Raw genomic sequence first — 125,205 nt, 5'->3', positions numbered from 1 at the left:
GTAGGTTATAATGACCAATTCTAAGCAACTTTTCAATTGGTTTTCATAATTTATTTATTTTTCTTCTGATTCTTTCCAGCTTTTAAATGGTGATCACTGACCCCATTTAAAAAACAAATGCTCTGTAAGGCTACAAATGTATTGTTATTGCTACTTTTCATTACTCATCTAATGCATTTGAAATGCATAGGACACACTTCTCCTAAAGCTGCCTATGCACTAAAGATCAATCCTTTTGGCAAGGTCACCAAACAAGTATATTGTTGCATAATTTGGCCACCTACATGCTGGGATAAATCATGTTGATCTAACCATTTGGCCCCCGAACCAACAATCAGATCATAATAGGTTTCCCTACAGGTGAGCAGACCACATACATGTGCCAATGTAGTCCTTGTGAAATGGGACAAGCCTGATTTTCAGCAGATATCTGTCTGGGAGGCAGTTGGGTAAGGCCCATACACAGGCAGATAGGCTGCCGACTTAAAGGAGAATTCAACCCTTTAGCAAAAAACCCTGTACCCCCACCACACGTAAACCCCCCTCCATCCTCCCCCAGCCTGACTGCCACCCCAGGGAAATGCCCCTAACTTTTTACTTACCCCTCGGCACAGATTCAGGCATCGGAGTTCCACGTAGCCATCTTCCGGGTCTTTGGTAAGCTGAGACGGAGCCCAGCGAAGTGGCGCATGTGCAGTTGGAGCAATTTACCGGTTTGCGACAACTGCGCATGCGCAGAAATGGACAGAAATTGCCGAAGTGACAGAAGAAGACACGAAGAAGAACAACTAGCAGTTAAGCAAATACTGCTTTCAATAGCTAATGTTTTTAAAAACAACTTCCAAAGCGCTGAAAAGTTATGATACATGGATATTGGAAAGTTGCTTAGAATTACAGTATGTGTTAGGCAAATTTTTGTTTTGGGGATCACTTGCCCTTTAAGAATGTTAGATATGAAATAAGGCTGTAGTTAGGCTTGAACCAAGGATTTGTTACCCATTTATATAAGCACTTGATTCCGCACGTAACAGAAAGAAACATACATTTGCTTTCTTCTCATGTCCTTATTTTTCAAATGTGACATTTGAAAAGGCAGGTAAGGAGATTAGCATTTGGCAATAAGCTGCTAAACTACATTTCAAACTCTGTGTAAAAGCTCAGATCTCAGGGACATGGGCCAACAATCAGACTGGGACAGAGCTGGAAGCTGCTGAAAACATTTTAATGAAATCTTGCCATGTCTGCTTCTCTGGGTGAGGTGGCCTGAATCAAAACCTCGAAACCATAAGAGAACATACTACTCAAGTTTTTTCTTAATGGAACTTCTTGCCAAATTATTCATTCTTCAAGGAGTCGATCCTGGAAAAAAAAACGACAACGGCTAAATTTGGGAAAAACCAGGAAAGCAATGAATTATATATTTGATTAATAAAATATTTTGTATTAGTTTTACTACAATATTTTTAAGATGTTTTTTCTTGATAGCATGCATAACATGTACCTATTGTACATATGATATATATATATATATATATATATATATATATATATATATATATATATATATTATATATATATTATATATATATATATATATATATATATATATATATATATATATATATATATATATATATATATATATATATAGATATAGATATAGATATAGATATATATATAATTATCAATGAGGAACGTTTACCTAATTATAAAACTGTATGCATGCTACAAAGAGAGTTGCTGTCTGGTTCTGCTTTAAAGTAGGGGTACTTATATAATAACAATGACCAACTACAGGTATAATGTGCCTGAAGCTGGTCAGGATTGTTCTGCAAGGCTATCTGCAACACAATGCTTCAAGCAGAAATATAAAAATATAAGCCATGTAAATTAAAGAATGTACTGTTGCTGGGGAAATTTATTTTCTGTACACACAGTGCTCTGCTCCAGTTTCCTTAATAGGGATGTTTTACTTTATATTAACCTTTAGTACAGACATGGGATCCATTATCCGGACTCCATAGACTCCATTTTAATGAAATAATTAAAACCGTACCTTGTTCTGGATCCCAACTAACATATAATTAATCATTATTGGAGGCAAAAACAATCCTATTGGGTTTAGTCAATGTTTAAAGCATTTTTTAGTAGATTTAAGGTACAGAGGTCCAAATTACAGAAAGATCCCTTATCCCGAAAACCCCAGTTCCTGGGCATTCTGGATAATAGGCCCCATGCCAGCATAGAAGAAGCTTTTCAAAGGGATCCCATATGCATTGGACAGGGTGGGGGGAGAACCCTCCAAAATCCCTACCCCCAGTTTGAATTTTTAATGCAGACAGGCAGGTGAGAACCAGTTCAAGTTTTTGGAGCAGTGCATGCAGTCCCCAGAGCAGAATCATATTCCATGGCCTGAGGGGCCCTGCAAGGGACTTAAACTTTTTTTTAGATTTACATTTTGTTTTCCTGAGGCTTTATCATGTATGGTTGGTAACCTATTAACTTGTTTCTCTTATGCAGCTTTATGTCCCTTGGGGGATAATGCCAAACCTCATGTATAGAAAGTGTGTTATATATTTTTTCTACCTGTCATTTTCCAATACTGTGTCCCTTTAAATAACAATCATACAAGATCATCCATGTTTGCTAGATTTTATAATAACGCAGGTATTCTGTAATAAAGCTGATGAGGATGAGTCAGAGGAGCCAGACTAATCATTATCTTTCTGCCTTATTAAAAACTTTTGGGACCTTGTGTTTTTTTGCAACTTCCTTGTTTGATCAGAGTTTGTTTGTTTTTTCCCTTAAGGGCAGTGGCCCAAAAATGCGTCTCCATTGGAAATAACTGAAGTCCTTGGCAGTAAAACCATATTGCGAAGGGAATTGTAGTTGAACAAGAACAGGCGAAACTGCAGTTTAACTGCTCAAACTTCTGTGTTATATTCTCAGCACTATTTTAGATTCGCGGGAAGGTTTTATTGGCAGCGCCAGGGGACGTCAATGGGTGCGGCGGTGGCACCGGCATTCGCTAACCTTTTTGTGTACCATCTAGAGAAGATTTTGTTCTTAGAGAGTGACTATAAACAACATATTGTCCAGTATTACCGCTATGTTGACGATATTTTGATATTGTGGAAAGGCCCTATTGATACTTTTACAAAAATGGTCGAAGCTAATAGAGCCCATAAGACCATTAAGTTTAAGTCCGAAATAGGGGGCCACAAAATTAACTTCCTAGATGTACAACTCAGAGGGGCAGATACACACCAGTTTGTTTCGCAAAGATATGGACAGAAACAACGTATTACATGCTACTAGTTTTCATGCCGCTAATGTAATCAAAGCCATCCTCCGAGGTCAATACCTAAGGGCCCGCAGAATTTCGTCAGATAATCATAACTACGATAAGGCTACAAAAATTCTAAAAGATAGATTTATAGACAGGGGGTATAGTCAAAAGTCTGTAAATAAATGTATGGAAGATACCCGTAAGATTGATAGGAAAGAACTGCTAAAATACAGAACTAAAACTGAAAACAAGCAACTACCTTTTGTATCCACTTACAGCATAGAGAAAACCATCCGTAGATATTGGCCTATTATTCAGCAGGATAATATATTAGGAAAGTGTTTCTCTAGCACCCCTATCTTCCGCTCAGTGGCGGAACTACCGAGGGAGCAGGGGGTGCGAACGGGCCAGCCCGCGCGCCATTGAAAATGTGGGCCGTATGGAGGGGGCGGGGCCCGGCTGCACGTCACGCACCAGGGCCCGCCCCCCTCTAGGATCGCTACTGCTTCTGCTATAAAAGAGGGACTTGCCTACATGACTCCCTGTGTCCATCAGAAATAGACCCTCCAAGAAGTGACACACAGAGATTTATAAGTAAACCCAAGAAGGGTACATTCACCTGTTTAAACTGCGTTTGCTGTGCATCAGTTATCAAAGGCGATGTGATTAATTACCCACTGTACCATAACCCAATAAGATTAAATGATTATCGCACTTGTAATACCACAAACGTAATTTATTTGCTGAAATGCCCATGCGGAATGGCATATGTGGGACAAACCACTAGAGAAGTAAAAACACGGGTCAAAGAACACAGAGGGTACATCCGGAATTTTCAAGCGGGTACATACACAGATACCACAGTGGCTAGACATTTTGCAAGCAAAAACCATCATTTAAACCAATTAAAGTGGCTAGTTTTAGAAGTCGTGAAGAACCCCCCAAGAGGAGGGGATATTAAATGAAAATTATCACAATGAGAAATATATTGGATTCGAAAATGAAATACTGTTAACCCAAAAGGTTTAAACGAATCATGGAGCGTGAAAAGCTTTTTATGAATATTTGGTAAATCCAGATACTAATTTTATGTTGTACTGATTTTTTCAGATTCTGACTTCTTGCCTTAGTCAAGCTCTATGAGATTTTTGTGAATACTGCTAATGGTAAAGTATGGGCAAGTTAATAATGCGTTTCATATAGATTGTGTTGGTACCTGTATTCTCATTGTCAGGGTATAGTTTTCCACATACTTAGACATTATAGAGCAGGTAGGCTTGGATAAACGGCAGAAAGAGTGCTGAGAATAAAACACAGAAGTTTGAGCAATTAAACTGCAGTTTCGCCTGTTCTTGTTCAACTAAAACTCCCTCGGATAATATTGCAGCACCCTCAGCGGTGGTGCTAACAAGAACCTTGGCTATATAATTACTCTGCTTGGACAGGTAACAGTCACACACAGTTTACAACATATTGCAAAGTCGTCCTAAGTTGTTTTAGGAGGAAACTTTGGGCAACTTTGCAATATGTTGGTTTTACCGCCAGTGAGTTCAGTTATTACCAATGGAGAGAGATTTGTCGCAGTTGCATATAAATAATCGCAGGGCGACTGATCTCCCAGTTGGCCACTGCCCTAAGAAATAAATAAAATGCACCACTGAGAGTAATTCATGTTAGAGAAAGTCCTGTAGAACATAATGAGGCTGACAGAGACAGTTTGCCCACCTCAAAATGTATAAGCAAAAAAACAGCTGTAGTTTTGGTTCCATTTTCTGAAAGGATATATATGGCATCTGTGGACTTTGTTGAAGCTCCAGTCCCGACCCATAGTTAGCTTCACCCCACTGGGAATGCTAGCTAAAGCAAAGGGAGAACCGCATAGAGGAAGTGAAGCAAAATGTAACAGAAGCCAATGGCTGCTAGCATTCAACAGTTGAAAATATTCTTTACTGGGATGAAACACAATATTCCTCCCATTGTATTGGGCCCTCAGAATCCATCTCCACTAGAGGGTGTAAACCATTGTTTAACTTTAACCAATATCATCATCAACACATCTCTATAAATTGTAGCATAGAAGAGCATCTTAAAATTACTAATTTATATGACCCCTGTTTATCTTTCTGCATAAGAAATAAACCTATTGTTTATTACACAGCTAAGCTGTTATCTGCTATGTAGACATTTGCCTTTTTTCATATTCTGCTTGAAGGGCTGTCCCTATGGCTATGGCTCCAAGTGCCATCCCACCGGTGATTTAGATTCTAGCTGATGGGAAGGCAGTTCGGGAAGATTAGTTGCCAAAGAAGAGGCGATTTGTCGCAGGGCGACTAATCTTTCCGGATCTCCATATGTGTCTCTGCGCTTACTGGTCCTTTAAAAGTAAAAAACAACATTGAAAATGTGTAACAACCAGCAACCAATGTAAATTCCTATTCTGGGAGCTAAAGAATAATAATATACAACATTCAAAAACTACAAAGAATAAAAATGACCACCAACTGCAAATGATCTTACAATCCTCTGCCTACTCTACACCTTCTTAAAAGTATTAAAGGAAAACTATACCCCCCAAACAATGTAGGTCTCTATTAAAATATACTGAGTAAAACAGCTCATGTGTAAAACCCTGCTTCATGTAAATGAACCATTATCATAATAATATACTTTTTTAGTAGTATGTGCCATTGGGTTATCATAAATAGAAAATTGCCATTTTAAAAAATAAGGGCCGCCCCCTGAGATCGTAAGATTCACTGTGCACACATACAAACCACATGTAAGGTCACATGAGCCAATTAACAGACAGAGTTCTGCCTTTTGCTTCCTCACTTCTTCCTGTTACAGTTAGAGTTGTAGTATTTCTGGTCAGGTGATCTCTGAGGCAGCACAGATAGACTTACGAAATGGTGGTTCAAGGCAAGAGATGTAAAAGGGCAATATTTATGTAAATATATATTCCAGTTTGGTAAGATTCTTTAATATGTCATTCAGTTTGATATAAACTATCTGTTGCTTAAGTATTCATTTTGGGGGTATAGTTTTCCTTTAAGGTGAGCAAACCCTTTAATAGCTTATATGGTAGAGCTCTAAAACAGCTTAAGGGATGGGCCCCTTTTAATGCTGAACATGGACAGTATTAGTAGTTACATGGCCAATGACAAACAGGCCATACTACACATTCATCCACACAACAAAGAGCAATTCACTGAGCATCAGTTGGAGTGTTAAAAATGTATAAATTTTAATGGTCCATATTAAAAATTTTCAGCATGTCGTATGCATATTCTCCGATGGGGATGGATGGTACGTGCAGCACGGAGAGTAGTGTTTGGAGAGGTCCCCCTTATTCGGCCCCCTTATTCGGATTTCCATAAACTACACGATCATCGATGTATGTTTGCTGGTGCCAGGTGCTCTGCCTCCCTTAAGTGCCTTGAGCATGGTTGTGAGTGTTGAGTGCTGTGTTACAGATAGTTCACGCTAGTAAGTGGGCAATGAATGTGACAGGCAGGCAATAACCCCAGACCTGCACATAAACTAATAAACTAATTGCTAGCACATAGTTGCAGTCTTTATAAAATCTCCCATGTTCTGCTGCCCAACGTTTTGGTTGAGAAGGAATTTGAATTTTGAAAAAATGCTTAGTGCTTTGTGTAGAATCAGCAGCACAAAGAAACAAAAGCGAAGCAACAGCATATGGACAGAGATAGCAGGGTAAGTGACTGATAAGCAGGGTCTGGCAGCAAATACACATTTGTGTTTTGTCTTTAAGCTATTCTCCTTTGTATATGTTTGTACTCCTGACTTAGGAAATGCATTGTCACATACCTGTGAAAATAGGAAAATAGACTTATACTTTGTCAAGAAATGGTAAAGATACAATGATGTATATAAAGTGCATTCAAGGGTATTGATTGATTGAGTAACCACAAGTGCAAACCCAGGTTTACAATTGTCATTACTAGCATGTAAATATTGTAATTATTTTATATTTAAGGATATTACTATTACTATTCTTCCTATATTGTTATATTCCTATATTGTTAATCTTTCTTCCCTATTAATAATATTTGGCATCAAGCATAATTGTTATTGGCCAGGTCAGTAAAATACTAACTAGGTGGCAACCATATCCACATTTGAAACAAATATGATATGAGCTTCAGACCTTCAGTCCATATTTTGTTGGTGAAATAAAGTCATCTGTTTTTTTAGCCTAGCCATTGAATTCATTACATAGATAGACAACACAATCTTTTTGCATTTTAATTAGACCCATTTTACAATGTAAAACTGGTTTATTATCAAAAATATATATGTTTAAATAAAAACTTATGTTAAAAAAGATATATATGTATACAGGTATGGGACCTGTTATCCAGAATCCTTGGGATAATGGATCTTTCCGTAATTTAGATCTTCATACCCTAAATCTACTAGAAAATCATGTAAACATTAAATAAACCCAACAGGCTGGTTCTGCTTTCAATAAGGATAAAATGATATCTTTGTTTGGATCAAGTACAAGGTATTGTTCTATTCTTGCAAAATAAAAGGAAATCATTTTTTAATACTTGCATTAATTGGATAAAATGGAGTCTATGCTGTAATTCGGATCTTTCTGGATAATGGGTTTCCGGATAACGGATCCAATACCTTTATATAGTTCTTCTGGGGTTTCCAATTACCATAGATTTTAACACTATGGTAAAATAATTGTATTTATAAATATCCAAATCAAAAAAAATTCTATCCAACAATTATAGTTACGAACTAGAAGGAGCAGTGACATCTAGTGGACCATAGTGGGTGCGCCTAATCCGCCTTGAACAAAGGATCACTATAATATTGTCTTTGAAAGTATAGTGCAAAAACTAGCACTTTATACTGAACAAGGAGAGCTACTGAAAAATAAACCATGCAAACTCTATTACCTTTAACCTGGAGGGTAACGTAAAAAAGGAGCTGATTTACTAACACTGACTTCTGGAGACTTCATACGGTACCACATTCATACAAACCTCTCATACCTACTTGCTTTGCTCTACTGGAGGCCTAGATCCACCCAGGCTTTATTCAAAGAGAAATATTACAAATGACTGCATTGCAAATATTTTTTTTTACTGTAAAGCAAATTAACAAACAATGGCTTTTAGCAAATTAGAGGCAAAAATGGCTTTTAGCAAATTAAAAAAAATATTCAAATTATTCACAGTTGCGCCTCTACATAGTTACTATGTAAAGTGCTAGCACTTAATGCCAGCAGCCTGAGGGCAATGCCCTGAAACTTTGTGTCAGAAAGGTTAGATGCACCTGGGTTCTTCAGCATGGACATTGATTTGCCACAGGGCTACAAAACCGAGGAACCTCACCCATATTATTATATTTATTATATTTTGTTTATGGATACCAAGGTGTGGTTTCACAAGCAAATTTAATGAGGGACTGATTGCTGATATGATTATTGTCCAATAACTGTTTTATGAAGGCAGTATAAGTGCTCAATGTTTTTGGTTTTATACCAGTTGTAATTTTCTACTTAGAATGGCACTTGGAGTTAACAAATGTTCCTCTATGTATCATGGATGGAGTTATGTGCCTTAAAAAGCACTGTGCCATTAACAGTGTCTCCAGGATATTTTGCTAATTGTTAGTAAAATTACTGTTCTACTTTTGCAGTATTTCTGTGTATTTTTAGTAAGTATGAATGTTGGAAATTGTCGGTTATATTACAAGTGTTGTAGTTAACTATGTATGAGATGGAGTTGACTGGAGTAGGTTCAGTGACAATGAGTGGTATAATTGAAAGGTACCAAGGTTTAATGCATTGCAGAGAAATGAGAAATGTTTTGTTTATAGCCAATGCATGATGTTCTTTCGCAGCAAGCCATTGTTCTGGAGTGGGCCGGCTGGTCACTCAGCAGCTGATGTTCATGTAATTATCAGACGCGAGCACATGTCTGAATTTCAAAAGTGAGGAGTGTAAAGGGGGTAAAATTGTGAATTAAGTTAATGGTTAATGTGTAATTAGTTTGGTCACTGGATGGAGCCAGAGTTAATAGGTGTATTTACAGTATAGGAACAGCTAGAGCAGTGATCCCAAACCAGTAGCTCACGAGCAACATGTTACTCACCAACCCCTTGGATGTTGCTCCCAGTGGCCTCAAAGCAGGTGCTTATTTTTGAATTCTTGGCTTGGAGGCAAGTTTTAGATGCATAAAAACAGCCAATCAGAACCCTTATTTGACATCCAAGTACTTTTTTCACGTTTGTGTTGCTGTTAGGGTTGCCACCTCATCTAGAAAAAAATACCGGCCTTCCTATATATTTATCTTTTTTCCCTATTAATAACAGTGGGCTCAACCATCATTTTTACCGGCCAGACCATACATTCGAATGTGGCTTACGGGTAAAAAAAAAGTTTGGGGACCACTGGTCTAGAGGGAGTAAAAGTATTTCATAAGGGTTGAAGGTAAATCCCATGAGGGTGGAGACTAGAAGGTTATAAAAAGGGGAGGTTCTGGAGGAAAAGGGGGTGCGTCATGGTAAGAGTGGCATGCAGGACATCACTGAAGCAGTGGAGCCAGCCCACAGGAAGAGGTAGCGAATTTAGCCAGGGAGAGGCCCAGTTTGTGAAATAGGATAGTTAGCATGGGCAGCAGTAGCTCTAACAAGGAGTAAGTGGGTATAGTGGACCAGAGTGTACCCCATCAGTTGAGGCACTGAGAGAAGAACGGTGAAAAGTGTTGGAGTCCCACTGGAACACACCTGGCAAGACTAGTGTCTGGGCAAGGCCCTGGAAAGGGGAAAGTGTTGACTGGACCCCTAGTAAGACATCAGAAGCTAAGTGTGAGAGTGGGAGAGGACACTGGAAGGAACAGAAAGTGTACTTGAGATGTGCCTGTGTGTGTCTCCTCCTGACTGTACAATTATCATGGTTGCTATGTACTGTGAATTTATGTCCTGTGCTCATGCCTGTGACCGTATGAAGTGTGACCAACATTAATAAAGTTTCTGTTTTATTGCAACTCCATGCACCTTGTGTCTTTACTGGTTGACAATATTTTGTCAACAAAATGTTGGTCTCCTCCTGGGAGAGGACTGTCTCTGAAAATGTTTGTTTTCCAAATCTATGATGTGGAGCTGAGATAAACATGACCATAAGCACAATTTTCAACAAAGGGTAGTTATTGACTTTCTCCTGATGGCTGCTTCCAGATTTTTGGAAATCTGGTTTTGCGCCATTTGGCCTGGGACCAGATGTATAAAGTAGCAACAAACAAAGCCACAAGCAGACATACTTTTATCTTTATGAATAAGAAGATATTAGAGAATTCTACTGAAAATGTGGAGAAGAATGTTACCTGGTTAAATGCCGCAGACATAAATTGTGGTGGTATATTACAGAGCAGTATACAAGACAGGCTTTGTCATGCTGTTTCTATATAATCACTACATACAAAAAGAGTTTTCTCATTCAATAATTAAAATTAATTGCTGCCGTTGTCTACCAGAATTATGTGGTGTCTAACAGCAGATGGTCTGAGGATCAGTGGAAATGCTTTGTGAACAAAATCTAGTTGTGTCTTTTACTAGTAAATAGCAGGCTTCACCCAAACCATTTATAACCAGGCATCATTGGCATTCAGTTGTATTAAATAAATTAAAGTTGTATTAAATTGAGTGGAATCTCCCCCACCCCTTTTTTTAATGTGTTTTCTATATATATATATATATATTTACAAGCAATAGATTTTTTTGCAACATTCTGTTTATTTAGATTTTAACATTTTAAGAAAACATAAACCTCATGTAGATACAGACATCACCAGCATATAAACAGAGTCACAATCTGTCACTTACACTGATATAAAGGTATAGGATCCGTTATCCAGAAAGCTCTGAAATTACCAAAAAGACCATCTCCCATAAACAGGTATGGGACCTATAATCCAAAATGCTCGGGACCTGGGGCTTCCCGGATAACGGGTCTTTCCGTAATTTGGATCTTCCCACCTTAAGTCTTCTAGAAAATCATGTAAACATTAAATACACCCAATAGGCTGGTTTTGCTTCCAATAAGGATTAATTATATCTTAGTTGGGATCAAGTAAAGGGTACTGTTTTATGATTACAGAGAAAAAGTAAATCATTTGTTTAAAATTTGGATTATTTGATTATAATGGAGTCTATGGCAGACGGCCTTTCCGTAATTCAGAACTTTCTGGATAACGGGTTTCCGGATAACAGATCCCATACCTGTACTATATTTTATCCAAATAATCCAAATCTTTAAAAATGATTTTCTTTGTCTCTGTAAGAATAAAACAGCATCTTGTACTTGATCCAAACTAAGATATAATTAATCCTTATTGGAAGCAAAACCAGCCTATTGGGTTTATTTAATGTTTCAATGATTTACTAATAGATTTAAGGTGCGAAGATCCAAATTACAGAAAGATCCATTATATGGAAAAACCCAACAGGATTTCTGGCCTTCAATAAGGATTAACAGGTTTGTTCACCTTTAAGTTCACTTTAAGTATGATGCAGAGAATGATACTCAGAGACATTTTGCAATTGGTTTTTATCTTTTATTATTTGTATTTTTTGAGTTTTCATCTGAAGATATCTTATGGGATTTACTTCACCATGAGCTTTATTCCCCAACTTAACTTCTTACTCAACATAATATTGACTACCATTTGGAAAAAGCTTCTTCCCTAACAGATCGTTGTAAAACAATGGTGTAGACACAGGGTAACAAACAAGGGAAAGTTGAGCTCACCACTAATTTTTAAAATCATTAGGCAGGGGTGCAATGAGGGTGTGACCACAAAATACATATGGAAAAATACAAGATTCCTCTGCACTCAACCCATTATCAATATATTTAAGACAGTTAAGACAGAGACATTTTTTGTGCATACTGCTACTGAAAAATGCCTTACCCTTTAAACAAAACAGGGATTGTTTGTCCATATATTGCAATATATTTAAGCTGGCCAACTACGTCAAAGTCATCCCATATCTGGCCAGTCCTATGCTCAATTTTCATCTGATTCATTAAGAATTCTATTGCTTCAGTAGCAGTATGCACAAAATGTCTCTGTCTTAAATATATTGATAATGGGTTGAGTGCAGAGGAATCTTGTATTTGTCTATATGTATTTTGTGGTCACACCCTCATTGCACCCCCGCCTAATGATTTTAAAAATTAGTGGTGAGCACAACTTTCCCTTGTTTGTTATAGTTTATACAGGAGCAGTGACCAGCTCCATGTTGTAGCTCCCACCCTTCCCAGCTATAGTCAGGTGATCCCACTGGTGTCTAATAAAAGGGCAGCCAAGTATGGAGGTTTACTTTGAAAGCAGCAAGTAAGTTGCGAGTAAAACTTAGTCCCTTTGTATAATGTATAATGAAGCAATAGAATTCTTAATGAATCAGATGAAAATTAAGCGTAGGACTGGCCAGATATGGGATGACTTTGACGTAGTTGGCCAGCTTAAATATATTGCAATATATGGACAAACAATCCCTGTTTTGTATAAAGGGTAAGGCATTTTTCAGTAGCAGTATGCACAAAATGTCTCTGTCTTAAATATATTGATAATGGGTTGAGTGCAGAGGAATCTTGTATTTTTCCGTAGACACAGGATAACCCACTAAATAATAATGTTCCTTATCAGTATAAATAGCCTTAAGACCATATGTAACAAGATAGTCTCTAAGCCATATTTTCTCATGTTTACACTATAAATATTGTATCTATAAATGCCAAAGCAGAGGTATGGTAGCCACAGAATCCATTTCACAACATAAAAGCCAGAGAAAATGAGGTCTAGCCCTGGTGGATAATATAATTAAGTTTAGAATGTAATAAGTGCTTTGTAAAACAGAGTGATGTTTGTTTTTGTAGCAAAATGATTATTGTTGGAAAAGAACATCATGTTGCAAAAGATTCATTACATCACTAAACAGAAGAGGGTTGCTTCAAAACAAAGAAAGGGCTGATTGTGACAGCATACAATGATGCCATCCATAAGGCCAGAGTAACTAAGTTACCATTATGTATTTGTACTGTATAGACACCTGATTCAGCCTCAGTCATATAGCCAATCACTAGTGATGAGTGAATTAGTCCCGTTTCGCTTCGCTGAAAAATTCACAAAACTGCAAAAAAATTTGTAGAACCGGTGAAAAATTCACGAAATGCACTGAAGTCAATGGGCGTCAAAATAATTTTGATGCGCGACAATTTTTACACGCGCAACTTTTTTGTCTAAATGCATTATAGTCAATGGGCTTCAAAATAATTTTGACGCTCAACAATTTTTACACCCGCGACATATGTTATCCAGAAAATTCCGGCATTCTGGATAACAGGTCCAATATCTGCACTATGAAAGTATAAACAGATACTAACTTAAAGGAGAAGGAATGTGGTGCCAATTTGTTAGTCACTCCCTAGTGATTATAATCACTTATTTTAGACTTGGAGTAGAGGCCTGGGGTCCAAGGTAAGTGATTATACAGGTATAGGATCCATTATCCTGAAATCCATTATCTACAAAGCTCCGAATTACGGACAGCCCGTCTCCCATAGACTCCATTTTATATAAATAATCCAAATTTTTTTAATGATTTCCTTTTTCTCTGTACTAATAATATAATATATTGTACCTTTCATCTAAATTAAGATATAATTATTCCTTATTGAAAACAAAACCAACCTATTGGGTTTATTTAATGTTTATTATCCATTATTATCCATTATCCGAAAAGCCCCATGTCCCGAATATTCTGAATAACAAGTCCCATACTTGAATTGAGGGTGACTGATTGGCACCCTGCATTGACTAACCCTTTCCCTCTCCATTAATAGTGCTCAGACCAGATACTTAAAAAATAAAATATCATAGCATGTACCAGTATGTTAATAATAACAAACACATGATAATTATGTAAAATTAAACCACACCCTGTGAAATAATTGCTAATCAGCCTTATATTCTGACATTTATATTCTATGGGGCAGATTTATCAAGGGTCGGATTTCGAAGTGGAAAATACTTAGAAATTCGACCATCGAATAGAATCCTCCGACATTCGAATTCGAAGTCGGAGGATTTTGTTCATCGTATGATCGTTTTCCGATCGTAGTATGATTGTACGATCGTACTCCGATTTGAACGACTTCATCGTACAATCGTACGATTTTTCTTTGAAACCCAAAAACTTAGAAATATGCCCTGGCAGGTCCCCATAGGCTAACATAGCACTTCAGCAGGTTTAAGTTGGCGAAGTATTGAAGTTGAAGTTTTTTTAAAGAGACAGTTCTTCGATTATCGAATGGTTGAATATTCAAACGATTTTTACTTCGAATCGAAGTTGAAGTAATTCGAAGTCGTAGTATCCTATTCAATGGTCGAAGTATCCAAAAAATTACTTTGAAATTCAAACCTTTTGTACTTCGAAAATTCACTCGAATCTGCCCCTATGTGTACTGTATATTTTGAGTTGATCCCTCAGCTCAGTTAATGACAACAGCACAGAGAATGTGCAGTAAATCAGTAGAAAAGAAGATGAGGAGCTACTGGGACATCTTTTGAAACACAGATCTTTACTGCCAAAGGTTGTGGTTGCCTTGGGCTGGTAGAGAAACCCAAAACATAATGTCATTTTTGTGCTATGAACATTGGGTTAGCAATAGTGCATGGAAAGTGAAAGTAATTGTCTGCCCCACCTCTTTGCCTAAGGCATAGAGGAGGGGCAGACAATATTTGATTGACAGCTGAAACTTTTAAATTAGCTTACAACAGCTATGAAAGTTTTAATAAAATATAGAAATTGGATTTTATGTTTAATTTGAAAAGTACTTCCATTATACAGATTTCTGTGTCTGGGTGACAGGTCCACTTTAACTTCAAATCCAAACTGAAACTGAATCAAAATTGCCAGGCAAAGTAATACAACAAATCTGCAAGAGATTTACCAACTCTTCAGAAAAACGATAATGTTTGGGTTCAACCACTGGATAAATATAGCAAGCACTGGCAAAAGTCCTGAAGAACCTAGGATATCCGTCTTACCTAGTCAGAACAGATGAAGGAAAGGTGTTGAGAAGAAATCGGAGTCATATGAAGAAGAATGAAGAACCTGATAACTGGAAGCCACACAGACCATTTGATGAAGATCTAACTTGGCCTTCAGCAAAAACTCCAACAGCAGATTCTCAAGGTCAGATACTGCAGAAAGCAGATGAAATATGTGGGGAGCAAGAAAATGGAGAGCCCACAACAGACAATGATTTTCATGTCTCAGAAGTGCCACATTTTTCCAAAGAAATACTGTATGTGTCAAAAGCTGGGAGAATTTGCAGAAAGCCAGCTCACCTCCAGAACTACATATGACTGGCCACAATATAAGATTTTAAGTTATGCACTGTTGCTATGAACAATGTTTGCTGTTCTAATTTTTTTATGTTCTTTATCACCTATGTCACTCAAATAGTGATGATCAGGTCAATGATTTTTCACCCAGTCCACAGCATTGCTCTTATTTATATACTGTTTTCATGCTGGACCAGCCATCTCTGATTTCAGTGAGTATGTAAGTAAGAACTGCAGCTCAACTCATTTGCAATGTCAGTAGTGGGGCTTGCTCAGGGCTGGGCTGGTGGCAGATATTCATCACCTGATGAAGGGGCCAGCCCCCGAAACCTTGTGCATCATTTTGACGTTAATAAACACGTAAGGGGTTAACGTCCTTTTGCTTGTTTCCGGCAGATATTGCCGGCAATTCTCTTCTGGAGGCAATTAGACATCTCAACCTGCTTGAACCTACCTAAGCCACAGGTCCTGCAAGTTTCAGGTTGACCCATGCATCATTGTCCTCAAGCAGCCAGTTGCCTTATTTAGTCTAAGGAAGTTGCCTCAGCTGTGAGTTTTAATTGTAGCAGGTTCTATGGTTTGTACTGCATTTCACTACCCACAGGGGGCAGAGGCATATCTATAGAGGAACCTGCAACTGGTGGTGGGCCCTAGAGGTATAGTGGTCCAGTGCGACACTGATTAATAACCACTTACAGTATGTTTATTAGAAATGCCTTATCCATAATGGTTAGGGGCCCCAAAAAAGATTTTGCTGTGGGATCCATTCATTTCTAATTATGCCCAGGCCCCAACTTGCAATCTGTAGGTTCTAGAAAATGGGGCTGTTTTAAAGGGGACCTGTCACCCTAAGAAATAATTTCAAATTCTTTTCTATCATGTTAGTTGAGAAAAATAAACTTTACTTACACTGTATTTATTATTTCAATTGTGTTTCCTTCTGTTATGGAATTATACAATCCCAGCAAGCAGGCAGCTGCCATTTTGTGGACACGGTTATTAAGGGAAATTGTGGATCACCCCAAAATCTTGTGTATGAACCAGAATGAGGGACCTAATGTCCATGTGCAGTGTGGTACACAATTATAGAGCCTGAGAAAGGAAGGGGGAATGTGAGGAGAGCTATGACATCTAGGAAGTGCTGAATGGAAAGTGAAAGTAATTGACTGCCCCTCCTCTATGCCACGGGCATAGAGGCGGGGCAGGTAATATTTGATTGACAGTTTAAATATTTAAACACCTTTATAACAGGTATGGATGTTTTAATGAAAAAAATTTTTGGGGTTCCATATTAAATTTGGAAAGGACTTTCATTATGCAGTATTTTATGTGTAGGTGACAGGTCCACTTTAAGATGCCACATAAGTTCACTGTTTAGTGGGCTGGTGGGGGCTGTTGGGCCTCTGTGTACTTGAAATTCCAGGGCCTATTTGGAATCCCAGTCTAGGCCAAGTTATGCCACTGCCACAGGGTAAGAGTTGCTCACAGTTTGTGAAGAATAGCGCGTGTGTAAAAGAGACAATAAACCCCACCCCATCTCAGTGATCAAGAACATAACAATGAATTCATAAATACATACAGAGAGGCAGAGTGACCTAAGCAATGTTAAGTCGATATGAAAGCATGGAAGGTTTGGCATCATAAGTCTCCTTTTTTCTACAGGAACTGTGTTTATGCACAGCCCATCAGCCACGGGGAGAGGACAAACTGTGTCAGGTATACAATATACGCAATGCAACACATGAAACACCAACTCTCAGAAACACAATGTTCAATACTTGCATTGCACCCCCCCCCCCAGACCTAAGGGTAAGACGTAGTCTAGGCAGGATCCATTGTCATTGGGGGCGCTTTTTGTTAAAATGTATGAACACAAAATTATACAAGGTCCTGCTCCCTACCTGTATATTTAGCTTCTGTGCAAATTACAATCTCCTTTTACCATGACCACCACAGTATTTCTGCACCCTTCTATCACTAACCATTAGTGAATCATGTTGGTTGCTTGCTTGCTTGCTGGATTTGGGGATTGTAATTACCAGTGGAAACAGTTTGATCCCATGCAACATGGGCAAAGAGACAGAATAGAATGGCACATAGAATATTAGATAGTAGGAGTGGAATAAGAGAAAAGGCATATGAGGAAAAATGGAAAATGAGTGAAAGACAAATTGGGAGGAAGATGGAAATAACATAATGGCACACAAGGAAACAAGAAAAATATTATTTAGAAAAAACTATAATTCAGTTCATTTGCCTAGGGCACCAAAACTAGGCACAGCCCTGCTCACTCCCACATGATGCCAGGAGATTTGTATCTCTGCTGTCAATGGTTCACATTAAACATAAAGCAGAAGCAGTGGCTTAACCATAGAGGGGACCCTGACCGTGGGCCAGATTTCTCTATAGCATAAAATTCCCCAATCCTCAGATGCTCTTTTTAAATATTCGCTGTTGACTTCAAGAGCAGGTGGTGGGGCAGCTGGGAGTTTCTATGTGCACTGGGCCCCTCCCCCCCCCCTAAGCCTGCAGGGGAGGCTTATTGTTTTTGCCCAAAATAAAAATTTACAATGTGTCCCCCATAAATAAATAAAAGTACATTTAACAACTAGCATTCTATTAAGTTTTACTCAACGTTTTGATGTATTCCTGCTCCTTTCTGGACTTAGTTGTATGGCCAAAGGAATCAAAACCCCCCTTTAAAAGCATTACATTTTGTTATTTTTAATTCCTTCTTATGAGGACATCTCATACTTATGTTCTGTCCTCCAAATCACTGTCTGGTTTGCTAGGTATTAAGCCCTGACAACCAGATAACTCTAAGATATGCAGATTTCAAATTTTCTAATTGCAAATTCCATTAGAAAACTACTGTCTACATTAAACTAAAAGTTAATATGAATTACCCCTATCAGTTCCTGGATGATCTCTCAGTCGTCCATATAATTGTGCTAGGTTGCCATCTGGTGGACTGTCAGACTAAGATAAAACCTGATGTGATATTTGAACTTCAGAATTAAAACACTAGTTGGCTAATAAAACTCACAGCAGCACGGACTGTCCGCACATTTCCAGGTGTTGCTGACCTATAAATCTCCAAATCCCACTGACATGTATAGAGCTGACATGTATAGGGCTCACAATTCAGTGCAAGGTGCAGAGCAAAGCGCAGGCACAAGGCAGTGCTGTACACCTGCCATAGAATATATGGACAGATATAATCAGTAAGAACATAAAAACAGATATCTATCAATCAGTGGAAAGAGGAATCTTTAAAAGGCTAACAGATAAGGAGATTACCCACCCATGATAAATCTCCTCACCAGTAGAAAACATATGTGTCTCTTTTTGAAGTTGCCCGAAATCGCCTGGCGAAACAATAACGTTTGTATTCACGTGCTCTCAGAAGGTGCACGTTGCACTGATAACTGCTTGAAAGTTCTTCCACTACCTTCTCTTTCCACTCAGCAGTGTATGGCCGTCTTTGCACTGATTATCAGATTGGATCTAATTTTTCAGGGCAACTTCGGGCAACTTCAAAAAGAGACACATGTTTTCTACTGGTGAGGAAATTTATTCAGAATGGATCTCATTTTTCAGGTCACTATTCACCTGCAAGTTGATTGGTCTGGCTGAAAAAAATGCACTAACATAGTTTTATTCCTAAAACTCCTGGCCGGTGGGTAAAGTGATACTGACACATTTAGGTGCTGCAACTGTTTAGTAATACTGACTCGTTCCTATGGATTTTCATAGGACTGTTTCAGTATCACTTTAAGGGGTATATTTATCAAAAAGTTAGAGATCACCACAGTCCACTAGCGGGAAATATCGCCTCTCTCCATTCATTTCTAAAGGCGTATTTATCAAAGGGTGAACTTTCACTTTCACCCTTTGATAAATACACCTTTAAAAATCCCATAGAAATGAATGGAGAGAGGCAGTATTTCACTCTTGCAGACTGTGGTAATGTCTAACTTAACCTTTTGATAAATTTACCAGTACGTCTTTATAGTGTGTAGTGCTGTGTATTCCAGGAAAATCTTCTATCCTTCAAGGCTAGGGGGCAGATTTACTAAGTGGCGAATTCTCGCCAGCGTCCATTTTGCACCCATAGCAACACTTCACCGTAAAAGGCGTAAATGCGCTCAGACTACTCAGTTTCATCCTGGAGTTTCATCCTGGGTGCCAAATGCTGGTGACTTTTTGCGACCAGTACTGCAGCAGTGGGAGCATTTCATGGCGAAGATGCACTAGCGTTCATTTGTGCCTAGCAAAAATTCACTAGTGATCTTGCACTTAGGCCAATTTGCATACAATTTAAAGTTGTATGGACGTCTTTATGTTAAATGTTGGTGGAAACACTTACAAATTCTATTTTTAAAAACACATGTCCAGGGAATCTTAATAAAGACAATACAGTTATTATAATGCCCTACACATGAGCCCACTGTAAAATTTATGTTCCATATGTTTGAAAATGTATAGGGAAAATCGGTTACACAAAAGAAAGTTAGGACTTTTGCAGCCTATCACTATGAAAAAAGGAAAGTCACCAGCGTTTTTTGTACTTTAATGCATTTTGGGCTCACGGAATAAGATGTAAGTGACAGAAGATTGAGGAAGATATAGCTGCTTTACAGCACTTCGCCTGGTCTGAGGTGGTGAAGGCAACTCTGGCAAAAAAACGTTCAGTAAAATCCGCACTTTAGTGAATTTGCTGAGTAACGTCAGAGCGAAAAGTCGCTTGGCGGTAGAGTGCAAATGACCACTAGCGCTGGTCTGTTTCGCTAGCTAATTGGTGGCTTCGCCTGTTAGTAAATTGCCGATGTCCCTGCGGGCGGCTATGCTAGCGAAATGTCGCTAGCATTAGCCACTTCTCACCTTAGTAAATCTGCCCCTAGATTTCTAACGCTACTGGATTGAGTGGTCCCATAACTGCTACGGATTGGATTTTTTTGCCATGCTAAGCTTTCTCATCTAACCTTTTATAAAATAAATATCAGCTATAAAGCATCACTGCTGCTTTATGAGAGAAATAAAGTTAATGTAATTATTTAATTGCGTGTGCAATTAACAAGAGTAATAAAAAGTACATTATTTTTTTAAACGCTGCCCGTTACATTTAGGCATAAATATGATCTTTATTTTTTAAAGACAGCTAAGGGCTCATAGAAATTGCTTGAGGTTGGCTGTTTTAAGTCTTAAATTGATCATAGTTCCACATTTTTATTAGCAGTTACTGTAACGGTCCTTGGGTGCATATCCACTTTATTATTCTTTTAGGTATGCAATTGCAGGCTCTGTTTTTGTAAATACGGTATTCATTGACAGGCTGAGGAAATAATGCAGCACCATCTACTTATGACACTAGGTGGTGCTCTATGTTTTTGCGTGAAGAATAGCTACTGCCTAGGCAAGCATAGTAGATATGCATGATACAGAGAAGGATCTGTCTGTGAACTAACACGTTATATTACATTTTATTAATGTACAGGGAAGATTAAATATAATAAATAGCCAATATTTCCTGACTGACAGCTTCCTGGAAAGATTAACAGTGAAAATTTCAAAACCTTGTCTTAAACCTTAGAAATAATTCCTTTGTGTAAAGCAGAGAATATTAAAGGCAAATTAAAGGCATGATAAACGCATTCCTACATTCTTCTAGAAATGTAGCAGTTTATTAAAATTGGTGTATCATTAACAGATCATGCTGAATACCTAAGAACCACAAAATCTGAAGCAGGGTTAAGTGAGTTTTTATCAAAAATACCGCACAGCTTCCTGTTTTCAGCCATAACTACTTTCAACGAAGGAGGAAGTTCCAGTCCGTGATATTTTGGAGACCAAATTTAGGTTCTACGATTTATGTTTTGAAATAGAACAATGCAAGTAAATAAATGATACTAGTCATTACTAAAAATAAAGCAGAACAAATACAAATAAATTATCAGCATGCATTACAAAAGGAAAGTTATACCAAATGTCACCTCAGCAGCAAATGCTATACTCTGGTAGTGGTAAGCTGCAACACATTCCAGTAAACTGATATTAATTTACACCTAATTAAAGCCAGCTTTGCTACTACACATTGATCACTATTTCATTTGATACAGACAGACATGTTAATACATGTTAATTCGTCCAATTCCAGCTAAAAACAAACTTTTAGGCTTTGTATACATTAGGGTCTTTATAGGTAACTGCAGTCAATCCAGTTGCTTGAGTATAAAATACAATGCAAGTGCTTGCAGTGTTTCACCCCTGCTCTGCCCAATGCTGCCCCTGCCCACTCAAACTATACATTTTTGTGAAAGGTCCTGTCTTTTATGCAGCATCTGGGCCCCCTCCTTTACTTTGGACCATGATAGGAATCCTGCCTAGTATCCAGAATCATCGTACGATCGGACTTTCCCATCTCCAGACCTGCCACTAACCATTCCGATCAAATAAAGTACAACAGATGAGCTGATGTTCTGCCCCTGACAGCAATCGTACGAAAGTTATGTCCGACGAAAGCTAGTGACAGTCTCCCTCTGAAAATCATACGATCGGCAATACACGCAGAGATATTATCGGCAGCCGACAATTTTTTAACCTGTCCGATCGACCAAACGACTGATCTCCACCGTACGAAAAATGTCGGGACTCTCCACACACGGTCCGAAAATCGTGTGAATCCTCGATTCGTACGATCAGATGTTTGTGTCTATGGCCAGCTTTAGAGCTTGCCCAGGCACCAAACTCTAGAATCCACAGTCTCAGCTTGAAATTGTATAAAGTATTTGCTCACTGGAATTTTGGGGCTAGTGTGTGAGACTCACAAGGTGATTCCAAGCCTATGAATAGGAATGCTCATTCGTTCATTCATATAAATCACAAAGCAACCACCAACAAGGGAATTACATGGGAGGTTCAAACAGCTGTCAAACTCTGTTTGTTCCACCAGAACAACCAGGGGTAAATGGAGATGGGCTTATAAACAGAAAAAAAAGATTATGGTGAAAAGAGAGCACAATGTAAGTGTTAGGGAGAAATACAGAAGCACAGAAGAGAGGTGAATCATGAAAGGGGAACATATTTAAAAACAGTGTAGGGAAGTACAAAATCAGAAGTGGTATATTAGAGACGTTTTAGTTCGTATTAAAAGTATAGGAGGAGAGAATAATGTGGCAAGGGAAAGAACAAAGGACAAGAGAAAAAGCGAGAAATATGGGTAATAAATCCAAAAACTTTAAAGCTGCAAATGAAGGATGGGAGAAGGAGAAATAAGAAAGAATGATAAAGAGTGACAGCTAAGTGAAATATACTAGGGATAAGGAGATGAGATAAAAGGCAGAAAGAGAGAGGAGGAGAGCCTGCTGTATCTACCAGTACACCATTGTTGTCAACGTCATTATTTATTTAGCTTATATAGGGCCAACATTATAACAAACAGGGTTTACAGAATATGATAGGATTAGAGGGCCCTACTCGCAAAAAGGTTAGGGTACAATTGAGGCATAAGGATTATAGCAACACATTTGTGATTTATGATACATTTATTTATAATCTTTATATCTTTAGGGAGCGTTTAGTGGGAAGGAGAGAGTCTGACAGCTTGAGTTAGAGAGTAATGAGAGGAGAAGAGAGGCGAAGGTCAGAAGCAGGGTGTAGGCTGCGTAAAGGAGAGTATTTGGAGTATTTGGAAGCAAGTGTTGGGATATGCATAGGGGAGCAGCTGATGTCGAGCTGTGAGATGAATGAGTCTAGCAGCAGCATTTATAACAGATTGGAGTAGTAAAAGGCATCTTGTTGGAATGCCTGCACAGAATCTGCACGGAATAAGTTGCAATAGTCAAGGCAGAAGATAATAAGAGACTGGATAAGTGTTTGGTTATTAACTGACATATATTAGTACAGTAGTATTCGGGCAATGATGTGCAGCTGAAGACAAGATTTGGCAAGTGTTTGGATGCACAGAGAAAAAGACAGATGAGAATGTAAGATAATTATACATAAAATAAAGTAGATACAGTCAAACTTCATTTTGTGCCATAGATGGTTTGTATAAGCAGGAACCAGAATGAGCTAAATGTTTATGACAATGACACTCGTTAAAAGGTGAAGAATCATGATGAAAATTAGAATTTCCTTTTAGAAGTGAAATGCATTTGCCACAATGACTAATTCTGTGATAAAAGCTCCCACACACACGCAGAGTCAAATCTTGATAAGAGCATAGACTAAACTACAGTGGTTTCTTATGTTTTAACTTCCTCTGCATTAAAAAAAGACCCTGCTAATCAACATACTGATCACATACCAATGAAGTGCATCTAGAAAAATATTTGGGCACCAAAAAAATAAGAAAGCAGTTATATTAAAATATTATGATGGTTTTGTTGAATCCTGATATTCGACACTGAACAAACATATTGACAACATTTTATGTTCAATATTGTTTTAAGAATACAAGCCAGATGTGCTAAAATGTTGGTGCATGCTGTGATTTATAGTTTGCCAAAATGTGGGTAATGTTCAGAAGAGCAAACAGTGAACATGACAGACCCCCTTGAAAGAAAAGGGGTTTCCTGGAAATGCAGAAAGACTGCAATATAATGGATCTTTTGTGCTTTTATCTACTTGGGGGCTATGCTGTGAAGCTAGGAGCTCAGAAAAATGTTCTTGTTGCCTACCATAAAGCAGGCCCTCTGTGGAAGCTACTAATATGCTTCAATGGCTAAAATAAGATGTATAAATGAAAACATATATATATGTTTCACCCGCATTGTAATTTTCCCCCAAAATTTGCACTGTAATAAAGAACACAACAAAATACTGGTGTGGCTTCTTGCTTAATAATGCTGGTGGTGCATGAACAGTGTTAGGGCTAAACTACATGAGAGATTTTGTAGGATGGTGTTAGATCAACAGAACACATCATACAAGTCAGATGTAGTCCCATGGGTCAAAATATAATGGGTCTGATACAAAAATCTGATGTGTAAACTATATTAAACACATGTCGGTTGTAAATGCTGCATGCTGCGTCTTCATCCGACAAGATAAAATCTGATGGTGTCTGACAGACTTTCTTTTCTATTGAAATACGGAGATGCACAAGTAAACGACACCATCGGACTTTATCTGATCAGAATTGACATTATAGCAATCTGGATCAGATTTTGTAGGGTCCAACAAAATCTCATGGTGTTGCGTCACAAGATCAGATAAAATCTGACCTACAAAATCTCCCAAGCAGTTTAGCCCTTACGATGGGATTCGTGAGGTGCAAGTCAGTTGTGAGTGCGTGTATCAAAGCAGGCTGAACTGGCCCATTTATGCAAATGTCTTTGTGAATGCATGCATTCATTTTAGGATCGAATTTTGCAGTATGGACCTGCACTTGCACTGGAGCCCTGTAACCTCGCATAAAATAATCCCTTAACAGATAAATTACAATGCAAAATAGGTATGGAAATAACAGTATATTCATTAATTTTGAACTAAAGGGCACCTCTTGGGCAAAAATATTTCTTCCACCAAAGTAGCGTGCTTCTAGAGCCTGGACTCCAGTTGGGGGCAACTCCAATTTTTTTAAAACAAATTGCCCCTTTCCACACTGGGACACCCACAATGGGAGGAAGCTTCTATTTAGAGTGGCCATGTTGGGGCGCACACATGCAGGGCCGCCATCAGAAATCGCAGGGCCCCATACAACAAAATTTCCTGGGCCCCCTGGGCAGCACCCACTGCAAGTCCCACCTACAAGTCCGCCCACCAGACAGGTCCACCCACCACCACACAGCACCACACAGTAAAAAAAAAACATTGGTGGTTAGGGTTCCCACATGTTAATAAAAAAAAAACATTTGTTGTCAGGGCCCCCCATAAAAATACATTTGTCGTCAGGGCCCCCCATTAAAAAAAAATTGGTGGCTAGGACCCCACATGGTAAATTGTGGGGCCCCCCACAATATAAGAACATTGGTGGGCATGGCCCCCCTTAAATGGATTATGAAAAAAACTTGCCCCCCCAGAAGTTTAAAAAAAAAATTGGTGCCCAGGTCCCCACCACACAACAGGGACCACAAAGGGTTACCTTTAGGGGGGCCCTGAAATGTTGTACTTACTTCATTAGTGTGGCCCACCTGCTGTAAGTGAGCTGCCAACTACAGAAGGGAAGAGGGGAGCACAGTTGGCTGCTTCTTCTTGACAGCATTTTCTTCCCTTATTGGTCACAGAATTTCAAGTCCTGGTAAAGCTGCATGGTGATTGGATGAGCTGGAGGGGAACATCAAACCTCAGCTATCCAATCCCTGAGCAGCTCAACTGGGACTTAAACTCTGTGACCGAAAAGGGAAAGGAATGGACAGAAGATACCTCCCCTAATGCTCCCATCCTTCCTTCCCAAAGTCAGCAGCTCTCAGAAAGAAGAGGGGCCCGGCTAATCCAGCAAGTGCGGCGTGGCCGGGCCCCTATTACCCTCGGGGCCCCCTACAACTCTCCCCCCTGTCCCCCCCTGATGGCGGCCCTGCACACATGCACATAATGAACGAATGCCTCAACTTGCTCATTATGCGACGTCAGAAGCTCATTATGTGCATGTGCTCTGAGCGGCATGGCTGCTCACGCCAGGAGCTCCCTCCCAGTTTGTGTCCTAGTGCTGGCAGGGCCATTTTTTTTTAAAAAAAACTACCATTACTCCCAACCAGAGTGTGGGCTATTTTAGCCCACACCTTTGGTGGGGGAAAATATTTTGGTCCAACAGGTGCCCTTAAGCATCTTCTATAGACAGAATATTTTTAACATGAGGAGTCTAATCTTGATGAAAACCTTGGTCCTTCTTCCAATCCTATTTTGTTTTATAAGACTGCTGATAATATACAAAGTGTTATTGCAAGCAAAATGACAACAGGTCATTGTTTTACTTTAGAAACTATATTACAGGGGAAAGTATCAGGGTTGATATATTGAAATCTCCATATAATTAAGAGTATGTTAGTCTATACAAGCTTCTCAGTAACCACAACCATTTTCATTACACTGAACAATAAAGTGTTATTGATATTTGTTCTTATGCGGTAACTATCTAAATTGGTATAAAATATTCAGACATCTGTGGTTTATCCTCCTACGGGGTTTAAAAGTTTATGATGACCTGACCAGTAATGTATTGCTTGCATCAGCACTCCATCCTACACCTACTGTAGTGGGCAGGCATGGCACCAGGTTATATGCAGATTTTAGCAGCAGTTAGAGCCAGTTTGGCATTTATTGTGGTCATCAACCAAGCATTTGGCTTTGTAGCTGATTATAGAAATGGATAAGCCTACTTTGTGCCGTTTGATGTAACAAAGCGAAATATCCTCACAATTCCCTCTGATGTAGAAACCATAACTAGATGTTGCTATTGCTGACAAGCAACTACTTATTTCACTGACTGAAGTGCAATGAATGTATAATAACAACAGTCCTGTCATGTTTTAACTTTTTGCCTGCCAACTAGATAGCACCTACAGAAAAAACATTGCATAGAAGGGATGTTAGAGTCCTTCACTGCTGCTGAGCTCTAACACCTCCCAGACGAGAATAGTGTTTGGCTGCCCAAATCAACTTATTCTAAAGAACTAAGATATAATATCGCTTCCCAGCAGGGGCCTGAGTGGGACGGAATCACCTAAATGCCTTAGGATAGTGCATGGTAAATAATCACCACTGCCTTTTTAGTGTAATTTATGTTTTAGAGGTGCATAAAGGAACAAGAGCCATGGTTGGCTGCAAAGTACTTTTTCATACATGTAAGAAAAGTGAACAACAATGCATAGGGCTGGATTTACATAGTGGGCGCCCCTAGGCCCACTGCCGTTCGTCGCCCCTGTGCCCCTCCCCTTTATTCATGCAAATTTTCATCATATGGACTGGAGCAATGGGGATTGTGCATGGGAAATGTATAAAATGATTGCATCGCCAGCGCATACCCAGTGTTTTTGAATCAATGTCAGGAAGGCTGCAAATAACTCAGCAGGTTTTAGGTGGGAATAGTCGAATTAGAGTTCTTAAAGGGCCAGAGTATGATAAATTTCGAAAATAGAATTCAATTTTTTTTTTTTTTTATAAACTGAAATTTCTATTGAGCAGATATCATATGTAACTAGTAGATCAAGATGTTGGCTTTTTCAAAGCCAACATAACAACATACACCTTGGTGTATAAAATATAAGCAAGAGAATAAAAAGGGGATGAAGGAAAAGAAAAAAGTCAAGGGAGGGAAGAAGGGGTGATATAAAGATTCATCAAAGTAAACATAATAGTAGAAGAAGGAAAAAGAAAGGAAAAAAGAAAAAAAACAGCAAAAGAACACAAGTTCTGTAGCTATGGGTTCAATTGACCATCAATTGGGTCTGTTGACTGGGATATGTCCTTTGTTTCCTTATGGGAAGGGTAATTTTGGGGTTGTATCCCTCCTCACCTGGGGATATGTACCAATGTTATAGTACGCCTTCCATCTAGGTTCAGGTGTGTAGTGCTAAGAATAGTTGTGGATCATTTTCATGGGCTAACCAGGGTAGCCAGACTTTGTCAAAGGCTTCCGTGTCTTCTTTAAGGAGATGTGTGAGTTTTTCATTAGCTGCTATGAATAGTATTTTGGATTTCAAGGTTGTCAATGGCAGTGAAGATTTTTTCCAATGACTAGCTATGATAAGTCTGGCTGCCATTAGTAGGTGTTGGCTCAAATTATGTGCTGCATTGGTAAATTTGTCTGGTTACCCAGGTTAGCCCATGAAAATAGGAATTTAAACGGATCCTTAGGGAAGTTAGTATGAAGTACCCTAGATATGAGATTAACTACTGAGTCCCAAAATGTGGAAACAATATTGCAAGACCACCTGGTGTGTTTCATTGTTCCTATTTCTTGACATCCCCTGAAGCAGTTTTGATCACAGGAGGGATATATTTTATGCAGGCGGGCTGGTACTAAGTAAGTTCTGTGCAGTAATTTTATTGACGTTTTTCGAATTGAGACGCAAGTTCTGCCCTTATTCACCGTCAGACTGCATATCACCCATTGTTTTGTTGTAAGTGAAGATCCTAAGTCTGCTTCCCATTTTTGCATACAAGGGAGCTTCATGTTATGTTTACTAGGATGAATCATGGATTTATAGAGAAGACTAATCAATCCAGGGGCTAATGGTGATTTCATGCAAAAGTTTTAAAGCTGGATGCTGTGATCATTTTGTGTTCGCAGTTTTTTACATTTTGGTTGGCATAGTGTAGGACTTGGATTGCTCTGTAAGTTTCTTCTTGAGGCAGTCTGTATTTTTCCTGAAGTTGAGGTAATGTCTTTAATCGACCATAGCTGGTAAGGGCTTTTAACATGGTTATCCCATTGTAGATCCACCACGTGAAGGATCGTTGGTAAAGTACTGGCTGGAAATTGGGGTTATTCAATATAGGGCACAAGGGTGATGGAGATGAAATTAACTTATGTTTTGTTCGTAGCTTTGTCCAAAATTTCATCGACTCCAGTGTAAGAGGTGAAGCATTGGATAGGTCTTTTGACCTGTTTTTGGTAGCCAAATGATTTGGTGGCGTTGATTTGGGTAAATGAGATTGTTTTCAATTTGCACCCATAATGGTGCTAACTGAGAAGTATGGGTTGGGGCCAGTTGAGCTATCCGTGCTGCCCAGAAGTATTTGGTAAGGTTTGGGACTGCTAGTCCTCCGTTTGCCTTGGACATATGCATTATCTGCTTCGATATTCGGGGTTGCTTGGAATTCCACATGATATTGTTAATTTTAGTTTGTAGTTTATGTAGATATCCTGGAGGGATTGGTATAGGTAGGGTTCGGAACAGATAAAGTATTTTCGGTAGGAGCACCATCTTAATGCAATGGATGGATGGATTCTGCCTATCCATGAAATTTTGTGATTATCCCATTTAAGAAGATCTTGTTAAAGAGTCCTTATCAGCGGGGGGGGGGAAGTTAGTTCTATAAAACGAAGATAGGTGTGTTGCCAAATTAATTTAAGTATTTGAGGTATTCTTTTTGTATTGTAAAGCCGAAGTTTAGTTCAATCAGTTTTATCATGTGGGTAGGCATGTTGCAGGGAAGCATTTCGAGATTTTTCCGTATTGATATTTAAGCCCGATATTTTTTGCAAAGTCTAGTAGGGTGTTGGTGAGGTTCGGAAGTGATATAAGGGGTCTAGTGAGGTTGACTAGTAGATCATCTGCAAAAAAACAAAAGTTTGTATTCCTTTCCTTTCACTGTTATGCCCTTGATGTCAATGTTTTGTCTGATGGCCCTGGCGAACAGTGCAGGAGATAGTGGGCATCCTTGTCTCGTACCACGTTGAATGTCTATAGTATCAGGCACAGAATTTGTAGGTAAGTTGATTTGAGCTCTTGGGTTTTGGTAGTAGGTCTTGACCGTATTGCTTATATTGGTTCCCAGTTCCATCTTGTCAATTATAGAGAAGAGATAAGACCAACTCAGCGTGTTGAATGCTTTTTCTATATCTAAGGCAAGCAAACACATGGGGATTTTGGATTTATTGCTTTGGTCTATTAAGTTGAGTATTTTTCTTATATTATCCGGAGCTTGACATGACGGGATAAACCCAATTTGGTCCCTAAGAATTGTTGTGGCTAACACTCTATTCAGTCTTGTAGCCATTATAGTTGCTAAGATTTTTATGTCTACATTTAGTAGCGAGATTGGCCGAAAGTTTTTAGTGGATAATGGGTCTTGGTTGGGTTTGGGGATCACAGAAATGTTTGCTTCGTTCATTTCTGGGGGTAAAGGTAGGCCCAAAGTGATATGTTTGAAAACCCAGAGAAGTTGAGGAGTAAGTTGAGTTTGAAATTTTTTGTAGTAGAGGCTGGTATATCCGTCCGGTCCTGATGCTTTTCCCCTTTTTAGGTGTTTGATGGTGTCTTCTATAACCTGGAAGGTTATTTCGTTATCTAGTATTTGTTTCATTTCTGGGCTAATTGGGTTGGGTGAATATTTGTTAAGGTATGATTCTAGTGTCTCTTTTTCCCATTTGTATATAGTTTTTGGTAGTAAGTAGCAAATTTTTTAGCTATTGTATCTGGATTAGAGGAGATCTTGCCATCCGTGGTTCTGATCTTATATACTGCTTGTTGACGGTTTTGGTTGCGCAATAGGTTAGCCAACATTTTATCAGGCTTATTTGCATAGAGGTAGAATTTGTGGTTCGTTTTGTATATGGCTTCCTCAGCTTTTTCTATCTGGCATGCTCTCAATTTCTGCCTCTTTTCCTCAATTAGTCGACATGTCTTGGTGGTAGGTTTTGCCCTGTTTGCTCATTCTAACTGGTAATGCCAATCTTTCCCATTTTTTGTGAGAGGCATATTGGATTAAGCATCCTCTGATTTATGCCATATGTGCTACCCATGTCCAAGTTGAAGTTGTTCTTGGTTTTGTGTTTTCTGTAAAATAGTTTGGAGTTGCGCCTTTTTCTTTGTCGATGGTGGCCCCATCTTACGTGTCGCTAGGTTGCCGATGTTGGTGTAGATCATTTCTGCTGCAATCCCTTATGTTCACCCGCTTATTTTAGCTATTTGCTGCAGGTCAGGAGCGGAGCTTACTCTAGCACGTCACGCCAGGTCAGTCTCACACATGTGCCTCCCGAATTCAATTTTTTTTAAAAAAAACTCTAGTTGAATTTGAATAACTCCCTAGTCTAATTTCACACTTTTGATTATAAAATTTTTTAATTGATAAATCTGCCCCTTAATGTAAGGTCCACATGTTCCCTGTTATATCCAAAAGTAAAACTGTATGGACTTAGCAGGGAACTTATGAGACTTCACCCTGATATTTTATGGATCCACCTGAGCCAACTAAACACTCATTTGGGCTTGTGTGTGTACTTTGCTTCCATTAGCTGAACTAATTCAATTTGAATTCTGATTCTACTACAGGTCTGCTCCCAGATATTGTTACATGAAAAAGGTTCTTTACTGTCTTCATATCTTAGAATAAAAGTAATAAGGCAAAAAAAGCTAAACATGGGTGGACAGTTAAAAACATGAACAGTAGAAAGGTTGCCTTAACTAGGAAAAAGCTTCCTTTATGGAATCTTTATTTGATATGAGGACACGCTGCACACTGTCAAACCTGTATTATTGCTTTTGGAAAAAGATTCCTATTTAGTAAAAATAGTATGCTCCTACAAGTTGTTACTTGCCATGATATAGCTGGAGTGCTTTGACCCTCCCACACAACTGAAACCTTGCAGAGGTTTGCAGCACATGCCATCGCAGCTCCCCTGTCCAATGATGAGCTAATCAAATCTAGTGAAGTACGGCCTACACATGTCATTTCTAAACCATAATGTAATGTTTTCTCCCAGTGGGCTGCCAGTTGCTGCTATTTATATTTAAAATAAATGAAACATAAAACCCATGAAACACTACCTGCTTTATATTGCACATATTGTAGCTGGCAAGAGTTGTATAATTGTATAATTATATATATATATATATATATATATATATATATATATATATATATATATATATATATATATATATATATATACATATACATATATACATACATACATACATATATATATATATATATATATATATAATATCAAAACAGGGGGGTTGTGGGAGCACTCTAAAGGCTTTAAAGTATATATATAAGTATAATAAATGCTATTGCATATGTACCCAAAACAGGGGTTATTTTGTTACAAAGTTATGATCATAAAATTGATAAGCCACCATACCACGTCAAGGTAAACCCCGAATGGCGGTCCCTAACTTGTTTTATATTTTATGTGCATTTTAGCATTACCTGTAATCAATGTCCATTGAACGCTGTTCAGGGGTTTACCTTGACGTGGTATGGTGGCTTATCAATTTTATGATCATAATTTTGTAACAAAATAACCCCTGTTTTGGGTACATATGCAATAGCATTTATTATACTTATATATATATACTTTAAAGCCTTTAGAGTGCTCCCACAACCCCCCTGTTTTGATATTGTATATTTAGCCAGGAGCTGTGGCATAGCTTCAGTGGTTGTAGCACCCCATACCCCCCTTTAAACTAGTGGTGATCCTATGCTTTTAAAATTGGGCGTTTGTTTTGGGAATATCTCTCCTTTAAAAGCCTGATTGCTGGCTGGGGAGGATTTAGCCCTCAGTGAAAAAACAGCGTTCAACGGACATTGTTTACAGGTAATGCTAAAATGCACATAAAATATAAAACAAGTTAGGGACCGCCATTCGGGGTTTACCTTGACGTGGTATGGTGGCTTATCAATTTTATGATCATAATTTTGTAACAAAATAACCCCTGTTTTGGGTACATATGCAATAGCATTTATTATACTTATATATATATATACTTTAAAGCCTTTAGAGTGCTCCCACAACCCCCCTGTTTTGATATTGTATATTTAGCCAGGAGCTGTGGCATAGCTTCAGTGGTTGTAGCACCCCATACCCCCCTTTAAACTAGTGGTGATCCTATGCTTTTAAAATTGGGCGTTTGTTTTGGGAATATCTCTCCTTTAAAAGCCTGATTGCTGGCTGGGGAGGATTTAGCCCTCAGTGAAAAAACAGCGTTCAACGGACATTGTTTACAGGTAATGCTAAAATGCACATAAAATATAAAACAAGTTAGGGACCGCCATTCGGGGTTTACCTTGACGTGGTATGGTGGCTTATCAATTTTATGATCATAATTTTGTAACAAAATAACCCCTGTTTTGGGTACATATGCAATAGCATTTATTATACTTATATATATATATACTTTAAAGCCTTTAGAGTGCTCCCACAACCCCCCTGTTTTGATATTGTATATTTAGCCAGGAGCTGTGGCATAGCTTCAGTGGTTGTAGCACCCCATACCCCCCTTTAAACTAGTGGTGATCCTATGCTTTTAAAATTGGGCGTTTGTTTTGGGAATATCTCTCCTTTAAAAGCCTGATTGCTGGCTGGGGAGGATTTAGCCCTCAGTGAAAAAACAGCGTTCAACGGACATTGTTTACAGGTAATGCTAAAATGCACATAAAATATAAAACAAGTTAGGGACCGCCATTCGGGGTTTACCTTGACGTGGTATGGTGGCTTATCAATTTTATGATCATAATTTTGTAACAAAATAACCCCTGTTTTGGGTACATATGCAATAGCATTTATTATACTTATATATATATACTTTAAAGCCTTTAGAGTGCTCCCACAACCCCCCTGTTTTGATATTGTATATATATATATATATATATATATATATATATATATATACATATATATATACATATATATATACATATATATATACATATATATATATATATATATATATATATAAATACATATATATATACATACATATATATATATATATATATATATATATAAATACATACATATATATATATATATATATATATATATATATATATATATATATATATATAAAACCAAAGCCACGTGGAGCCTGCACTCTCGATAAGATGCACTAAGTTGCCTGGGTGCATGATCAACAAACATCTCCATACAATCGCAAAAAGGGGATCAGCCCTACTCAGGTCTTAAAAGTTAAACAGAATTTATTTAGTAAAATAGCAGCAAACTGACGCGTCGGCTGACTCCTCAGGCTTTCTCAGCCTTTGAGAAAGGTAGAGGAGTCAGCTGACACATCAGTCTCCTGCTATTTTGCTAAATTAATTCTGTTTAATTTTTATATATATATATATATATATATATGTCACAGATTCGATCACATGGGGGAGGTGTGTTTTCTATTTAATGCACTTTTTTATATGTATTTGTACCTTGAGAAAGGTCCCAATGGGGACCGAAACGTCGGTGATACATATGCTTTAATACAGTTTTGCTCACTTCAAGTCCCTTGGTGCTGGTTTTCTTTGTCCGAATTGTATACTAATTTATTCCGTGCACAGGGGCAGCCATCAAGAGGCTTACCTGACATGTGGTGCTGTCTACCAGGAAAATTTATATATATATATATATATATATATATATATATATATATATATATATATATATATATATATATATATATATATATATATATATATATATATATATAGTCCCAATGGAGAAGCACTCACACAATATATTGTCTGATAAATCTGAAATATTAGGGTCTCCAAATATAGAGTGATAACTCGCCAAAAAAAGGAAGAGGCCTAGGTGCACCGCCCTGAGCCCTCAGCACGGGGAGTGGACAAACCGGAAAACTTTTGGAGCAGGCCCTCAATAAAGGCAAACTTCCACCAGGCAATTAGTTAAAAGTGAAGAAAGTTTATTGTGTCCACAGGCTGTAAAAATATATTGTCTACCTGGGTGCTGGTAACAAATAATGTTACCAATAAATAAATGTCCAGTGAAGGATTTACATAGCAGGAACCCATAGGCCCACTGCAGTTTGTCGCCCCGTTCCCTCCCCTTTATTTGTGCAAATTTTTATCATCGGGACTGGAGCAAAGGAGACTGGCGCATTGGGAAATTTAAAAAACTATGATATCTCTTGCACATTTATTTATCCTATAAGGCATGGGTCCCCAACCTTTTTTACTTGTGAGCCACATTCAAATTCAGATTCCTTTGGGAGGCTGCAAGGGCCCACCAATTATATGTTTGCTTTGGGCCCAATGGATAAAGGGATAGTTCACCTTCAAGTTATAGGATGTCCCATTCTTAAAAACTTTTCAGTTGATCTTCATTTTTTTTTATTTTCCTTCTTCTTCTGCCTCTTTCCAGCTTTAAAATGAGGGGGGGGGGGTGTCACTGACCGTAGCAGCCAAAAAACTATTGCTACAATTTTTTTGCTTTTATTCAGGCTCTCTCCTATTTAACTTAAAATATTTCATTCAATCCACTGCCTGGTTACTAGGGTGGAGTACTGAAATGACAAACTGGAGAGCTGCTGAGCAAAAACCAAAGAAAATCACTGCCTATATCATACTAAAAGTGAATGTGAAGGTGAATTTTCTCTATAAAGTGACTGATTCTGCTACATTGCTTCAAAAGTTAAATAGCAAATACATTATAACTTTAATAACATTGAAAATCTAAACTAATGTATATACCGGAAATTTGTTTGTGAATTACATTTTCTTTTATATTTGCAAAAAACAGTTTTTTGGGTAAACATCCAAAACATTTTCTTGACATTTACAGAGACATTCCCTGTATTTCACTGCTTTTATTTTGATTAGCCTCCAAGAACTGGAAAAAAAGGTATACTACTGTTTGCTGATCTTGTTTTTTTAGAGTATTGCTTGATGAACTTATTGTTATATTTTACTTTCCCTAGTATCTGTGAAAGTGGTATTGACTCGGCCTGCAGTTTCAGGATTGTGTAAGCCTCCAGTCTTCTGAAGGAAAATGGTTGCACCCTTCTTTATAGCTTTTATAGCCTTTTATAATTTTTTATTGCTTTACTAGTAACCAGCAGAAGACAAAGTATCAGGAGAATAGTTATATGCAGTGGTTTAGAAACTGTGGGGCTGAAACCCATAGGGAGGGCTTGAAGCAGCGTCAGTGGGACACCTGGATGTTAGATGGGGGTAAACTGATATTCTTGGAACTGTTGCTGAATGTACTATTTTTTATATCTGTAACATTGTTATTTTCTTAAAGAGGCCCTGACCAAAGGTTGTACCGCCAAAGGAAGCTTAAATAGAAAAAAATCTAACAACCACTGGCCTAATGTCACTGGGTTGAAACTAAAATTGGTTTGTTCCAAGCATGGTAGAGTTCAGGCATAGATTAGTCAAAACAACACCTAGGCTTGCACATAGCCTGTACAATATATGAAACTAAGTCAGCATAGGTATTACCCAGTACTATCTTGATTCTTGTTTTCCAATAATCAGAGAAGGATGAGTGAAAAAAATCAGATATGTGTAGACCTGCTGTTTCAACACACACCATCCATCATGTGATAAGCATTTGATTTATAGAAATTAGAAACAGACCAGGAACAGGCAGTACTTTAGTCTGCAAACACCCTTTATTGGTGTATTCTCACTCACGACATGTTTCGGGAGCTAGTCCCTTTTTCAAGGGAAAAATGGACTAGCTCCCGAAACATGTCGTGAGTGAGAATACACCAATAAAGGGTGTTTGCAGACTAAAGTACTGCCTGTTCCTGGTCTTGTTTTCCAATAGCAGAGCTTTGTAGCACTCCCATCAAGACAAAATCAACTATATTTAATAATGGCTGTAATTGTAAATTGTAATTGTAAATTGCCATTGTAAAATAAAGATGGGTTTATCTTGAAAATTAAGGGGAGTGGGTGCAAAACTCACCTGGAAAATGTTTTCACACTCAATGGGAAAGGTATGGCACTCATTCATTATGTGCCTGCATGTGCCTAAACCTGGACAGAGCTCCTAGAGTCCAAAGCCCTATAATGTATTTGCCAAATTAATTCTCCTTTAAACATTTTTAGAGAGCACTTTATCATAAAATAAATGGCAGGACAGAATGTATATATAACTACAGAAAGAGCAGCACTGATTACTCTCATACCTAATCATAATGAAGTAGATTATACTGTACTGTTCCTGCACCCGTTATTAATGCAGAAGATGGTATAGTGCTGTAAATGATATCCTAATAAATGGTGCTTGGTGATGTCATCTGCAATCTGCGCTCAGTGATGCAATTCTCTCACATGACCAATAAGGCTTCCCCTGTGATTTCATTGAGAAACTGACATCTTTTTCTGTTTCTAAGCACTCTATGTACTGCCCTGGGTGGGTCTGGTATAGTATAGTACTTTCTCTTTAGAACTTTCATCATTGGCTTTCGTGGCTGTAGAGTACAAAAGGTGCTTTCCATCTTTTTTCCAATGATCTCATTAGTAAGGCATAGGACTTAGGTGCATATTTCAACACAAACAAAATATTTTATGCCTTGATTGTTTTTATAGCTCATATGCATTTCCTCATTCTGTTGCCTTCACTTTATTAAGAACAATAAATATTTTTTTTCATCTGTATCTCTAAGTTATGCTGTCTGTATATCAAGATCATTTAATCCTGAACAACAACTTGCTTTGTTTATGGTATGAGTTAGTACTAGACCATAGCACAAAAACAAACTTCCCAGGAAGTTGATTGGTAACATAACACAATGAGTAATTTAATCATTGGATTTGATTACAGCCGATGCAGTCCTCGATCAACAAAAAAAAAAATCAAACAGGCCCAATCGATATCTGTCCTATTTTTAGCCTGATATCGTTCATGGGAGACCTGTCGGAACACCCTCACTATCGGCAGCTTTAATCTGCCTGTGTATGGCCACCCTTACGGAGGAGTATCATATATATATATATATATATCTATATATCTATATATATATCTATATATATAGTCAATTACAAGAGTCCTCTGCACTCAACCCATTATCAATATATTTAAGACAGAGACATTTTGTGCATACTGCTACTGAAAAATGCCTTACCCTTTAAACAAAACAGGGATTGTTTGTCCATATATTGCAATATATTTAAGCTGGCCAACAATGTCAAAGTGTAAGGCCAAAGGCCTCAGAGGTAGTGAGGACCAAGGGAGGAGGTAGCAAAAGTCCAAGTTCGCAGTACAGATAGGGATGAGACAAAAGAATGGTCAAACAGGCAACGATATCAGTCCAGGCAGAAGAGGTTCAAAGTCGAGGAATCCAGGCAAGAGGTCGGTACACAATAAGCAAGAATATCAGAAGAACACACCCAGGAATAGCAAGCTAAGACCTATAATTGGGCACTGATGACTTCCCAGAGTTCCTTCTTATAGGCCCAGGTTTGGCGCCAATTTTGGACGCGTCGGCGTCATAACGTGTGCGCGGACGCGCTGACGTCAGCGACCGACGCGCTGACGTGTGCGACCGACACCGGCGCCGATTATTGACGCCGACGCCCATTCCGTCGCCGGCGACCAATCAGAGTGCGGGAAGAGGTGGGCGTCATCCGGCTGCGTCCGCGAGGAACCAGGGAGCCACCATCTTGGACGCCATCTTGGTCACCATTTTGGAATCCTGACTCAGACTCCATTACACAAAGTCATCCCATATCTGGCCAGTCCTACACTCAATTTTCATCTGATTCATTAAGAATTCTATTGCTTCATTATACATTTTACAAAGGGACTAGGTTTTACCTGCAACTTACTAGCTGCTTTCAAAGTAAAACTCCCATACTTTTCATATGAAAAAGTTTGGGAACCCCTCTCAGCCCGCATTATAATTTACTTCACTTTCAACAAAAAATATAACAGTGGTATGTCTTTCATTTCCCAGGAACATCTGAGTACTGGGGTGTTTTCTGAACAAAGATTTTTAGTGAAGCAGTATTCATTTGTATGAAATGTAATCAAATGTGAAAAACTGGCTTTGCAAAAATGTGGGTACCCTTGTAATTTTGCTCATTTGAATGCATGTAACATTGCAAATTGTGCTTTTTGACTCTCCTCTGAAGAGTGACAGAATGGGATGCTCAAAGCAACTGTCAAAATATCTGAAAACAAAGATTGTTCAGTATCATGGTTTAGGTTTAAACTGTCAGTTTCAACTGTAAGGAATGTAATCAGGAAATGGAAGGCCACAGGCACAGTTGCTGTAGAACCCAGGTCTGGCAGGCCAAGAAAAATACAGGAACGGCATTTGCGGAGGATTGTGAGAATGGTTACAGACAACCCAAAGATCACCTCCAAAGACCTGCAAGAACATCTTGCTGCAGATGGTGTGTCTATACATCGTTCTACATTTCAACGTAATTTGCACAAAGAACATCTGTATGGCAGGGTGATGAGAAAGAAGCCCTTTCTGCACTCACGCCACAAACAGAGTCGCTTGTTGTATGCAAAAGCTTATTTAGACAGGCCATAGTCATTTTGGAACAAAGTGCTTTGGACTGATGAGACAAAAATTTAGTTATTTGGTCATAACAAAAAGTGATTTGCATAGTGGAAGAGGAAGTATATGTTATCTACTGTGTGTCCTGTGCTTGAAGGGTTGCCCCTATGGCTACAGAGCAGCTTGATTATATAAACTATAGTAGAGTTACTGAAGCAAATGCACCAGTTGTACCAGAGTAGGGCAACAGTACATTATATTTTCATTACTTTAAAACATTTTCATTTTAGATGTTTTTTTAGATGAGGCAATTTGGGGAGATTAGTCACCCGAAGAAGAGGCGATTTGTTGTCAGGCAACTAATCTCCTTAAATCTTCTCGTCTGTCTCTGCCCTAAACAATTTTGCAACCTTTAGTTGATACATTTCTCAAATTTTTCATCATAGACTGCACCATTCACAGATTTCTTTTCTTTAAAATGCCTTTATTGAGACATGGGCTCTGACCCAAACAATCGACAACATTTCATGGTCTTTTATCAAGCCACCCTTCCGATTCAATTCAATCTGGTGCAAGTCTTACAGTTTCCACCGCCAACTTGTTTACCAAATTTTGCGTCATAGACAGCACCATTCACGGATTCCTTTTTTTTAAAATGCATTTATTGAGACATGGGCTCTGACCCAAACAATCGACAACATTTCAGACCGCCATTGGTCTTTTATCAAGCCACCCTTCCCATTCACTTCAATCTGGTGCAAGTCCTACAGTTTCCACCGCCAACTTGTTTACCAAATTTTGCGTCATAGACAGCACCATTCACGGATTCCTTTTTTTTAAAATGCATTTATTGAGACATGGGCTCTGACCCAAACAATCGACAACATTTCAGACCGCCATTGGTCTTTTATCAAGCCACCCTTCTCATTCACTTCAATCTGGTGCAAGTCCTACAGTTTCCACCGCCAACTTGTTTACCAAATTTTGCGTTATAGACAGCACCATTCACGGATTTCTTTTTTTTAAACGCATTTTTTGAGACATGGGCTCTGACCCAAACAATCGACAACGTTTCAGACCACCATCGGTCTTTTATCAAGCCACCCCTACAAGTGCTGACTAAATATCTGTTGATACATTTCTCAGCAGCATCTCTGGAGTATTAGCAACTATTGTATCAATTCTAACAGCTGCCTGTAATGAAACCCAGAGATTTTGCTCAGCAGGGACAAAGATAAGAAATGTATCTAACTAAATGTATTCGTTTAGAACAGTTTACAGGGTCGGCGACCCCCCTCCCAGAGTTGCTTCAGAAGGTGAAAAAATACACTTTACACTTCAATATTAGAAAAAAACGGTCACACATAGATAATAGAAAGTCATTGGAAAAAGTAGTTATTTCTGGTGATCTATCTGAAAACAACTAGTTGTTTGAAGGTCAACCACTCATTTAAATCTGCTTTTCTACACGGAGAGCCTGTTTGTGTTCCTGAGTATGAGTCCCTGATTGCCGACAGGACCTGCACTGTATTTATTCTTCCCTGTGATCTGAGTCATCATCAATATAACTGACACTGTATCTATCCAGCTATGGCTTCTAGGAGCATTATTAATAGAACTGGCACAGTTGTTATTGGGACTGTATTTACTGTCATGTTTTTTGGAGTATTATAAAAGGAAAATGGCACTTTATTATTATTATCGCATGTGTACTAGGGGATTCTTTATTGAATTGGTACCACCCTTGCTGTTCCTGCTGAATTGTGTTTAGTATGTGGGAATATCTATGCTGCCATAGTTTTATGGTATATCTCTGTACAGGCTATGAACAAACTTTGGGGGCTGTTCCTACTGAATTATGTTTACTACAGGGGAATACCTATGCTGCCATAGTTTTGTGGTATCTCACTATACAGGCTATGAGGAAACTTAGGAGGTTTTTCCTGCTTAGTACAGGGGAATACCTATCCTGCCATAGTTTTATAGAAGATCTCTGTATAGGCTATGAACAAACCTACGAGGCTGTTCCTTCTGAATTGTGTTTAGTACAGGGGAATACCTATGCTGCCATAGTTCTATGGAATCTCTCTGTACAGAATTGAGCTTCACAAAGCTGGAAGAATTTTACCAGCAATCAAGTGTACAAGTCTGTGTACTATATTTGTGTGGAACATGTAGATGCAGAAAAGGTGTAATTGCTCAAAAGATGAAAAGGCGGCACTCCGGGAAGATAAAAAGATGGTTTTATTCCAACAGGTCACTGACCAACATCACCTGACGCGTTTCAGGAGTAATTCTCTTAATCATAGGCAGACAAGGTATGTAGCAGTGGGTAGAATCACAGTGACAGGTACAAATGAGCACACTGACTGATAAACTGCTGCTGTTGTGATCCTGTACATTCCAGTAGCCCGTCTTCCTGAACAGCACGTGCCCCGCCCCCACTCTACTGAATGTGAACAAATGATACAGACGCTGTCCCCAACTGATGTGACAGCCACCCAGCATGCTGCACTGCCCCTCCAATGTTCCGACTGACAAGTAGAAACATACTCACATCCCTCCCTCCCTTACAGCCCACCCACTGTATCACAGCAGAAGAGTGTCACTTTTTGGCCTCCCACTGGCCGAAGTGACAGCAAGTGGGAAATTCCAAGCAGGAAGTGAGAACAACAGCTACTTCTGTGTGATGGGCCGAAGAAGCCGCACAAAGCCCTCCAGTGGGGAGGAGGCAATCACCTGAGCCCGCCCAGAGCAAAGAGAAAACAAGGAAACTGAAAGGAGCAGGAGTGCGGCTGTGCGCCCGGCCTCTCACTTGTCTGCCCTTCGCTGCAATGGACAACTTCACAGGAGCCCACTGACGAGGTGTCATTCATTGGCTCACAGGGGGAAGCGTCGTATCCATCCCCGAGGCGCAACTCTTGGCGTTACTGGCTGCGGCTGTCACTCAGTCGGGATAGACGGCCAGTAGCTAGAGCTAGTGTGACAGCCACAAGGTAAGAAGGAAGCTGATTTTGAATATCTCTGCAGTCACTGAGTGCCAAAGTGCATTCATCAGACTCGAGCTGAAGCTGAGGCACTTCCTCAAATGTCAGAGCACATGTACCACTGTTTTATTATGCCACAAGGGACCCTGCTGAACTGAAATGCTTTCAAAGTAAAGGCAATGGATAAAGCTCAGCTCAACAAAGGAGCACATTTATATTCTCTGTCACAATGAGTGGCACAGCCCCAGCTTCCTAAAGTTCTATTTACATGGAAGTCAGTCTCCTCAAGGGTCATAGAGTAATTGTCAATGAGTGTGAGTAGAGACCTTTTATGCTGTAGAAAAACTGTCAGTAATGGGGCAAAATGCACGGGGTTAACACAGATGCCAAACTGCCCATTGGGAGCCAGGTGCCATATACCATACATGTTGCTTTGTATATAAACATGAAACTGATGATTTTGTAATCGACAACATCTTGGACCTTGCTAAAATGCAAATCTCATCCAGTTTGCAGCTTTCTTAATGTTTAACCGTTGGTTATCGAGGCAGTAATAGCTGTCCTTGTAATAAATACATACAATTTGCTGTCGTTTTATGGCACAGCAGAAGACTGGTCGGATGCAAACTCTGATTGTCTTCGCATGTCTTTCAGATAGGCACTTGGACCTTTATTTTGGTCCTGGCTCCTCAGATGCTCCTCAGATTTGTACCAACTTAACTTTTGTCCAATCAGACATCTCTTAGATAAACAACCTCAGCTATGCAGCATAAAAAGAGCTGTTAAAGGCTGTTAAAAGGGTGGTTAACATTTAAGTAAAATATTAGTATTTTATAGAACAACCAATTCTAAGCAAATGTTTAATCGGTCTTCATTATGTAGGTTTTATAGTTTTTAAAGTATTTGCCTTCTTCTTCCAACTCTTTCCAGCTTTCAAATTGGGGTCACTGACCCCATCTAAAAACAAATGCTTTTTATGACTACAAATGTGCTATTTTTTCTTATTCGTCTTCCGATTGAGGCTCTCCCCTATTCATAATTCAGTCTCTTAATTAAATCAATTCATGGTTGCTTTATTTGGACCCTAGCAACCAGATTACTAAAATTGCAAATTGGGGAGCTGCTGAATATAAAGATAAATAACTTATAAATCACAAATAATAACAAATGAAAACCAATTTTCACATTGTCTAAAAATATCACTCTACAGCATACTAATAGTTAAATTAAAAAGTGAACAACCTCCTTTTAGGAATAACTGTGAATTCCACTGAGATTCACAGGTTATGTGTCAGAAATATTCTACAAGCAGCAGTTTTTATAATGTAAGGAGCATATTTATCCCATCTTTGGCAACGAAGCATGTACAATCTTTTCTATTTTATCCATTTAATAATAGGGCAGCATTGCAGTCCGTTTCAGTCAAAGGGACGATTCTGCAATGTAATATGTATTCGCCACACAAAAAGTTTAAATGGCCCAGGGTTCCGTTTGTATATCAGTGAAATGAAGGGAACTCATGTTCCCTTTGAAACAATGTGAATTAATAGAAGGATAAATACCAGTATCTCACCTGGCCAATCTCTATAATAATACCAATTACTAATTTTTTTTCATACAAAATATTGCTTAAAGCTCTAATATGATAATGAATGGTTGCTTTCTAAATTTAAATATTATAATGAATGGTGGTTCTAAATTGAATTGTAAGTAGAATATAAACTGTCAGTTACTGCTTTCAGATGTAACTTTTCAGAAGTTGTATTTACATAACTCTAAAACCACAAACAAATATGAATTCGTGTATATTTGAAAGTAGCTTAGAATGAAATTTTCTTTACTGTTGTGTGGTGAGGACACTCTATAATAAAAGAGCAGGCACGGAGAGTAAGCATGAACTGTCTGAATGCTGTTTTGTTATACTGCTTCCTAACTCATCACCAGCTATAAAATTCCCCGTGAATTTCTAATAAACTTTTGAGGTGGGGATTATTCTGTACTTCCTCTTACACTTTAGACATACGGTAATCCCACCTTTATCAGGAGGCATGTATTTGGAATAGCTACAGTCAAACAAAAATGAATTCCTTCTTATTGTTGCAAATCCAATGCTCAATGAGCACTGACCTTGTTGGAATGAAAGGCCACCCATGTGTTGATTAAATGTAACTTGCATTTTGTGTAAAAGGAAGTTGACCTAAAAATATATTTATGCTATTTGTTCAATGAGGCCTTATATGTGTATGGGTTTTGTACTGTCTACGTTTGTTTACACTAGAATAAAAACAGTGGTTCATCTTCATTCTTATTTCATTGGTAGAATAAGCTGTCTGATCTTGCATCTAATGTAAGCTTTACAGTTTTGTTTTCATAAGAATTCAGTTAACCTATATGTGTGTTTTGGTAGCGAAGAAGGAAAGCCCAACAGACACAGGGTAAACATATAATAACAATCTGAGCATTTTGTCATGGTAACAAAAAACTTTTCCATTGCGGGTAGTGGGGAATTGTGGTACAGAGTGTAGCAAGGCCACAGACACATTAAATTAAATGTATTTTGCTGTACAGTTCTTTGCCCTCAAGGAGGGCTTTACAAATAAAAATATACATACACTAAGAGGCACAAACTTCTGACCCATAGGACAGTAGCACTTGACCCCTATACTCTCAATGAAGAGTTCTCTGGTTGGAATCAAACTCAGCACTTCATCTCTGTGCTGTAACCCAGCATTGTCATAACTGCTGTAGTTCAGAATTCAGGCCAAACATAACTTTATCCTATATCCACTACTTTGGGCCTCTAGTTGGCCAGCCTCACAATTTGGGAAAATTTTTAGTTGAGAAAATGAAAATTGTTTTGATCCACATGGACTTTTTAATAAAAAACAAAATCGGTTTAGTTAAAATAGATTTCTTTTCTAGCATTGCTTAATATAAAATAAGTATTTGTATTTTTTAAATATTGTGAAGTGCTTAAGAGTATAGAAGTTTAATTTTGCTAATTATGATCATAAAAGAATTGTTGTTGTTGTAAGCTGTATAGTATTGAATCTTTTTTTTTATCCTAGAAGCTAAACCCTAAAACAAATATTGCTGCAAATGCTGTATTTTATTTACTGAACTTAATGCACCAGCCTAAAGGCTGAACATCTCTATGACAGTAATGATTGAGGCCTGCAACACAGGCGCACAAGAGCTCAGCCTCTCAGATTTTGAGCGTCAGTAACACTGCACATGCTCAGTGCGGTCTAAGCTTAAGGGTCTTGGGAAATCATCAAGCAGCAAGTAGATTCACCTGAGATAGAGGCTGATGCTACATCGCTGATTATTACTAAATATACAATTCTGATATAGACTGCACACGTTTCTATGTTGTTATATAATGTGAATCTGGATTAATTACTTGTATTGTGACATTTATATTGTTTATTCAGTATAATGTGTGTTGATCCCTAAGCTCAAGTAACACAGCATTTGCTATGAATCAGCATAAAAGAAGGCAGGGGGCTACTGGGGCATCTTCAGAGGCACAGATCCCGACTGTGGGTGCCGTGGGCTGATACAGAACCCCAAAACATAATGTGGAGCATTTCTAAACTACTTCCTTTAGTTCTTCTTTAAAGAGAAAGTTACACAAATTAGAATTATTTCAGGGTTTGTAGAATAATGTATTAGTTGCTATGGGTAATTGTACCAGTCCAATAAAACCACATAGTAACATTGCCCTGCCTTTTTTAATTTCATTTTAGTGTATATTTTAGTATATGTGCTGCCGACGCGAGCACAATTTAATGTTTATTTTAAGGCCTGTGGGATAAGGCACATTTTGTCCACTGTGGCCCTCAATGGTTGACCCCCCCTTTCCAGGTGGCCAGTGTTATACTTACATTAAATATGCCAATCATAAAGCTCAGATAAAGTGTACCAAGAAATACGATCAGGAAACTTTAAAGGGATTGTGTCATCATTTTTATGGTGTAGTTTTATTTGTAAATTACACAGTTTACATTACAGATAATTCACTCTACAATATAAAATTTTAATCCTGAACCAACAAATGTATTTTTTTTAGCTGTAATATTGGTGTGTAATCAGCCATCTCAAGTCATTGTGTCTGATCCAGTGCTTTCAGAAAGAGCCAGCACTTCATGATTGAACTGTTTTAAATTAAGCCAGTGCTGTCTAACTTCTGTGGTACTGAGGGATAAAAATTTTCTGGCCTATGTGGTGGAGGGCAGTTAATGGAAGCCAGTGTTGACCACTCCATGTTTTTAAACCACACCCGATTTAAACCACACCCATGTTACCATAAGAACTTTTAAGACCAGGTCCACATTAATTGTGGTAGCACACCGAAAAACCAAGCGTTTGGTGTTTACTACACGGATTATTAAAACATACCCTTAGATCCATATGCCTCCACCTCCCCTGTGGATAACATAACAATCCCCAGCACATGATTAGGGGCCCCCTAAAAACAATTTCCAAATGCTAACAAACTCTACCAGGCTCATGTCCAACAGGTAGTGTAGGGCAGGCAGTGCAGGGAACACACAAGTAACGTAGAGCAGGCAGAGTAGGCACACACATGGAGCATAGGGCCAGGGCCGGAACTAGGGGTAGGCAGAGTAGGCACTTGCATAGGGCGTAAATGTGGAGGGGCGCCAGGCACGTACTTACTCTTACCCCTAGTCCGGTCCCTTTTCTGCCTACCGCCCACTCGTTTTCATTTGAGCGTATTTACGCGTCTTTTCGCGCATGCGCACAATCGCCTATTCACACGCACACAAACATCTAGTTTGCGTGCAACCAGACGGCGCAGCAGCCGGGCAGGTTGCCTAGGGCGCCTGCCCGACTTGGCCCGGATCTGCATAGGGCAGGCAGAGTATGGTGTGCACAGATGAACAATGTATGCACTTTCAGTCTGGGTCTGATGTGGGAACAGTACACGGCTTTAGGGTTGTGAACAATAGAGATGTCACAGGTGTGAACAATGCAAAAGGATTACAGGTGTGAACAATACATGATTTCATTGTCTGAATTTGAGGTGTAAACAATCCAGGGGCCAGTAAATCTCAGTACTGATACCTTTTAAAGGGGACCTGTCACCTTTCAACAACCTAAAATAAACCTCTGTAATGAAATCCGCATCAGTAAATAAGTTAAACGCCATATTCTGTACCTTTGTACGCTAAGCCATTCTCCCCCAAACTGCCGTTGTATTTCAAAGCGGTGGAAGCCGCCATATTGTTCCTCCAAGCGCCATTTTACTCCTCCGTCTCTAGCGATGACGTTGGTATTTTTAGCGCAATCTCGCGCATGCGCATTAAAAGAAGTGACGCGCATAGTTCTGTGCTCACAAACAGAGTCTCGGTCACGCGCTCTGGAAAAACTTTGAGTGCCCGACAACTGAAGTTTTACCTGTAGCGCAATGAGCAAGATAGCGCGCACACAAACACAAGCGCGTCTCAAGCCTCACAAGCACGTCTGAGGACAAGTCACGTGCGCGCGTGCTCCTGTAAACTACGCAAGACTATTCATCTGTACTGGGAGGGGGAGAGGAGAAGGAGCGGTGACGTAAAATACAAGGAGACGCCCCTATGCCCGTGGCATAGAGGCGTTGCTGAATACATTTGATTGACAGCGCAGAACATTAAATGGGAATATCTCGGGAACTACAAAGAATAGCAGCAAATGAAAATGATCGCCGGTTTCCTGTACAGGCAATTGATTCAAGGAACAAATGTAAGGGTAAGGGTGACAGGTCCGCTTTAAAACTTACAGCAGGTAAGCAGTCACAGCAGACAGACTTTCCTGTAGGTTGCCACACAAGGTAGGGTGGGGGGGCACCAGTTGGACAGCACTGAGTTAAATTATTTTTCTTCAACTCAATGTAACTGAAGGAGTAGCAAGTTGAACTTGGATTTTTACTATTGAGTGCTATTCTCATATTTACCAAGGAGCTGTAATCTTCTGTCAGGGAGCTGTTATCTTGTTGTGTTCCCATTGTTCTGTTAAAAGGCTGCTGGGGGCAAAGAGAGGGGGTGATATCACTCCAACTTGCAGTGCAGCAGTAAAGAGTGACTGAAGTTTATCAAAGCACAAGTCACATGACCAGGGGCACCCGAGAAACTAACAACACGTCTAGCCCCATGTCAGATTTCAGCACTGTAAACTGTTAACTGTTTTTAAAAAAAACTTGTTTTCCCCGGACAGAATCCCTTTAACTATTTCAAGTTTGTGATCCCTTTAAAATTTTTACATTTTTCTGCTTAAATATGACCTAAAATGTGGTCTATTTTTCATGCAAATCTTAAAACTACATTATGATAACCCAGTTAAACAAATGAGTCAACAACATTATACTTGGTTATTTATTTATTTATTAGAGAAAAGGATCCAAAAGGTACATATTTTGTGTGGTTTAAATATGTGAACCTCAGTTCACTTGAATGCGGTTTCAATTAAAGGGGATGATAATCAGATGTGAGTGAGTGATGCCCAGCCTTATTTAAAGAACAGTAATCTGGGTCTTCACTTATCCAAGTCTGATCTTAACTACACAGGTTTGTGGAAGTGAGTCATGGTTTAAAGAAAATTTCCTAGGATGTCTACAAAAACAGTTATTGATGCTCACCTGGCTTTAAAGGAGAAGGAAAGTCATTATATACTTGGGGGTGCCAAAAAGTTAGTTGCCCATGCGTAGTAGAGCGAAAAGCCGAACGAAAAATCCAGCTATTTAGTTCTACAGCGCATGTGTCTGCCCCGGGAAATTTCAAGAAAGAAGAAGGAAAACAATTGCTCCCTGGTGCTCAGTGGAATAACCCCAGGCCGGTGCAGTTTTCCCAGGGTGTCAGGTAAGTAAATGAGACCACTTGGGGGTGCCTAACTTTTGACAACCACAAGTAAAAAGGACTTTCCTTCTCCTTTAAAAGGTTACAAATGAGTTTGAACTCCACTGGTCCACTGTCAGGCATTACTGTCTCTGGCAGGCACTGTTACCATTTATACCCTCCCCAAAAGCAGTCAACAAAAGAAGATCATACAGTGTTCATGTAATCATGAATACTGCATTGCCAAATGTCAGTGTTCATAAATCCACCATCAGAAGCTCGCAGAATAATAATGGTGTGCATGAAAGGGTTACAAGGAGAGGAGAGCATTAATTTTCAAAATGAACATTACCGCAGTCTACCTTTTACCGAAGACCACACAGAAAAGTCAGAAGGCTATTGGAAGACTGTTCTGCGAACGGATGATACAAAAATAGAGCTATCTGTCTTAAAAGAAAATCATTATACCTGGTAAAAAGCAAAACCTGCATTCCAGCATAAGAACCTTATCCCATCTGTAAAAACATGGTGGTGGCAATATCATAGTTTGGGCCTGCCTTTTTGCCACTTGTTTAGAACAGCTTGCCATCATTGATGGAACTATAAATTTTGAATTGTACCAGCAAATTGTGCAGAAAAATTTGAGGGTATCCATTAGTGAACTGAAGCTTAAGTTGGTCCCGCAGCAAAAACAAGTCATTCTACCAAACAATGGTTAAAGCAGAAGAAAGTTATTTTTTTGGAATGGCCAAGTCAAAGTTCTGACATTAATTCTATAGAAATGTTGTAGAAGTAACTGAAGTGGGCAGCTCATCCAAGGAACCCCACCAACATTGATTCAACTTCAACCAAGTTGAAACTGTTTTGTAACGAGGAATAAGCTAAAATTCCTCCAAGCCGACATGCAGGACTGATCTGCAGTTACCAAAAACAGCGCTGCTCAATATGTTGGCACTCTATAAATACATGTTAATAATAACAATATCTATTATCTAGTTTTAGGACTGAGGTGAAAAAACAGATCACATGAAGAAATATTGAGAATTCAAAGAGTCTATACAATTTCAAGCACTTTTTTTTATATTAATGGTGTGTTTGCAGTGCTGCTTAGTAGACCTTAGGGGCCATTTATCCCTTATCATAAAGAATAGTAAAGGAAATGGAATGAGGAATTCCGTTTATTAAATATATATATTGGTTTTGATATTTTAAAGTAGAAGAAAAGGTAGAATCACTGGGGGACTGCAAGTTGTTAGGCACCCCTTAGTGATTCTGTTCACTTACCTCCTACCCTTGGGTGGCACTACTCTTATTTAAAAAATGCACCGGTTTGGGGTACTTTTCCTGTGAGCACCAGTCTCCATATTGTTCTAGTGCCCCAGGCATCTCATGCACTTCTCCTGCATATTCCTTGCTTCAATAGACCCAGGGGAAGCCTGGGAAAATATAACAAAACATATAGTATATTTTGCCAGTGGGGACTCCTGCAGCTTAAGCCATTGCCAGGGTTAATATAGTCACAAAATAAAAAATGTGGTCACACTTTATTAGTATTTATGAATAATACAGAGATATATGGTCATTGATCACCTATTTGAAGAAAATGTTTGTAGTATCATTTGTTATAACCACTTTTTTAAAATTTATTAGGCTACTACAAAAAAATTGGTACAATTAAACTAGCTATAAAAGATCATATTGTCATTCATATTGCTAAGTAATTGATTGCATGGTTCACAATGATATTCTACAAATTCAAGATATTTATTAAGCTCCATAAAATACAGTTTTCCCTGTACCACAACGTGAAAGTGGCCATGCATCAATTAGAATTTTTTATAGGCTCAGATTGAGCCAGTTGGAAGATGGAGGCTTCTTATGCTTTTATGTAGTTGGTGGAAATGTATTCATCTTATCTGCAAAGTGGCATGAGTATGTGGCTGCTTTGTCCAGGATTTGGATTCATGAGATTATCCCATTATCTACCTCATTACGCAAGAGATTGTTTTGACAGCATTTGAGACATCATTTTAAGGAATATCTGTGTTTCTAATAACTTCAATTTGCATTATTAAAAGGGTTGTTCATCTCTGAGTTGTAGGGAGTGATATTCTGAGACAATTTGCAATTGGTTTTCATTTTTTATTTGTGGTGTTTGAGTTATTTCGCTTTTTATTTAATTTCAGCAGAATGGATACTATTTACCAAATTACCCTAGCAATAAGAGACTGGAATAAGAGACTGGAATTTGAATTGGAGAGGACCTGAATATAAAAATGAGTAATACAAAGTAGCAATAACATATTACAGAGCGTTAGTTTTTAAGATGGGGTCAGTGACAGCTGGAAAGACTAGAAAAAGGCAAATAATTTAAAAAAACTATATAAAAATAAATAATGGAGGCCAATTGTAAATTTGCTTAGAATTGGCCATTCTATATCATAGTTAAAGTTAATTAAAGGTAAACCACCTCTTTAAATAGTCTTACCTTCTCTTGAGACTTGATTGTGGAAGCACAATTCAAGATTAATATTCAAATACTAGTAATGACTTGAGTCATAGTTTCATTTTTGTTTTCTCAATTTTTTTTATAATTAGTGATGCCCATTAGGTAAATACCACACTCACATCATTAGAAGGGGATTTCCATTGTTCAGCATTCGTAGGGAGAAGTCTTACTGATTAGTAAACGTCAGTGCCAGTTCATTATGTTTCATCGGTAAAAATGTACCAGTTGTGGAATTTTTCAGATGCCAGGTTCATAAAATCAGTTGATGGCATTAAGAATTTGTCTATTTTTGTAGGACACTTTTGGATATTTAGGGTGCTGGTTAACTCAAAAGCAGACTGGGTTCACCAATTTGACAGTTGGAGAAACCAGTATGAATCCAGTATATAAAAATATTTGTACTGGTCCCTGCATTTTGATACTTGATTTCAGCTTGACATTTTTAAAACAAAAACATAGAAGTGTGGTGTGAGTTCTCCAAAAATCAGGAGAACAAATACTATAGATCTGCCACATTCGTGAAAACACTGTGAAACCAACTGACAGAACACACCTATTTAAATGTGTAGTACACAAAACGCGTTGGGCACTTTTCTTTCATGTCCTACAGGTACAGGTGTGTGACCTGTTATCCAGAATGCTCTGGACCTGGTTTTTTCTGGATAAGGGATCTTTCCGTAATTTGGATTTTTATACCTCCTAAAAAGCATTAACTAATTAAACCCAATAGGATTGTTTTGCCTACAATAAGGGTTAATTATATCTTAGTTGGGATCAATTGAAAAGTACTGTTTTATTATAAATGAGAAAAAGGAAATCATTTTTTAAAACTTGAATTCATTGATTAAAATGGAGTCTATGGAAGATGACCTTCCCATAACTTTTGAGCTTTCTGGATAACAGAATTCCGGATAGTGGATCCCATTAGTGATGTGCGGGCTGGCCCGATACCCGCGGGTTTATTCGCGGGTCGGGTGGGTTCGGGCCAACCTTCGCACTCTTCTTCGTGGTTGGCGTCAAATGCTGGCTTCCGACTTACGAGTTCTCCTTTTATAGACTCTGCTCGCCCCTCCTCTTTTGTGACATCATCGGTGGGGTGGGTCAGCGTGGGTCTATAAAAGAAATCTGGAAGTCGGTCTCGGGCGGGCGCGGGTGGAGGGAGGGTGGGTGCGGATCGGGGAAATCCCGACCCGCACATCACTAGATTCCATGCCTTAACACTAAACAATAAAACCAGCTCTTGATTATATAAACTATAGTAGAGTTTCTGAAGCAAACACACCAGTTGTACCAGTGCAGGACAACAGTACATGATATTTTCATTACTTTAAAAAACTTTTATTTTACTGTTCATTAATTGGATTGTTTTGCCTCAAATGAGGGTTACTTATATGTAAGTTGGGATCAAGAACAAGGTACTGTTTACAAAGTAAAAAGAAATGATTTTTAAAATATGAAAATATGAATCATTTGGTTAAAATGGAGACAATGGCAGATGGCTTTCTTGTAATTTGGAGCTTTCTGCATAACAGGTTTCTGGATAATGGATCCTATACCTGCACTAAGACAATATCTGTAACGCTTAAAAAAAATATCCTGTTTTTTGTGTTTAATACATATTAATGTATCACATTTCTTCTGCAGATCAATGATGGCACAAAACATGTATGATATTGATGATGCTGTAAGTAGATCTATATTTACACATTTTTCTCTCCTTAATAGTTTTGCTACAGTTGCAAAGTTAACAGCAATAGGGTTATACGTTTGACAAAACTGTGTTCACTTTTAACAAATGAATAGTTTGGATAAATACAGGAAAAGAGGCATAGAAGCCCGTAAACCTGCAGATTGGGGGATTTGGGCCATCTTCCGCACAAAGTCGCAGGCGGGTTCTGGCTGAACTTTAGCCTCCATTTGCCCCGGGGCTTTCTTCTTCCCCACTTCTACCTCTGCACGTGTCAATTTATATACTCGGGCAGGCCCCGTCCCCCCCTTTCATGACTTCACAGCGGGCGGTGCACGGATATATAAAGAGGGGAGCGTGCTGGGTTAGGGTTGGGTGCGAATGGAGGAGCAGAGGCTTAGGGTCTGGTGCGGTTAAATTATTTCAACCTGCACATCACTAGCCTAGAAGCCATACCTTTAATAGCTGAGAAAAAAAGCTGAAATGTGAAATATTTTTACACTCTAGGTGGCCATATTTACACCACAAATGAATTTTCCAACCAAGGCTTTGCTCCTCAGGCACATGTATAGGTTTAGCTGGCTACAAGAGGTGTTTAAAAGCTGTGATCTGTGCCATAGGAGGTGTTAATAAATACTGACTTTTACACATGCCACAATTGCTATTTTCTTTATTCCCATGGTTGAATGTTTATGGAATGATATGTAGTTGTACATTAACATTTGCATTGTTTTTACTGAGCCTTGCAGTACTGTAGTTGTTTCCTACTTTTCACTTACAAAATTAACTGTAATTTGACACAGGGTGCCCAAACATTTGCTTTCAGCTGTATATATATAAATACATATATAAAAGTCTACATTTGTAATAGTACTCCTATTTTCAATTGCTTGAGATATATGAAGAGAAAAAAAAAGTCTGGGACGTTTCAGATGAGTGTACATGTTAAAAACAGGAAGTGACATTACTAACCAAGCATAATCACTGTTTTTATCTGTTCTCACCTCAAAGAATTCTGTACTCTTAAAGACCCCATTGCCGTTGCTCACTGCAAGGCCCTATATTCTGTTACTTTTTGGTTTTACATTTGTATAATAAGCTTTATCTTGTTTTAATTTTCTTTTTTTTTTGTAAATTATTGAAAAGCTGTATCAGGATGGACACACAGAGAACAGCAGCACTTTACTACATGCTAAATGCAAATTTTAGCCATAGGGAGGATACGAAACCTACCGGTCCTTACATTGTGTTTATTACTTTCAATTTCCCCAGACTGCTGTTTTGTTGTTTGTTGCTAGAGAGCCTTCTCTTATTTTGTGTTGGTTTATTTGTTGGGAAGAGGTGTAAAAATGGCACTTGGACCTACATTTCTCCTGTTAGTTTTTGTAAATTTTGTACTAAATACTGGTCTACTGTGCAGTTGATTAATATTAAAATGTGTGTTTGTATTTTGTGCAGCATTTGGAAACATTTTTACGTATAAACCCTTTATTTCAAGAACCTATGTATATGCCTTCTGAGCCACACCTTCGAAATGGTACGTTTATAACTTTATAATTCAAAATGATCTGTTTTAGAATTGTTACATTCATCACTGTCTGTTATTGCAGAGACATAAATCTTCATACACGTAGATCAGGGCTGCCCAGGCATTATTAATGTGGAGTGTATTTTTTAGTGAATTTGTCTTTTCACATGCTTCCGTTGCCAGGATGCTGCTAGACTGGCATTTAAATATTACTGATAAAGTCAGAGCCACTGCAGCTCAAAATTAACTGCCTGTTACCACTTCCCATAATAATGTTTTAGAAATGTTTTGTCTATGAAATGCTTCATCAACCATCTTACAGGCCTCAGAAAAGGGGACTATCTTCCATGTATTCTATTGAAAGCAGGGACAGATAATTACAGGCATTTTCACCACCACAGTTCTAGTTCTCCCTTAATGTGCCATAGCTGTCAAGTGTGCATTATCTCTAAAATGTAAAACTATTGCTAAGTTTGAGGTAAACAATCATTTACTAAACAGCAAAATAATGTAGAAATTCATAATGACATGCAGTTTAAGTACAAAACTGTAGGTTAATTTGAACAAAAAATGTGATATTTATCCATTTTTCTTGAATATACTGCTTGACCTATTTACACCAATGGGCAAATCAGCACTTGTTTGAATGAAAATCTACAACTTTACTTGGAATAGTCTAAGGAAGTCTTGAGTTGCCTTAAAGCCTATGGGACCTTTGAACAAAGCAAGCATGTTTTCATGATTTTGAAAAGAATCAAATATGGTAGAAAATGCATAATTATAGAAGAAGGAGACCCTTCAACTGCTGGGGGCCCTAAGGTCCTTACAATTATGATAGAAATATAAGGGTGCTAAACAGAATTTTAGCTTTAAAAGAATATGCCATAAATTAATTGATTTGTAATTGTCTTACAAGTGTGACATTGTCATATAGGATATTTCATTTATATAAAAAAAATTGAAACAGGACATTATATTCCCAGAATGCTCACACTTTTGTATTAAAGGTGGTGCACTCTTTATATAAATACATACAAAATCTCTTTGCCTTACATTATCATGCTTTAAAAAATGAATGAGTTTTGCTTTACAGAGTATTCATGAAAATACATTTTAAAGCACAATTCGAATACTGTGTTAGTGAGTATTGAATTCAAAGAAGGTAGAACTGTAATTACTATATGTGCTCTCTTAACTAGCAGATATTTGGATTTTTAAAATTATTAACTGATATAAATAATTTATTTTTCCTTTTCTGTAGCTGAAGGGCCATACATTGAAATTACAGAACAACCAAAACAGGTAACAAAAACTCAGTGAGAGTTTTTCAGATTTTCGCCTATGCATTTATTTTACTTTTTTTAACTTAAAAAAATTATGTATGACTAAGTGGGGACAAAGATCACTAAATCAGAACTGTAGTGAAACCTGTTGCACTTTACATTGTATAATCTATAAATTTTGGTAGGTGGTCACCATGTTTGGCCACCGAAATTCCTGCCCCTATATCGCTGGCAGGGATAGCCACCTAGTAATATGTGAGGATATGCATTGAAGCTTATTTGTTCTTGACTTCAACTGTGCATGACCCTGATTGGTATATGAGGAATACATTACTTTCTTCTCCTTTCTCCATGCACTTGCAGTGGGGAAAATTCACTAAAGAATTTTCGCCTAGAACAAATTACGTCTGTGGAAAATCAGTATAAAGGAGGCAACGAAGATAATGAGGTCCAAAAGTGGCTGCTCTATATTGGTATTTTGCCAGCCTGACCCTGGAGATGTTTGTCTTGACAAAAAATTGTTCTTCTGCTCGTAGTAAATTAAAGAATATTCACTGGAGAAGAGATATGAGTTTACACCAATGCAAACATAATTTTCACCAGTACAAAGTTATTCTCAAAATCTTGTCCTTTTAGTAAATTGGCAATGTTGAGAGGAATTTGTGGTGAAACTACTGCATCTTGTCACTTTCACCCTTTAGTAAATATGCCCCAAAGTGTGAATGTGGTAAATACATTTGAGGCAAACTTTGACACCTTAGGGTGGTCCTTAAGACATCCTACTAGATGTGGTTAATGTACAAAAAGTTGCACACTCTGGACTATGTTAGGCAGCCCATAGGAACATAAAGATGTTTTCCCAAAATAAGTCACTACCTACTGATTGGATGCCATGGTTTAGTAGACCTGGTAGACATTTTTATACATTCTATACAGACAGAAAATATGCATTTCTGGGTCCACACAAGCTAGAGCTCCTCTACATTCCACATATACAGCAAGAAAAAGTATTTGCGACACTCCAGCTTTAGTCCTATACATGAATCCGCGATTTTTAACTAAAATAATATTTTTACTTTTTTAACTTTTGTTCCCAGCATACTTTTTCTTGGTTTATAGATTCCCCTTGATGTAATTAAAAGCTGGTGAAGTCAGCTAACATAAAAAAGCTTTTTTGTCAATTTCTATCTATATGCCCCTTTTATAGGTATGCTAATACATTTTCTTGAGCATTTATCATGTTTTGTTTTTTTCTCAAAAAAGACATTGTAATAGAAAAGAATATTAAAAGCTTTCTTTGCTTATGTAATGCCCCCAATAATAATAATAATAAACTATAGATTATGTTAGTTTTGTTTTAAAAAGCATTAATAGAAATTGCTTTTTTAATGCAATCAAATTGTGACATTTTGGCAGTGAGTCAGCTGAACATAGAACTAGAACATTTGTGTACTTTACTGACACAGAAACAGAAACAATTTATTGGTTCACATCACCTCATGTTTTACTTGGCAGAGAGGGTTTCGGTTTCGATATGTCTGTGAAGGGCCATCACATGGAGGACTTCCTGGGGCTTCAAGTGAAAAAAACAGAAAGTCATACCCACAAATTAAGGTTGGTTTCTAAAATATTCACAAATAAAAGGGTAGATTGTTAATATGTGTAGTGAAGAATACAGAATGGCCACAGAACAGAACCGTGACAGTTGATTATATAGACCTTAGGGAAGTACCGGATGGTAGTCTATGAAAAGTAAGGTAGTTTGGCCATGTTGAGCATCAATTTATACAAGCAAAGCATATGCTCAGCGTAGAGGAATGGTTCATTTACCTTTATTCCCTTTGAGTTTTAGCAGCATGATGAGATTTTTTATTTTGCCCATTAATTTGAAAAATTATTTATGATTGCTCAAGCCTTTCAGTTAAGGAGTTCACAAGAGCAACACTCTATTTGGGGGAAACATTAGTATATTTTCAAGAACCCCTCTTTTACTATCACTTAGCCCCTTCACCGGGAGGAAGCTCCTAGTGTGGGCAAAGTTAGGGTACACACAGGTGCATGATAAGCAAGTGCCCAGCTTGATCACTATGGGGCTTATTTATCAAAATTCGTATTTGTGTAGTTTAGGTTATTTTCAACGCAGAATGATTAGGACATCAAAAACCTCAAAATCCTTGCTTTCGTAAGAATTTTCGGATGATTACAAGCAAAAAACTGAAAAACAAAGTAAATAAAGATTTTACAATTTGATAAGGACAGCTCTCTACATGACCTTACAGCTTCTAGATGGCAAGGTTTTGAATTGGAGCTTTTTGTGCTTTTTACACTTAATGCATATCATCAGTTTTGTGGTATATAGTAATGATTTCAATACACAATCTTTAGCTTAAAAAAGTTTGATTCTAGGAAAAAATATGCATGTTAATAAATCAGCCCTATGTGACATAGGTTTTGTTGTTGCTTCTCTCGATCCTACATTACCACTGGTGCAATATTAAAGGGGAAATATCGCGACTATCTGACACCCAACTTCTGCAATGAAGAGAAACAGATGCTGAGAGAGGAATAGTGAAGATGAGCTTTATTATTTCAAAAACAGTACGGATTTTTTTAATTGATTGTATTTAGAAAGTTTCTTATTTCCGAATGCTGAAGCTTGTATTAAATTTTAATTTTCGCAATATTTCCCCTTTAATATTGCACCAGTGGTAATGTAGGATCGAGAGAAGCAACAACAAAACCTATGTCACATTTTTGCAATAGTTCCCCTTTAAGCAAGGAGCACAGTCTCAGGTTTAAAGTTAATGATTGTAATTACTGGGATTAAGGGGGGTGCTTAACATATCAGCACCAACCAGTGATTCATAGTTTTATTTATTTATTTTATTTTATTTAGTTTATATTATAGGGTCCACTCCAGTTACTGGACAATACAAACTGTTCTGTACTAATGACATAGATCAATGTATAGTTGTATGTGTACAGAAGTGTTTCTTAGGAAATATGATTTACTTCTGAAAAAGTTTAGGTTAGTTTTTTGTGGTTAAAGGGGTGGTTCACCTTTAAATTAACTTTTAGTATGTTATAGTATGGCCAGTTCTAAGCAACTTTTCAGTTGGCTTTATTTTATATATTTTTTTTTAATTATTCGCCTTTCTCTTCTGATTCTTTCAAACATTCAAATGGGGGTCACTGACCCCATCAAATGTTCTGTAAGGCTACAAATGTATTGGTATTGCTGCTTTTTATTACTCATCTTTCTATTCAGGCCTCTCCTATGAAAATTCCAGTCTTTTATTCAAATCAGTGCATGGTTGCTATGGTAATTTGGACCCTAACAACAAGATTGCTGAAACTGCAAACTGGAGAGCTGCTGAATAAAAAGCTAAATACCTCAACAAAAACACAAATAATAAAAAATTAAAATCAAGTGAAGTACTGATACTAATGTGCTCTGCTTCCTCCCTGTCTTGTTTCATGTAAGGGATTTTAGACAAAGTATCTCACAAGATCGGTCACAGAAGATAAGACATATACTCTATCTGAAATGTTCATTTGCATTTACTGCATTTATTTGTTACAGTTCAGACTGTTTAGCCAAGGGAGAGGAAACAAAATCATTGGTGTTTTAAATAAAGAATTCTAAATACCAATGCAAAATGAAATAACCTGGCAGTCTAGGAGGCAAGAAGCTCAAACTTACAGTGGGTGACAAATCTGAAAATACCTTCCCATAAGAAAAACATGTTATTTGCTGTGAACCAGCCTAATACCAGGGAATCACCTTCTTTTGCATTTAACCATGATTAAAATAGGTTGTAGTGATCCAAATGTTAGACAATAGGAAGGCACTTGTTGCCTCGCTGTAATGTACAGTAGATTTACTATGGGCAACATATTTCCTGAAAGAGCCACTGTCCTTTTGAAAAAAAGATACAATGATATTATTTAAGAAGATATGAAATAATGAATTATGTATACCTTGTTATAAAGATATTAGGTCATCAAGGAGTTCCATAAGAGCAAATACAAGTATGAGGCCTACACTTTGCTTTCATTCAGGTCATATAACTTTGACATGACTAGTAATATACTCATATTTTACAAAAGGAGGTACATAAATTTTTATGATACACAAGTTTCAGTCATACGACAGAAATTACTATGTACTGATTGCTAATGACAGATTACATTAAAAAACACATTTTATATAGTGAATGAAGTACCCTCTCTTGTAAAATATAAGGATATTATAAGTTACAGAGGAGTTTCATGACCATATAAAAATACGAGGCTGAAGGCCGAGTGTTTTAATAAATGTCATGGAACTCCAAGGTAACTTCTAATATCCTCATATTTTGCAACTGGGGTACTTTATTTATTTTAGTAATAAATTTATTATAACACAAGTTTCAGCGAGTCATGTGACAGAAATTACATCAGAACTCACCGTTTATAACTGATGTCATCAGAACTCACCAATTATAAGGATATCATTTACAAGATATTCATAGCATTTGTGTATTATAAGGATAAAATTTACTGGATATTTGTGGCTCTTGTTCATTATCAGGGATGGGCGAATTTGACCTGTTTCGCTTCGCCAAAAATTCTTTTGACGCGCGTCTTTTTTTTTTTTTGACGCACGTCTCCATACAAGTCTATGGGCGTCATTTTTTCGGCGAAACGAGGCGAAAAAATTCGCCCATCCCTATTCATTATAATACAATTCTTTCAATGACAGTATCAATTTACTAGGAACTTTTAATAGACATGCTCACAAACTGTATAAAATATCGGTTTTCTGTACAAATTATATAAATATAGCCTTTGCTGTTTTTACATCTTAATTTGCAAATTATTTAGGTTAGAAAATCTGTTTTTGTGAGAAAAATCCCACAACGTTTCTAGAGAGGATGAGGAGGAAGTTGTTGTTTGGTAGAAATTTGTGGTGTTTGCGGGGTTTCAGTACTTTTTTCATGAAGCATAATAAAGTTTTTGGTGCAGTTTTGACGGCATAAAAATGATCTCACATAGCAAAAACAGTGTCATTAGTTTCCACTTAAAGTAGACCTGTGACCCAGACATAAAAAACTGTATAATATAAGTCGCTTTCACATTAAACATGAAATAACTTTTTTTTTATTAAAGCATCCATACATGTTTTCTCAACTCATTTAAAAATCTCAGTTAATGATATATCTTAGGCCTTAGGTATAGAGGCAGGAAGGCAATTACTTTCACTTTACATCTAGCACTTACTAGATGTCACTGCACTCCTCACATTCTCCCTCATTTCTTATCATTTAATTGTGCAACCAGGGCATTGGAATGGACATCAGATGCCACATTCTGGTGCACAAACATGATTCTGAGATGATGCAAGGCTTGCCTTAATAACAGTGTCCACAAAATGGCTCCTATCTGATTGCTATAATAATATATTCCCAGACTGAGGGAAACTAGATTTAAACAATTTATATAGTGAAAGTAAAGTTAATTATGCTTGACTAACATGATAAAATAGGATCTGGAATTGTTTCTTAGGGTGACAGGTCTCCTTTAAGCAGACGTATCTTCAGCGTGTCTGGCGCTCTCGTAAAGAAAATTTTATTTTAATTTTTATTCTCAAGCGACGGAGGGGAAGGAGTGGGGGACTGTTTCTATGTGTTCTGGGACCCTTCAAAGTTTTTTGGCACAGGGGGCCCGGCAAGTGCTTGTTACGCCACTGACTTTAAGTATAAGAATATTTCTGGAGAAAATGTCTAAATTCACCCAAGAAACTGTCCAATTGTGTAGAAAAATGCTAGCAGAATTTTGTGATGTAAATGGTAATGTACAGAAATAGTAGGTTTCTGGCTGAGACACTGTGTTGTTCTTGCAGTGTGCAAGTTACACAATGTGGGTGCCAGTATCACTTGGCTTTCACGGTCAGGAAGAAAATGCAACACTTTGATGATCAGCAAGAGTGAGGTCTAAAGAAAAAGCAGGGATGATCAAAGCACTTTCATTTTGCTTACAAGTGATTACAGTAAAATAGATTAGATACGCTGCAACAGATTGGTAGGCACATGGAACGTTGCCCACGATAAAGGGCACGAGAAAGAGTTCTTTATGGTGGAAACTGAGGAGGGGGTACAAATGTAATGATGCTGACATGCCAGACAGACTTTCCATGTCTTTTAAGAGCAAATCCTACACATACCGGTATATAAAATATCTAGTTGATCATATAGTCTTTCATGTATTCAAAATATGCAGGCAAATAGTTAAAACGATATGAAAGCAGTAATTTGCCTTTAAAGTATTGGTCTTTGTTTTCCAATGTTTTTTTTTATTTAATTACTTATGTTTTAATGTTCTGCATCCCCTGCAGGCTTGCAGTTTAACTGGTTGGAAGGGGTTTATTGCCCTTGAACCCAGGAACAATGTTGAAATGAAGGGACAGATTTATCAAAGATCGAATTTTAGGGGGTTATTTAACAAAATCTGAATGCAAAAATTACAAAAAATTTATGATTTTTTTTTTATATAAGATCTGACTTTTAAAAAATCACAAATATTTCGGAATTTATTAAACCCCGAGGATGGAAAAGTCTGAATCAGAAAATCCGGCATCTCTGACCTGTCGTGGTTGCATATAAGTCAATGGGAGAAGTCCCAATGGTTTTTTGATGTGCTCTGGGTTTCATGCAATACCCCAAAGTTTTCAGGTGAAAATTCCAAAAAAAAATTATTAAAATCGGATTAAAAAATCCCAAAAAATAGTGAAAATCAGATTTTTTCCTGCAAATCAAATTTTCTGGAAAATTTCATAATAAATAAGCTTAAAAAAACCTGAGTGGATTTGATCGGAGTTTGTAACAGAAAATATTGAGATAAATTTGGACTTTGATAAATAACCCCCTTAGAGTTTTTTAGACCTCGAATGAACTCAAATGAACTCACAACTTGAATGGTTTCTAATTTAAGAAAAAACTTAAATGTAAAAAACTTGAATCAGTGAGTTCAGGGGTTAACAACCCAAAAACTGAAATTGATCGAGTTTTCGGTGAAAAAAAAACTTGAATTGATAATGTTTTCGCACTAAACCCTCCGAAAAAACTCAAGCTATTTTCAGAGTCAAGAAATCTTGAAACATTCGTGTTTTTTCAAATTTTGTAACCCAAAATAACCTCGAAAACTCAAATGTTTTGTTTACACAACTTGAACATTAATAAATCTGCCACACTCCATTTCTTTAATTAATCATAAACCAGTGCTTCATATGACCTCAAGATATAAACAGCAATAGTCTAGGACACACTTGTGGGTCTTCAATAAGTGTTTTAATGTTTATTCGTAATATTAGTTGGATTGAAGTTTCCACCTTGTTTTTAAGGTGTACTCAAGCCCAAATACACCCATGCTCATCTCTGTATATATAGATCATTTTCTTAATTTTCAATTTCTTAATGTGCTCATCATACAAAAAAACCACACCACCAAAGATAAGAAACTGAACATGATCAGCAAAAGATGCAAAAAAATATTACCATGCTTCCATAATCTGCTAAAATCATGATGTTTCATACAGTTCTAGTCACTTCAAATATGTTATAACGAGGGCTTTTTTAAAGGGAATGTCAACCCAAAATATAATGTTTTGCCTAATAGAAGAAAACATAACTCTAAGCAACTTTGCAATATACATTCATTACAATGTATATGTTTTTTAAGTTAGTTGTATATGTATTGCTATTGAAAGCTATGCTTGTCTGTCCCTTTCTATTCTCTAGTGGTTCAGACTGTTGATACAGTGTAAGACAAGGCAGCTGATTAACAGAACTGTCCATTCTGGGGAACTCAGACTTTTGCAACGTTGTTTTTAAAATAACAACCAGGAGATAAGCAAATGTTGCTTTCAATGTCAATTGTTTTTACAAATAACTTTAAAGGGGTTGTTCACCTATGAGTTAATTTTTAGGATGATGTAGAGAGTGATATTCTCTACAAGTTGCAATTGGTTTTCATTATTTATTATTCGTGGTTTTTGAGTGGTTTGAGCTTTTTTTCAGCAGATCTCCAGTTTGTAATTTCATCAATCTGGTTGCTAGGGTCCAAATTACCCAAGCAACCATGCCTTGATTGAATAAGAAACTATAAAATGAATAGGAGCGGACCTGAATAGGAAAGTGAGTAATAGAAAGTAGCAGTACAAATAAACTGATAGATGTAATTTGTTCTTTAGATGGGGTCAGTGACCCGCATTTGATGGAAAGAGTCAGAAGTAGAGGGCAAATAATTAAAAGCTATAAAAAGAATTAATGAAGACCAGTTGAAAAGTTGCTTAGAATTGGCCATTCTATAACATGCTAAAAGTTAATTTAAAGGTGAACCACCCCTTTAAAAGCACCAAAAAATTTTAATAAATGAAATATTGGAAAGTTGTTTAAAATTACGCTTTCTTTTATTAGGCAATTTTTTATTTTGGGGTTGCTTATTCATGCATGGATATATACTGCCTCTTAGAACTAGGCCATAATGTTGAGCAGGCATATATTATTATTATTTTTATTATTAATAATAATGATTAACAGTAAGAAGCATCCTCATAAGACATACAATTGTTTTCCAGTTTTCTGCTGAATATATATATATATATATATATATATATATATATATATGCAGCAATCTGGAGAGCTGCTCAGTTCTCTCTCTAAATATATTTTTATACTGGATGTTTATTTAACAGATTGAATAGGGAAGTCTTAAGTTGCAAAAAAGGAACTTAAAAATTAAATAAGTAATGTATTTATGCTATGGTGCTACGCCCTGTTACACACATTAATGAAGCACTTTTTTACATTATAAACTAATCTTATTAGTTGTGGAGTATTGTGATTGATTCACCTCTGTATTCTTGATCATTGAAGCCAACGATTATCTTGGATTTCTCCCTGTTGGTTTACCTGACATATTTCAAGAGTGCAAGGATGCATATTCATCAAAGAGTTAAACTAGTGCTTTTCATAATTCGCTAGAGTGAAACTCCCCCTTTCTCTATTTCTTGTATGGGATTTTTAAGGATTTATTTAGCAAAGGTGAAGTGAAACTTCAGACTTTCATACAATGTATGTGTTTCTTTAAATCCCATACAAGTGAATACAAGGAAAGTGAAAATTGTCATATGAGTAAAGGTACAAGGAAATGTATGGGATCTATTATCCTTTCTCCATTGACAAAGTGCCTAATTATTTGGAAAAAAGGGATTTTGGCCGCTCTAGACTTGTCCACCTGTATGGTCAAATCAGTGTAGCTCCTAGTTATTTGGCCCCAAACTGGCTTGTAATATGTAAAAGTTGAAGTGAGTTTTTTTATTATTTGATGGCATAAAAATGCATTCAACTTTATAGGAGAGCTCCCACTACAAGCACTGTTCTACACATGAAACATATGAATTATCACTGACTTTTGAGTATTATACTAACTAGATGGTCTTCATTGATTCATGTAAGGCAGTTCCGTATGAAACCCATTTGCAACCAGCTTTCATTTTGTTTAGGCCTAAAACATATAGTAGAGTACTTCAGATAAATACTATTGCTTAGAAAACCAGAATGGGATAAAAGGCACCATAATATATCCAGAAATTTTTGTTTGAATGTTGAATAACCTATATTGGCCTTAACTATTCTGCTTCATTCATCTGCAAATGTATATATTTATAGGTATGTAGTGGAGCATCTACACCGCTTTTCAAAATTCACCTTTGTTTGCTAATGAAACAATGCAACCAAGGCCAATGTACTTTATATAAAACGATAGGGACCCTTTTTGCCATACTATATACACTAATAATCTCCATTAAAGGGGTTGTTCTCCTTCATATTTCCGTTTGTATGATTTAGAGAGTGATGTTCTGAGACAATTAGCAACTGGTTTTCATTTTTTATTATTTGTGGTTTTTGAGTTAATTTTTTTATTCAGTAGCTCCAGTTTGCAATTTCAGCAATCTAGTTGCTAGGGTCCAAATTACCTTAGCAACCATGCATTGATTTGAATAAGAGACTGGAATATAAATAGGAGAGGGACTGAATAGAAAGATGAGTAATAAAAAGTAGCAACAACAATACAGTTGTAGCCTTACAGAGTGTTTGTTTTAAATGTTGTCAGTGACCCCCATTTGAAAGATGGAAAGAAGAAGGCAAATAAAGAGAAACAAAGGCCAATTGAAGCATTGAAACATTAGAATTAGCCACCTCTTTAAAGAAGCGTCTGCTTTTTTCTGCAAGGAAAGCCATAGACAGATAAAGTGTAGAATATATTGTTCTTTCAGAAGAGGTATGCGAAAGTCTCTACACAAATGTAGAGAACTAAAACTGAAAGGCAGAAGGGTCATGTTAGGAAGTTTCCAGGCTGATTGCAGATTCCATATTATGCTTGGGAAATGTCATACAAGAGCAAGAGTGAAAGTAAAAAAATTGCTGTGGTCAAAAGAAAAGAAAATATTTGTAACTGGTAGTTTCGTTATGAAAACTGTTGCAAGCAGTATATGTGCAGTAGTAATGTGCTGGCCAACCCGAAGCCCCGCAGGTTGCTCAGGTTCGGGTTGGCTGCCGCACAAATTTTGCGTGCCCTACTCCTTTTTAATATACTTGCTCGCCACAGTGCCCTGCCCCCTCATGTGACATTGGGGCGGGCACAGGTATATAAGTAAGAGCTCATGGTGGGTTAGAGTCAGATAGGGGTTCTGGGGGGTCGGGTGTGCCACCTTGCTCGAAAAAAAAGTGTGTCACCCATAGTCGGACATTCACTAAGATTCGTAGTTGTGCTGGCGTCCGCTTCACCGCGCTTCCGCACTTCGCCAGGCGTATTTTCGCTAGCGCTCCGCAAATTCACTTAAATCCGAAGTTGCGCTCAGGGGTAGCATATGGTTGCAAAGTTGCGCTAGCGTTAATTCGCCAAGCGAAGCGAAGCTAGCGATGGTTAATTTGCATACGGTGCCAAATTCAATTTCCAATGGAAGTATTTGTAGCATCACTACACAAGCCTGGGAAACCTTCAAAACAGCAAATAAAATTTTTATTTTGTCCTACACATGTGCCCACTGTGTAGTTAAGTTGCCATGAGTTAGGAAATGTAGGGGGGAAGGAGGGGAGCCCCAAAATTTTTTTCGATCTTTTTCAGTCTATCACTTATAATAAAGAAAAAACGCCAGCGTTTTTTGGGACTTAGAAAAAATGTTAACTTTTTTTGAAGCAATCCCTATCTACTCTATTGCGCTTCGCCTGGTCTGAGGTGGCGAAGGAAGTCTAGCGTAAAAGGTAGCGTTCACAACAATGCGCGCGTTAGTTAATTTGCGTAGTTACGTCTGTTGCGCAAATTCACCAGGCGTAAGGGTGTGAAGTAACACTAGCGAAGTTATGCCAGCGTCCATAAGTGAATTAGCGAAGTAACGAAAATGCCCAACGCTAGTGAATTCACGCTAGCGTTAGGCACTTCGGCGCTTAGTGAATTTGCCCCATATAGACTTCAATGTTCTGCTGAATTTTGGGCAGAGCGAAATGGTTCAGAATCACCCATCACTAACTGTCACTACTGTTTGTCAGACATAACTTTGTACAATTGCTATCTGTCAGTTAACGGCCAGAACATCTTATGATTTCTTCTTTTTACTACTTTATTTAATCTAAAGGGTTAGTTGTAGATTGTTACATTGAAACTAATGATCTTTCGTCACACACGAATAAAACATGCATGTCTATTACCAGTTTAAGGGATAGTTATGGTTATACAAACATCTGTATTTTGCAAAGCTTGACTCCTACTTAGGCTAGGGAATTAAATCCCTGCTAAGCCTTTTCAGTTATTGCCTTCATACCCGGAGCAGAAGTAGTATTACAGCAGAATGCAGATGCTCGGCACTAAATATTAAAGCAGAAGTTACATTTACAAACAACCTTGCATCATCCTAGTCATCTATAGAGAGCAGGGGATTTCCCACCCTAGAGAAAATATCATGATGCAATTAGCATTTGAAATCTGTTCTTTTCTAAAATATTCAGCAAGAGAAATGATAGCTTTCAAATACGTACAAAACCATGCTTAGTATAACAGATTCATTTATTGATATTGTGCTGAACATTCATATCAATATTTCAATTCCAATGAAAACATTCAGTAAACCGTCAACACACAGACCAAATCAGCTGTCCAGTTTATGCTGTTTGTGATGGTACTGGCACAAGTACTGTATTTTAAATATAAAGTGACCCCATTGCTTTAATAGAATTAATAGGAATGGCTATAGAACCCCAATACACATATATGTGATATCAATCAGCATGGAGCAGGGTTCATCACCTGCTGTGATGTCACCACAAAGTGATCATGCAGATTATTACAGTTCTGCTGCCCAGTTATACAATATCTGTGGGCCAATCAGATATCCTGAATATCCACCTGTCAGTGGCCATCTAAGGAAAACATTAAAGGAGACATACAATAATCAGCAGCTTGGCTAACCTCATAGGCAACTGAAGCCTGGGTTTGCCTTGTATGTATATTAGTGCAACAATCTTTGTGTTTTGAAAGGTTTTTTTCCCTTTTGCTCCATTTTGGGTGGGCTCATTTTGTAATGTTTGTGAAGATTCTCATTCATCAGGGTCATGGTGTATCTGTAGAAATAAGTCAAATCAACTGGACTTGCTGTGTTTTTTCCTTGAAGACGTTTCATAGGATCTTTTTTCGGGGATATATATTCTCTGGAATGTTGCTCCAATCAGCATAATCTATTTATCATAATCTGTAAGGATGTCATGAAGTTAGGTGTTGATTGTATTAGCATGATAGGAGTTTTGAGGTGTTATTAAACCTTCCAGGGAGAGGTGCCAAAATAGTATTGTATGTGGCAGACAATAGATGTCGCACCCCCTGCCTCTATTCAAACTTTTTTTAATGTAAAAACTGAAAAACCAAATTAGAATAGAGGCGGGGGGGGGGTTTGTAATATCTATTGTCTGCCACATACAATGCTGTTTTGGCACCTCTCCCTGAAAGGTTTAATAACACCTCAAAACCCGATCATGCTAATACAATCAACACCTAACTTCATAAAGATGATCATAGACGCAAAGATCAGATCGTTCGAATCCTCGAACAATCAGACTTCCCCATCTCCCGACCTGCCACTAACCTGCCACTCAGATCAAATAAAGTAGTAAAAGAACAGATCAGCCGATGTTCTGCCTCTACAGCAATCGTACGAAAGTTTATGTCCGACAAAGCTGGTGACTGTCTCCCACTGAAAATCGTCAGATCTGCAATACAGGCAGAGATATTAACGGCAGCCAACAGAAATCTTTTAACCTGTCCGATCGACTGAGCGACCGATCTCCGTGGGACTAAAAATATCGGGGCTCTCCCCGCACGGACCGAAAATCATATAAATCGAGTTTTCGTACGATCGGATCTTTGCGTCTATGGCCATCTTTACATCCTTACGGATTGTGATAAACAGATTATGCTGAATGGAGCAACATTCCAGAGGATATAATCCTGAAAAAAAGATCCTATTTACAAGTTATTCTGAATTGAGAAAGCCAGTTGGATCACTGGTGAAACTTCTGAAGGAAAAAATCATTTTCTAATGCTAATGTTTGCTGTCCAGATTTGATATTATTCTGACACAGGTCATCCAATATTGCAAGCAGTCTGACATAACCCTGACTTTCACTTCAAGAAAGATGGATATTGATTAGGATAAAATAAAGATGGCTTGTGATAAAGATTGTTATGACAATGGTACTTTTTGGTAAATAGATTAGTAAAAATAGAAGAAAGAAAGAGAAGTTAAGAAAAAATAAGAAAATTAACATTTTTACATAGTGCAACGTTTACGTTTATGTTCTTCTGCTTTGGAGCCGAAAAGAAATAGCAAAACAGAAATAGAAAACAATGCAATGATGAAAACTATACTCAATAAGAATGACCTTTACGGCTTATTACTCACACTAGAATTTCCATAAATATGTTAAGTATGTTAAGAGTTAGATGCAGGTTCATTTGGGGAATTCTGCACAGGAAACAAGACCACAGAGTGGTTAGTGTACTTTCCATTAGCAGGAAGCAAAGTTGCTTAAGCTGATATTCAAAAGCATGTAGTGCTGTTTACCAACAAATGATGAGTTCGTATAGGTATCTGCAAACTGTGACATCATTAAAGTTGGTTGTTATTTATTAGTTATGTTTCTGCTGGTCACATAAATGTCTGTTCCCCCCCCCAGTCAATTTGGTTGCTTACTGTAAAGTTGATGTGAAAACTGAAAATCAGGCCCACTGTTCATCTAATTGGCATAGCTGGGCCAAGGAGCTTTGACGCCCCAGGGAAGTTAGTCCCTTAACTGCTGGAGGGCTCTGGAGGTATAGTTGGGAACTAAATGATAGGAGCTTCATAAATAAATAACTTATTCTTAATGTTTAGGGGGCGCTAAAATGATTTTTCTGTGGGGCCCAGTAACATCTAGTTATGCAACTGGCAAGATGGCTATGTTAGGGCTTTTGCCCAAACACAATACCACCACATCATTAACCTTATCTCGAATTATTAGTAATGGAAACAGACCAACTGACACCTTATGGGTAGGGTGAGAGATGATGCTCTTATCTCACCAATATTAAAAAATGAGCTACTCAAATATTTTGCATACAAAAAACATAGCTTGAATTGCACAGTTGCCCAAACCAGGTTCCACTGTTGGCTAGCACCACCCATTTAACTTATATTTTCCCATAACTTGCATAATCAATGTAAAATATATATATAGGACAAATTATATTTGGCAGGTAGTTTCATGCCAGCTTTTGTGTTTTTAATAACTAATGTAGCATAAAGTGTGCTTTTTGTACCACAATTGCTCTGAAGGACCAAGAAGGTGAAAGTCCTTTCAGTTTCACTGTTCTTGAAGTAATAAAGTGCATGAATATTTTTAGCAGGAAGAATATATGTACAAGCCAAGACTTATTTATTGGACTCATGTTGAACACATGTGGATATTGCCCCTTTAATAACTGCAACACACAGATTTTCTCAGTCCTTTGTGATTGGGTTTTTAGTTTTTACCTGTATATGCCATTGTCAGGGTGAAAACCTTGTGTAAAATTGGGGTTCTGTGAGTGCAAATACTTCTTAAGGCTCATTAACCATAGAAAGATGCAGCCCAAAGTGTAAAATTGCACTTAAATACAGATGGCACCAAATGGAATGCAGCATTTCATTGTTATTTACAATTATATACACATGCAAACAATACATTTAAATCTGTTCTGCTAAAAACGGTAGAAAGAGTGCTGTTGTTAAGAGCTTTCAATCTAAAGTTTTTGAAACGATATTATATATTTTGACCTCTTCTGCCGGAGTCAGACTGAACAAGCCTTATGTACAAATGCAAATAAGCATAGACGGATGCAATTAATTATGCCCACACTCCTTGCATAACAGAAAATAAATATAACATAATAAACCCTTTTAAAAGCTCATTTTAATGGCCATTTTGTAGAATGGTCAAGGTTTCTTCTTTTTATGAGGGATGTAATAATTCATACAAACTGAAAGGCAAAGTCAAGAACACATCTTACCATTTTCATGATTTAACCAATGTTGCTACCCTTTGTCTATAGCCAGGAGGAGATATTTTATCTTTATGTAGCACAAGCAAGTACTATTTTTTAATACATGCTGATATTTGTGGTTACAATATAAGTAAATTTGATATCTTTATTGGCTAAACAACTGTTTTTTCATACTACATTTTCAAGAGCTTTAATTAGGATGGCATGCCTGAGGAAGAGACCTAAGTGGGCATAAAAACTTGCTTTATACATGTAATAAGTAGTGATGGGCGAATCTGACCCATTTCACTTTTCCAAAAATTTGCAAAGCTTCCGGTGTGTATTATGAAGAAAGTACTGTATATTTGTAAATGTAAATTGTGGTGTTAGCAGCAAATGTTCTGAGCCCTACTCTTAGGGACTGGTTTATTAAAACTGAGTTTTTGACAACATTTTTGCAAAAAAAGCATGATCATTTTTTTTTTGTTAGACACAAGTACGCAATCAGCTATCTCTGTTTTTGGCTTTACTTTTTGAGATTTATTAAACTGAAATCTTGAAAAATGTATATCTTGCCACCTAAAACCTGCTGCAATGCCACAGAAGTCAATGGGAAGTGTATTATAAACAAGCAAAATTGTCATTCAAGTGGTTTTCCAAATATTTTATTTCCACAATCATATTTGGAATAGGATTGAGATTAATCACATCTAAGAATTTAAATACAAAAACCACAGTGCACTTTTTTGTGAATACACACTTTTAAGAAATCACCATCTTTAACTGAATTACACATTCATAAGAATACACATAGGAATAATATGTACCATATCTGTACCTATTTCTTCTTTCTTTTCCCAGATTCATAATTATGTTGGTCAAGTTAAGGTTGTAGTGCAGCTGATAACTAACAGCAAAGACATCCGACTGCATGCCCATAGTCTAGTTGGTAAAAACTGTGAAGATGGCATCTGTTCTCTAACTGTAGGACCTAAAGATACAATTGTTGGGTGAGTATATTTCTGTAACCCTACAGCATAAGTCTTCCATAACCAAGAATTGTTGCAACCATGAGAAGAAATAAATGGGTTAAAGAGACACCCATAGAATCAGGAAGGAACTAAAAAACCTCAGTGTTCAGGTTTTTCAGATGTTCCAAACCACAGCATGGTTCATACTTACTGTATATGCTTTAGGCACTTGTCAGTTTGGGCAAATGTCATTTGTGAAGTACAAATGAATATGTGCAAAAACTATATAGGAGTGTCAGAGTAGCAGAATTCTTTATCAATACAATTTATTTGTGTGTGTAGGTAAAATCAATTAATATTACCACTAATGGTGTTCATAACACAACATTATAATGTAAGAATATTGGCACTCCATTGATATCCGGCAGTGCTCCATATGCACTGTTTAACTGTATCAAAAATTGCTGCAAATATATAGGCAATGGACACATCAAAGAGCTTTACACTACTTTACACGTGGCGTCAGAATTATATCATGAATAAACAGCAGGCACTCACAGACACACAGACAGGCGTAGTAAAAGAACTGCAGACTTTATTATAGGCAAATAAACTACATAAAATAGCCTAAATAGGAAATGCATTCAAATAATATGATCATTGTTAATCCTTGATACTGAGGATGAAGGTGAAGCAGTCCAGAATTATGGCCACCCCTTTAGACCATGAACATAATTTTTTATGTTATTACTTATGACTTATTGACTTATTACTATAGATACATTTTTAAAATTGTTTTAACTGTGACTCACGGCTGTAGATAAAGATTATGTATCACCTATTTATTACTATTGTCTGTTGTACAATTTAGGAATAGATTTCACTGCATTAAAGAATGAATGGGTATTTTCATGCCCTTTGTCACCCATGGGAGATCAAACTCTTATGTATATGAATTTGCCCTAAATGGTAATTTTTTGTCTAATGGATATTTTAGTAATCCTTATGCTAACTTGCTGTGTGTTGGAATATTAAAACACTTTTGTGATTCAAAAAATAAAACTTATGGAAAGGTAGACAACATATTGGACCAAACCAAAATCTATTACTTCAAAAAAATCTGCTTAATCAAAAATGGGCAGTTTTCACTCTTAAAACATATTTTCAAGTAGACAAACATATTACCACTTTTATTCATTTTCAGTTTATGCAGGACTGGCAGTATACCCAAAAGTCACGTATTGATGGCCCTTCCCTTTAACTAAAGATGTTTATAGAAAAAAGTGTTTGATTTCTTGCTGACGTTGTGTTAATCTTGTTTACTGTATATCTTGACACTGAATATTAAATGCATATTGAATAGAAGTAGAGGAATAAGAGGCTTAGATTCATACAAGTATACTCGGTTTCAGCAGATATGATTGCCTTTTAGGTTTCCTAACCTGGGAATACTTCATGTTACGAAGAAGAAAGTGATTGAGATTCTGGAGGCTCGCATGACAGATGCCTTCAAAAAGGGACACAATGCTGCATTATTAGTACACCCAGAGCTCAACTATACCAACTCTGAAGATAGGCCATTAAATGGTAAGAGAACCCAGAAGAATAGTAATTTTTGCACACAGTAGTGGGATTGTATCACCAGTGTGCAGCTATATGTAGCTTAATAAGACAAGTCCTCAAAGGGATGTTTATAGTCCCCATCTCCACAAGCAGACTTATGACGTCATTTTATTAACATTTGGCACCAAACCTGTTGCTTTTTCAATAACTGGCCTACTACATGTAAAAAATTGAAGAGCAGGGAAGGTTTTAGTTTAAACAGTGCCTGTTGTATAGTGCATTAGTCACTTGACAATTTAAAAGTTTATGTTAAAGGGATTCTGTCATGATTTTTATGGTTTACTTTTTATTTCTAAATTACACTGTTTCTATTGAATATAGAATTAGGGCTGCGCCTAATCCAGGATTTGTTTTGGGATTCAGCCTTTTTCATCAGGATTTGGATTCTGCTGAATCCTTGTGCCTGGTCGAACCGAATCCAAATCCTAATTTACATATGTAAATTAGAGGGGGAAGGGTAATCACGTGAATTTTCATCACAAAACAAGGAAGTGAAAACGGTTTTCCCACTTTTTCCTTTCATGATTTGCATATGCAAATTAGGATTTGATTCAGTATTTGGCCCGATCTCTCACCAAGGAGATGGTGCATCTCACAGGGATTCGGTGCATCCAAACAATTAACTCTACAATTTAAAATTTTATTATTGAATGGGAAGAAGAAGGGAGTCACCTCGCACACCCTGGCCATCCAAGTTCCATGACACCTGGTGCTCGATGAAGGAGGTGTTGGCAACCTCCACAGCAATCAAGAAGGAAGAAATCACCGGCACAACAGGTTATTTCCAGCAGGGAAACCCTTGCTCGTTTATTTTGCGGATGCAACGTTTCGGGGCATAACCCCTTTGTCAAGCATGCTTGACAAAGGGGTTACGCCCCGAAACGTTGCATCCGCAAAATAAACGAGCAAGGGTTTCCCTGCTGGAAATTTTATTATTGAACCAACAAATGTAGTGGTTTTTTTTTAGCTGTAATATTGGTTTGGAGGTAGCCATCTCAGTACATTGTGCCCAGGGCAGACATCAGGGGGGGGGCAGGGGGTAGAGTTGTAGGGTAATGGGGGCCTGGCCACGTCACACTTACTTGGTTAGCCGGGCCCCCCATCTTTCTGAGAGCTGCTGACTTCCGGAAGGCATGGACATTTAAGGGGCCCTGGCCACCAATTTTATTATAATGTTGGGGGGGGGGCTGGCCACCAATTTTGGCCACCAATTTTTTTTTTCTCATGTGGGGTCCTAGCCACCAATATTTTTTAATGGGGGCCCTGGCCACAAATGTTTTTTATGTGGGGCCCTGACCACCAATATCTTTTTAATTTTTTTTTAACATGTGGGAACCCTAGCCACCAATATTTGTTTTTGTTTTTTTACTGTGTGGTGGGGGCCGGACCTGTTGGGTGGGGAGGGTGGACCTGTAGGTGGGCGCAGCTCAGGGGGCCCAGGAAATTTTGTCGTATGGGGCCCTGTGATTTCTGATGGCGGTCCTGATTGTGCCTGATCCTGAGCTTTGAGAGAGCATTTCAGGATGGAACTGCTTTGAGACAGCTATTGTTTCTCCGCTTCCCATTGTATTATACCACAACCTAGGTCGTGTTAGAATTGCTCCCTAGCCACACCTGGTAGACATGTAAATAGCACCCAAGCAGGAAAATGCATGGTTTTTAGCTGCGACAAATCAGTGGAGGTGTCAGGTATCTGCTGTCTGGTTAGCTACCCATTGTTTTGTTGTTTTGCTGAGGATGGAAGGAAGGGGGGGATATTGTTCCAACTTGCAGTGTAGCAGTAAAGAGTGACTGAAGTTTATCAGAGCACACGTCACATGACTTGAGGGCTCCTGGGAAACTGACAATATGTCTAGTCCCATGCCAAATGTCAAAATTAAATATAAAAACAATATGTTTGCTCTTTTAAAATACAGATTTAAGTGCAGAATTCTGCTTATCCGTTTTGAAAAAAACATGTTTTCCCGCGACTGTATTCCTTTAGCAAATTTTATACTGATAAAAATATGTGTTATTGTAGTTTGTGTGTACGTTGCGTTTGTCCTTTATACAGAAGGATAATTTCCCTTGTGGCAATGGCATTCTCCTCTAAAGCTACAACCTGAAGGCACAATCAAATAAACTAAAAATGTCTTAAATATCTGACTGTGTATTCTCCACAGAAGCACTCAGTATTTATGTAAAATGGCTGCTCACATATACATTTCTTAGGCTTTAGGTACATCATATTATATCACTGTGTATACATTTTTCTAGGTTACCTTTATAAAAAGTAATAAAAAATATATATAAGTACGTGTATATTCTTTTGATTTTTATTTTGTAGCTAGCTTCTGTTGAAAGGTATTATTGGTGTAGTTTGCTTCCTTAGGCTAGGGCCACATGTAGTGGATCTCGGCCTGTGGAGAAATGGAGGTCGAGAATTTGCTCCTCCACTGCAGAGCACTGCTGCCACCAGACTACTTTGCCTCAGCTCGGGTGCACGCCAACGAAGAGGATTTAGGTGCAAAATGCAAAACCTTGTGTTCTGGTGACACAATCCGCCGCGTCTGTCTGTACCCGAGCCTAGGCAATGTTTTTGGTACAGGCACATCGAATAGCACAGGATCGGATTGTAGGCCTGCGTTGTAGGCCTCTGCAGGCCAAGATCCACTACATGTGGTCATAGCCATAACTTTGTTGTAGCTGCCTTTATCTTTCAAGTTGGGTTCCACAGGGGTGCCCAAAAGGTAGATCGGGATCTACCAGTAGACCCTTAGCTGGTGATCAGTAGATCTTAAGAGACTGTCAACAAACAATGTGTCTAAATCACACTCCTACTGTATATCATACTTTTCATTCAGATATTTATTACGTTAAGGTAACATAAGAAATATGTTAGCAATATACGTTTTCTCATAAATCATAATTTAAGTAATATTTTCCATGAAACAGAATGCTAAAAATATTTTATGGATGTAGATCATAATGGCACATCATCAATAAAAGTAGACCCCACATCAGTAATGTATGGGGAATCCTGTGTTACCATATCCCTTCTTAGCATACCATTAGCCATTTATTCTGTTATAATCCCCTAAGGACAATGACAAATGTGACGTTTTGTCATGGTGACAATACGGCCAACAATTTCCATCCATTGCAGGTAGTGAAAATCAGTGACAATACGGCCAACAATTTCCATCCATTGCAGGTAGTGAAAATCAGTGCAGGTAAAATATGCATTTTTGCACAGTTCATTTACATTCAGTGCTTTACCTGCAGCAGTTCACACTACTTACAGTGTAAAGGGATTTTCTAGCGTTTTGCTTCCACAATGCAAGGTCTACCATTGCCCTGGGATAAAGCCAAGTAGAGACATGGCCTAGCAGTGTACCGGTTATGTGAGGCCACTCGGGGGCATGGTCAGACAGAGCACTTTGTAACAGGGATGGAGGAAAGGAATACCTAGTAGATTACTTTGGTTTACATAGTTAGCACCATTATTTTTTTGTGTAGTAGACAAACTGTCAGAGTAGCTGTAGTTGGCAAAAATGAATGCATAAAACACCTATTTCATATAGACATCTCATCTCATGCTGTATATTCAGTCCTTTAAATGTCTGTGATATTAGTTATAGAAGACCCATATTATTAAGTAAGTAAGTACTAACATGATGTTTACATACATATCTGTTTCAGAGCGAGAAAAGGAAATCATTAGACAGGCCGCAACGCAACAGTCCAAGGATATCGACCTGAGTGTGGTGCGACTCATGTTCACTGCTTTCCTGCTAGATAGCGAAGGTCGATTTACTAGATCTCTTGAGCCTGTATTATCAGTTCCCATCTTTGATAGCAGTAAGTATTTTATGGGAAAGGAATTACATATTCATATTTCAATAGTTTGTCTACACAGTATTTAAATAGTCGACTGCACTGTATTTTAATACATAGATAAAGAAAATAGATTTTAATACACATTAGCACAATTACTCTATTTGTTCCGTTATGTCACTCACTCACTTAGATTTTAAGTTCTACAGGTAAGGCCTTGCTCTCTTAGCACATGGCACATAATCTCTGTAACTCTGTAAATTTATTTACATTTATTTATTGCAATGTTTGATCTCTCTGTTTGTATTTTTACTGTGTTGTTTAAATGTACAGAATCATTTTTGCTTTGAGATATTTATTAAAGAAGCAGTCTAGTCCTATGTAATGAGTGTATTTCCCATTGCTTATTTGTTTGGGTGTGTGCATGAAAGTATGCAGATAGCAGTCAGTGAATCTACATGTAAGGTCAGGTAGGGGGGATTATATGAAACATGTTTGTATATGATATGCATATTGTGCCATCAACTCCTTTTATTCTTTCTGATCAGGTGCTTTATCAGTAACCAAACTAACAGGAAAACTGATACCTATAAATGTTACTTCCTCTTAGGGTGGTTAAGCATAAAATGCTTTTGGCACAGGAATCTAATGATGCAATGGCCTGGGAAATCTAAGTATAGGCATTCATCCTGACAATTAAAATAGTTGTTGTTTTATACGTAAGCAGTTTCATTATGCCACTTTCCTTTTGTCTTTTTTAGAAGCCCCCAATGCATCCAATCTTAAAATTGTGCGAATGGACAGGACTGCAGGCTGTGTGACAGGTGGGGAAGAGGTATATCTCCTGTGTGATAAAGTACAAAAAGGTATGTACATTTTATGGAACAAAAAGCTTACGTTAATAACCCTCCAAAAGCACTTTTTCTATATTTTAGCAACAAAACAAAACTATGGAACTTGTTTTCACATCTCATACAATACTCTTCATAAGGAAAAATTGTGTACTGTAATCTAGTTACTTCAATAACTGTAGAATATATAATTTTTAAATATCCTATCAGGACCACCTATGAATATTTTTCTCTTTATTATTGTATATATAAATATGTAGACACCAGTAATTGGAATTGCTGTATATGCATCCGGCTGAAATCATTGCACAATAGTGCGTCTCCTGTTTTTATTAAAGGAATTGTTCAGTGTAAAAATAAAAACTGGGTAAATAGGCTGTGCAAAATAAAAAATGTTTCTAATATAGTTAGTTAGCCAAAAATGTAATGTATAAAGGCTGTATAAAGGCTGGAGTGATTTGATGTATAACAAGTCAGTCAGAACACTACTTCCTGCTTTTCAGCTCTCTTGGTTTACACTGACTGGTTACCCTGGTTACCAGGCAGTAACCAATCAGATACTTGAGGGGGGGCACATGGGTCATATCTGTTGCTTTTGAATCTGAGCTGAATGCTGAGGATCAATTACAAACTCACTGAAGAGAAATGTACGAAGTGGCCCCCCTTCAAGTCGCTGACTGAAGCTGGCCATAGACTCCAAGATCCGCTCGTTTGGCGACATCGCCAAACGAGCGGATCTTTCCCCGATATGCCACTAAACTGCGTGGCTATATCGGGGGTAATTCGAACGTTCGGCCGAACGATCGAATTACGATGCGCCAAGCGGCTCCGACGGGTCGGTCGGGTAAAAATCCAACCTTCCCGATCGATATCGTGGCCAGATATCGATCGGGAAGACCCGTCGGAAGCCCCCATACACGGGCAGATAAGCTGTCAAATCGGTCCAAACGACCGATATCGGCAGCTTTATCTGCCCGTGTATGGCCACCTTAACTCAGAGTTATAGAGCTGAAAAGCAGGAAGTTGGATTCTGGCTGTTTTATTGGACATCTGTTCACTCCAGCCTTTATATATTACATTTTTGGCTAACTAACTATATTAGAAACATTTTTTATTTTGCACAGCCTATCCATTTACCCAGTTTTTATTTTCACACTGAACTATTCCTTTAAGATAGGTATTGTGACATCTAAAATGCACCTGCATTTGCAAAATATATAGTAAAAGGTTTGGGGGAAAGGTGTAGGAATTTTTGTGAAGGCTTGTACTGAACACCTTAGTAGCTAAAGAAATACAATTGTTAGAATACCAAATTAGCTAAATATTACGGTCTCAAAGTAACTTATGACTAAAGAGAACAAAACTACTCTCATAAGACAACATTGGCAGTCACCCAACAACCTCAGTGATGAATTACATTAGTTCTGATCAGAGGAAATTTTGAACTGGAGGAACCTCATAAGTATCAGAGATGACGTAATGCATGTAGCACTAGCAAAGCATGTGTGGGTTTTAGCTTGACCCCATTTACATGCTTTGCATGTCACTTGGGTTTTAGCACATGGGAGTCTGTTGCTTTATTATGTTGGTAAGTGTACTGGAAAATGTGCTCTAGATTGGTTTGATTCAGCTTATTAATATTGTGCTTTCCCACTGCAACCAAAGTATGAGATTTAAAAGCTTGGTTTGGCAAAACTGTTGGTCCATGCGTTAAAGGGTTTACTTATATTCTGTAGAGATGTTTGCACTTATACTAACTGATTGCATGGGATCAAGTGGTGTTATCTTTTCTAGATTGGTATAACCACTATGATCATCATGGTGTAAAATTGGACTGACTGCAACATGCTCTGTTGTAGATATGTTTGGGGGGTCCAGACACCTGGCCTAAGAATGCTGCAGAAAGCAGTTGTTGGTAGGAAGATTTTGGGATAGCTGATATAGCAGGGCAAGATGTCCGCTATTGTTGACATGCAAGACTCACAGTTTATGAAACATTGGTCTAGCAGAATGAAGTGAGTAATGAAAATGGAAGAGAGAAAAAAATAAAAACAAATAGAAGGGTTAGCTTCTCTTGTATTTCTAATTCAACATGCAGCTTTATGTGAATGCCAGGAGAATAAAAATATGAGCTGTGCTCATGGGTGCCCGCAGAAAATTTTACAGGGGAGGGGGGCAAGTAGGCAAAGGAATCACACAAATTACTTGTACAAATATGGTGGTTTCAGAATCTACAAAGCTTTTCTATAATATATAAAGTAGTACAAATTGCATGTGTATAGCATTCTCATTCTGTTACTGACACTTTACCGTCAATTGGATCATTCCAATTTGCCCCGGCATGTGGGCGACCTAATCAGGCTTATTTAGTGACCTCTCAAAGCAAGAGGATATTGCAGTGCCATGGCCAGCTTAACTGTATTCAGTGCATTCACATTCACAGGATTTGTATAAGAGAGCAAACAACACACATTTTACAAGGTTATTTTGAATTCTTTCATAACTGTCTAACTAATAACTAATTTAAAGAGTATTTTTTTCAAAACCCCAGCCTAGTAAGGGCCAAGGGTGTCTGCATTATACCCACACACACACATAATTCAAATCAGTACCTTTGGCATATACCTTTAGCAAGGCGAGTCAGTCCATCAGATAAAATAGCCAGCTTGCTAGTCTGTGCATGACCAAAGCAGTGCCTTACATTCATGAGAAATAAAAATGTTCTTGTGGACTGAGAGTGGACAAACTGATTATCAATCACATTTTTTTAAAGTAAAGACAGCAGGAAGAGATGTGTACAACAAATGTCCTTTACTTTGGCTGCCAACAATCTACGTTCTAGTTGGTTGGCAAAGCAGGTAACATAATGACAAGAGTGTAGAATTTATGTTTAATCATTCTGTTATCTAGGGGAAAAACATATAGTAAGGAGAATATGTATGAAGCGGAGCTCACCCATCCAGCATTTTCTAAGCACGTCGCTCCTCCAGCGGCATCCTGTGAGAACTCTGCAGGTGCACACACTCCCGAATCAGTTCAACAAAGGATGAGTTGGCAAGTGACAGTGCAAATCAGCCTAGTTATAGGCACAAAACGCGTAGGCTGAATTGCACGGTCACTTGCCACCTTTTGTCACATTGTTTGCCACAATAAAGCCATACTTTGATGAAGAATACACGCCTCTTACGTTTATGTGGCTGAGCGCCCACAGCAATGAACTCATCCTTTGTTGAAATGTTATCTAGGGGAAAGCTGCATTATTACCAGAGTGGTGTGGTGGTTTAGAAGGCAAAGGGTTAAAAGATAAGAGTCATCCAAATAGAAGGTATGATAGTACAGTACTTACATAGTGGGGAGGAATAGGCAAAGGTGGGCTTAAAGCAGAAACAAACAGGTAGAAGAAGGACAGGAGTGAAAGGGGCTGAGGTTCAAATATATAGATATATTAATATTATAAATCTAATAAATATTATAGATATTTAAAGCTATACAAATATATAAAGGAGTGAGGAGGCATTGGGTTATTAGAAACGGAAGGGTGATTGCAGAGAAAATCATCAGAGTGAAAATATAATAATAAATATGAGAAGTTAAAATAATGAATGAGACAGTGGGTCAAGGAACTGAAGGGGTCAATCTTCTTCGTGGCAAATGCCCTGGAGAGAATGGTTGTAGGCAAACTAACACTCTGCGCCTATAATGTGAAAATAAATATTACGCAGCTATCTATACACAAGTACATTTACCTCTATCACACACACAAAACACACACACTTTGACATATGCCCACCTGCTCTCATTTTCTTCTCCCTCACACAGAGGAGGAGCAGGAAGCTTACTGAGGGAAGGGGCGAAGCTAAGACGGAACTGCATGAGAATAGGCAGCAAACTTAGCTGAATAGCTTTTCGATGATCCATTTTTGAAAGGGAGCTAACCCCAAGATTTAAGCCTTGCTTAATCTTGTGTGCAGCTCTTTAATTGGAATCATAAGAAATGTGCTCATATAACAAAGAGCAAAACAAAAGAATATATATATATATATCAAGAGAATGTCATTTATTATTAAGAATAAGTCCAGCGGGGGCAATTGACCCCCTTGCCCCATGGCTGTACTATAATATTGTTATCTCTAGTACAGGTATAACATCCCTTATTCAAAATATTCAAGAAGCTCTGAAGGGCGACAATCTTCCTTTTCTCTGTAATAATAAAATAGTACCTTATACTTGATCCTAAATAAGCTGCATACATTTATACCGGTGGCAAAACAACCCCATTGAGTTTATTTAAAGTTCAAGTGTTTTTTTATTAGACTTAAGGTAAATTACAAAACCACCCCCAGGTCCCGATAACAGACCATATACCTGTATTGTTTTTCTAGTTTTCACTGTTCTGTTCAATAATCACTGCATAACAATAAACAATTGATGAATATGTACTGTGGTTCCAGTAGTACAGGATGGTCCAGACTGAGATTCAAAATAGGTGCTGGTATTTCAAAGGCACAGAGGCCTAAACAGGCCTAAAAAATAGTGACTGTCTATGGCATCTTACAGAATCCTCTCTGGCATTTGCCAGAATACATTGATTGTTTTGCTATAATTTATAATGTATATATATATTATATTTTTTAATGGCATATATGTTTAAATAGAGAGCTTTTGCTTTCCTCTCTTGCAGATGACATTCAAGTCCGCTTCTATGAAGAGGATGAAAATGGAGGCTACTGGGAAGGATTTGGAGACTTCTCTCCTACTGATGTTCATAGACAGGTATATGTTCAATTAGGAAAACATTAACTTGGATGTAAGTAACATATACTGTAGCTTAACATGGCTAAGTTGTTTATGCATTCAGTTTTGAGTGGAAACATTTTAGAGGATCTGTATGAATGGCTGTTAAGGTACAAAACGAAGGTGTTTAACCAAGAGCTTTTCCAAACACTGGGAAATTCCCAACATCCAGATCGCTTAGAGCTCTGTTTTCAACTGTTTGCTTCCCTCCCTTGTGTTCTAACCATTGTATTTTACTTTACTTCTATGTTTAGAATGTTTGATTTACCACTGAGATTTACTCTACAATAAAACTGCAGTGGAAGAAATCATACAGTATCAAATTGCATTAGTGGTCAGATTAGAATATATTTATGATTTTGCATTTTGGCTGACATTGTTCCTCATCACCTAAATACTGTAATGGTATGAGGTCAGAGAACTAGCACGTGGGCAGCATTGTTGCATATCTTCCAAGTGAAACAAAATAAAGTTTAGCAATAGTGTTTATTTTTTATCTTTCTCTCTTTTTTTTTTTTTTTTTAAGTTTGCCATTGTTTTCAAAACGCCCAAGTACAAGGATGTAAATATTACAAAGGCAGCGTCTGTGTTTGTTCAGCTTCGGAGGAAATCAGATTATGAAACTAGTGAACCTAAACCATTTCTTTACTACCCAGAAATAAAAGGTAAGAATATGCAAATGTATAAACATTTGCAAGTTTTTATGAAAGGCCCGCTGGAAATCTTTGCTACTCCATGGCGTCATATCTGAAAATACTTTTCCCTTCACTAACATTCGGATAGCTGAGATCCAAATGTTAGTGAAGTGGAAGGTATTTTCTGGTCATTTTGAGACAAAGCTCCTTGTTTGCCATGCTCCTAAGGGTATTAATACAATTATAGGCTTCAGTGGTGCACAGCCCAGTCAAAGAAATTAACATTGTCCAATGATTTCTTGATTTACCAAGCAATAACCTTTATACTAAGCAGCTCTTTGGTAATTGGAAGTACCCTAATTAGCTGGTCTGTATAATATTTCCCCGTTGTAACTATGAAATTCAAAAATAAAATTCAGTTTGCTTTTTATCTGACTAGTGATTTTTACTTTGGACAGACAAAGAGGAAGTACAAAGGAAACGCCAGAAGCTCATGCCTAATTTTTCAGACGGTTATGGTGGAAGTGGTGCAGGATCTGGTGGAGGTGTTGGTGGTGGTTTATATGGAGGAGGAGGAGCAGGAGGCTCTGCAGGTGGTGGTAAGTTTAAGTTTTAAAAAATGTGTTCGGTACTGTAAATGTATTGTTTTGTTTAAAGTATTTATTTGTGCAAAATAAAGTAAAATACACTGTGAATACACAAGGGGGGTTGTGGGAGCACCCACATTGCTAAGTAAAAATATATAGAAGTATAAGGGAAGTGCTACTGGCATATCCAAATGGGTCAGTGCACATTCCCTGGGCCCCTGTCTAAGTAATTCAGTAGATATGCAAATGTATGTGTTAACAAAGACAGGGGTTTTTAGTTGCAAAGTTATGATCATAAAGTTGAAAAGCCACCATACCACGTCAAGGTAAACCCCATATGGCGGTCCCTAACTTGTTTACCTACCAGTCATAGTATTGAGGATCTTGTGTCTCTCTGCATAATAGCATTAGTAAAGTAAAAAGTAAAAGTCTGCTGAACCTTGGTTTCTGGAGGGCTAAATCCTCCCCCGCTGCTGAATTGCAGCTTTTAAGAGAGAGTGATTGCCCAAACCAACGCCCATTTTTGAAAAAAATGTATAAATATGGTGCAGTTAAAAGCATAGGGCCACTATTAATTAATAGGGGTGGGTATGGGGGGTGCTACAAGCCACAAGAAGCTTAGCCAAAGCTACAGGCTGTAAAAGCAAATACACAAAGGGGGTTGTGGGAGCACCCGCATTGCTAAGTAAAAATATATAGAAGTATAAGGGAAGTGCTACTGGCATATCCAAATGGGTCAGTGCACATTCCCTGGGCCCCTGTCTAAGTAATTCAGTAGATATGCAAATGCATGTGTTAACAAAGACAGGGGTTTTTAGTTGCAAAGTTATGATCATAAAGTTGAAAATACACTGTGGCCTTGTTCTTTTATATGGTCATGCAACTACTTGGCATATAATATTCTTAGAATGTATAATAGGGGTGCATTATTCCATATATATATATATATATATATATATATATATATATATATATATATATATATATATATATATATATATATATATATATATATATATATATATATATATATATATATATATATATAGCACCAAATGGGGCTTTTCATATAATTTCCATTTCATATGTAAATGCCTAGGTGCAAAGGCAATTTAAATTCCAAGAGTGTCTGTAGCTGAGATACAAACTTAGTTCTTAGTGTTTGATAGAAGAGTTGACTTCATAGGGTCCACAGAACTATTATCTTTCTCTGCCATTCCTGGGATGCTAATAATTCATTACTGTTTCTTCTATTTTGTTACTACTAGCAAAATATTCCTTCAGTAGACAAAACATGTTGAGGCCTGCATCCCCTTTTGGGGGCAGGAAATATCTGCCCATTCTGAGGCCAATTTTCTATGCCTTCTATGGGGAATTTCTGCTTTGCCCACACATACCCAGCTCATACCGATTTGTAAAGGTTATCCAAAAAATCTTACAGCAACTATTAATACTGTAAATACAAGTTTGAATTTGTCACCATTGCATTGGCATGACATAGCAGTTTGCATCCCACATTCAGTTTCTGCTGTCATGGGGCTGGACATATTTAGCTAAGCCTCTTTTGATCTCTGCTGCTTGCAGTTACAGGAATATATATATATATATATATATATATATATATATATATATATATATATATATATATATATATATATATATATATATATAAATATATATATATATATATATATATATATATATATATATATATATATATATATATATATATATATATATATATATATATATATATATATATATATATATAGTACATGCATACTCTGTGCTGCTGTTTAAACTATTGAATGACGGCTCCTGCTTCCCACCATTAGCTTCAAAGACGTTGCTCAAAAAAAGTAGTACTTACTTTGATCTGATTATTCTATCCTTGAAATCACCTTTTTTCAACCAATATCCATGTTCTATTATATCAGTCAGCTCAGACCATGGTAGGTGTAAACATCCTATTTGCCAATCTATCATGTTGGTCAGTTTATGGTGGCAACGTATGTTATGCATTACTGTAATAATGCCTTTTTTGGGCTCACCTAATGGTTCGGTAACTTAGAGTAACATATTTTCTTGGAATTAAGAGTGTGCACATTTCTTTGTATGGGTGATTGCTGCTTAAAGGAGAACTAAACCCTAAAAATGAATATGGCCATATTTTATATACATTACTGAAATTATTGAACCAGCCTAAAGGTTCAGCATCGCTATAGTAGTAATGATCCAGGCCTCCAAAGTTGTCATAGTTTTCTCGTTTTGAATTTTGTTCGGACTACGAGTGTCTGTGACACGCACATGCTCAGTGTGCTTAGAGCAGCTGTTGAGATGCTAAGCTTAGGGGTCGTCAGAAATCATCAGAAAATTATGTTTGCCATATAAGCTGATGCTACAGGGCTGATTATTACATTTTAATGGTAATTGTGCTGGTTTCTGTACAAATAATCTCAGTTATTACTTATATTATATTAACCAGCCTTATATTGCCACATTTATATTCTATACATACAGTATTTTGTGTGTTGGTCCCCAAGCTCAGTAAGTGACAGCAGCACAGATCATGTGCAGTTAATCAGTAGAAAAGAAGATGGGGATATACTGGGGCATCTTTGGAGGCACAGATCTTTACTGCTTAGGGGTTGTGTTTCCCTTGAGCTGGTACAGAAGCCTAAAACACAATATACAAAATTTCTGCCTAATTACTCATTTCTACAAAATTTCGACCTAATTACTAATTTCTACTTAATTACACTTTAGTTCTCCTTTAAAAACATACTAACACCTTTGCAGACCATCTTATGAACAGCAACATTGGTATATAAAGCCGTGATCCCAGGATGGAGTTCTCTAATGTAGTGGAAGTGGAAGAATGTATAGTATGTAGCTGTTGGGGTAAGCACCTGAGCCCATTTGATGTCACTAATAAGATCCTGAGAAGGCTTACACCAAGGCTGCATTGCTAGGTAGTGTGTTGCATCCATGAGAACCTATTTGTTGCATTAGCCAAAAGCAAATGATACAAAATGGTTCCTCAGGGCATTTACTGCTGTCAGAATAAAGGTTGTGCCAGATTAAGTAAAATAGAATGTTATTTTTTCCAGGGTATATTTGAATACAGGAGCATGTGAAATTAATTATTAGAAAATATTAAGTACTGTATTGCTTTTTTTCAGGCTATGGGTTTTCTTCATTCAGCTATAATAATTATGGAGGTTTGAATTTTCATGGAGGCCCTATGAATTCTGGTCCATGTATGAAACATGGTGAGTTTATGCTTTCAAATTACAGCATTGAATACACCAGTGATTTTATACGGATCTGTTTACTTATGTGACCAGTACTGGGATAATCACTCACTGCACACTGCTATTGGCAATTAATAATGTACATGCAATAGCTTCCTGTACCATTTTGAATATAGCTTGTTTCTTCTATGGATTAAACAATAAGACCAGCTCCCATCCCCTTAATGGTAAGCAATCCTTAGTATGCTTAGTAGAGGCAAATACAAGAGGTCCTCTGCACTCAACCCATTAACAATATATTTAAGACATTGAGACGTTGTGCCTTAAGCTACTAAAAAATGTCTTACCCTTTAAACAAAACAGGGATTGTTAGGCAGCCTCAGGGCAGCACTGAGTGCCAAATTGTCCCTGCAGGGGCCATACACGGTATGGCCACCTTTATATTGTTTCATGTGTTCATGCCATCATCCCAAACTATTGGAACAGCAGGAAATAAATATGGTTAAGACTCATTATCTTTATCTGGTAATGTACAAGATGGTGCATTGGTAGATTACATATTTAAACCTGCCCAATGATTGAATCAACGATATCCATAGTATATATCGGTCAGCCAGCGTGTTCATATTGAAATTGCCTGAAACTTTGTTTCAGACAGTTTTATCAGTATGTGTATGGCCAGGTTTACTGCTGCTCTTCGCTAACAGACAGGGCTACTCATTTTCCCTTGACTGCTCCTATGCCCGGCTCTCCCAACCTTCACTGTCAAGATGGTCAGAGCAGCTTGTTTTTAATCTAGAGTACAAATAAAAACACCATCGATTTTTTGATTATTATATTTGCTGTTAGAAGCATAGCCCCTGTGAGACTAGGCTGAAACATAAGAACTTTAATACCCAACAGACATTTGATAGGGTAGTGTGTTTGTGCTCTGAGACTGCTGAAGGAAAAGCTGACACCTGGGCTTTGCAAGAAAGGCAGGAGAGCATACCGCATACTATGTAAAAATATTAAATTTTTTATGGAAAATACCATATATTACCAGACATAGCGAAGGATACCGGGAGCAGTGTTTCTGTTACCCATGCACTTGTGCACACACAAATTTTGAAGCTAGCGAACAGAACATAATTAGAAGGAAGAAGCATTGGCTGCACTTTTTATAAAAATATTTTCAAATCTTTTCATTAAAAAAAAAATATAAACAGTTTTTAAAAATATCCTTAAACCTGATGAGTTTTTTAATGTCAAGAACCTGCACTTTTTTTCCTAAACCCATCCAGCTGCAAGCCAAAGCAATTGATTGCAGAGAACGCACGTACTTTCAGGGACTACAGTTGTTTTGCCTGAACCCAGATACTTGAGCCATCATAAATCTGTCCCTCAATGAGCCATCATAAATCTGTCCCTCAATATGCCTATGCTTTTAGTCTTTTTTACCCTCGGGGTTTGTATAATACAAATAATAAAGGAAAAGTTGACAGGTGTTGCTTACAGTTTAGGTTTTTGCTTGAGCTGCTGCTGTCATCTATAGGCATTCTGTGGTCTCGTTATCCCCTTATAATAAATCAGAAGGAGGTATCACATCATTACCTATCATTATTATCATATTAGTATAATCTCATATCATTGGAAGTATGGCAGTAATATAAATATACACGCATTGTATAAACAGGAAAAGTGTGTGTTTCATAGCTTGCACAGGAAGATGTGAGCATAGGTATTCTATTGTGCTAAATCAGAATACTTTTAGCGGCCCTTCGAGCCAGCCCTTTGATATATATATATAAAAGATAATCGGAATCCTTGTGTACAGTACAGTACTCCAGTAAATCCCCATATTTCATGTTAGAGTCCAAGTCTCGGTGTGAAGAAGCCAACCAAAAACATGGTGAGACCACGAATACCCAAGATGCATCTAATGAAGGGTCATGTTTGTGCATCAAGACTGCACAAGAGAAGGAAGAGAGAGAGACAGCTCCAGCAAGGGAGGAAGGGGAGTTCTGCAAACTGCATGGTATGTAGAAATAAATGCTGATACTTCTTGGTTCATATCTTCTGCCAAACTTTTTATTTAAGGAGCTTTTACACTATCCACAGTGTATGATATCCCATTTGAACTATATCAAGTTTTTGCATACTGAAAGAAAATACAGTTTGAGCTTTCCAATATACATGTATTGCCAACGTTTTAGTGGTGTTAAAAGGGCTGTTCACCTATCAAACACTTTTTTTCAATTCAATTATTTTCAGGTTGTTCACCGGAAATAAAAAATGTTCTGAATTACTATCCACTTTTTATTTTTTACCTTTGTTCAAAATCTAAATTTAGGAGCACATTTACTTAGGGTCTTAACCCTCTATATTCGACTGTCTAAGTTAAATCCTTCAAATATCGAAGTCGAAGGATTTAGCAATATTCGTTCGTTCGATCGAACGATCAAAGGAATAATCGTTCGACCGATTTTTTAATCCATCGATGGAACGATTTTCCTACGATCAGAAATTGGCTAGAAAGTCTATGGGGACCTTCCCCATAGGCTAACATTGGTGCTCATAGGTTTTAGGTGGCGAAGTAGGTGGTCGAAGTTTTTTTTAAAGAGACAGTACTTCGACTATCGAATGGTCGAATAGTCGAAAGATTTTTAGTTTGAATCGTTCGATTCAAAGTCGTAGTCGAAGTAGCCAATTCGATGGTCGAAGTAGCCAAAAAAATACTTCAAAATTCGAAGTATTTTTAATTCTATTCCTTCACTCGAGCTAAGTAAATGTGCCCCTTAATTTTTCTGTCTCTGGTGTTTGAGTCTGTCAGCTCAGTAATTCAGGTGCAAACTCTAATATGTTAAAAATTCTGCAACATTTAGTTGATACGTTTTTCAGCAGAACCTCTGGAGTATTAGCAACTATTGTATCAATTCTAACAGCTTCCTGTAATGAAATTCAGGGATTCAGCTCAGCAGGGCCAAAGATAAGAAATGTATCAATAAATGTATCAATTTATAACTGTTTACAGGGTCAGAGACCCCCCCCCCCCCCAGAGCTCCTTTAGAAGGTGAAAAATTAAACGTTTCACTTCAATATTAGAAAAACTGTCACACATAGAAAATGGAAGCTGGGCAGATTTCCCCTACTGCTCACCATACAGAAGAGGTTATATAGAAGAGGGCGCTGTCATACTGGGCACACTTACAGAACAGCAGCCCCATGACCTACCACCATAAAGCCTGTCTGAGCAACGAGACCCATGGGCAAACTATGTGCCCTGAAACAACTCATCTGCACCCTGCCCACCCAAGACTCCCACCAATTGACAAAAGGCCAAGTAACACAAACAAATCTAAAGAGCAATGAGTCTGATTGGAGGAAGGAAACTTTCCAAAAACACACACAGAGAGAGAGAGAGAGAGAGAGAGAGAGAGAGAGAGAGAGAGAGAGAGAGAGAGAGAGAGAGAGAGAGAGAGAGAGAGAGAGAGAGAGAGAGAGAGAGAGAGAGAGAGAGAGAGAGAGAGAGAGAGAGAGAGAGAGAGAGAGAGAGAGAGAGAGAGAGAGAGAGAGAGAGAGAGAGAGAGAGAGAGAGAGAGAGAGAGAGAGAGAGAGAGAGAGAGAGAGAGAGAGAGAGAGAGAGAGGTATATATATGGCTGAGACTGAAGTTCAGCAACACAGGCAATGGGGTCAAGCCTGCTGTTAAGGGTGTAAGTTACCTTCTGATGATATTGATGCTATTTACTAAACAGTAATGTAATTGATTTGGTTTTGGCATGGTGGTCAATAATTAGGAAGCTCATAAATGCATTTTTACTAGTGCAACATTTATTTTTGCAGACTGTAATTTCCTGAGCAAGGCAATGCAGCTAGCAAAGCGTCATGCAGCATCCTTGTTTGACTATGCTGTAACTGGAGATGTGAGGATGTTATTAATTGTGCAGCGCCACCTAGCTTCAGTTCAAGATGAGAATGGGGACAAGTAAGTCATGTGCTTTGAAGTCTAACCTAACAAACAAAATAAAAGAATATTTAACCCTTTAAGTGCCAGTCAAATTTTGCAGTTTTTGTGTATTTCCACTTTTGGAACAAGAGTTACAACATAAGATTACCAAAGTATCTGGCGTTTAGAGACCCCAAAATTAAATTAGCGCATGTCCCGGAAGTCATTTCAGCTACTGAATAATCATCCTTACAGTACAGAGAACCTAGAAACTCATATTTTCGGAAAACACACATTCTGAAAATGGGTAAATACAGTACTTCTTTCTACTGCAATCTACCAAGCTGCAAAGCTATGCTGAAAGTAGCGTTTTTTATGAAACTTCTGGCCATCATCACAAAGCTTGAATATACTCCATTATATGCCCTACATTTCATAACGTATCAGTATAAAACATCCTAAATATGAACAACAAGGGTCTACTGAACACTTTGATGCCCAATATGCATAGCTATACTTAATTATGTGGTGCACAGAGGCACCCAAATGAAAATAATGCATCAGAAAAATCTGATAATCGATAATAAAAAATTTTTTTTTGCTTAGTGTAATCAGCAGTCAGAATCACAATTTGAATATTTTAGCTTGACCAAATAGGTTTTACAAACAAGTGAACAACACCTACGCAAAGCTGTAAATGCAATAAAATGGCTAAAAGTCCACAAAAATCACCAAAATGGCAATATAATCACCAAAATAACATACAAAAGGTATTTCACCATACGGTTAGCGGATACGCTATTTGCAATGTCAATAAAAGATGTTTTTCAGGCAAAAAAACAGACAATGCAATAAGAGAAAAAGGCCACAAAACAGTGTAATTGCATATGCGTGTCTACATTTGGCAAATTCTGATTTCTGATCTGATTATGTCTTCTGTGATAACAAAAAGCTGTTTTATTGGCAAGGCAGAATGTGAAGCCCTACAGAAAAAAGAAAAACAATAGGGACCATTTCCAAAAACAAGTGCAGTTGTGGGGCTGCTAACTTGGCTGCAGTCAGTAGTGCAAAAAATCCAATGCACTTCTGTACAGTTGCGCTTGGTGCAGCTGCCTTCATCTCCTACTGCTATGAATTAAGCACCAGTCCATCTCCAGGGTTCTCACAGCAGCATGTGTCAATGATTGCAGCTCTTTTTATGTACCTAAAGAATTGAGCCTTACACCAAATTCCAGATATTACACCAATTGTGCTGGAATTCTGGGAAATTGTACCCTGCACACTGTGCTTGAATAATTTGTCATCTAATGTAGAACTTTTCCCAAAAATATCAGTGTACTGCAAGCTAACAATTATATTTATGCATACATATTAAGTGTCAGAATTATTTTAACTTTTTGTTATATCTTCTTTTTTTGCAGCATTCTCCACCTGTCTATTATCCACCTCCACTCTGCATTAGTAAGGATCTTCTTGGACATAACACAAGGGGTTGTGTGTGATGATATAATCAATGTGAGAAATGACCTTTACCAGGTATGAATCAAACCATGTGACATTTATTTACTCTCATCAGGTTTTAGTATGCCAGGTTGTTGTGAACAAATGAATTGCTGAAGGGTTTCAGTTACTGTGCCATCTTTATTTGTAAAATAACAGAGGCTGTATACACCTATAGTAACCCTTGTTCAACATGAACACTAAAAATGTTTGTTTCATTAAACAAAAATCTATTTTCTTTTTCAATTAAAAAAAAGAACAGATTACAGTTTTATTCTGACTCTTATTACCAGTGGCATGCAAAACTGCAGTGATCGCCGGCCAGTGGCTAGGGAGCAACATGTTACCTACCAACCCCTTGGATGTTGCTCCCAGTGACCTCAAAGCAGGTGCTTATTTTTGAATTCCTGACTTGGAGGAAAGTTTAAGTTGCATGAAAACCAGGTGTACTACCAAACAGAGGCAGTCCTGTAGGCTGCCAAATAGCCAATCACAGTCTTTATTTCACATCCCCAGGGATATTCATGCTTGTGTTACATCCCAACTCTTATTACATCTGAATGTTGCTCACGGTTAAAAAATGTTGGGGATCTCCACTATAGAGGAGATGGAAGCTCTGCTTCCTCTATAGTTATGCAACTGCTTATTACCTCCCCAAGTAATTATTAACGTTTATTAAAACATATATAATTAGCTTTTCTGAGCTGCAGCCTGTGTCTTAATTTTGCGGGTAAGAAGGTGTTCATTTTACAGGAGGTTTAAAGAAGTTTAACTTTTACTGTTCACTTCGTTCACTGCAGGGAATAAAACAAACTATATAATTCTAAATTATTATACTAGGCAGCAAGCCCTATTTATTGAAGTAATGTTGAACAAGAGGGTATACTGCCTCTTTAACCACAACCACTACCAGATAAGAATATTTGGGGTGTCTTTCAGTGGCCACCATGGTTTTTGTGCATTTCTAGGCTCCACTGCATTTGGCTGTGATCACCCAACAAGTCGACACTGTGCAAGATATTCTAGAAGCTGGAGGTGACCCATTGCTCTTGGACCGTGATGGCAACTCAGTCCTACATCTGGCTTGTAAAGAAGGGGATGCCTTGACATTAAGTTTACTGCTTAAACACAAAAAGACGCTGGAGATCATCAACCTTCCAAACAATGATGGTAAGCGATTAATTACGCATCACTGCTTTCACTGTTTGTATGTGCTAAACAATCTGCACGATAGAGGTGGATGATGCTACTATTTTACAGGTATGGTATGCAGTAGAATTGTATGACCTGAGCACACTTTGTTTGATATCAGGCTTGAATCCAATCCATGTTGCTGTACTTGCAAATTGCATGTCGTGCCTCCGGCTATTGATATCAGCAGGAGCAGATGTAAATGCTCAGGAACAGAAATCAGGAAAAAATGCGTTGCATTTGGCTGTAGAACAAGAAAACATATCTTTAGCTGGCTGTCTTCTTCTGGAGGTGAGCTTGGCACTCTTTAACTCTGTCTTCTAAAAAACTAGCAGTGTCATTTCAAATGTCTGCTAACATTTAATCCCTTCTGAATCCCATCAGGGAGATGCATGTGTTGATAGTACCACATATGATGGAAATACACCGCTTCACATAGCAGTTGGAAGAAGCTCTACAAAGCTGACAGCACTTCTCAAAGCCGCAGGTATGATTGAGGGGTTTCTAACAAAAATAAGATAGCAACACAAGGATAAGATAATATGCTCCAGGTCCCAGAGGAGACCCCATATCCTTTCATTTACACCCCTGCAGGAATGTCTGGAGATTTTACAGACCAGTTACTAAACTTGTGCTTCCATGTAGGTGTAGCTTGCAGATATCTGGACACAGAAGGCCTGTCCAGCTGCTTTACTACATGTCTGGTCTTTTATTTATACCTAAACTCAATGCTTCATACATAGATTTAATCCTTTTTGACGATTGTTATCTTTGACTAAAAAGTAATTATTTTGCTGTAGGTGCCGATTCTTTCATTGAAAGCTTTGAACCACTCTATAGCTTTGAAGATACCCAAGATGAAGATGATGTAGATGAAGGCATTGTACCAGGCACAAAACCTCTGGACATAGCTAACTGCAACGAGGCAAGGGGCTGCTGCATGTTGTGGCTTTATTATTACAATATTTATCTGCACTAATCTTGTACATTGCATAGTGCTTTTTTCTATATTCTTTAGAAGGCTTTCTAAAGAATACAATGATATAAACTTTTAGTAAATGAAACAAGCAACAATGCTAGGCTTGACTGTTATCTGCTCCTATATTAGGTATTATAATATATAATTAGAAAGGACAAACAGAAAAGGCATTGTGATTTCAAAGTGTAAAAAACACATATATAAGAGTGAGATTATCTTTTCTGTTATGTTGTTTAAATTTGTTACTTTCTCCTTCAAATTTTTAGGTACTTGAAATACTGAATGGCATGCCTTACAGGTCAGAAGTAGCCCCTGAAGACTCCCTGACACAAGGTATTGATTGTTCATTTTAGATTCCACAAAATGTCTAATTTGCAGGTCATGAAACAATTGTGCATTTGGGATTTTGTGTTGATCTTTACATTGCATAAAGGGCATTATGTTTTGGTCTACCTACCAAAACCTACCTGCTATTGTGATTATATTTGCAGTGATCCAGGGCCCAAATCTAGGGGAGGTCATTGTGGTGGAAAGTCTTTGTTGTTATGTATATTGTGTTGGCTGAGCTGAGTTTCATTTTAGCACCACGAAATCCCATAAGTGTAGAAAGTTGATGTCTAGTGTATCCCTTTTAGAGTGTCCATGGAGTTGTTGGGGACCCAGAATAGGTGTGTAAGGTATAGCAGAACTGTGAAATAGCTTTCTATGTCTTTCCTTGGTTCCACTTTTTGTCTGTGTGTGTTAATCATTGCCTATAGCCTGCTTACTATGTAATATCAGTAGATTTGAGGTGCACTTATGATTTGGGGTTTGGTTATGATTTGTACACTATTTTTATTACTATAGTCAAAAAGGCAATAAAATGAAGACTGCATTTAATAATGTGATACTCAATGAATCATGAATTGTTCATTCAATAGGCATATTAGTTTCCGTTTATCTTAAATTATTTCTTTACTCTCAAGGTGACATGAAAAACCTAAGCAAAGAAGTAAATCAGAAGCTGTACAACTTGTTAGAAAGCCAGGATTTGGACAAGAACTGGGCCACCTTAGCACAGAAGCTGGGTCTTGGGATGCTGAACAATGCTTTCAGGCTAAGTCCCCTCCCATCTAAAACATTACTAGACAACTTTGAGGTGAGCACTATGTATTAGTTCAGTATCCATTTTGCTTCAGAAACACTACGATAGTTAATATAAATATATTACTTTTAAGGAACAGTTCAGTGTAAAAATAAAAACTGGATAAATAGATAGATAAATAAAATAGATAAATATGCTGTGCAAGTTAAAAAATGTTTCTAATTAGCCAAAAATGTAATATATAATATATATGAAGGGGGGCCACATGGGACATAACTGTGCAGTGAGTTTGCAATTGATGCTCAGCATTCAGCTCAAAATCAAAAGCAAACAGTTGTGACCGTGTGACCCTCCACCAAGTCACTGATTGGTTAATGCCTGGTAACCAATCAGTGGAAACCAAGAGAGCTGAAAAGCAGGAAGTAGGGTAACTAACTATAATATAAAAAAAAATATATTTTTATTTACCCAGTTTTTAAATACTGTAATTAAAGCTCTGGTTTGTTATGAATGTTTGCCAATACTTTGGGCCCAGCTTGAGAAAAAAAACAAGTTACAGTAATTAAGGGATGTCCAGTTTAAGCTCTTCCACTCTTAACTGCCAAGTTAAAGTAACTCTCCCCATATTTGTCATTTAACTTTTCTCAGCTATAACTATGTATATAGTACCAAAATGCCTTGGTCCAAAAAATGTTTGTCACCAGAATGCCAACCAACTAATCAGATTCACTTTGCACCCCTTTGTAATATCTTTTTTACAATGGTGTGGGCCATTGCATGTGTTAACCTGCAGGCGCTACAGAAAAAAAGTATGACGTAAATGTGCTTCTGCCCTCTAGCCATTATATATATAGTGCCTATACATCAGATTAATTCATGTTCAAATGAACACTTGGTTGTTTTTGTTGAAGGTTTCTGGTGGAACCATAAGAGAACTCCTAGATGCATTAAAACGGATGCATTACACTGAAGCTATTGAGGCCATTGAGCAGTCACAAGGTATCCTTACGTTGTCTGGGGCTACTACTTCTTCAGAGGCACCGATTGCTGCACAGAGGAGAGGTGAATACTGTATATGTGACCATTTATTGTGTGAATTTTTGTGTTCTCTCGATGTCTGAGTGATTTTCTTTTCAGGTACACTGCTTTGCTCCAAGAATGTTCCCTCTAGTATGTTGGAACACTCATTGGTGAGTTTCAAACTGTCTGCAAAACAATTGTCTGGCCCTAGGGCCAATCAATCAGATCTCAGCGCTGGTAATGCAGACTGAGGGCCGCATCAACGAACCAATGCAGTCCGCAATCTGATTTTTCTGCCTGCCTTATTGACATCTGTGCCCATTGGAGGGCCCCATACACTGGGCAATAAGCTGCCGACTGTGTCTGTCATCAGCTTTTCTCGGTCTGTGTATGGCCACCTTAAAGGAAAACTATACCCCCCAAACAATGTAGGTCTCTATAAAAAGATATTGCATAAAACAGTTCTTATGTAAAACCCTGCTTCATGTAAATAAACCATTTTCATAATAATATACTTTTCTAGTAGTATCTGCCATTGGGTAATCATAAATGGAAAATTGCCATTTTAAAAAATAAGGGCCACCCCCTGGGATCGTATGATTCACTGTGCACACATACATACCATTTTTTTTTTTAGATTTACCTATACTAGATATACCATACAAACTATACTTGTTAGGTCACATGAGCCAATTAACAGACGGAGTTCTGTCTTTTGCTTCAACACTTCTTCCTGTTACAGTTAGAGTTGAAGTATTTCTGGTCAGGTGATCTCTAAGGCAGCACACAGACCAACAAGAAATGGTGGTTCAAGGCAAGAGATGTAAGAGCAATATTTACTTAAATATATAGACCAGTTTGGTAAGATTCTTTAATATGCCATTTGCCACTTAATATGTTGTAAACTATCTGTTGCTTAAGTGTTCATTTTGGGGGTATAGTTTTCCTTTAAATCTATAATTAAGCTTATGTCATTGTGTTAATTAGGAGTCAGAGTCTGTACATTTTGTACACTGCTCTGAAAGGTATAAAAGCCACCTGCATCTGTTGCAGTGGAACTGCACATATTCTGGAGTGATAAATGGTGTTTTACCATCTAGCAATCTGATGGAAAAGTCTGGCTTTGCAGATGCCGAGAATACACCACGTGCCTGAATGCACAGTGGCTATAGTAATGTTTGTAAAGGATAATAGTGGTCTTGGGGCTATTTCTATGGTTTAACCCTTTGCCTGCCAAGCACGTACGGCGTACGTGCTGGCAGGCAAATGCTCAGGCTGCCAAGAACGTACATTGTACGTTCTTTAGCAGCTGAGCGCTCTCTCTGCTTCGGCGGCTTTTGCCGCCTCCGCAGAGAGTGGGGAGAGAAGACAGCCCCCTAGGCAACGAGGCTGGGGGGCTGTCAAGTCGGATCTGCGACTCGATTGTCGCAGATCCGACTTCAAAGTAGCAGACGCATCGCATGGAGCGTCTGCTACTACACTCACCTTCTTCCTGCCTGCAGAGCCGCCCACGCACTTCCTGCTGCGCAGCAACTCTGCAGACACGCTGCCAGGACTCCTCCAAAGAAGACAGCGATTCTCCTGCTCCAAAAACGGTAAGTGCACGTTTTTTTACACACTTACCTGCACCTACACATACTTACAGTACATTTATGCATTTTAGTAAAGATTGGAATTTTTTTAAATTTTTTTTTTTTAATTTTAGCACACTTGGTCCCTTTTGTACAGTTATTTACACTTATTTACACTTATTTACATGTATTTGCACACTCAGATAACTTTTATTAGTGCACAAATATGTATACACAAACAGGTGTTTTTTTTTTTTTACGAATTCATTATACTGTTATCTTTTGTTTTTTTTGCCTAAAAACGTGTTATTTTGGCAGCGTGACTATTGGATAATCGATTTCGGCCACTAATTACGCTGTCAGAACAATTATTTTGTTATTTCATTGATTTACGCTATTTTTGTGGTTTTATTGCAATTTTATCCCTGCATTATTGTTCCCTATGTATCTTTAGTATCGTTTTGCTGTTTGGTGCTTTGGTATAGAAAGATAGATTTTACTTAGTTTGATCCGCCAAAATATGTGCTTTCCAAAAATATATGGGTTTCTGGGGGTCTTTTTACAGTTTGGGGGTCTTACGGCACATAACGTACAGTTAGGGTTCTCTTTTCTGCAGCTTAGTTGGCTAGCGTGAAAATTCATAGTTACGTTTTTCATTTGGGGTCCATACACAACACATACTTTGGTAAATCTATACATATTGGGCATCAAACTATTTATTAGACCTCTGACGTCCATATTTAGAGAGATTTTTCTTTGTACGTAAAACATTGTGTCCGATAAATGCGGCAAACTGCAACATTTTTAGGCGATTTTCAGAAATGTTGTAAAAACCTATATGTTTAGAAAAGCTTTGCAGTTTGGTAGTTTCGTGTAGAAAGACGTCGTTATCTTTGTTGGAATCGGCAGAATGTGTACTTTCCAAAAATGTATGGTTTTGGGGGGTCATTGCTGTTAGGAGGGTCTTGAGGCAAATAATATGAAGTCAAGGGTCTATGTTCACAGAAGGCGAATGGGCAGCGGAGAAAACTCATATTCACTATTTTTATTTGGGGTCCGCACATGCCAGCTGCCTTGGTATATCTATGCATATTGGGCATCAAACTGTTCAGTAGACCCTTGGCATCAATATTTATGGTGTTTTACAATTGTATGTAAGAAATTGGGTGAGATAAATGCGGCCAATTGCAATATTTTTAGGCGATTTTCAGAAATGTAAAAACAGTTGCTTTTATCGCCAAATTTAGGAAAGGCTTGCGACTTGGTACTTTGGAGTACAAAGACATGCATACCCAATTTGGATTCGCAGGAATGTGTACTTTCCAAAAATATATGGTTTTATGGGGTGAACGCACTTTTTTCTACCTTTGCCCCCCCCAAAACAATGTAAATGTGTTGATTTTGCAGTACCTGAAATGACAGACCATATGGGGGTCTTTGTTTTGGGGCCCCTATACGCCACGTGCTTGGGTACACCTATACATATTGGGCATCAAACTGTTCAGAGGACCCCAGGCTTTCATATTTGGGGTGATTTGTCTTGATACCTAAAAGTATGTGGGTAATACAATGCTGCAGGGTCGAAATTTTGAAGTCATTTTTGGAAATGTCCCCCAAATCACCAAATTTAGGAATGGTTTGCGGCTTGGTACTTTGGAGTACAAAGACATGCATACCCAATTTAGATCCGTGGGAATGTGTACTTTCCGAAAATATATGGTTTTCTGGGGTGAACTTACTTTTTTCTACATTTTCCCCCCTCAAAACAATGTAAATGTGTTGATTTTGCAGTACCTGAAATGACAGACCATATGGGGGTCTTCGTTTTGGGGCCCCTATACGCCACGTGCTTGGGTACACCTATACATATTGGGCATCAAACTGTTCAGAGGACCCCAGGCTTTCATATTTGGGGTGATTTGTCTTGATACCTAAAAGTATGTGGGTAATACGATGCTGCAGGGTCGAAATTTTGAAGTCATTTTTGGAAATGTCCCCAAAATCACCAAATTTAGGAATGGTTTGCGGCTTGGTACTTTGGAGTACAAAGACATGCATACCCAATTTAGATCCGTGGGAATGTGTACTTTCCGAAAATATATGGTTTTCTGGGGTGAACTTACTTTTTTCTACATTTGCCCCCCTCAAAACAATGTAAATGTGTTGATTTTGCAGTACCTGAAATGACAGACCATATGGGGGTCTTCGTTTTGGGGCCCCTATACGCCACGTGCTTGGGTACACCTATACATATTGGGCATCAAACTGTTCAGAGGACCCCAGGCTTTCATATTTGGGGTGATTTGTCTTGATACCTAAAAGTATGTGGGTAATACGATGCTGCAGGGTCGAAATTTTGAAGTCATTTTTGGAAATGTCCCCAAAATCACCAAATTTAGGAATGGTTTGCGGCTTGGTACTTTGTAGTAGAAAGACATGCATACCCAATTTAGATTCGTGGGAATGTGTACTTTCCGAAAATATATGGTTTTCTGGGGTGAACTTACTTTTTGCTACCTTTGCCCCCCCCAAAACGATGTAAATGTGTTGATTTTGCAGTACCTGAAATGACAGAACATACAAGGGGGGGTCTTCCTTTTAGGGCCCCTATATGCCACGTGCTTGGGTACACCTATACATATTGGGCATCAAACTGTTCAGAGGACCCTAGGCTTTCATATTTGGGATGATTTCTCTTGATACCTAAAAGTATGTGGGTAATACGATGCTGCAGAGTAGATATTTTGAGGTGATTTTTGGAAATGTCACCTAAATCACCAAATTTAGGAATGATTTGCGGCTTGGTACTTTGGCGTAGAAAGACATGCATACCCAATTTGGATTCGTTGGAATGTGTACTTTCCGAAAATATATGGTTTTCTGGGGTGAACTTACTGTTTTCTACTTTTGCCCCCCCCAAATCGATGTAAATGTGTTGATTTTGCAGTACCTGAAATGACAGACTATATGGGGGTCTTCATTTTAGGGCCCCTATATGCCACATGCTTGGGTACACCTATACATATTGGGCATCAAACTGTTCAGAGGACCCTAGGCTTTCATATTTGGGGTGATTTGTCTTGATACCTAAAAGTATGTGTGTAATACGATGCTGCAGGGTAGATATTTTGAGGTGATTTTTGGAAATGTCACCTAAATCACCAAATTTAGGAATGATTTGCGGCTTGGTACTTTGGCGTAGAAAGACATGCATACCCAATTTGGATTCGTTGGAATGTGTACTTTCCGAAAATATATGGTTTTTCTGGGGTGAACTTACTGTTTTCTACTTTTGCCCCCCCCAAATCGATGTAAATGTGTTGATTTTGCAGTACCTGAAATGACAGACTATATGGGGGTCTTCATTTTAGGGCCCCTATATGCCACATGCTTGGGTGCACCTATACATATTGGGCATCAAACTGTTCAGAGGACCCTAGGCTTTCATATTTGGGGTGATTTGTCTTGATACCTAAAAGTATGTGTGTAATAAGATGCTGCAGGGTAGATATTTTGAGGTGATTTTTGGAAATGTCACCTAAATCACCAAATTTAGGAATGATTTGCGGCTTGGTACTTTGGCGTAGAAAGACATGCATACCCAATTTGGATTCGTTGGAATGTGTACTTTCCGAAAATATATGGTTTTCTGGGGTGAACTTACTGTTTTCTACTTTTGCCCCCCCCAAATCGATGTAAATGTGTTGATTTTGCAGTACCTGAAATGACAGACTATATGGGGGTCTTCCTTTTGGGGCCCCTGTATGCCACGTGCTTGGGTACACCTATACATATCGGGCATCAAACTGTTCAGAGGACCCTAGGCTTTCATATTTGGGGTGATTTGTCTTGATACCTAAAAGTATGTGGGTAATACGATGCTGCAGGGTAGATATTTTGAGGTGATTTTTGGAAATGTCACCTAAAGCACCAAATTTAGGAATGGTTTGCGGCTTGGTACTTTGGCGTAGAAAGACATGCATACCCAATTTGGATTCGTTGGAATGTGTACTTTCCGAAAATATATGGTTTTCTGGGGTGAACTTACTGTTTTCTACTTTTGCCCCCCCCCTAACGATGTAAATGTGTTGATTTTGCAGTACCTGAAATGACAGACTATATGGGGGTCTTCCTTTTGGGGCCCCTGTATGCCACGTGCTTGGGTACACCTATACATATTGGGCATCAAACTGTTCAGAGGACCCTAGGCTTTCATATTTGGGGTGATTTCTCTTGATACCTAAAAGTATGTGGGTAATACGATGCTGCAGGGTAGATATTTTGAGGTGATTTTTGGAAATGTCACCAAAATCACCAAATTTAGGAATGATTTGCGGCTTGGTACTTTGGCGTAGAAAGACATGCATACCCAATTTGAATTCGTGGGAATGTGTACTTTCCGAAAATATATGGTTTTCTGGGGTGAACTTACTGTTTTCTACTTTTGCCCCCCCAAAACAATGTAAATGTGTTGATTTTGCAGTACCTGAAATGTCAGACTATATGGGGGTCTTCCTTTTAGGGCCCCTATATGCCACATGCTTGGGTACACCTATACATATTGGGCATCAAACTGTTCAGAGGACCCCAGGCTTTCATATTTGGGGTGATTTGTCTTGATACCTAAAAGTATGTGGGTAATACGATGCTGCAGGGTCGAAATTTTGAAGTCATTTTTGGAAATGTCCCCAAAATCACCAAATTTAGGAATGGTTTGCGGCTTGGTACTTTGGAGTACAAAGACATGCATACCCAATTTAGATCCGTGGGAATGTGTACTTTCCGAAAATATATGGTTTTCTGGGGTGAACTTACTTTTTTCTACATTTGCCCCCCTCAAAACAATGTAAATGTGTTGATTTTGCAGTACCTGAAATGACAGACCATATGGGGGTCTTCGTTTTGGGGCCCCTATACGCCACGTGCTTGGGTACACCTATACATATTGGGCATCAAACTGTTCAGAGGACCCCAGGCTTTCATATTTGGGGTGATTTGTCTTGATACCTAAAAGTATGTGGGTAATACGATGCTGCAGGGTCGAAATTTTGAAGTCATTTTTGGAAATGTCCCCAAAATCACCAAATTTAGGAATGATTTGCGGCTTGGTACTTTGGCGTAGAAAGACATGCATACCCAATTTAGATTCAGGGGAATGTGTACTTTCCGAAAATATATGGTTTTCTGGGGTGAACGTACTGTTTTCTACCTTTGCCGCCCCCCAAAACGATGTAAATGTGTTGATTTTGCAGTATCTGAAATTACAGAACAAACGGGGGGTCTTCCTTTTGGGGCCTCCTATGCCACGTGCTTGGGTACATCTATTCATATTGGGCATCAAACTGTTCAGTGGACCCAGGATTTTATATTTGGGGTGTTTTACATTGATACCTAATGATGTGTGGGAGATATGTTGCTGTAGAGTGGAAGCTTTGAGGTCATTTTTCAAAAAATTCACCAATTTCTATAAAACACTATAACTTTAGGAAACAATTGCAACTTGGTGGTTTGGAGTACAAAGATATTTCTACCCATTTTTGATTCACCAGAATCTGTTCTTTCTAGTAATGGGTAGTTTTCTTGGGTAAACCTACTGTTAGTGGAATGTTTGGCCTTGAAATCAAAAGTATGCCGTTTGGGGGAGTGTTGCTTTGGAAATTTGGTTGTGTACTGCTTGTAAGATTTTGAGCTATACAAGTGAGAAATCTCCATAAAACTATATATATTTGGTATTGTCGCGTTCAGGAGACATAGACCTTTCTAAATCAGCTGTGTTCTCGTACGTAAAATGAATGATGTTTCTGATATATGTGATTGTTCTTCGTGCAACATGATTTTTTTCATTTTATTTGACACTTAGAATCCAATATTTTTTTAGAGAAGTAGAATTACACCAAAATTCTTGCATATTGTGAAAGTTCAGGTTGTCCTGAAAAAAACAATATATTGTTTTCCTGGGTTAACTAAAAGACCACCCCAGGAAAGGCCCTTAAAGTGAAAGAGTGCAAAATATCTAAAAACTGCTTGGCAGTAGATGTTCGCATCTAGGACAAAACGGCTGGCAGGGAAAGGGTTAAACTAGGGTCCCTGGTTCCATTATAAGCAAATTATGGTGAATTATTGTACTAGTAGCTTTGCAGCCCTGACCTCAACCTGAACTATTTTGACCTCAACTTGTCAAATGACTTGTGACTAAATTGGATCAGATCCCACAAATGATGTTCCAATGTCTAATAGCAGCATTGGAATTAGATATTGGACACACAGGTATCCAGATACTTTTGGCCAAAATATATACATATAATGCTATTAAAAATCATAGGCATCTTGTCATATTTTGAAGAGAAAGACCTATTTCTTTTATATGGATTACAGTAGTTGGCTGGCTGGTTAGCTGTAAATAATATATTATAGGGGATAATAACAGAGAAATTGGCAGAGAAATCACAAACGTTGTTTATTTCTGCTAAAACACCTGTTTGCCTGTAGCTGCATCTTGCTGCTGATGTAACAGATGGACAGCTGTAGACTATAGCTACCTCCATATATTTAGCAGTGCTGCTCAGTTTAGTGCAATAATTACTTTCTGAAATATTTTTTTAATTTCCTTTTTCTTTGTGCAGACTCCTCCATGGATGATATCAGTTACCTTAAGCATCAGGAGACTGAAAGTACATGTGACAGTGGTGTGGAGACATCCTTTCAGAAACTGAGCATTTCATATTCAGAATTTCTGAAGGAGACAGAGGGAATTTGCACAGAGCTTCCGCAGGAACCAGACTGTCCTCTCATCTGCAGCAAGTGACAGGCAAGAAATGGATTCTGTCTTCCATGCACAGCTCTTGCGAGGCTCAGCAGCTCCAACCAAATACACTGGATATTCAGCTTGGGCCTAGTACAATTTAAAACACTTTTCTCATGCATGTAGTAAGCAAGTGAGAAAAATAAATATATACAAATATATATACATGCAACTTTTAAGGACCTAAGCTTCTGGGTTCTGGGCATGGCACTCTGTGTATTGCTTATCCCCTAATTGAATTAGGTTGCATAGGTTGAATGTTGCATATTTACTTATTGAATCATGTTGGTTTAAAGTCTCTATGGATTCTGCACGAGTTCCTATTATACAACATCAGAAAACTACACGATTCATGAAAATCCCGAAATTAAAACTTCCCAATTAAGCTACTGTCATTTGCAAATGTTGGCAATATATTAAGAATGGCTAGTAATCATTAAATAATGTTTTGTGCCTTTGTTTAATACAGTAAATATTATATATTTTTCTGAAATTCTAATTTTTATTGTGTGTTTTATAATAAAATGATAAAGGAAAGATGTTTATCAAAAAAAAAAAAACGAGTGTTTGGTATCTGTCCAGTCTTTCTACATTTATCTGCCTGTTAATCATATGAACACAATAAATAAGCAAATGCATTATTTGATCAAGTGCAATTGCCAATAGAGATCGAACAGCAATTTGCTTTGAACAAATTAGAAAATGAAAGCAATGTTGTGATTGGTTACTAAGGGTAACACAACGGGGTAATTCAGCAACAGTGTTTGTAAATCGGCCCTATGTGTAATTGCCAGGAATGCCATTGCAAATATAACGGCCATTAACCTGCCCCAGTTTGCATGGGCTTGGCTATGGGTTGAGCCCTACACTACTCTAGTTTCATCTCAACTTAAAGGACTGGTTCATATTACAGAATGATTCATTCTAAGCAACATTTCAATTTTCTTAGTTTTTTCTTAGATGACCCCATCTTAAAAAATTGGAGATGCACCAAATCCAGGATTCGGTTCAGGATTCAGCCTTTTTCAGCAGGATTCGGATTCGGCTGAATCCAAATCCTAATTTGCATATGCAAATTAGGGGCGGGGAGGGAAATGCGTGATTTTTTGTCACAAAACAAGGAAGTAAAAAATGTTTTCCCCTTCCCACCCCTAATTTGCATATGCAAATGCACTGTACCACTTGGTGCTAGATTTCTATATGCAAATTAGGATTCGGTTCAGTATTCGGCCGAATCGTTCACAAAGGATTCGGGGGTTCAGCCGAATCCAAAATAGTGGATTCTGTGCATCCCTACTAAAAATGTATTGAGATTCACTGTGCTGCTGGAGGGAGGGGGTACATACACTGTGCTGATGATGTGGTATGGGGGATTCACTGTGCTACTTGCTGGGGTGGGGGGATACACTGTACCACTAAGTGCTAGATTGCAATATGATATTAAGATGCAGATTGCTTGTATAAATCCTGTACTAGCCATGCTTTATGTAAATTGATATGGTCTATTCTACCCCCAACAATAATCTTATAGATTTGACACCCTTAAGGCTTTTTAATCTGTTTTTTTTGCTATTTAAAGGGGATCCGTGGTCAAAAACTATCATCTTTCTTAGGCTTTGGAGAATGATTATACTTATATTTTTAATTGCAATGCATTTTTTTTAGCCGTTTTGATGCTCTAATCCACTTAGTTCACTTATGCTGAAACCCTTCGCGGACAGCGGCCTTCTCTTCTGCCTGACCTGCCCACCCACCAATAAAAAAACAGTAGGCAGTTATGTTTACAGAGGCCAGGTCAATGTGTGCGCGCCACACTACCAGCCCTATGTATTCTCCAAAGCCTAACAAAAATTATAGGTTTCGACCACAGACCCCCTTTAATATTTGTGTGGGGTGTGTAATGGGGTGCTGTGCAATGTATGTATATTGATGATGTGTGATGAGTGTGTCAAGAAGCAGGGATTTCAGTCAGGAGCAGCAAGTAGCAAGAGGCACAGGCCAGCGAATGTGAGGAGAATGGGGTGGGTGAGGAGTCCAGGTTGGAGTAGCAGGTCATCCAGGGGGCACTGGAGTGGGAGAGGTCGGTGCTACGAGAGGAGGAGACACTGACTGGCAGGGTGAAGAAGCAGCAGCAGACATCAAGGGTCCTCAATATTCCCTCTAAGCTGTGCGCTCTCACAAATTTTGAAACAAAGTTATTACTAGTACTTGTTATTGCCCCAAGGAATTGTGTATATCAGTATTGAGTGTGCCATTACTTCTACCTAGGGTTCCTGAAAAAAAGTGTATGAATACAATAAGGACTTTAGACTGTAAGCTGTACTGGAGACTGGATTTATGTGAATGATGTGCAATGTATAATCTCTGTAAAGTGCTATGGTATATGTTTTATATATAATAAATAAGGGCACAGCGGTAAACACAGCTTTATTGAATAGTTAATATTATAGATGGGTGGGATGCTGCACAAAGCACAACGTTTATCTTTGTTTTCAAGAGAAGTAAACCTCTGATTGACATAGACATCCAAAGAAAAGGACGGCACTCCAATACTAGGAATAAAAATTTATTCCAAACACATACAAGGATCCAACGCCCTGATTGGACATAATGGCGAAGGTAAAAATAAAGGCTTGAGGTGGAATTTAACTCCCACAGAAGATGTTGATGGGACCTTCCATTAAACTTATAAATGTACATTTATATCACTAAAATTGAATAAACATTATACTGTATCCATTATGTATTCAAATTGATGGGCAAAGATGTAGCAACGTCCTATGCCTAGATGGCCTCAATAATGCATATTACAGAAAGTTTGCTCCTAAATTGACTTCATACCTAACATCGATGTTGAACAGCCTTAGATGTAGGACACTGGTATGCCCTGAATCCTTACAGGCCAAAATATTAGCCATCCCCAAGCCAGATTCTGATCTATACAATCGCAAAAATTATAGGCCTTCCATTATATATAAAGCTCAAGTGTCCCAGGATGTCAAGCCTCCGACGCTTGATTGTCCCTATGCAACGAACTAAATTACACATTTTACACAAATTACTTGTGCTTATTTGTATTACACCTTAGGAAGATGGGGTCCAGTGCTAACCTACTATCTTGAATTAAATAGGGGTGGGTGAATTTGACCCGTTTCGTTTGGCCAAAAATTCGTCGCCGACTCACATTAACGTCTATGGGTGTCAACATTTTTTTTTGTTTTGATCACAACACCATACAAGTCTATAGGCGTCATTTTTTCGACAAAACTAGGCGAAAAAATTAGCCCATCCCTAGAATTAAATTGAAATATAGCAGTCCATCAGCCTTGGTTAACATAATGGGGTTTTCCTCACATCCATTCACTATCGGGGCAGGGTTGTGCCCTCTCTCCAATCTTATTAAACATCGCTATTGAGCCATCAGGTCTAACCCAGATATTATGGGATTGGAAGGAGGAGTTGCCACCATGAAATTAGTCACTTCAATGACGATTAGACCTTCATTGTTTGCAGACCTCGTTCCCAAATCTATATAGGTTACTGAATCTCTTTGGCTCTATTCAGGCCTCCATATCAATCAAAGTAAAACAAAGGTGTTAAATATTAACCTCCCACCAACAGTCAATTGAATTTTGAATTCCGATGGCAACCTCACTTTATCTCCCGTCTGGGATTTCAGATAACAAATTCATATGACACTCTTTACAAATTCAACTACATCCCAATGTTTAAAAACGTAAATTTGCGCGTAGAAAATTGGGGCCCCTACTACATCTCCGGGATAGGATAATTAAACTTGGTCAAAATGACCCTTCTACCAAAGCTTTTGTATTTATTTAGGATAGGGTTGCCCTTCATATATATTTATCTTTTTTCCCAATTAATAACATTGGGATCAGCCATAATTTTTTACCGACCAGGCCAATAAAATACCGGCCAGGTGGCAACCCTAATTTAGGACCTTGCCTGTATTGATCCCATTTGGTGAACTGGAGAAATTTTTATCTAAAATTTCTGTTTTGTCTAGTCTGGGAAAACTCCAAGGGGTAATAAAATTACATTACACCACCCCTAACACAAGGGAGGCTTAGGCCTACGCAAATGCCTATTTTATTATTTTAAAGCCACACAGCTATTCCAAGTCCTAACATTACACACCATAGAGGATTGCCCCAGCTGGGTTTCTTTGGAAGCAATTTTTCTACACCCCCAATTCTCCTGCAACATTAATTTGCCCCTACATTGAGGCCTAAAGAGGCTAGCATGTGTTTAGAACATACTCTGAAAATATGGGATTCCTAATAAAAAATCTGGGCCTACAATCTCTTCACACTCCTGCTGCACCCATATTACACAATCTTCTATTTACCCCGAGTCTCCAAGACTCCCTATTTAAATGGTGGACATGCCAAAATATATGGGCAATTGGGCATTTTTATTCACTTTCCGCCCCTTATACATTTTGCCATCTTATAGAAAAAGTACAGTGTTAGCCATAGGGCAAATAAATAACAAAAAGGTGGTATAAAGATGGATTAGCCAATAAATGTATCACCTTTATACCAACTTTGTTATTTTTTTGCCAGCACATAGAAAACGACTCTATTCACAATATGAGAGATCTACAGTATATTGTGGCTAATTTTACATTTTGTTCAATCATAGTGGCATCTAGCTGGTAGTACAGATAAACCAGAATATTTTTTTGAAAGTTCGTTCCTTCACTCCCTAAGGATGTAAAAGTCTGTTAAGCTCATTTATGAACTTTGCGCAGGGCAGATTGGTTTGTATAGTGAATATATTTTTCCTGCACACGGTTACATTAATAAAGCTGAATAAGTGATCAAACAGAATTGCGAATTCTTTTTCACAATGCGAATGTCTATAAGAGCATTTTAAATATGTAAAAAAAAAAATCACAAATTGTGAATATTTATGTGCATACTCCACGTTTGAATTACGCCACAACTTTGGTGGTGGAGAAAATATTCACAAAACAGTTTTGGTAATTGTAAATTAAAGTTGCTGTCAACGATATTTTCACGCACAACAACCTCACACAGTGGACGCACTCACGCAAACACCCGTCTCTATTTGCAAAAATGTATTCACAATGCTAATTCGCAAAAACCGGAAAGACGGACAGAGCAGTGCAATATATTAGCGTTCAGGAAAAAACATGGGCAATACAACCATTTGCGAATAAATATGCGCTGTGCAAACTTTATAAATGACCCCCTGTATCTTCTCTCTGTAGTAGCTTTTTTGAGGTAAACCCTCCAGTGGTACTACCATATATATCAGCATGGCAAAGGAATCTCAATAGCACATTGTAAAACATGAGGACTGGGAACATATTTGACTGCTAAAAGGACCTCAAACAAGTCTCTCATCTCAGGGGGACACAGGCACTGGAGGGTTAACTTTACCTTCTGGGAGGAAAGGACACTAAAAAAACAGAACTTCAACAGTCCTCCCAGGGGGCCAGCCCACCTATCCCTGTAGGCCACAACCCCTCCAGGAGGCTGTCACTCCCCAGTTGTTTTAGTGTCCTTATGGGAAGAGGACACTCTCCCTTTAGGGGAGTTTTGTTTTTTCTTATATCCTTTTTAATTTCTTTTAATTCTTCTCCTTTTTTCTCCACAGGTTCCCCCGGGCAGGAATTCCTGTTCAGCCTCAAGTGTCACAGGGTATTATTCAGGGACAGTGGCTCTGTTCCCTGCGCCCTCAGGCAGGCTGGAGACAGGAGCCACGGCTTAGCTCTCCATACTTGGGGGGGAGCAGGTGTCTGAGTCTCTCTGGCAGACCCCGGTCCAGTAGCGTTTCCGCCACCGCTCACCACTACCCCTGGGCCATTTTTAAAATTTGGAGCCATTTGGCGGTGACATCAATATGCCACGCTGTAGTGCGTGCCTCGCTCTTCGCGCCGTTTTTATGTGACAGACACGGCCATTAATGGAGAAAATAAAAAAGAGAAAAGGTAATTAACTTACCCTCTGCTTCAAGGGTTACTCCTTTAGGGTACTATGGCTGATCCTACTAGGGAGGGCCCCAAATTGTGCTCTGCGCAGGCAACTACCAAGGCTCCTTCCACTTCCAAGAATGCTTTCTTGGCATCCAGGCTCCTCCCAGGTCATGCTGAGCCTATTTGCGCAGCATGCATGTATCCTGGGCAAGGGACTTAGTAAACTCTCTCTCTTCCCTCCAGGGACTTGCGGCTGCCTGAGTCTCTAGACAAGTTTTTCACCCAGCTTGCCTCCCACCTTCCCTCAAGGCTATCGGATGTCCCTTTGCTTCCAGACTCTGATGAAGAGTCGGAACTTGCAGAGGATGGGCAGATCTCAGACAAGGACTGATGGGGAGTCACATTTGGAGCCGGACACTCCTCTTGCCATCTCAGATATAGACAGCTTAATTGAGTCTGTCCTGGAGGCTCTGAATGTCTCGGCACCTGTTTCCTCAGATTCCTCCAAAGATCTTTGTAAGAGACAGAAAAAGACTTCAAAGATGTTCCCTTCACATGATCAACTTTTTTCTGTAGTCAAGGATGAATGGGCTTCTCAGAGCGCAAGATCAATCTTTCCCGTCACTTCACACTTCTTCATCCATTTTGTGTCTCTCTCCCATAGTTGATCGCTCGTCTAGCCAAATCCACCACCATCCCAGTCCCCAATGCTGTGGGCTTCAAGGACCCCATTGACAAGAGACTGGAGGGCTTCTGCAAGTCTATTCTTTGCCTCAGGAGCAGCCCTTAGACCGACTTTTGCTATGGCCTGGGTTAGCCGCGCTTCTGATGTCTGGGCGGATCAACTTTGCAAGCCAATCATTGACAGATCTGAACAGGCTTCCATTTTGCATCTGGCGGAACAATTCAAAGAGGCATCTCAGTTCCTCTGGCAGGCATCCTTCTCTGCCAAGATGATCGCCAGAGCTTCTGCCACCTGCATTGCTTCCGGGTGTTTTCTCTGGCTCAAGCATTGGTCGGCAGATTTAACCTCCAAGAAGTCTTTGGTCTCCATCCCCTTTGTATGGAAGGTGCTCTTTGGCACAGATACTCTCGTTTTCGCTCCTTTCGCCCCAAACAAACAAAGGCTCCCTCCTTGGAAAAGACCCCTTCAGAGGAAAGTGGAGACAGTCTCAGAAACCTTCCAGCAACAAGACATCAACATCCTGAAGATTTGCCCACCACCAGAATTGAGAGGGTGGGCACCACCCAATTCTACACTGTAATCCTATGGTTGCCAGCTTTATATTCCTCAGAAAGAAGACCCTAACAATTGTCGCGAGTTCATCGCCTTTTATTATTTGACTTTATCTTGCCTATTTTAAAGTTTTTATAGGAGTTGTACAAACACCATATTCATTGCAGGTGGGGAGCTTACCCCCTTTTATTGTAACCCAATGTGCATCAGCGTTTCATGGGTACAACCCTCCTTTCATCAGCATATAAACATTAATACTATCACAACATTAAAGGCATACAAAATCCCGCCTCTTTCACCCATAATTCCCCAAAGTTCAGTGTAAGTCCAAAAGGAGGTTTGGCACACAAAGTCCATAGTGAGGCCTGGAGCCCATAGTCCAAATAAATTGTCCAATATACTGTGATCCACAAATAAATCTATTAAATTCTTTGTCCAATAAGAGGGTATTTACCCAATGTTACCTCCAAATAATATATTTTTATTCTACTTACAAAGAGCAGGGTTATTACCATTACCTCTATCTTTCACATTTCCCACCAGCAACAATATCTGTAGGAAAATTACAAAATATAACTGCCATCTTAAAAATATATATGTACAAAAAGCAGGTCAAGCTAAATTTTCATTAAAGTAGAAGGAAAATTCGAAAAAAAAAAAAACGAAACAGTTTATTGCCATTAGATTGACAATAGTGCAAGCTAGAACACTCTATTAATTCTGTAGAATGCTTCACCATACATGAGTAAACAGCTCAAGAATCTCTCTCTGTTTTGGATAGCAGCTGCCATATTAGCTTGGTGTGACCACTTTCTGCCTCCGTTTCTCCCTACTCATAGCTCTGGGCTCAGATTACAGCAGTGGGGGGGAGGGGGAGAGGAGCATACCGAGCATGCTCAAGCCCTAGCCCTGGAGGTTTAAAGAGACACTGACATCAGAAAATAACCTTTTTTTATCTATCATAACATTGTCTTTGAATGCTATTCATAATTTTGCCATAAAAGTATTTGCCTGATGCTTTTACATTACCTTTCTTACTGCCCCTGTTCCTCTATGAGGGGGCTGCCATATTTGTGCAGCAGGAGTCTGTTAGCATTAGAAACTCTAACTGACAGGTTCAGAAGGGACAGTCAGGTTGGCAAAACAGTCAGGTCTAGGAATTCCAAGTGACAATTACTTACAAAATCAGAGCTATTAGCAAAAAACAATCAACATAACCTATAGGTAACTTTTAATGTAGATTAATATTTTGAATAGAAAATTTATAGTGTCAGTATCACTTTAAGCTAAAAATAGGAAGTGTTACAGAAGCCCATATGTACACAATAGAAGGAAAGAAATGCAGTGTTTCTTTTGACAGGGGATTCAGTGCAGCATTACTTTGAAGGTTTTTTTTGTGTATTTATATAGACCTTTCTGATAAAGCTTTTTTAATTTTAGCCTTTCCTTCTCCTTTAAGGCCTTTTCAATGTACGGTTTTCAATTTCCACATCCAGAACTTCTCCATTTTGAGAACTGCCAGCTTAATGTCATTACTTGTTGGTACTTTGATTCTCTCAAGAATTCGCCATCTAATATATCGACTAATCTAATCGACTAATAATTTGATTCGAGTTTTTAGGTCGGTAATATTCATTTGAGTTTTAGATATTCAATTTTTTTATTAAATAACCTACCAATCTATTTTCAGATATATTCAAATTTATTATCATTAAAAAAAAAATTCAACCTTTGATAAATGGGCCTCCCAGTGTCATGTATGTTATTCATATACATAAGAAAATAATTTTTATGTAGGGCCCTGGCGCTTTTTTTTTTTTAACTGGTCATGGTCACCAATTATTTTTTTAACTTGTAGGGGGCCCTGACCATCAGGGGTACCTGCAGAATACCCATAAAGTGGTCAGGTTTTAGGTAAAAAGTCCCTGATTCCTTGACTGGGGGGTAACCTGACTGGGTACCCAACAAATGGTGCGGACTTGATCCCACCCACCCTCCCGTGTGGTTCTTCCAGATTTTACAAAAAATTTGCAAAGATTCAGCGCCTGAGTGAAGTCACTTCCGGTTCTGCATGTCCCCCCACATTCTCTGTAATTAATGGTAAAAACGTAATTTTTTATATGTAATTATAAGACTAGCAAATAGAATGAGTGTGTTTCACTGCACAGTAACATTTAAAGGAAAACTATACCCCCAAAATGAATACTTAAGCAACAGATAGTTTATATCAAATTGAATGACATATTAAAGAATCTTACAAAACTGGAATATATATTTACATAAATATTGCCCTTTTACATCTCTTGCCTTGAACCACCATTTCGTGACTCTATCTGTGCTGTCTCAGAGATCACCTGACCAGAAATACTACAACTCTAACTGTAACAGGACGAAGTGAGGAAGCAAAAGGCAGAACTCTGTCTGTTAATTGGCTCATGTGAGCTAACATGTGGTTTGTATGTGTGCACAGTGAATCTTACGATCTCAGGGGGCGGCCCTTATTTTTTAAAATGGCAATTTTCTATTTATGATCACCCAATGGCACATACTACTAAAAAAGTATATTATTATGATAATGGTTCATTTACATGAAGCAGGGTTTTACACATGAGCTGTTTTACTCAGTATCTTTTAATAGAGACCTACATTGTTTGGGGGGTATAGTTTTCCTTTAATGCAGAATCAAGAGAGAGGAAACTTTGTTCTTGAGAACTAGAGAATTTAAGTTGATTATGTTCCCTGCATCAATAGGAGCAGTACACTTGTCTCTAAAGAATCAGGCACATATGCCCCACTCACACAGAAGAACAGAAAATGATTCCAATCTGACTTGGAAGACTATCAGCACAACTGTATCTGATATGCAGTGAAGTGTGAGTACAACTGTGTTATACATAATGCAACTGCATCAGGTGCAATGTGCCTTTGCGACAGCAACAGCATTGGAATTTTTGGGTAAAATGCTGTATTATGGGGAAAATGTCAAGTATGCTCAAAATTGCACTTGTTTGTCTTAGAGGTTTTGGAGGTTTTTACATTCAGGGGGTTATTAAATTATATTTTTTTGCAGCGTCTGTTTTGATGCCAAAAACCTGAAAAAGGTGCAGTAAAAAAAAGACACGATTTTTTCACGATTTATTATGCCCCGAATTTGTTCCAAGTCGAAATCTGAAAATACTCCATCTATGCATGACAATCTGAAAAAGTTGCGTTTTTTCTTGATCTGATTTTTTCAACTTTTTTATTTAAAAAAAATTGGATTTTGATAAATATCTCAAATGTTTGAAGCTTTTTAGAAAAATAGAAAAACCACACATTTTTCAAGATTCATGGAAAAAAAACTCAATTCCATTGTTAGTAAATGAGGCTCTTGGTGTTAGTCTTAGTGCCATTCTGCAGTAACAATCCACACAAAAAGAACAACAATTTTTTTGAACAGGCATTTAAAGAATTGGATTGTCTGCTGAAAGTCAGATTGTGACAAACTGGTACTTATAGTTAACCCCCTAAACAATATACAACATAAACACATATTCCTAGTAGTATTATAGAGGTAATAGAAGAAAAAGAGGAAAAAAAAAGGCAAAATGAATCAAATGTGTCCTGCCATCAGAGTATGAAAAATGCACATTGGTGAATAGTCAGGGAATATCTTGGGAATAACCAGCAGGTACTGGCAGATGTAGCCAACATACTGTATATGCACACAGGTGCTGCTGTAACCCATATGAGTGCAACTTTAGAAGTAAAAACCAGGGAAAATATTTGTGCTTTTTTAGATCAACTATTTGATTTTTTTTATTAAAAAAAAGACTGTTAATAATCTAAAGGAAAGCAATGGTAGCACAGTTAAGGGCATTTCACTGAATAACTTTCTGTTGATGACATCATAATGGCAACCACTGAATAACTTTCTGTTGATGAAATTGTCAGGTTTGGGTGCTGATGAATGGAGCCTATATGCTGGATAATCCAGGTGATACACATTTACTGCAGGTTTAACATCAAAAGCCATGTTATGATAAAGGAGTTTTTAATGGAGATGAATGAAATATCAATAACAGTATAAACTGAAAGATACAACCTGGGTAAAGGCAAAGCAAAGTCCAATAAACAGGTGGAGAAGGTCTGGGCAGGCGGCAGGCAAGCAAGGTCCAAAGAGAAGGCAAGGTCAAAGGCAGGCAGCGTTCAAGCAGGGTCGAGATAACAGGCCGAAGGTCAAACCAGAGAATCCACAGAGAAAGGAATTAGGAACCAGGTGGGAACAGGAATCAGGAGTCGAGGCAGGGAACACAGGAACCAGGCAGGGGACACAGGAGTCAGGAGTCGCAAGTAAGGGGCTGGATCGGGCTCAGGAGCTCAGATAATCAAGCCAGGATCTTAGGGCAGGGAGAGGCTTATAAAGGGTCATTAATTGGGAATGGAAGACACATGTGGATAATGAGGCAGGGGAGAAAGAATATATTTCAAGTCTGTCCAGAGCAGTGTCTAACATGAGAACAGAGATCCTCCAGTGGCTCACCCTGGTAATGCAGAACCTCCCAACCACAGGGACCAGGGTTCGATTCCTGGCTGTTCCTGACAGAAATCATAATGGCAACCACTGAGTGAAATGATGACATCATAATGGAAAGCAAGCCTTTAAGTGCCAGCAGAATTTCCCATTTTGGTTACGCGAAATGCCAGCCGTTTTTAAGCATTTTGTACTTGTTCAGTTTAACAAGGTTTTATTGTAGAAAAACCTCCATGAAACTAGGAAAATTATATATTGTTTTTTTCGTTTTAAAATGGGCTTTGACGTGCAAGTGGAATTTTGCTACTTTTCTGGGGATTTAATGTGAATTTTGGGTGAAATATGTAAAAAAAAATAAAATTGTTAAAAAATTATGTATATCTTGAGTTTTTTTTCCACAGAAAAGTTAATTTTACATGAATTTTTTTTGTGTTTGTAAAAGCCCTAATCCTGCCAAGTCCAACGATACCCAATATGTATCAGTAACCCACTTTTTTTGTCCAGGAGTAACCCCCAAACTAAAACAGCATTTTGTAGAATTTTACACCAGAACAAATTGGATAAGCACACGTGACAGTTGATGCAGCATAACTTATATGTAAATCTAAATTATCCCTTCAAGTTTGGTATTTTTAGAAACTACAGACCTTCAGGTTTCTAGGGGTGCTGTAGTTTTCACTCAAAATTCAAATACATTTTACCAGTGCCTTGTGATATTTAGAGCTTTTTTGTTGCATTTTTAGTTTTTTTCTAAAATGCTAACTTAGACGCAGGAATAAATGTAAATCTGACAAAATAACACCGTTATAAATGCTATAATTACAGACAATTTGAAAGACAAACTTCTCCTGAACAAAATGATACCCCATATGTTTTTCTACACGGAGAATTGTGGCCGCAGTCATTCTTAGAAGTCAGCGATTTGGTCTAAAATAAAGGAAAAAAGAGTTCCAAAGTTAGATTTCTCCCACAGTTTCCATGGCAACTAACAAAAACCTGCTCAACAACAATCTGCAAGTTCCCCTGAATAGGACAATGCCCCATATGTATGGATACACATAGAGACGCAGCCACCAAACACCCCAAAACAGGAGCAACGCATAAGGCCAATTGCAGTTGAAAATCTGGGGGCTGCGCTCTATGTGTCCTACTTGCAGTTTTTCAGTCTAAACACCCCCCAAACTGTGAAATAACCCCCACAAACCTTATATGCCCGAAAAGTACACTTCTTCAGCTATTCAAAGATGCCATTCTTGCTTTTCTACATGGAGAATTGTGGCCGCAGTCATTCTTAGAAGTCAGCAATTTGGTCTAAAAAAAAGGAAAAAAGAGTTCCAAAGTTAGATTTCTCCCAAAGTTTCCATGGCAACTAACAAAAACCTGCTCAACAACAATCTGCAAGTTCCCCTGAATAGAACAATACCCCATATGTATGGATACACATAGAGACGCAGCCACCATACACCCCAAAACAGGAGCAACGCATAAGGGCAATTGCAGTTGAAAATCTGGGGGCTGCGCTCTATGTGTACTACTTGCAGTTTTTCAGTCTAAACACCCCCCAAACTGTGAAATAACCCCCACAAACCTTATATGTCCGAAAAGTACACTTCTTCAGCTATTCAAAGATGCCATTCTTGCTTTTCTACACGGAGAATTGTGGCCGCAGTCATTCTTAGAAGTCAGCAATTTGGTCTAAAAAAAAGGAAAAAAGAGTTCCAAAGTTAGATTTCTCCCAAAGTTTCCATGGCAACTAACAAAAACCTGCTCAACAACAATCTGCAAGTTCCCCTGAATAGAACAATACCCCATATGTATGGATACACATAGAGACGCAGCCACCAAACACCCCAAAACAGGAGCAACGCATAAGGGCAATTGCAGTTGAAAATCTGGGGGCTGCGCTCTATGTGTACTACTTGCAGTTTTTCAGTCTAAACACCCCCCAAACTGTGAAATAACCCCCACAAACCTTATATGCCCGAAAAGTACACTTCTTCAGCTATTCAAAGATGCCATTCTTGCTTTTCTACACGGAGAATTGTGGCCGCAGTCATTCTTAGAAGTCAGCAATTTGGTCTAAAAAAAAGGAAAAAAGAGTTCCAAAGTTAGATTTCTCCCAAAGTTTCCATGGCAACTAACAAAAACCTGCTCAACAACAATCTGCAAGTTCCCCTGAATAGAACAATACCCCATATGTATGGATACACATAGAGACGCAGCCACCAAACACCCCAAAACAGGAGCAACGCATAAGGGCAATTGCAGTTGAAAATCTGGGGGCTGCGCTCTATGTGTACTACTTGCAGTTTTTCAGTCTAAATGAAAGCGGAAGCGAGGGGTGGGCTCACAGATTCAGAGGGTACACGATGCCACACAGACACAGACAATGGTTCTTACCCAGCAGTGAAGTTTACTGAACAATAATAAACGATAAATAGCTGGGCATGTATAAACAGTCAGATAACAAGGTATAAATCACACAGTAACAGTAATACTGCCTAACCTAAAACTAGCTCCTGCTAAATATTCCCCCACAGTCCGCGAAGCAGCCTGGCTGCCCCTAAATGTTCCTTCCAGGTCTTTGTCTTTGGGGTGCACCCTTAAGTATTGCGCAATACTATTTGTAATCCACAGGTAATGTGTCCTTCTCTTTACACGAGGCTTCCCTGTATGCAGTTCCAAGCCCAGCGAAGTATGTCTCTATCAATGTACTGTAATATACAAAAATGTCACTGGTATGCACTATGATGCAGCAAGGCTGCGCTTACAGTTCCTTGGGTGCTTTAAGCAAGCTTTCCATGCTTCCTTCTGAATCCACAGGTCTTTCCACGGCCAAAACCACACAGACAGGAAACCCTGGATCAATCACTGCAAAAACTGTCCTTAGGTGCTGCAGAAGGGAGTCTCACATCACTTCCTGTTCCTCTCAGGACTCCACCTCCTTAGATAATCTGTGATGCATTAATCGAACTTGTTCATACAACCCCAAACCTGTAATTACAGTTTACTAGCACACTTGTGGGGTTCAGATCACTCCCCTAAATTAGCCTTATTCACGTTTTGAGAGGTGAATGAATATAAACTTTCATTACTATACACAGCATTGTACTTATTCCATTTCCTTTGCTGCCACCTACTGACTGAAGTGACTAGTACAGGTAATTAAATACAAATATATTGTAGAACATGGCTTCATACCCTTACATAAACACCCCCCAAACTGTGAAATAACCCCCACAAACCTTATATGTCCGAAAAGTACACTTCTTCAGCTATTCAAAGATGCCATTCTTGCTTTTCTACATGGAGAATTGTGGGCCCAGTCATTCTTAGAAGTCAGCAATTTGGTCTAAAAAAAAGGAAAAAAGAGTTCCAAAGTTAGATTTCTCCCAAAGTTTCCATGGCAACTAACAAAAACCTGCTCAACAACAATCTGCAAGTTCCCCTGAATAGAACAATACCCCATATGTATGGATACACATAGAGACGCAGCCACCAAACACCCCAAAACAGGAGCAACGCATAAGGGCAATTGCAGTTGAAAATCTGGGGGCTGCGCTCTATGTGTACTACTTGCAGTTTTTCAGTCTAAACACCCCCCAAACTGTGAAATAACCCCCACAAACCTTATATGCCCGAAAAGTACACTTCTTCAGCTATTCAAAGATGCCATTCTTGCTTTTCTACACGGAGAATTGTGGCCGCAGTCATTCTTAGAAGTCAGCAATTTGGTCTAAAAAAAAGGAAAAAAGAGTTCCAAAGTTAGATTTCTCCCAAAGTTTCCATGGCAACTAACAAAAACCTGCTCAACAACAATCTGCAAGTTCCCCTGAATAGAACAATACCCCATATGTATGGATACACATAGAGACACAGCCCCCAAACACCCCAAAACAGGCACAATGCGTAATATTGGGGCTGCAAATTTATGTACAGTTCTCAAGTTTTTTCATCATAAACTGCCCCTTACCTGTAAAATAACCCCCATAAACCATATATATCCGAAAAGTACACTTCTTCAGCTATTCAAAGATGCCATTCTCGCTTTTCTACACAGAGAATTGTGGCTGCAGTCATTCATAGAAGTCAGCAATTTGGTCTGAAATAAAGGAAAAAAGATATAAAAAGTTATATTTTTCTCTAAGTTTCCATGGCAACTGAGAAAAACCTGCTCAATAACAATCTGCACGTTCCCCTGAATAAAATGATACCCATATGTATAAATAGACATAGATAGGCAGCCACCAAACACCCCAAAACAGGCACAATGTCTAATATTGGTTCTGTGAATTTATGTGCAAGTATCCATATTTCATCCTAAACTGTCCCTTACCAATGAAATAACCCCCAAAAACTATAGATTTCTTGAAAATAAACACCTTCAACTATTCAGAGATGCCATTCTTGCTTTACTATGTGGAGAATTGTGGTTGCATTCCATTGTAAAACTCTGTGCTTTGGTCTGAAATAAAGGAAAATACAATGTACAAAGTTAGATTTATCCCCAAGAATTCTCCTAGAGAATTTTGGGGCTACTCTGTGGATCTGTATATGGTTGCTACTACCCCATATTAACCCCAAAACATATTTCACTCACCATTTTGGATTCAGTGGAGCGTCTTTGAGTTTCATCTGTCCTGTGGTGTTACAATACCAATTTGTTTGCTTCTTCCTACACTATTTCAGCAATGACAAAATCTGTACCACATTTGCAGATATATTTACAAACAAAATCCATAGTAATTTTGGCCCATAAATTATGCAAGTGTCCTAAGTTTAGGAATTTAGGTGGCAACAATAAGGATTGGGGCATTAGCAGCGGAGATAAAATTATGCCCAGCAGCAGAAGTTTGTAGAAAGCTGGTGCCCCACTGGTAACAGGTATGGCAAAGTGCTATTAGGGCTGGGACACACTGGGCGATTTGGGGAGATTTAGTCGCCTGGCGACTAATCGCCGCGACTTTTCTCCCCGAATGCCTCCCTTCGCTATGCGCCTGTCTAAAATGAAAAATCGCCTGCGCTAATCACACGCGGCGATTCATTTTCCGAAGTCGCCCGAAGTTGCCTCAGGAAACTTCGGGCGACTTCGGAAAACTAATCACCACGTGTGATTATCGCAGGCGATTTTTCATTTTAGCCAGGCGCAGAGCGAGGGGAGGCATTCGGGGAGAAAAGTCGCGGAGATTAGTCGCCAGGCGACTAAATCTCCCCAAATCGCCCAGTGTGTCCCAGCCCTTAGTATTCAGAGAGCACTGCAACTTAGTCTAACCTAAACACTGCTTATATATTCACTTTGTGCTATAAGTACAAAAAAAATGGATTATTCCAACCACAACTTATCAGGAAAAATATGCTGAATGCATACACTAAGAACAAATCTAAACGATAGACCATAGTGTTTCGGTCACCCTGTGCTCAAAAACCTTTGCTATTCAAGAAAACTGAAGACATACTACCCACAAATCCAGAGATGCCTAAATCTACAAAAACAAATGCAAATGTTGCCCAGAAATACAGACAAAACTATAGATAACTGCGCTGATAGATGAGCTTTTGAGGTGCCAGTAAAAAAAAAGACTTGTGGCATCAGCATTAGAGATGCACATCATCCCACGTATTCATCACGCACCACAAGTTCTATCGTGCGCCCTCTCGACCAACCAGCACCTCAGTTCGCTATGGCACCAGCGCAATACAAATGCTATCCATAACACTACAACTGGCCTAAAGCACCGTAGCTCAACACAAAAGCTGAATGCATAGACTAATAACAAACCTATATACACACACAACTGTTTTTACTGCTACACAGCACAAAAAAATTGCACACCCTGTGCCAAATCCTACACCATAAATCAAAGATCATTACTATACAGAAAAAAAACTGCCAACTTTTATTTTGTCAAACTTTTTTTTTCATTACCAATATCTATAACCTATTTATAAATGAAGAAGGGACCTGCCAAAATGATCTCAATGGGGGGCTTGTATCTGAAAAAAACACTGCACAAAACACACAAAAAAAAGTGCATGAATCTGAAAAACCACTGCACAAAACACAAAAAAAAAGTGCATGAATCTGAAAAACCACTGCACAAAACACAAAAAAAAGTGCATGAATCTGAAAAACCACTGCACAAAACACAAAAAAAAAGTGCATGAATCTGAAAAACCACTGCACAAAACACAAAAAAAGTGCATGAATCTGAAAAACCACTGCACAAAACACAAAAAAAAAGTGCATGAATCTGAAAAACCACTGCACAAAACACAAAAAAAAAGTGCATGAATCTGAAAAACCACTGCACAAAACACAAAAAAAAAAGTGCATCACTTTGCCAGCACACCTAACCACCTAAACAGAGAATGCCAAGCTTACTATACAGATTTACTAAATCCTTTTACCACCAACAAACCCAGAGAGCCCTAACCTACCAACACAACACAGAATTCAAGCCCTCTCGTAGTGTACCACAGTGTGGTACACCTCAAAACAGGGTTGGAAACACAAAGCAGGCTTGCTAGGACACTTGGGACAAAAATACCGCACATCTTTTCTAACACCCCTGGAACGACAAACCTTACAAGCTCTCTGGGCATATCTTTTATTAGGTGTTGGTGGAATTTGGGCAATGAAATGCTTACCCACCATTCGGGCAACATTGTCATTGCCAGGCACATCTGGAACCTCCTGTACATCTCCAAACAAAAGGGCAGGGAGCAGTTGCAGCAGAAAATTGTAATAAGACAATTTGGGGCCTGGTACTGCCGCCTTGTAAACGACATAAGAATTATAGAGGGCCATTTGAATCATGTAAATTGCTGCTTTTTTGTACCAGGCCCTGGTTTTTCTGGTGGCGTCATAGTAAGTTTGAATTTGGTCTGTTTTATCGACGCCACCCATATGC

At 38.2% G+C, this 125,205-nt stretch overlaps 1 protein-coding gene across 1 annotated transcript; it reads left to right on the top strand.

Annotated features, from left to right (window-relative positions):
- Positions 1 to 42,384: 42,384 nt before the first annotated feature.
- Positions 42,385 to 107,139, top strand: nfkb1.L (nuclear factor of kappa light polypeptide gene enhancer in B-cells 1 L homeolog). The gene is given in 24 exon segments (NM_001094339.1): positions 42,385 to 42,553; positions 53,531 to 53,570; positions 55,032 to 55,110; positions 56,363 to 56,403; positions 57,900 to 57,998; positions 72,837 to 72,985; positions 74,379 to 74,533; positions 78,251 to 78,409; positions 79,147 to 79,251; positions 83,918 to 84,009; positions 84,557 to 84,695; positions 85,124 to 85,264; positions 88,435 to 88,524; positions 90,359 to 90,523; positions 92,330 to 92,471; positions 93,854 to 93,968; positions 94,901 to 95,102; positions 95,245 to 95,414; positions 95,508 to 95,610; positions 95,924 to 96,048; positions 96,369 to 96,435; positions 97,068 to 97,240; positions 98,098 to 98,248; positions 106,401 to 107,139. Coding segments are annotated over 23 exon segments (2,877 nt in total). The 5' UTR covers positions 42,385 to 42,553; positions 53,531 to 53,537; the 3' UTR covers positions 106,583 to 107,139.
- The last annotated feature ends 18,066 nt before the right edge of the window (positions 107,140 to 125,205 follow it).

The sequence above is a fragment of the Xenopus laevis genome, chromosome 1L (genome assembly GCF_017654675.1).
Source record: "Xenopus laevis strain J_2021 chromosome 1L, Xenopus_laevis_v10.1, whole genome shotgun sequence".
NCBI classification, from domain to species: domain Eukaryota; kingdom Metazoa; phylum Chordata; class Amphibia; order Anura; family Pipidae; genus Xenopus; species Xenopus laevis.
This window is presented reverse-complemented; position numbering and strand designations above follow the sequence as displayed.